The sequence below is a fragment of the Zingiber officinale genome, chromosome 11A (assembly GCF_018446385.1).
Source record: "Zingiber officinale cultivar Zhangliang chromosome 11A, Zo_v1.1, whole genome shotgun sequence".
Lineage (NCBI taxonomy): Eukaryota > Viridiplantae > Streptophyta > Magnoliopsida > Zingiberales > Zingiberaceae > Zingiber > Zingiber officinale.
The window spans coordinates 42,331,758-42,475,936 of NC_056006.1; the positions used below are offsets into that span (position 1 = coordinate 42,331,758).

The 144,179-nt window shown below is 38.0% G+C and overlaps 2 protein-coding genes and 2 long non-coding RNA genes across 4 annotated transcripts; 1 reads left to right on the forward strand and 3 right to left on the reverse strand.

Annotated features, from left to right (window-relative positions):
- The first annotated feature begins 11,512 nt into the window (after nt 1-11,512).
- On the forward strand, nt 11,513-16,123 carry LOC122032499. The gene is made up of 2 exons (XR_006126110.1): nt 11,513-11,758; nt 15,879-16,123. It is a non-coding gene; the product is annotated as an uncharacterized LOC122032499 (long non-coding RNA).
- Nucleotides 16,124-16,990: 867 nt separating this feature from the next.
- LOC122031369 (amino acid transporter AVT1A-like) lies at nt 16,991-67,082 on the reverse strand. The gene is made up of 12 exons (XM_042590488.1): nt 66,910-67,082; nt 64,183-64,464; nt 59,789-60,067; nt 59,644-59,745; nt 33,303-33,583; nt 32,887-33,101; nt 32,731-32,754; nt 32,445-32,625; nt 32,150-32,369; nt 31,918-32,053; nt 31,583-31,829; nt 16,991-17,030 (listed from the first exon to the last, which is right to left on the reverse strand). Exons 1-11 carry the CDS (start codon nt 67,080-67,082, stop codon nt 31,779-31,781), a joined length of 1,944 nt encoding a protein of 647 aa, XP_042446422.1. The 3' UTR covers nt 16,991-17,030; nt 31,583-31,778.
- Nucleotides 20,819-21,662, reverse strand: LOC122031368 (uncharacterized mitochondrial protein AtMg00810-like). The gene is made up of 2 exons (XM_042590487.1): nt 21,573-21,662; nt 20,819-21,193 (listed from the first exon to the last, which is right to left on the reverse strand). The coding sequence occupies exons 1-2, from the start codon at nt 21,660-21,662 to the stop codon at nt 20,819-20,821; spliced, it is 465 nt and encodes a 154-aa protein (XP_042446421.1).
- A 2,214-nt stretch (nt 67,083-69,296) lies between the features above and the next one.
- On the reverse strand, nt 69,297-71,281 carry LOC122032277. Its single transcript, XR_006126018.1, has 3 exons — nt 70,776-71,281; nt 70,599-70,680; nt 69,297-69,340 (listed from the first exon to the last, which is right to left on the reverse strand). It is a non-coding gene; the product is annotated as an uncharacterized LOC122032277 (long non-coding RNA).
- Nucleotides 71,282-144,179: the final 72,898 nt, after the last annotated feature.

The following is a 144,179-nucleotide window of genomic DNA, read 5'->3' on the forward strand; positions in this document are numbered from 1 at the left end:
TTTCCTGGGTGATAGAAGATGTCTATGTCATAGTCTTTGACCAGCTCGAGCCATCTGCGCTGTCGTGTATTCAGATCCTTCTGAGTGAAGAAGTACTTCAGACTCTGATGATCTGTATAAACTCTGCACTGAGCTCCATACAGGTAATGTCTCCAAATTTTGAGGGCGAAGACAACTGCTGCAAGCTCAAGGTCATGAGTAGGGTAGTTCCTCTCATAGTCCTTGAGTTATCTGGAGGCATGGGCGATCACCCTGCCATTTTGCATCAGTACTGCTCCTAGTCCCAATTTAGAGGTGTCACTGTAAATATCAAAGTTGTCTGTGTTTTCTGGTAGAGTCAGAATGGGAGCACTGGTCAATCTTCTTTTTAGCTCGATGAAACTGTTCTCACAGTCCTCTGTCCACTGAAATTTTCTGTTCTTCCTAGTGAGAGCTGTTAGTGGGGAGGCTATCCTGGAGAAATCCTCTACAAATTTTCTATAGTAACCTGCTAATCCCAGAAAACTTCTGATTTCACTGGCGTTCTTGGGTCTTTTCCAGTTACTCACAGCCTTTATCTTACTGGGGTCTACCATGATACCATCTCTGGAGATGATGTGACCCAGAAAGGATACATGATCAAGCCAGAATTCATATTTCGTGAACTTGGCGTACAGCTGGTTCTGCTGAAGGGTCTGCAGTACTATCTTCAGGTGCTCTGCGTGTTCTTCCTGAGTTTTGGAATAAATAAGAATGTCGTCGATGAACACGATAACAAACTTATTTAAGTATTCTCTGAATACTCTGCTCATGAGGTCCATGAAGGTGGTTGGAGCATTCGTCACACCAAAGGGCATGACTACGAACTCATAATGTCCGTATCTGGTCCTAAAAGCTGTCTTGGGCATGTCACCTTCTTTAACTTTCACTTGGTGATATCCCAATCTGAGGTCTATTTTAGAGAACACTACTGTTCCCTTTAGCTGATCAAACAGGTCATCTATCCTGGGAAGAGGATGCCTGTTCTTAATCGTGACTTGGTTTAGTACCCGGTAGTCGGCGCATGCTCCCGCCCTTCTTCTTCACGAACAATACAAGAGCTCCCTATGGTGAGTGACTAGGGCGTACGAAACCCTTGTCAAGCAGCTCCTGTAGTTGCTCCTGAAGTTCCTTCAGTTCGACTGTAGCCATGCGATAGGGTGCTTTGGAGATGAGATTCGTACCGAGGATAAGTTCTATCTCAAATTCAATCTCCCTGTCTGGTGCTAGGCCTGGTAACTCCTCAGGGAAGACTGCTGGGTAGTCACATACCACTCGGAACTCTTCTAGCTTTTGGTCCTTGTTCTGACTGGTACTGACTACATGTGCTAAGAATCCTGTACATCCTGAATCCAGTAATTTCTATGCCTTCAGAGCCGAGAGAAACTTCTTGGCCTTTCTCTTTGGTTCTCCGATGTACCCAAATTGCACTCCTACTTCAGGTTGGAATACAACTCTCTGTTTACGACACTCTATGGAGGCACCGTACTTAATCAGAAAGTCCATTCCCAAGATGACATCGTAATCATCCATATCTAACACTATCAGATCACCAAAAATCTCTCTGTCTGCTATAATGACTGGCACTGCTCGGAGCCAGTGCGTGGATGCCATGATTTCTCCTGAAGGTAGGGTTGTCAAAAACTGACCACTGAGTACCTCTGGAGATATTGCCAACTTTTCGGTGAATGTCCTAGATATATAAGAATGGGTTGCCCCAGTATCGAATAAAACAGTTGCACTTTTCTATAAAATACTGATCTGACCTATAATAACTGTCGAGGCATTCGCTACGTCCTCTCTGATGAGTGAATAGATCCTCGCATTCGTTGTGGCTGAGGGGGCTTCTAGTCTGCCTTGGCTAATGTGTGGACCATCTAAAGCAGTCTGTATCTGGTGCAACTGGGCTGGTTTGTCTCCGTACTGAATCGGCTGCGGTAAGGGAAAACTGGTCTTGTTCGGGCATTGTTTGGCCATATGCCCTTCCTGGCCACATTCGAAGCATCCTCGTGTGCCCTTGCGACAAACTCCGGGGTGGAATTTCCCACAAGTAGAACACTTGGGATAACTAGGCTGTTTACTAGCTGGTCCTCCTTTTGGGTAACTCCCTGGTTTACGTTTGTGGCTGGAGTTCCCTTTCCAGTTAGAGTTGTGGCCCTGGTGTTTCTGAGTACCTGAGCCTCCTTGGCCTTTAGACTCTGAAAAGGCTTGCTTCTGCTGCTTGATACTATTCTGGTAATGCTTGGTGGTCAGAGCACTGCTTACTAGTTCTTCTGTAGTTTGCGGCCTATGAACGTCGCTGGCTACGTTCAGGGCTATTTCCGGCCTTAGCATTTTGAGCGTCAATCAGACTCGTTCTCTTTCAGTGCTGACTAGTTCAGGGCATAGACGAGCCAGTCTATTGAATTTCTTCACGGCTTCCTTAACTAAGAGGTTGCCCTGACGAAATCAGTGAACTCGTCATAGTGGCGGTTTGTGACCCACATGTGAAAGAACTCCTTAAAGAATTCTCTCTCGAAGTCGGCCCATGTCATCTAGTTCACCGGGCGCTTCACTTTAATCCTCTCCCACCACATACGTGCGTCTCCTGTCAAACAGAATGAGGCGCATTTCACCTTTTCAAACTCTGGCCAGTCTAGAAGCTCCATCGTATTCTCCAGTATTTTGAACCAGGCTTGGGCATCCCACGGTTCACTGGTGCTAGAGAAGTTCTCTGGCTTGATCTTCTGCCACTGGATCAGATAGGCTTCTCTCCTTGCCCCTGCTGCCGGGGCTGCTGGTCCTGTAGGTTGGACTGGTGGAACCTCTATCACTACTGGGGTTGCTAAGTTAGGTTCTGGAGTGGCATTGGGAGTGTTCTGCTGATTAGCCCTTAGGGTGACTATCTCCTGTTGCTGTTCAGCTAATTGCTTCTGTAACTGAGCCACTACCTCTGTAAGGTTTGGGGGAGGCACTGAGCTGCCTGCCTCATGCTGGGGCTCAGTAGTGGGTGTCTTTCTAGCTGGGCGTCCTCGTACCATTTTCTAGAGAAATAGAGGACATACATAACTAATACAATCATATTTGCATAACTATTATTATCATGTTAGATATTATCATATATAAACATGCTTTAGTTATCTATGAACATGAAAGCAAGAAACATAAATAAAGTGAGAGATATTCTTACTTGGAAGCTGCAGGTTCAATGCTGATGTGTGTGTGGAGGAAGTATAGAACTTTGCTCTGATACCACTCTGTAATGCCCCGCCTCCTACTGTCTAAGCTGTGAGACCGGGGGTTACATTAGGCTAAACTATTCTTGGGCTATCACTGTATATTAAGATGCGGAAAAGCTGAACTAATCAAAACTCTCTGCTATTTACTATAAAATCTGGAAATTATACCTAGACTACACTTCTGGAGTTGTACATATGCTAAAGAAGGGAACCTAAACTTTCTCTTTGATCAAAAAGCTGAAATTAGACACTTCCAGCTGAAATCAGATATTCCAATCGATCGGCTGATCGATTGGAGTTATCTGATCGATCCATTGATCGATTCAACGTGCTACTGTGCACGAGGTCAATTCTGGATCGATCGGCTGATCGATCCATCCTGGCCAATCGATCCGATAATCGATTCTGAGACTCTCTGTTTGTGGAAATTAAATTCCCAATCGATCGGTTGATCGATCCATAGCCAATCGATCAGCTGATCGACTCATCAGCTCTCTGTACGCGGAAGTCGCGTTTCAATCGATCGGCTGATCGATCGAGGACTTCTCAATCGATCAGCTGATCGACTCAGCTGCTCACTGTTCACGGGGAATCACCTCCCAATCGATCGACTGATCGATTGAGGACTTCTCAATCGATCAACTGATCGATTGGGTTTCTGATTTCACTGAAATTCCCCACGAACTCATACAGAACTTTCAGAACTCAACTAAAACATAAAACAATACCACTAGACAGGTTATTACTTATACTTTGCTAACTAATATCAAGATAATTAGCAGTCTAAGCATGACATAATATATACTTTCATAATTCATGATACCTAGCATCCTAAAAGTGCAGGGAAGTAACAACATAAGGAAATACTAAGTTTTTAAGTTTGCTAGTTCCCAAAGATCTTTATTCCAGGTTCATTCTCACACACATCTGATCGCATTGCCCTCCAGCCTCCGCTAGTCCATCTTCACTTTACCTTTATCTGCAGTATAAGGAAAAAGGAAACTATAAGCTTGGGAGCTTAGTAAGAACCATCTACCTCACAAATACATGCATTCGAAGAAATCATGCTTTCAAGGATGCTTTTTGAAATGCATGCTGATGATCATGTTGAAAAATGCAAAAACATGGCATATGGACATACAAGTCGTGCTAATCAATTACTGAACATATTCATTGTATCAATAAGCAATCTAAACCGATACATAAGCTAAGCTATTTGTTATAACAATAAGAAAACTAAACTGAAGCGAAGCTGTATTCACATATCTGGTTTGTGAAGTTTGAAAAACTATTTTCATAAATAGATAAAAATAATAATCATGCTGTTGATGGGCCCGACAACTGTACTTGCTATTCACGCATCCCTAACTAGACCCGAGGTAGCTAGTCCTGAATCTAGTAGGGTTTACTAGGTTATCTAAACCTAGGGACGACTATGGGAGCCCAACCCAAGGACATCTGAGAGTCTAGTACAGTGCCACTGATAAAAGTAAAATACTGTTCATAACTGATTTATCTCATCTTGCTTTTACTAGGTTATCTAAACCTAGAACTAGGTTATCTGAACCTAAAGGCGACTATGAGAGCCCACCCATTGGACCGTAGTCCCATATAAACTGAAACAAGACTATGTACGCTATTTAAAATGCATCTATAGCATTTATCTCGGTTATTAAAATGCCTACTGTGGCATATAACTATGCTAGTCATTCTATCGAGCGCCTGGTGTGCTCTAATTCTGCATACAGCTGACTAAGAATGTAGAAACACACGGTTAGCTACTTATACTGCAAGTGAGGGGTTACTTACTTCCTGCGCTAAGTTTTCTTACAATCTGTTCGCTAGGTTTCCGGAGAAGAAGACCTCTTCGGCAATCCTCTTATGTCTACGTGTTCTTCTCGCGGAGGGGAGCGTCCTCGTGCCGGAGTTGTCGCCGGAGGGTGCTCCTACGACCCTAGGGATTGAACCCTAGGTCTTCTTGAGGTTGTGCACCGAGAGGGTAAAGAAGAGAGAGAGGTTCGGCGGTGAGGGTTTGAGGGTAAGGAAAGTTGTCGATCCAAGAATAATAAATTCCCTCTTAATTCCCCTATTTATATTAAGTGATTAATACACCCCAACTAAACCTTAAATATAATTGCTCTCCTCTTCTTTCAGCACACCCCTGCTAGGGCCCCTTGGTTACTAAGTCACCTTATAAGTCATAGAGTCCATAGGTCGCGGGTTCAATTCTCGCTTAGGCTGTTTTATGTTTTTATTTAATTTTGCTACTTTTGCTACTCCAAAAATTCTATAAAAATATTCTAAAATTCCAGAAAATCATTGAATATTTATAAAATTAATTTAAGAATTTTTGGATGTTACATTCCAAGACTCATCTAGAGCCCCTGATCTTCGGGATCAGGGTTTGACTTCGAGAGGGGGATCGGTCGACCGATCCCCAGGTTCGATCAACCGAACCTGTGTACTTTCCCAGCTTCCCATCTGGATGCAAGCTCTGTGGATTGAGCTTAGGTTCGGTCGTCCGATCCTTGTATTCGGTCGACCGATCAGCCAACTGTCTCTGCTCAATCTGACCCGATCAAATCGCTTCGACCAAGTCTCTGATTATTTTCGGTTCGGTCGACCGATCAGAGGGTTTGGTCGACTGATCAACCATTGGTTGCTGACGTGTCTCCAACGGCTGGCTTCTGATGAAAAAGGGGTGCGGTCGACTGATCAGAGGGTTCGGTCGACCGAACACTTGTCAAGTTAACTTCACGGTTGACTTACTCTAGTTTGGCTTGCTTGGGTGATTTCGGCCATCCTAAATAGGGCTCACCCGAACCCAGTTCCCCGTCTTCTCCTCAAGCAGTCTTCCGTCCCGGCTTTACGTCCCTCGAACGCCACACACGTTCTTGACGTCCACCAGTGTACTCTTCCGCAGCTTTCTCATCCTTCGGACGCACCGAGCCCGTTGGCTCCCTTCCCGTGCCGTCTTTCTCGCTAGCTACATCTTCCGCTCGACTTCCTACGCTTCTAAGTTCCTGCACACTCAGACACAGGGATCAGACAAACAGAACCTTACCTAAACTTGGTTGATCACATCAAAACAACTACAGGGGCCAACAATCTCCCCCTTTTTGATGTGCATCAACTCAAGTTTAAGTTAGGGTAAAAACAAACAAATAGTAATTTTAAGAAAATTACTAAACTAACATTTTAAGCACAAAAATAATAAAATTTGCAACATAAGTTAGAAGGGAAAGAAATATTAAAAATTTAATTTTTCCTAACTCCCCCTAAACTTGTTACTAAACTCTCCCCCTTTAATCACAGCAAAAACGGGGTAACAATAATTTTCTAAGTCATTTTGAATAATTTTCTAAGTAAAAATTTAATATTATTTTAAAAAACTTAGCTTAGATAATTTTAACAAATCTAATTTCAACCTAAGTTTACGTAAAAAAAATGAGAATTTTTCTATGTAAAAAATTTCAAGAAACAAAAAATAATTTTTGAAGGATTTCTAAAGAAATGTTTAAAAAATTTTCAAAGCATTATTTACTTCTAATTTTAATGCTTTTATCAGAAAGTTAATTAAACATTTTATTTCGATATTTCGACTTCCAGGTCGTGACGAGGCACTAGGCCTTCTTGGTTATTGGAGCAACAACCACTTTTTTAGACAAAGCTTCCATATAGAAAACTCATTGTTTAATTTTCTCACTGTAAGCTTTTAACTAAAAAAAAATTTAAACTAGCAAAGATTTTGGAACTCAGTAAAGGTTCCTTCCTACAGGGTTGGTCAAAAACTTAGGGAATACATATCCTTTAGGTATTCTTCTAAGTTGACCCTGATGTTTTCTTATATACCAGTTTAATTTTCCATAAACATTAATTTTTTATTTTTGAAAAACATTAGGGGGTGTTTGGTTTGCCCCATTTTCATTTTCATTTTCTGAAAATCGCACGTTTTTCATTTTTCAGAAAATAACTTTTTCGCGTTTTTCGTTTTCTTAGAAAACGCTCTCACATTTTCTTAAAAATGAATGTGGAAAACATAAATCAAACGCGCTTTCTATTTTCTCAGAAAATGAAAACAGAAATCAGCGTGGAAAACGCAAACCAAACGCCCCCTTAGTTTTTAAACATGCATTTTTAGTTTTCAGTTTTTCAATTTCCAAATCTAATTTGTCATTTTCTAAATTTAAATTTTCTAACATTGTTTTTAAATTAGCAATTTCTTTTTCTGATTTGACTAAGTCTTTAGTAAGTGCTTTGATAAACTTAAAAGACTGAGAGGGAGTGAGATCACGTACTTACTTACCTCACTTGGTGATGCTCCCCCTTCATCGTAGCTCTCTCCTTCTGATTCTCCCCCTTAATCAATGCTCATCTCTGAGTTCGAGTCATCTTCGAAGAGATGGTTGGCCACTAGTGCTAGTCCCGAGAAGGCTTCGACTTCTGATTCGGAGGACGAAGAATCATCCCATGTAGCCTTCAGACTCTTGCGTGTAGAGGACGTCGATTTTTGAGGCTTCTCTTTGTTCTTTTTTTTTCAGTTTGGGGCAGTCATCCTTGATGTGCCCTTCCTCGTTGCAGTTGTAGCATCGGACCATCCTTCTGTTGTGTTGATGCTTCCTCGACTGCGATTTAAATTTATTAGTTTTAACAAATTTATTTAGCTTTCTTACCAATAACGCTACTTCGTTTTCATCGATTGATGCTTCGGAGTCGAGATTGTCCTTTTCGGCTTGTAGGGCAATGTTGAGGTTCGACTTCTCTACTGGTTTCTCTGCAAGTCGAGACTCGTGAAGTTTGAAGGTAGAAAATAAGTTTTCTAAACTACTTACCTCGAAGTCCTTAGAGATGTAGTATGCATCTACTAAGGACGTCCAATCTGGAGTTCTGGGGAAGGCGTTGAGCGCATATCGGATAGAATCCCGGTTCATTACTTCTTCTCCAAGGTTGCTTAGTTGAGTTATTAGCTCCTTAATCCTTGCTTGGAGTTGCGCTACCTTCTCGCCATTATTCATCCAGAGGTTCATTAGTTGCGCCCGAAGGATGTCGCGCCTCGCTAGCTTTGCTTCTGAGGTACTTTCGTGGAGCTCTAGGAATTTCTCCCAGAGGTCTTTTGCGGAGTCGTAGCTTCCGATTCGACTTACCTCCTGGCGCGGAAGAACGCTGAGCAAGTGGAACTCAACTTTTCCGTTAGCCACGAAATCAGCCTGCTCCTTTTTCGTCCATTGGTTTTCTTTTTTGTATTTTGGCGTTGCAAAATCATATTTCATTGTAATAAGAATGTCAAAATCCGTTTTAAATAATACCTCCATTTTTCGCTTCCATGTAGCGAAATCTCCGTCGAACTTCGGGGGATGAATGCTCGCGCCGGCCATTGTCCTGATCTTTGTGCTTCAGAAGGCGGTTAGTCCTTCTGAGGCTGTTGGGCTCTGATACCACTTGTTGGTGCAGTGGGGACCAACAAGTGGGGGGTGAATTGCCTGTAATAAAAAATTATACCTTCCTCAAACTTTCAACTCTAAAATTAAAGCAACACTAATAATTAAAGTGATTAACAGAAAAGAAAAGATAGATGACTCAGCTATTTGACTTGGTTACAACCGAGACGGTTGTGATTCCAAGGCGGTGGAAAGGCGCACTAAAAGAGTCTCCTTCTTTGAAGGTGGAGAAGCCTTTTACACTTTAAGAGCATAGAAGTTGCTTAGAAAAGACTTACAGAGTTGATCATCTTCGTTGTTCTGTTCGAGACCCCTTTATATAGGGGTTCCAAGACTCATCCAGAGCCCCTGATCTTCGGGATCAGGGTTTGACTTCGAGAGGGGGATCGGTTGACCGATCCCCAGGTTCGGTCGACCGAACCTGTGTACTTTCCCAGCTTCCTGTCTGGATACAGGCTCTGTGGATCGAGCTTAGATTCGATCGATCGATCAGCCAACGGTCTCTGCTCGATCTAACCCGATCAAATCGCTTCGACCAAGTCTCTGATTATTTTTGGTTTAGTCGACCAATCAGAGGCTTCGGTCGACCGATCAACCGTTGGTTGCTGACGTGGATGCTGACGTGTCTCCAACGGCTGGCTTCTGATGAAAAAGGGGTTCAGTCGACCGATCAGAGGGTTCGGTCGACCGAACACTTGTCAAGTCAACTTCCCGGTTGACTTGCTTTGGTTCGGCTTGCTTGGGTGATTTCAGCCATCCAAAATAGGGCTCACCCGAACCTAGTTCCCGACCTTCTCCTCGAGCAATCTTCCGTCCCGGCTTTACGTCCCTCGAACGCCATGCACGTTCTTCATGCCCACCGGTGTACTCTTCCGTAGCTCTCTCGTCCTTCGGACGCACCGAGCCCGTCGGCTCCCTTCCCGTGCCGTCCTTCTCGCTAGCTACGTCTTTCCGCTCAACTTCATGCGCTCCTAAGTTCCTGCACACTCAGACACAGGGATCAGACAAACAGGACCTAACCTAAATTTGGTTGATCACATCAAAATAACCACGGGGTCCAATATTAACCATGATGATGTGGCATAAATCAGACCGAGCTCAACTAGAGAAGGAAACCTAGCTAATCGATTGACTGAACCAAATGATCGGTCGACTGAAAGATCTCTCATTAATAGAGCATTAAGTGTGAATCTCCACGAGCAGGAAAGGTTCAATGTTCGGTCGATCGAACATAGTGATCGATCAACCGAATATGGTGATCGGTCGACTAAACCATTAAACATCATTAATGCTCAAAGATTGGATCTTAGTGAAGAAGGAAGGGAGCGGGTTTAGTCGACCAAATCCAAGGATCGATTGACCGAACATCGACGATTCTTATAAAAAGGAGCTCGAGGTTCGAGGCAGATAATCAGTTTTTAGTTCATCTTAGTACAAAGTTGCTCTTGCTACTACTCTATACTTTATATTCAAACAAGCTGTTGCTTCGTTCAAGTGTCAACCGAGCTTCGTCTTTTATTTTTGTTAGTATATTTATTTAAGCTTGCATTGTACTTAACTTGAAAGAAGATAGTAGTTTGTTATATCTTCTACTTGCATTTATACGCATTACTTCTTTCCGAAGATTTCAAAAAGAAGAATCATAGTGGATTAGTATCCAACGGTGCGGTCAAGGATCACAGGTTTTAGAGTAAGAGTCGACGTAAGCTCCGAATCAAATAATCATCTAAGTCATCTATTTTATTATACTATCTTCCGCTGCTTACTTTGATTGATTTTACGATACGAAAATAAAGAATATTTTGACGAACAATATTCACTTTTCTCTATCGCATTCTTCGATCTTTCAGTATGTTGTCCTCCATTGATTCAGAATCGTAATTAACACAGCGCTAGATTGCGTCGCATGAAGCACCCAGCAAGGCATAACTTCAAAGCCTCCACCATGACAATGCCATCAAAGTCAAGTTTCATACAATCCCCTTTCCGCTCTGAGTGCTGCAGTGGCATTGTTGCACTAATCTTTTGATTGTCTGTTAACAAGATGGCCCAAATTTTCTCTTGATGGTTCACCTCCTTACCTGTTTTCTCCATTGGCCTACTCTCTTCTTCATGTAGTCCATCAGCTAGACTGCCCACGGGGTCTTGCTAGCTCGGTAAGACAGCCTGGACATCTACGTGGCTGCCCCCATCATCCACGTCATCTATTTGGTTGATGCTCACTGCCCATTGTGCTCTTGGTTGATGCTCACTGCCCATGGTGCTCTTGGCAAGTGTTGGTCTTCTATGATTTTAAAAGAGTATAACACTCATCCAGACTTTCCTCATAATTCGTCCATAAATTATGTGAAAAAATGTAAATCATAGATCATTACTAGCTAGAACAGTGACTAATACATGGGATAGGAATTACTAGATAGAAATTAACTCAGACCTTATGATGATAATACTCCATACACTAATCAACTGTTCATTATGAGAAGACAGGCTAATCTTCTATAGTTTGATGATTCCTTCTCTAGAGGTTGCAATCATTTTCCCCCTTATCATTGTACTGGAGCAGCAAGGTAACAATGTTCTCTCGGATATGTTTAGTGGTTAGCACATGAGGTGTTGTCATCATAAAGTCTGTAATACGAATCTCGGTAAAATCGAGATAAATGTCTCCTTTATGTGCTAGTTATTATTCTAAAGGCTAGTAGCCGTCCGTGATTTACCTCATTCGTGTTAGTTCTGTGACGGATTGACAAGGATGTTGAGAATAAACGTATTTATCTTTTGCCACTAGAAACAACAAGGTAACAAGTGTATACAACAAATTGTGGGGCAGAAGTGCTATGAGAGCAGCAAGACAGTACTTGCAGGCAGCCAGAGCCGGCCTTGAGCCAGGGCTCCTGCTCAAGGCCGAACAATACGAAGGGACCCAATTATATATATATATGTGTGTGTGTGTGTGTGGCTTCTCAATCGTAATCGTACCTTCTCAGTTCTCACCCTCATCTGCTCTCAGGCTTCATTCAGTGCGCTCCCGCAGACAGTAATCTCGTTGAGAGCTCTGCTGATCCCTAACGGCTACTGAATCCTGTGAGTTTTCCTTCCCATTCGATCAGTTTCTTCTAGGGTTAGCCGCTTCTTTAGGCCATTTATGGTCGAATCTTGGCTCCCTGTGTTTTTTTGGTGATCTGAGATAGGAGACCATGATTTTCTTCTACTAGATTCTGGATTTGGATGACACTCCGATATTTTTCGCTTAGTTTATAGAGTTGGGGTTTTAGAGCTCGAACTTGACTGTTTGGTTTCTAGAGTTTTTCAAGTTATGATCAAGACCCTATTGGTTGTGTTTATTTTAGGGCTTTTGTGTTTGTGAAAATGATTTTCTAAAATCTACAGCTTAATTCTTGCATGGTCGCCGCCCATGCGAACAAGATATATAATCTGGTCTTTGTTCATGGTTGTAATTTACTATAAAAAATCACATCTATTAGTGTCTATTCATGCTCTCAGCTCTTACCCTAATACCCTGTCACCCATATCAAAATAAAGGTTTGATAGTCATTCAGAGATAGTTTATTCGACAGTCTCAATTTTTTTCAGTTTGATCAAAATATAAGCTATAGCTTCTGATTGAATTGAATTGTTGTTATGGGTCTGGTTGGAGATACTTGATATGCTTGCATTTGGCTTTAATTCAGGATTACTTAAATATCGTTGTGTATTTGTTGAGGTGATGATTTGTTGATCCCTCTTCTTCAGTGAAGATTGTCTGATTTAATGCTGGAGTTGGTTGGTAGTTTATAACTTTTATCACAAACTAGGTATTTTGATATTTGTAATATTTGTTTTTTAATTTCTGCGTTATTTGTTGCCCTTGATGCTTATGTTTGACTTAGATATAAAACAAATACATTTTAACTTAGACCTTAGTGTTTCTTAGTTTATTGTGTTAAAGTTTTTCCCAAATTCTTGGATCAAAATTCTTAACCGACCTAGATTGAAATAGAAGTATTTTTTATCCCTACATTTTATTCTGCCTTTGTGCAGCTCTTCTAAGTTCTATTTGAATTAAGGGTTTTTTTATTAATGATTGATTGCATTACTCACCCCATTTGGTTGAGTTACTTATAGTAATATGTGTTTTATGCTCACAATTATATGTTTAGTTTTCTTCTTTACAATTATAGTTACTTGTGTCTTTAATTGCCCGAATAAGGTCCTCACTCCTAAACAATGGAATTGTTATGTTTTTTTTTTATAAACTTGTAGGATATATGTGTAAGGTGGTAAGTGAATTTCAAATCGTAGAAAATTTTTCTATATTAGGTTTTATTATTTTTTGCTTATTGATTATTGTTTATAATTGCATATCATCATGAAATAACTCTCTGGATATCAAAAAAGATAAAAAAAAAGAAAAGGAAGAAGAAATAATCCAAAAAAGATAAAAAAAAAAGAAAAGGAAGAAGAAATAATCCAAAGCTTAAGAGGTTCATTGAATATTTAAAAAATTACGTAACACAACAGAAAGTTTAGTTTAGATTTTAACTAATGAATCAAATGCAATTCAGTTTCATCCAAATCATTAAAATATATATTTTCTTCGATCTCATTTTCTACAAATTTTTCATTTTCATTACTTTCGATTTTTATAAATTCTTCATTTTCATCAGTCTTGTTTTGAACAAAATTTTCATTTAAGGATCACAATGACTTAAGATAGCTTAAATGGATTAGTAATTTTATACGTTGAAAAGAATATTTTAGAAAATATTTATTATGATGCTATTATTGATAATTTTATTTTTAAAAGTGCATCATGAAAATTTTAAATGAGTTATATCTGTGTTATATATATATATATATATTTTATGATGGATGATATAAAAATTTTATTTTGATATGATGAATGATATAAAAATTTTATTTTGGCAGATAAAATTAAGGTATAATTTATAATTTCAACTAGGGCTACTCTGCAAACCGCAAGTGTAGGCATTAACCGCTCCCTATGGAAGTTCACCAACTCCTTTGTCTTTAGTGCTTGAGTCCTGCAGTTGCCCTTGCCACCACAGTGAATGATCACCGGAGATAGCGAAATGGCCTCTCGTGGACAAATTTACCTCAGAAGATCGCCCTGCCCCACTAGATGTAGCTTCGACCTCCCTCTAGTAAAAGCACGCATCTGGTCTTTGCCAACATTCAACATTGGTCCGCACAACTAGCTAGAGTAGAAGTATCCTGCAGCCCAGAACGCTGCTTGCCGACAAGCTCCGCATGTTAGTGGAGCATCGCCGTACAGTGAGGCGGTGCTCTCTCTCCTGGCCTTCACCAACCGTTGGACCGCACAACTAAACACGGAGTAGTCTACATCCTAGGACTCTCTACCTGCTGTCAAGCTCCACACGTTGATACAACGCCACAGTAGCCCCCAGCCTAGAACTATGCCTGTTGTCATTGTCAAGCTTCGCACGGTGGTGCAGCACCACTGCACAGTTGACTCGCCTACCGCCAAGCTTTGCACATGGGTGAAGCACCACCGCTCCAGCAGCTCCGTCAGCACGCCACCAAGCAACTCTCCCTTCTTTCTAGACCCTAGAGGGTGGTGACCAGAGCTCTTTCATTTTTATTTTTTTATAAAGGTAAATTTTATGATCTCTTTCAAGGACATACATGCAGATCACTAGAAAATCGAAAAACATGCGTTTGAGTCCAGACGGGGTCCTCTGGTCGCATTTTGCGATCTAGAGGATGGATCATATTTTGTGATCCAGAGGATGGACCACAAAGGATGATTGATCCTTTTGAATGGACTCTACTTATTTAACAAGTGGGATTCATTCAAATGGACCAATGATGGAGTGGTACATCCTCTGAACCGTAAAATGCGGTCTAGAGGATCTACCCTCGTTTAACATTTGTCATTGAACCGAAGTTGCTGTTGATGTGGAGCCCATTGCATGCCAAGTCCCATAGAGATTTAACTACGGAACAGTCGAAGAAGAGGTGGACTGCGGTCTCATTCATCTAGATAGGTCTTGCAGACTTCATACGATAGCTTGTCTTTAGTCTGAGCCTTGTTGTTCGCAAGCTGACACATGAAAAATTGATGCTTCGACAATGATATATAACCCCCACACGACTATCGTCCAATACAAATGGCTTCTTTTCATTATGTTTTTTATAATTCAAGTATTTAGTTTTTACAATTAAATTAATCGTTAAGGTTTCCGATCTAATCCTCTACAAATTTTTATCAACCATTAAGGTCAATTAAAAAACACAAATAAATCTTGTAAGACAAGAAACACAAATAAATCTTGAAAGACGGTCCAACATCACAAAATTTTTAAACTCCCCAAGTTGTAATATACCTGGAGTGAAATTTAAACCATTATTACTTAGGGACTCCATCCCACTTCTTTTTTCACTACTTTGGATTCTTAAAACTGCATGTGTTTCTTGAATATTCTGAACTAGTTTTGAAAAAATTATACGGGCTCAGTAGACTCCACAATAACCGATCGGTGTCACCTAATAGGGTTTACAAATAATTTCAACAGCATGGAAGGTTTTAAGACAAGTGGAAAGAGAGTTTAATTGGGGATTGGGGATACAACGAAAAGTGTTTAAATCACAAACATAGCAAATCAAAGAAAAGAATCATAAATTGATTGAAAATAATATGTTCCCAAATTTATAGGCAAAATGTATGTGCTACACCTCAGTATCTATTGGCTATTTGCGAAATGGATGAATATGTCCCATGGGAAGCACACACAACGCCCAATGCAGCAATTGCCATGCTAATTGCAACCTGAAAGAGGAAGAGAAGCAAGAAGATTAACATGAAAGGCCTCACAAATGTCACATCCTATCTTAAGCGCAACTGTTTAAGAAAATTATAATAGAAGAAATAATTGAATCTTCCAAACTTCTGCCCAAGAGGAAACCATTCACCAACCTAAACTCATGCCCTTACTTAATCATGGAATTGCTATAACAAATTTCTCTTTAATGTTTTGGTTGTGAATGATCACTTCTCCCAAAGCTAGACTAAACTGGTTCAAGGAGTATATAATTTTTTTTTAACTGCCTACAATGGCACCATGTCAATTTTAATTGGTTAATTGTCTATCCAAACAGCTTAAGTTGTTGATACATATGTCCTTAACAATTTTTAACTTCCCTTTCTGCTGGAAAATAATAGGAAGAACGGGGAAGTCGGTTCACAATACCTGCGAGGATGTAGCTTTGTTCCTCGATATCCTCAAGAAACACAGGGATGGCATTATGATGGCCTGGAATGCACAACAGGCAAGTAAGGTTTATATTTATCATATGAAAAAGCTAATTGTTTAGTTTCAAGACAATCGAAAGAATTCTACTGTAAGATGCTTCCATACAGAATGAGCCCTAAAAGAATTAGTAAATTCTAATTTGAGCATGCAGACATTAGAAGTATGGTGGATGCAAAGAAATGATAAAACTTGCGAAAAAAAGGGTGTGTGGTTATTGTGATTCAACTTCTGAATGCATCACATCTTGTAAATTTATTGATTCCAAAAGTTGAAACCAGAGTGCTGAGGTAGGCACCCTTTCCAGTTGGATCGTAATCTGATCTCTCGCTGGCCAAATACAAGATCACAAAGGCTAAGCACATTCTCCATGGTTCAGGTTACGTGTGGTTAGAACAATTTTTTATCACTCGTTTCATCTTAGTAAATTTGCTGGACAAAATCATAGATTATACAGAAGAGATAGATAATGTGAGGCTCAAACCGACCATTACTTGAAAATCCAGTACTCTATCTTCCAATTAGTGCATATGCCACATGAATCCTTGACAACGAAAGGAAAAATAAAAAATAAATGAATTTTATGCAACCACACATGAATGTTGGTGATGACTGCAAAAACTAAAGCCAATCACAGCTGAAAGTATAATTCTATTTAATTGCCAAAGCTAAATAAATTAAAAGAGAATAAAATTCAAAGATACTTTTTCCACAAATATTTTTATTTTGTTAATCATGAACTTAACAAGTATTGATATGGTTATGATCATGTAATGGCCTATCTTCCTTTATCATAAGTAATATTTTGTTTGTGTTGTGTTAAAATAATAATCTGCACATTAGCTTAGAAAAGTTATTCTTGACCGCATATTCTCAGACAAGGAGCAACTTTTTTATAGGATAGAAATATATTCAGCTACAACAATATGTCACGATTGAAAAAGAAAAAAAATAACAAAAGTCCAAGTGAAGCTCAATCAATCTTGAACATAGATAATACTAAAATAGAGCAAAGCTTACCACTAGGATGCTGAGAAGTGAACCAACTAATGCCATCATAAGACCTGCAATCATCTCATTAAAATGAAGTTAACATGGTTCAGGGAAAAAAAATAGAAGAATTGAATTGTTTAATCAACATAAAAAATATAAGGCACTAATGGATTAAAGGAGGTTCTGCAAACAAAAATAATAACTAAAACTATAATATATTGATGTTCTTGTTTATGGGAGCACAAAACACTTCATGCGAACTTTAAAGAAGCAATAATTTAGTTTGACTTATAATCAATCTTGGTTTATACAATTTAACATTCCTTATAAACTGGTGAAGGAGATCACACCAAAAGAAGATGATCCCATGTACTTGTATTGCTTTTTGTAGAGTTCAAATTTGACTTAGAGGATCCTGTCACCATGCCACTTCATCAACCCCTCTGATACTAAGCAACTTCATCCATAATACTTACTTTGCATCTACCCTACTTCATATTTGTGTCACATACACGACATCCAACACTAACACTCCAATTTGGGAACCAATATCTCCATTGATCATGTGCAAAATTCTGAAAAGGTTGTGCAAGTACTCAAGTATGATACTTGTAAAAGGTTCTACTAACAAACCTCCATCAACCCCTCCCAGATCTCCCACCCCCACTGCATATTCATTGTGTTAGGGTCCAACTCCGCTTTAGTTGCTTGACGAGCATGCTGAGGTAATACAAATAAGTTCTGGTCACAAAAATGAGGTTGAGCCTACTTCCCAAAGTATCTCATGGCTGATGTTTAAAAGGTTATATCTATAATTGATGTCATGGTTAACCAGTTCTGTTTTATGGTGTTAGTTACATATTCCCATAACACACATGGCTCTCTTCCCTAGCTAATCATACCCAGACTTTGGATCCCCCACCCCCACTGCATATTCATTGTGTTAGGGTCCAACTCCTCTTTAGTTGCTTGACGAGCAAGCTGAGGTAATACAAATAAGTTCTGGTCACATAAATGAGGTTGAGCCTACTTCCTAAAGTATCTCATGCCTGATGTTTAAAAGGTTATATCTGTAATTGATGTCATGGTTAACCAGTTCTGTTTTATGGTGGTAGTTACATATTCCCGTAACACACATGGCTCTCTTCCCTAGCTAATCATACCCAGACTTCGGATTGCACCTACTCATGAGTGATTAATCTTGCAACTTCTCACAACCTAACCATCTCGTGCCCACTATTCTCCACCATCTGCATCTACACTCGCTAAATATAAAGACAATATCTCTTCCTCTGCATGTAAACAACTAAAGTGTGATTCTTCGTCTCTAGTGTAGCAGTACTACAAGCAGTACCTTGTCTTGCCAGTAATCAGATCTGATGCCACTTTATTTCTCAAGCAGTCCTTTACTATTGCTGATTTCCTAGGCACCCATTTCTGTTGTCTTTTTGACAGCATGAATCAAACAAAAGAAAAAACGATAACAACTTACAGTGATCTTTCGAGAAAAAATCGAAGAAGCCGTTGGATGTCGCTGCCTTAGGAAGCGCAATCATGGATGAACCAGAAAGCTCTTCGAGTTTCACGAGCCAAATCCCTTTCCTCTCGAATGTTCTCCTTTGCCCACCATCGCTTCCGTTGCGTGCACTCTGATCACCGTCGCCTCACACCTCTGGATTACTCTTGGGCGCTTCATTATATAAGAAGTAAGCATCGGTTACAAACCAATGCTTTGATGGCATTCATTGGAGGAAGATGAAGGTGAATTGACACCCCTTCATCTTCCTAACGTTGCAACTGATGCAACGTCCAACATCTTTCACTCGTCCAAGTTAATCCAGAAAGGTTATCTAGTCAACCATGTTAGTCACATAGACTACAAAGTGATCATGTCACAATGCCAAAGCCAAACATTAATTGGTCACAAAGACCGATTAAGTCATATATACTATTTGACAATCAAGTCACGAAGACCAGAGAAAAATTAATTAGTCACAAAGACCAAATAAATCACATAGACTTATGTTGATTAAGTCACGAAGACCATAGCATAAATTAATTAGTCACAAAGACCATATGAGAACATCCATTCCATACATTAGGAAAAATGGTTCGTGCGACAGCAAGCATACTGAGCATTCAATTGCTATGAAGATTGTCACACCTTACTTTGCTGCTCTATAGAACGAATCAGAGACATCAAAACTTGCCTTTACCCCAGATTAAATTATTTACATCAATATGAATATCTCTAATCCCTCATATTGACTATTATGTCAAGAGCATATTCACCATCTTCAATCAAACATATTATTCACAATTACATTTTATGTACTGAACTAAAAATGTAACTGGTACAAGTGAATAAATGTCACAGATGTAAATCAATCTTAATCTTCATTTTTAGTTAGAATCTATTCATTCTAATCAGTCACTTTTCTAATTATGCTCCATAGACCGAATCATCCATAGCCAATACGAAACATGCTAAAGTAGCAAACACTGATCAAAACTTCAAGTAGACAGCTAAATAGTCACTTAGGATAAAAATGAGATTAACTTATAATCTCAAGGGTCTCACATAGTAGAGAAGCAGGGATCCATTCTCCTACTACCTTTCTTATTGCCATAGCACATGTGGTATAAATCACATGCTACGATATTATTCTCTTTACTAAAAAGAGCGCATGTTTTTTTCAAAATTTAACATCGTACAAATTTCGATCTAGACATACCTAATGTCTAATCCTAAATTCAACATATGAATTCCAATATGGCCTTAAGCAAATTCAGTAAATGGTGGGTGTATTTACTCTGATCATTATATAAATGATCTCATCTTGACACAATTATCAGGGCGACCTTAACTTACGAGTATGTCTCTATTCACAGCTACATAAGTTGTCCCATAAGCAACAGTTTTACCTCTATTTGTATTTAACAAATAGAGATGATTGTCCATGTGAGTGGACCAATCTCAATCTGCCAACATGCTTGTCGAGACTTTTATTCGAATGTAACAAAGATATATACACTGAATAGATCATACAAAGATATATATTTAATTAAATTTTAAACATGGAATGTACTGTTCATACATGGTTTAACAATCGTGTTATAAGAAAGTTTATTTCTTTTTCCTTTTTGATTTAATAAAATCAAAAACTTTCTCAAAACACACCTTCATCAAAATATTGTTCATCCCTTTTTCTTCTTGAATCGATTAAGATTCAATTGAATCGATTAAGATTCAATTGAATCGATTGATTAATCGATTAAAACGAATTCAATTGATTGATGAATCTACAATTTGGAAAAGATATCTACAACTTGATCTTGAGACTTTATGTATTCCACTTGCACCTCTTTTTTTATAATACACTCTCTGATATAGTGATAGCACGTATATATGTGCTTGCTTCTATTATGGAAGACTCGATTATTTGCTAGTGTTATTGTAGAATTGTTATCAACTCGAATCTTGGTTGCCTCTTCTTGTGGTAAACTTAGCTCCTTTAATAAATTTCTGAGCCAAATAGCATGATAAACACATGAAGTCGTAGCCACGTACTCCACTTCATAAGTAGAAAGTGTGATAATAGACTATTTCTTCGACATTCAAGTGAAAGTTGTATTTCCCATAAAGAACACAAATCCTATAGTACTATTTCTATAATCCATATCTCTACCCCAATCACTGACGTTATATCCTTTATGTTTGAAATTGTTAGATGATGAATAAAGCAACCCAAAATCCGTCGTACCTTTGATATAGCGCAAAATTCTCTTAACGATCTTAAAGTGGGTGGTAGTTGGAGCCTCTATATAACGACTAACAAGTCCAACAGCATAAAGGATATCAAATCTTGTGCACAACCTTCTTCAGTTGGAGATAACGACTATCCAAACTCTTGAAAAGTGTTGGATCAACTTTTTCTAGTTTATCATGCTTTGATAGCTTGACTCCGTATTCTACTGGGATATTTATAGGCTTACTATTATCCATCTTGAACTTTTTTAATATCTCTCTTGCATAACCTTCTTGTGAGTTGAAGATTCCAACTTCCCTTCGGTTCACTTCGATGCTCAGATAGTATGCCATAAGCCCAATTTCAGTCCTCTCAAATTCCTTAGTCATCGCTTCTTTGAATTTTCCAAACATAATTGGATTGCTTCCCATGAAGATCAAGTCATCAACATATAGGTAGACAATCAAAAAATCTTTATCCTTATTCTGAATGCATAGTGCATGTTCATAAGGACATTTCTATCCGGCTATTTCATGCCCTTGGTGCTAGCTTTAGCCCGTAGAGAGTCTTCTTTAATTTTAGAACTCTATCTTCAAGTCCTTTGACTTCATAACCTAATAGTTGTCGAATATAGACTACTTCTTCGAGAACTCTATTTAAGAAAGCAGATTTTACCTCCATTTGATGTATCTTCTAGTTATTTTGGACTGTTAAAGAAATGCTTAGTCTGACAGTTTCTAATCGAGCAACAGGAGCAAATACCTCATCATAGTCAATACCAGATCTTTGACTATAGTCTTTTACCACTAATCTTGCTTTATATATTTTAATTTCTCCTTTGGCATTCTTTTTTATTTTGTATACCCACTTTACACTAATCGCCTTATGTCCTTCAGGAAGTGGAGTTAACTCCCATGTACCATTCTTCTCGATGGCCTTGATTTCTTCATACATTGCATCTTTCTACTTTTTGCTCTTTATAGCTTCCTAGAAATCCATCGGCTCGCAATCGACAAAGAGACAAAATAAAATAATATTATCTTGATTCTCAGTTACCTCATAAAAGTCTCGTAAGCTTTTGAAGTGTAGTACTCTTTCCCTTGAAGTTGATGCAGATGAATTTTCTTAAGTACTTGAATTTGGTGTTACTGGTGGAGTAGTAGGCTCCTCCCTTGTTTGCCCCATCCTTGGTTGCTCCATATTTTCTTCTTTAAAGTATGGGAAGAAATTGTAATCTTCATCTTAAGATTTCCAATTCCATTCTCCTTCTTCAGTAAATATGATATCACGACTGATGATTGTCTTCTCAATATTTAGATTGTATAACTTATACCCTTTTGAATTTATGTTGTAGCCAATAAAGATGAACTTCTTGCTTTTATCATCCAACTTGCTTCTTTCTTCGTCAGGCACATGACCGTGGGCTATACTCCTAAAAATTTTCAGATGAGAAATCTCAGGCTTCCTTCCACTCCATGCGTCTTGTGGTGTCTTGCCCAACACACACTTCTTGTTAGTGATATGTTTGCTAAATATACTGCATATGCAACCACTTCTGCCTATAATTCTTTTGGCAGTTTCTTGCTTTTAAGCATGCTCCTTGCCATGTCAAGCATAGTTCTGTTCTTTCTTTCCGCCACTCCATTTTATTGAGGGGAACTGTCAGAGGTCTCCGTATTCCGTTGGGTTTACAAAATTCTTGAAATTTCTTTGAGGTAAACTCTCCTCCTCGATCAGATCATATAGCTTTTATCTCGAGTCTACTCTCCTTTTTCACAAGATCTTTAAATTTCTCGAACACTCCGAAGACCTCTGATTTTTGCTTCAAAAAATAGACCCATATTTTTCAAGAAAAATCATTTATGAAGAGAAGAAAATAATTACTCTTACCAAGTGAACTTGATTTTATCGGACCGCAAACATTTGTGTGTATAAGTTTAAGCGGCTTTTGGGCTCTTAAACTTGACTCATTTGAAAAACCTTTTCTGAAATGCTTCCCAAGTAGACATGTTTCACATAATTGGTCAGGATGTTTGATGCAAAGTAGTCCTCTCACCATCTCCATCTTTGAAAGCAATTCTAGTCCTCCAAAATTAAGATGCCCAAATCGAAGATGTTATAGACAATTGGAGTCTTTATAACAAGTTTTGAGACAATTGACAACATCATTTTGAATATTAAGCGAAAACATTCTTTTTCTTGACATTGACACCTTAGCAATTAAGCAACCAATATCATCTTTCAAGATGAGCATACTATCTTTTAGATGAATATCATATTCTTTTTCTAAGAGTTGCCCTAAGCTTAAGATGTTGCTCTTCATATTTGGCACAAAGAAAACATTCGAGATAAATTCATGTTTTCAATTTTTCAAACGGATGGGAATGTTACCTTTACCTTTCACCTTGATTTTTGATTCATCTCCAAAGAATACATTATCACCAACTGATTCATCAAGCACTACGAACATGTTTATTTTTCCACACATATGATTGTCTGCACTAGTATCAAGATACCACATTGTATCTTTACCTCTTTCATTATCTTTATATGCTAGTAGTAGGGTGTCGTCTTCTTCTTTTCTTTCGTCCATATAGTTTACTTTTTCATATACTTTATTCTTAGGCAATCTAGATTCTCTAGCATAATGCCCAAACTTGTTATAATTGTAGCACTTAACTTGAGATTTATCGTACCTCGAGTTTATGTATTCTCTTCCATGTCCTCTTCCACATCCTCTTATTGAATTTTATTCTCTTTCTTTGTTGTTATTGGAACCCCATCCTTGCTCATTAAAACAACCTCGTCCATATCCATGACCTCTTCTGCGTTGACTTCTATTGTTATTAAAGCTTTCATATTTCTTAGTTGGTTGAAGAGTCGTCTTAAGGAGTTGTTAAGTAATCTCTTCATTTATATTCTTCTTTTCTTCATGGGCTTGTAATAAACCCAAGAGTTGCTCTATCATCCTGCCTTGTAGATCATTGGTCTCTTCGATGATGATTATAATATTATTAAATATTGAATACAGTGATCAAAGAATTTTCTCATAGTTACTTCTTCTAGTTTCTCACCATTTCTCTTTAGTTGAATGGAAATATTAGAGACTCTAGAAAAATAATCAAATACCAACTCACCTTTTTTCATATGAAGAACATTAAATTGACTTCTTAATATTTGAAGACATACCTTTTTCACTTTTTCTTCTCTTTGATATGAGAATTGGAGTTTTTCCCATGCTTGATTGGCTGGAGTAGCACTTAGATTTTTCTCACAATCATCCTCATCTAAAGATTGATAAATGAGGAAGAGAGCCCTCTTGTCTCTCTTTCTTAAATATCTTAGACTATCTTTTTCAATCGGAGATAACGTCGAGTCATCACATGACTCAACATAGTCTTTCTCCATAACCTCCCAAACATTATGAGCTCCAAGAAACGTCTTCATCTTGATACTCCAATTATCATAATTGCTCGCCTTGGGCAAGGGAACTTGGAAGGGAGTTATACCTCCATTAGCTCTGATGCAATTTGTTAGAAGAGAAAAATTGTGGAAGAAAAAATTGCACTTTATGTGAAAGAGGAAAATAAGGAAATGAGAGCTTCAAAACTCTTGATTTCATTCACAAAGACTAACATATTTATAGGTCTATTACATAACTCAAATAACACCACTAACTCCATGTTTATCTCCCCACGAACTTCATTAATGCATCTACTGTTACCACTAATATCTCATCTATCCACTACTTGTCACCTCATCACCCACTAACTCCATCTTTATCAAAAACCGAGTTTAATTTTCAACAGCCTCAATCCCAAGAAGGTCATAGTCTTCTTTAATTAAAACACATTCATTTCCTTCTTCATTCCTTGTGATTTTCAAGCACCATCAGAAAGAAATTGACTGGGAGGAATTATATCTTTTGCTCTACAGTAAAAGTTTAGTTAATAGACCAAGATCAGCTAGAACACTTGACAACAAAGGTTGTAGACATTTTCGAATCAGATAGGGCAGCTTGGGAGATGATTGATGCTCAATTGCTAGCTCTAATCAGAAAGCACTTCGCCCTAGTCTTGTGAGCACCTTCCATTTTCTTGTCTCATGCTGCTAGTCTTGAACACATGCATGAGATTTGTATACTAGTGATATTTCTAGTTGTTATGAGGTGATTATTAGTCTATTTCATCTACGTCAAGCCAGCACATAGATGACTAACATATTGGTAGATTCAACACTCTCACTAACGACTTTAGAACTTGCTCCAATCCCATGAGATGTTCTAATTATGAAAGATTGTATTGGCAAGCCATTAATGTTATGTTCCTCAATATTTTGCATCCTGAGCTTGAATCTATTCCCTCAAAGTCTATTTCTTACAATGAGAATATTATTTGCTTCTTTTACTTGTGTTCCACTTTCTAAACTCATGTCCGATGATATACTCTTGGGTTCCAATCACACTCAAAGGATCTCGTGGAGGTAGTGGAGGAGATCGACAAAACCTTGGAGGTTATGGGAGAAGGAAAGGTAGAAATTTGGATATGTGAATGATGTGTGTTAGGCATTACATGGATATCCACCCAAGCATGCCTCATATATTGCTCAAATGACCCAGTCTAAACCACCTTCACTAGATAGACTCCTACAATTAAGCAATCAAGCTCTAACTCATCCATCAATGTTCCTACGTTTGCGTATTCTTGTTCACTTCAATTCAAGTTTCAAAATATCATTCAATGATCTAGTTTATTTCCTCTAAAAAATCATTATAACAAAGTTAAAATTTTATTGTACCCAACAACATTGATACTCGACACACTTTTGACATGTGTGTCTAAGTTGAATTTAGATATATTTTACTCATTTAATACTCTTGCACTTAAATTTTCTACTTTGAAAGTCAGAGTATATCAATTTGATAGTTGAATTAAAAATGAATTACTTACTTTTACATCAATGTGCTTCGAGATGAATTTAATGAACTTACTAGTTTAATCTTCTTTCATTTAATTACTTTTAGGATAGGTGTAGCAATTAGATAATTAATTAAATTGAAATTTTAGAAAAATAAGATACAAAAAAATTACATATTAGTTGAGTTCTTCTCTAAAAGATTCAACATGGGCATTAGTGGATTAAATGGCATAAGAGGGATTACTCATGTTAATCAGTGTGGAGTTTTGGTATTTTGTGAGAATGGTAAGTTTCAACCTTGCCCAACATGACACAAGATTTTAAAGCATGTTTCACTTACATGTTTGCAAGTGCTATGTTCACAACTTGCATTGTATCATCTAATTAGATTGTAGATTTAAGAGTTGTTGAGCATGTGCCTAGTAACATATCTTTCTTTTCTAGCCTTATTTCTATTGAGATAATGTTTCCTCTCTTATGGTTAGGTTTGACCCCAATGTTTCATGGTTTGATGATACGATTTGAGTTAAGAGTAAGGTTCAAAATCTTAAATCGTACCGAAGTTTTAGTCTTTGACTTGAACGATACTATTTGGGTATCATTCCCATGCTTCAATGCATGGTGTCGGTAATGGATTGGAGATGAAAATAGAAGGAAATGAAGCACCGGAAGGAGACATTATTTGTGCTAAACACTATTTTACATCTTGTACTATACAGGGTGAAACGATCAAAATATATCATTCTGGTAAATTATCGAAACTTGATACCACTCAACACATGCAATGATTCCTTCCTTTGCTTCATCTCCTTCCTCCTTCAACCTCCAATCTGTCATTGATACCATTCATTGGAGTATGACACGATATCTCCAAGGACCGAAACTACGACACAAGTCAAATTTTTGAACCTTAGTGCCGAGTGGTATCGAGTTTCAGTGACTTGCCGGAACAATATGTTTCAACCGTTTCGCTTTGCATAGTATGTGATTTCCAACCATGGTTAAGAGATTTAATGGTATGCATTCAATGTGCAGGATATCATGCAATTTAGAGATTGAAGATCAGGCTTGGATGAAAAACTTTATGGATTGAGTGTTAAGCAGTGATGAGCTTCAAACTTGAGGTTAGTTAAGCTCGAAGAAAGAACTATGTTGATGCGTGGCAGTAATTCTAGGTATTGAAAGTTATAGCGGATCAATGTTGACCTAAGACTAAGCAAGTGGAAGTCTTGATAGGTTGTAGTTGGCTAGATACTAGGTGATGGATGAAGTCCTGGAGAAATGATCTATAGGCACTGGAAGTCCCGAAGGTGAGGAGTTTATAGGCATGGGAAGACTTGGTACATTGAGGTCAACCAAATAAAATCCTTGTAAGTCGAGGTCAACTTGTACTAAGAAGATGAGGAAATTTCAAAGACATGGGTCTCTTGGCATGACACAGATCCAATCTTAGAGTGGTTGGAATTAAAGTGCCAGTATAATGATGAAGTATAGTAGGTGAATGATGAACCCAAATCATAAAGTTGTAGTTTAGTCATATTTAAGCTTTATATTAATCGACTGATATGGAGTCAACTAATAGTAGAGTCAGGTAATAAGACTAGGGAGTTCTTAAGAACCCCCAAACCACAAGTTATTTAAGGATTTATGATTTTAGGCGGTTGATCAATAAGGATATTAGTCAACTTAAGTTAAAATGCACACAAACAGAAGTTTCTATTCGAACGACTAGTCAACTGATTCTAAAATAGGAAACAAGAAAGATATAGTAACAGTCGAATTTTGAGTCACTATAGTGGAGTAGTCAACTAGAGGATAGAGCAACTGTAAAGTTATTGCCGTGTGACCTATAGGTCATGGGTTCAAGTCTTGGAAACAACATCTTGCAAAGCAGGATAAGACTGCGTACAATAGTCTATACCTAGGACCCTGCATTGGCGAGAAATTCATGTATCGAGCTGTCCATTTTTTATAGTGGAGTAGTCGACTAGAGAATAGAGTAATCAACTGATCAATAGATTCCAAACTTTAGTGGAAGCTCATAAAAGCAGGTTTCAAGGAGGATTTTGGGCTAATCATTCTTAGGGGTTCCTGGCCAAGTGTTGTTGAATTCCTAAGCCTTCAATGAGCAATCTAAAGAAAGATAAAGCAAGCAAAGCAAAAAATTTAATGTAAAGTTTACTTGTATTTTTTTCATTCTCGTTTGTACTTTTATTTTCTTGTATTATTGTAAGAATATGTCATTATAAAAGGTTTTTCCACCTTTGAAAGATATTTGAAGAGGAGAAAAGATAGTGGTGATTCCCAAAGTGATTCACCAACGAATCATAGACTGTGGAGTAGGAACGGGATTCCAAATCACGTAAATCTTCATATAGTTGGTAGTATTCTTACTCGTGTTTGTGTTTTGAATTAAGTTTTATATATTTTGTATATTCTTTTGTGCTAACTCGAATTGATGAACATGAACAAATAACAATGAGTGTCTTTTCAACCCCCCCCCCCCCCCCCCCCTAGTGGCTTCACGACTCCTAACATATCCAAGGGACTAAAAGGCCTAGCAAGGTCAATTCTAGGGTGGTCGATAATGAGGTGAACTGAACATGAACAAATAAGAATGAGTGTCTTTTCAAGCAGATTTAATTGTTGACGAATAGTCAATGGACTTAAGAGTTGATTGCACGGAAATGTTTAAAGAACAAAAAAAATTCTCGAGTGCCAATCAATTTTTTTGTAAGTTTTTCCAATTAACTAAAAGTTTGAGTAATCGACTAGAAGAAACTTTTAGACGATTGCCTAGAAAGTTATTGGTTGTTCAATGACCCTGGTTAGTCGACTAGGGGTGTTTCAAGTTGATTAAAGGTGAAAAATTAGAGTCGTTAAAGTTATTTCTTATGTATTTGAGCTAATTATGTGTTTCATGAAGATGTACTAAATTATTCACTAATCCTATGTATTCCCATGCTCAAAACTTCACCCTTGGAACGTTTAAGGCTCAACTCAAGCACCTTAGTAATCTTCTTTTACTTTAGCTTTGTGTTTCTTTCTTATTGAGAGAAGTCAATTCAATGTAAAGCATCCCAACTAAGACTGTAAAGAGATTTACCCCATTATCGTTTATTAAGAGATGGGTATACAGAACCTTTGCAAGAGTGATGGACACGTCATAGATCATGGATTAGGAGCAGGGAGCAAGGTTCTAAACCACATTAAATCTTGTTGATTGGGTTGTGTGTTTATGATTTTATTATTTCTATTACATACTCTTGACACAAATTAACATATACAAGTACCCTGTACTACTAACCAGTTTAAATTTTCTTTGTTCTTGTAAGAGAATTTTGATTAGGTAAACCACCTATTCACCTGCTCCCCCTCTAGCTAGGGTTAAGTAAGCCATCTACTGATCTATAGTTTCAACTGAGAATTAAAACCCTTACTCAAAATGAGACTAATAGTCGAACCCACCTAGCGGGGTAAAGCTTAGTCATTGTACTCAAAATGATACTAATATCACAATTGAGGTTTAAAAACTTTGTCAATACTCTTATTTAATGGTGGTTTATTTGTTATTTAATAGTGGATTAAAAACTTTGTACAATGTTACAAAGTGATACAAATTAACATTTAACCATTAAAATTTCATAATCATTTACAATAACAACAGTTAAATCTTATCCTACTAGATAAAGTCAACTATATGAATCCTTCTACATCGTTGAGTTCTATCCCTACTATATCATAATCTATACTTAAATAAATTTTATTTTATTTTATTATTACTAACCAAGTCTTTTTTGGTATTCCTCGTTTGATGTACATATTTTTCATAATTATTTAATAAAAAAATTAGTAAATACTTCATTTGGGCTTCACAATTACTATGACATTTCTAGTTTTCTATTCATAACTTGAAAATCAATTCTCCTTTAAATTCAGCTCCTTAAGAAATGTTGTATTCTTCATTGAAACTATTTTATTCTCATCGGCAAAATAACTGCGTAACCTCATCTTGAAATATCATCTAAACTACGGAGCTTCTAATGTATTCTCTTTTCATAAGATTGTTTTTCATGAAAGTACTTCAATATAATTGACACAAGGATACTAACTAGGGCACATAAGGCAAGTTAGTTTAGGTACAAAAGCCTTAGTTTACTTTTTCCCTTGAGAAACCTCTTTTGCCTTATGAAAAAATAATAAAACAAAAAAATAAAAAAGAATTGAAGAAGAAAGTTAAGTGATGGTAAATTGATTTATATGATTAAGATATTCTAGCAAGAGTAACCTATGTGCTATGGTAAGTATAACCTAATGGCAAAGCTAGAAAAAACTTTGAATGGGTGAAAACATATATTATGAATAAAAATTAACAATTAAATTATATTTTTCTAAGATTGAATAGGATTTGTATCAATATGATACAATAAATCGGGTCAAGGATGGATCTAATTCAACTGATTTAATTGGTTTAGTTAAACTAACAAAATTAACTAGATGGATTAAATTGATTCAATAGATCATCTTAAATGATCAAGTCTTTTCAGTTTAATTGATGGGATGGATTTGATTATCTTGATTTTATCATTTATCTTTAATTAATTGTCAGACTGATAGATTATGGTAGATAATGGTTCTTCTATAAAGAAAAATGTAACTACAAAAATCACTAAAGTAAAAATAAATCAATCAATAAATAAAAATATATTTAAATTTCTAATTGCTTGATTATTAAAATTAGTGAAGGGGAGCCTTGGCGCAACGGTAAAGTTGTTGTCATGTGACCAAAATGTCACGGATTCGAATCCTTGAAACAACCTCTTGCAAAAAGCAGGGTAAGACTGTGTACAATGGATCCTTCCCCGGGACTCCGCATGGTGGGAGCTTCGTGTTATTAAAATTAGTCGTTTGGGAGATAAATAAATTTGAATTGTAGAATGTATTATTTATATCATTATGATTAATCAATTTGTATGTTATATACAACAAATTTGCATGGCATGGTATTATCATCTTTATGTTGTGTCATTTTTGTTAAGTAGGTGGTATGGATGCCCTAGTAAAATAGTTTGATATATAAGATAAATTTAACCCAAACCTAATTATTGGCAAGATGATTGTTTGTACCAAAAGCTTAAATTGTTATACAAGTGACCAATTTGTCCATTAACAATTTTAAAATTCACAACCATATAAAGAAATATCAATATAGTCATAAAAACCTAATACGGGTACCAACGTGCCCTCTCATAAAACAATTAGAAATTTTGGACACTAAGAAATATCAATATAGTTCATAAAAAATCAAATACAAGTGCTGCTAACGTGCCCTCTCATAGAACAAATGGAAATTTTAGGAGACTACAAACTCTTCATCAGGTTAGGAAACTCATGTCGGCCTACTTAGTATCAACTCAATTCCATTCTATAACCTACTTAATATCCATTTAGTTCAGATTTTTTTTCTGATGATTTCTTGCAAAATAATATTGGGAGCCTGCTAGAACTAGCAAAGATTGCTTTGATGTCTAAAACAGAACTTAATCAGATGGGAGCAAAGGAAGTTCAACTAGGATAGCAGGAAATGGTCCGGACTCCAAAAATTCTCTGAACTTGACGTTGATTGGATTTTCCAAGCCAGCCTCTAGAGCAGATAGGGTTGGATAGCTTTTATTTGGACATCCCTAGACTGGTTTTGGTATAATAGTAAAAATCTAGATGAAGTAAAAAAAAGTCAAGGTCATCCTATGGTGACTGTATTTTGGAAATGTAACAAGGGCCAAAAAAAATAGCACCTTTATGGCGTAAAATGAAAGATTTGGAACTGAACTTCATTTTGTTACATGTAATATACATGGCCAACCTGGGTATGTAAAAGAATGGAACTGAACTTCATTATGTTACATGTAATATACACGAGTGTCATAATAAAATACCAGGATGTCTGAAGGACTTACCAAAAAATGGAAGAACAAAAGCTACCAGTACGGTAGATACAACAAGCCCTGTTCTTAACAACATGGAGCACCAAACTTTGTCAGAAGTTTCTTGGGGAAGCAACTCTTCCAGAGATCTGGCTACGGGATTTAGTAATAATGCATATCTGTTTCTAGCTAAAGATACAACAATGACTTTAAAGCAACAAGGTGCAATCTAAGTTATTAAAGAAATCCCAAAAGGATATTTGGTGAATGGATTGATCACCTAATGATAGGCAAATGATTTTAGTTAGTGAAATGGTAAGCGAGGAAAAATGGCAACAATGATTGAAAATTTAACATATTGCAATTACCGTTGTCCATAAAGCAACTGTTGAGGCAAATGAATCCTTTGGTAAGTTCAATGTTAATTGGGACAACGTAGCTTCACCGAACATGAGATATCCAATGGCGGCAAACGAGCCATTTATCAACGTGCACAAAATGAAACTGTTTTAAGTGGGTGGAGGAAAATATTTCAGAAAACAACACAAAGGATGTTTGTGAATAACTAAATGAAAAACATGCAATGCCATGTTTCTGTACCATATTAACAATGCTCTGCTGAATTTAGTTCGATCTGACATTGATTGGTAAATATTTGGAAACACTGAATGGCCGGAGTAACAAAAGCCATACACACCAATAGAAAATGGTAGGCCTCCCCATTTCACAGCTTTACCAGAATGATGGAATCCAATCCCATCGACAGAACCAATGAAGACCACAGAGAGAAAGATCACTATAGTGGAAATAACTCCACCAGCTGTAAGCACATTTCAAAAATCATGATGTATTCTTCAAGAAACATGTTCAGTGGCAAGATAAACAAAAGTCGAACCTGATAGATAAGAGATTATTCTAAGGTCTCGTAGCCAAACAGTTGGTAGAATAATTAGAGCAGTTAAAATCCCGAACAAATGGATAGAATCTACATGCAGCCCAGCCCAATCCAAAGAAGCCCCAGGAAAGATCTTAGTAAGGTTATCACCTTCTAAAATAATAAATTCAACACAATATGACTGTATCATGGGAAAAATGTGAATTTTTAGAAAAACCATACAACTATGCATCTAACAAAAGAAGAATCTTATTCCTCCAGCAAATAACATGTGAGCCATACTTACATATAGTTCCGCATACAAGACAACCTGCATCATCAATATAGCAGGATTAGGTAATTATGAATTTATTTGAGTAATAATTAAGCTACAATATTCCTCCACTTTCTTTATTCACCCTTATTTTATCTCAGTCAATAAGCCCGAATGCTAAAAACTCACAGATACAAATAAGCGTCCAAATCTTCCAAATGCAGCTTCACCAATATCAGGGTAGCTAAAAATGTCTTCTTTGCTCTCAAAGCAAAACTTCATAAGAATGCCAGTGTAGTAACAAACTACAGCAAAACAAAGTAACATTACCAAACTAGCCCATCCTCCCTCTTTCACAGTAAATGGAGTAGAAAGAAGGCCAACCCCAGCTAATACATTAATTCCTGAGGAAAATCAAAGAAACAAGAAATTTTCAGTATGGCTAATATAACAGCATAGAGTCCAAACATGCCTTATGCAAACTATTAAAAATTTAAACAAATAATTGCATCAGGTCTACAAAGAATCTAATAAGAGATTATATAGATGAAGACAAAGATCAGATAAAAGTTGACGAGTTCGATTGTTAAGGAAGGTGAGTTTACCATTAAAGACTGTTTGAGTTACACTACATCCATGATGAATGTATACTTCACCAGAATACTCAACCAGGAAGGAGGCTGACTTATTCGATACCAAACCAAGAGATTTCCTTACGCTTTTATTGGATTCTAGCTTCTCACATATACTACTGGGAAGAAGAAGTGATCTCAAATCAGATTCTTGCCCAAATTGACTGAGCAAGCTAGAGTATTTAATACTAGGCATAGGCCCAAGATTTCCGAATGCTGGTGATGCAGAAATCGTGTATGTATCAATACTTTCCCTGCCAGAAATAGAAAAAAGTTTCAACCATAAGGATTAAAAGCATATTTAATAATACAATATTTCTGATTAGAATATTTCAAAAGCATGAATGCTAGGAATACAGTTCTAGTATGAAACATAGCCATATGCGATGTATTAAATTACACTCCTCGAGCCAATGGCTTCTCCCAAAGATATTTTAGGTGGTGATGACAGAGATATCCTTCGATCCCATATAAAAAGAAGCAATTGTTTAAGAACAAATCATTTTGGTTCTGCAATTCAGTTTCTCAGTACTTTAACTTTGTTTGAACCAATGTTTCAAATCTTTAGCTGAACCAGTTTCGGTCCCCAGTCAGCTCGAGAGATGTGCACCTATGTTGAGTGTTAGTACCAAAGATGTGTCGAACACCAAAAGATGAGACAGGGGAAAGAGAGGAAGAGAAGTGGGCACTACAAGGAAAGCATCAGAATGCCAAGGAGAATTAAGAATTAGTAGGTCAAACTTCAAAGGAAGCTCAAGTAGTCAAGCGCATCTTGCGTCAACCACGGAGAAGAAAATGGAACCATCACTACCTTGAGTTTGCTAATGTCAAATAGAAGGAAGCCTCAAGAGAATGTAGCATCACTAGCAAAAACATCATACAAAGCTTTCGAACCTCACAGAGCTCTCACGTCAACCTTGCTGTCTTGGAATCTCGAGCTTAACTTTCGGACCTTGTAAAGCCCTCATGACAACCTCGTAAATTAAAAGAGATGTAAACCTGGGTCGCTCCATCCAGTCCTCACGAAAGGCATCAAAGGTTTCAGTTAATCAGTATCGATACTCATGGAAGATTCTGTGCTTGTCTGCTTGCCTATTGGAAATTTGGAGCTTCTTATGTGTTAGTTGGCGAACCAAATGAAAAACTTCGTCCATGTCGACCAACATGAAACGAGACTTTAAACCATGGTCTAGCTTACCATGTAACAAGAGATGGATAATAGCCAAAAATCCACATTTTGGTAGTACTCATATTATATGTCAAAATAATAGCAACAAAATATCAACGTATGGGATATTGATATTTTCTGGAGAAGCTAAACAAACCTAAGCATGTCAAAGCTCTGCGCACCTTTACTGTTAGAAGCACAGTCAGCTTATTATATATAGTATTCTTCTGGTACTTAGCATAGAAATATATGAGCATACAAGTTATTTAAATAAGCTTGCAAACCAGATAATTAAAATAAATAAATAAATCACCATTTGCTTGGGTTGTGTTATAGTAATTAAAAACTCATTTGAATAAAAAATTCATAGCAATAAATTAAAGTCTTACATTAAATGGGAGAAAAGATTATCATAGTACTATTCCATCTAAAGCTTTGGTCCCCAACCAAAACAATATTGTTTTGTCATCAAGTTGTGTTCACGCGCAACGAAGTGCGGCGAGAGATTTTACTCCATTGCTGCATTTCTTTATTTAATTCTGAAAATAAGACTATTGATGCTATTTGAAATTAGGAAAGATGGTACTCTAGGTAAGTGACTTTACTGTTGATCATGAGAAGACTTTGAGCTAGCAATAAGGGCGCTGGGCAATCCTGTGTGTCAAAAAAGAAAGTAGAGGAAAGAAAACGTCAACAACCAAGCTAGGGAAGGATCTCGACGCAAGCACTCCGACGTTCAAATTAGTCAAGTGGTCGAGAGGAAATGTGATGCAATGAACAGTACTAATGAACAGTGGGCTCTAAGTGCGTAATGTTGTATAGCATACCTACACCTTTAGAAGGAGACCCCTGATGTAGTGTCAATTTTCCTTGTGCACAAATATCGATGCATTTTCAAAAAAGGACCAACCTTTCCGGCATTCTGATACCTTTCTATAAGTAGACTCACTATCTCTATGATTTGTAGAGTAGAAGCTTCCCTCATGAAGACTGTGCAAGGAATATTCCTCTGTTTCTCTAACAAAGGAATACTATTACACAAAACACCAAAAGAGAATATTATGCCGTTGAGTTGATGCACCTTTAATATGCTTTGCTAGCAGGCCGATCGAGTCCCCTTATAGCCCGATCAGATCTCATTTTTAGATGTGGTAGGGTCGGATTAAGGAATGATATCACTCTCAAGGACACGACCTCCACTCGACCAAAGAATCCGGTCGGGTTGCATGTCTAACATCTTCGACCAGACCGTAAGTCCGATCAGCTGGGCCACTCAGTAGAGACATGTGACCGCATTAACTCCGAGTGACTAAGAGGACTCAACTTTGGGTGGCACTAATATAGCTCAAGGTTTCATTGATCTTGAGGGGCTCAGGATCCGATCGAACCAGCGGTCCGATCAGCTAGGCCACTCGGCTGAGACATGTGACCGTGTTGACCCCGAATGTTGACCCCTCCTTGACTTTGACCGCCACATCAATTGGCTTTCTTGACTCTAATCCCGACTTTGGGGCCCCCACATTATTCGTTATACCACAAGTCTTCCTTTCAAATCTAGTCGAAGGAGGTTGCAAGTCCGACTGACTAGACGCTTATGTTTCTCGTTATCCGATTGGACGCTCAGTCCTTGTTCCGCCGTTTGGCTCGAGCTGACGTCACACTGGCACCTTGAAGACAAGGTACGTCACTCACCATTAATGTTTAGTATAATGAACACGCCTTTTTATCATAAGCATGCTTACCGCCTCTCATCCCTAATAAATATGGTCGGTATCTTTCCGCCACGTGGCGCACGCCTGTGAAAAGAATATCTGGAATGACAAGCTACTATTGAGATTTGATGTGACTGCTAACAGTTCAAATTCAACAGTCCCGATTAATTTTCTCTCCTTCACTCGGTTGATCGAATGGCAGAAAGAGGCCACCACTAGAGTTTTTAAGGTTTACAACACTCGATGCAACTCTTATCATTTTCACATTCTCCTCTTCGTCTTCTTCCTCACCTTCCTTCTCTATTACCGACAACTGTTCAAGTTCCATCTCTCTATCGTAAGTTTATTTTCCTCCCTTTCTCTGTTCACTTTTCCTCTTCCTCATGGTTGTTGTTCCTACTACCGCGGTCGACGATCTCTGGTACACTTCTACCACCTCTGACTTCAGCTGTGGGAAAGTGGACTAGATGCATCTTACTTACCATCTCCCCCGCAATCATCACATCATCATTCCAACTGGCCACAATCGTCCCAACCTCCCCCCTGCTGGCTACTTGACTTTCATCAAGGATCAATTTCTGGTCGGTCTTTGTTTCCCCTTACATCCCTTCCTTACTAAAATTTGTAACTACTTTTATATTCTACTCCAGCAGTTAGCCCCAAATTCCATTAGGTTACTAGTGGAGTCATCATCCTATTCCGTTTGTATCGAGTCCCCCTACACCCCTAAGTCTTCCATTATTTCTATTATCCGAAGAAATCCGAGCTGAGTGTTTTTATCTTCTAAGCCCGAGTGGGTTCCGTTTTCTTTGATAAGATATCCTCTTCCAACAAAGGTTGGAAGTCATATTACTTTTATATCTGACCAGTCCCTTCCCGACTGGTTGGCAAATGGAATTACCCCCTCCCGAGCTAGGTGCATTCAGCTAAGAGCCCGTCTACCTCATTGTCTCCAGTTAGCTGTCTAGTCTGAAGTTCAACATTCACAAGCTGATTGTGGAGGGTTATGTATATTTTTGGGTTTAGCCCCATCCGAGTATGACTGTCTGACAGTTTCAGTAAGAAATTCAACCTCCCTTTACTATTATATTTGACTGATTTTTTTTCCCTGTTTTACAGCTAAAACAATGTGGAAAGCTTGCATGGGGGATTCCACCAAGTTAGAGGACGAGGAGATGGATGCGCGGGTGAGGTTGAGTTGGAAAGTCATAGGCTTGCGCCGATCGACTCGGCCAAGGAGCCGCCCGAAGAGGGGCTTGTACCGATTGACTCAATAGGAGGCAATCGACGAAGAGGGTGCCAGCCAAGTGGTGGGGAGCGATGCAGCCGCAAACACTGAGGAAATATCGCCCCCACCACCGACCTTCTCTACTACCCATGGAGGTTCCCTCCGAGACCACCACCTCTAGGGAACCTCTGATTTAACACACAAGAGGCGTTGATCAACTACACCCACACACCAAATTTCCTCCAAACCATAGGCCCGCGTCCACCATCCAAGCAGGGAGAGAGCTCTTCCTCCATTCTTTCGACACTCAGAGCCAACCCCCTAACTCCTATGTCGCTCGAGCGGACACCATCAATCTCTGCCCTGCCGATCAGAGTGATTGTTGCGCAGTCTGTCTATTTTTTGCCGCCCCCTCCGACCGGACCATCGCAACCCTGCTCCTAAATATACTCCGCTCCCAAATCAAAGTCTAAGTCTAAGTCTAGCTCACAACAGCCTAGTGGACAACATAAACCCAAGAAGGTTAGCGCCACACTCAGGCTACCTTCACACGAGTGGCTTTACACCAACCCCACCGAGTCACTCTCCCCAGCACCTAATAAAAATATAAGGCTCGCTGGCTCAGACTTAGGCAGAGTCTCGGCCATGCATGGCCGAGTACTCCCAAGAGGAGCTGTTCGATCGTTTTTCACAAGATGTCATAAGGGTAAACTTTTTCCGCTGATACATATTTATTTATTTTGAACGGACATGTACTTAGACGACCAATAAATGTTCCAGCTAGGCGATGTGAAACTATGATAAACATGCATATCAAATGAGGAAGAGGAAGACCAAAAAAGACTTGGTTAGCAACAATAAAACAAGATAAAATTTATTTAAATATAGATGATGATATAATAGGAGATAGAGCTCAATGACGTAAAAGGATTCATGCAGCCGACCTCACCTAGTGGGAAAAGGCGTGATTGTTGTTGTTGTTGTTGTACATATTTATTTCTTTGTTGCGTGTTACACTAATCATTGATTACATCATCAGTTCTAGGTGTCTGGCTTGTCACTTTGCCAAAAGATGGCGAAGATAAATCACCACTACCAGTCTCTGCAGGGCTCGACAGGAGGAGCAGAAACCTCTCAAATCTTTGCCAAGAGCCACCAAGTTGTAGAGTCTCGGGTACGCATGGCTGAGTACTCCCAAGAGGAGTTGTTCGACCGTTTTTCACAAGATGTCATAAGGGTAAACATTTTCCGTTGATACATATTTATTTCTTTGTTGCGTGTTACACTAATCATTGATTGCTTCATCAGTTCTAGGTGTCTGCCTTGTCACTTTGCCAAAAGATGGCGAAGATAAGTCACCACTACCAGTCTCTGCAGGGCTCGGCAGGAGGAGCAGAAACCTCTTAAATCTCTGCCGAGAGCCACCAAGTTGAAATGGCTTAATTGAAAAGCAAACTTGAGAGCCAATCTAAGCTGCTGCTAAGAGCCGAGCGGACTCTTACTGTAGAAAAAGATAAAGGACACGACCAGGCGGTCCAAATCAAGAGGCTCTAGGGGCAACTCTAAATTTCCAAGTCCCGCCTCCAATCGGAGAACACTCGGAAACTCCGAGCCATATCCAACCTGGACCTGAAAAACACCAAAGGCTGAGCCCTCGCCAAGAAGCTAGAAGAAACAGACGTAGGTGCAGTTTTGTACTAACGGTCTAACTCAGATTTTGATAAATGACAAGTAAGTTAAGTTAGGTTTTGTTGTGATCTAACCACTTGATTAATTGTGTAGGAAATTCAGCTAGGTCAACGGGCCGACCGGATATCTGGTACGAAATCCAGATAGGTCGATGGGCTAATCGGGTATCTGGTAAGAAATTTAGCTAGGTCAACGGACCAACCGGATAGTTGATGCGAAATCTAGATAGGTCGACAGGCTGACTAGATATTTGGCAAGAAGTCCAGCTAGGTCAATGGGCCGATCGGATAGCTTCCATGAAGTCTAGACAGGTCGATAAGTTGACTAGATGTCTGACAAGATGGTAAGTTAAGGTAAGTCATTGGAGGAAAGTGTCCAAGTGAGGATGCACCCTGATTGAAGGGACAGTAGGCGTTGGTCCAGTTTAGTCTATTTGGGATCTCTAAACTCAGACCTTGACTAGTTTCTGGTCCTGGGAGGACAGGAACTAATTACTACATTTGTTTCATTATTATTGTCATAATACTTGTTTTGCAGGGTATTTTGGACTAACATTGTTTTGCATGACAAAATTACCTTCGGATGAATAGTATCCGAAGGCGCCTTCAACAGAGATGGAGGGCGCCTTCGTACTGTTCATAGAAGGTGCTTTCCATGGCTATGGAAGGCGCCTTCCGCAGGATAAATTTTGGTCAAAGTCGTGGATAAGTGTCAAGCTGTTCAGGATCGAACTTGCCTCTTTAGAGATGCCTTCCATGCCTTTTATAAGGCTGTCTCGAGAAGGCATTGGAGCACAACACCTACACGAGCTACTACGCATCCGATTGAACTTCCGACTACTACAAGCTTCTGCTATGACTCTGTTGTGAAGCTGTTGCGCCCGACAATTGTACTGAGAACTTCTGATCGTAACCGGCAGTCCGACATCGACAGACAAGTGCCCCTACTTCTATTTCTAAAAATGTCGGTAACTTTTCATTTGTGTACTTGATTACTACAAAAGGACAAGTGCAGTGTGTTGCACTTGTTCTGACTTTCTTTGTACTCGATTTGTTCTTCCGGAGGTACCGGAAGAGGCCTTTAGTGGATTACCCGTCGATAGGTCCACGGGACCTGGGTTTTGGAATAAGAGTCGCCGAAGACTCCAAACCAAGTAAACCGCTCGTGTCTTCTGGTATGATTTTCATTTTTATTTTCCACTGCGTACTCTACTCTGTTTTTAAAATCGAATTTTTTTTTGAAAACCACGTGATTCACCCCCCCCCCCCCTTCTCTCACGTGCGATCGATCCAACAAGTAGTATCAGAGCAGGTTTTGCTATGATTTGGTGCAACTACCAATCAAGCTAGGGGAATCGTTTTCAGATTTCTTTGTTTTTCGCATTCCATTTGAATTGGTAAAACTTTATCTATTTAGATAATATTTTTTTTGTTCAGTTTTAATTTAAGATTGGTGAAATACCTCTCAAATTTTTCTATATTTAGTATATATATCAAACTCTGCTAATCCAAGACAAAGTCTTGGTACATTCTTTAGTTTTTTCTTTTCAACACTCAAATAACACAATTTGAAGGGTACAACACCGTACGCCCCCACTCTTCGACGGAGATGACTTCCCATACTGAGTGACGCGGATGAAAGTCTACCTTAAAACTGACTACGACCAATGGTTCAGCATCACCAGAGACTACAAGGCTCCTGTCGACAACGTCAAAATTCTAATGGACCTGGAACATTGGAATCCAAAAAATGAAGAAAAAGGCTCAGATCGACTTCAAGGCTCTCAACACACTCCAGTGTGGGCTAATGAAGGAAGAACTAAACTGCGTCAGTCCACACGAAAATATGAAAGAGTTGTGGGATAAACTCATCGAATTGCATGAGGAAACTAACGATGCTAAGGTAACAAAAAGGGATCTTTATTTAAATAAACTATTTTACATAAAAATGCAGGAATGAGAATTTGCAAGTCAACTTCATGCAAGAATAAAGGACATTCTCAATGGACTTCACACCATCGACCACCAGATGGAAAACCGCGACCTTATAAGGTATGCCCTAAACGCATTTCCCCGAAATGCATTGTGGGCATCCATTGTAGATGCCTACAAAATTTTGAAGAACCTATCTAAATTAAAATTAGATGAATTATTTTGTGAACTTGAACTCCATGAACATACTAACTTAAAGCAGGTCGAGAAAGGTGTTGCTCTTTTTGAAGGTTCCTCAAAAGAAAAATTTAGAACCAAACCTGAACCTGAGAGGATGAAGAATACTTGGTGAATTTGGTAAGAAAGATGTTCACCAAGAGAAAGAAGAATTTCAGGAAAAAGAACCTGTAGAAGATTAACTTCACCTCCAACTCTAACAATAAGAATGTGACCTTTTTTGGATATAACAAGAAAGAGCATTACAAGAACGAGTGCCTAAAGGTGAAAGACGACAAATCCAAAACAACCAGAAAGAAAGCACTCAAGGCAACTTGGGACGAGTCGTCCGGAGATAAATCAGACGACGGAGAACCAAAGCACAACAACTACCTTGTACTAATGGCTTACGAATCAGAATCGGAGAGCGAATCGGAAGAAGGGTCCGAACCTGAATTGAGCCACGAGTCCGCACTCGTTTCCGAAGGTTCCGATGAGGTATACTTTACTTTAAACAAAAGATTCTTTAAAATTATTGCATGTTTAAATACAAAGTTAACTAAATATGAAAAACAAAAATGAAATGCTCCAAGGTAAATCAACACCTCAAGGAACAGATTAAAAGTACAAATCCAAATCAAGCTGTAAAACTTGAGGAGGAAAACACAATATTAAAGAATGAAATTAACAAACTCAAAGGATTGTTAGAAACTTTTACCACTAGATCTAAGAACTTGGATTTAATTCTTAAAACCCAAAATGTTGTATACAATAAATTTGGACTTGGATATAAGTCCAGCTAAACAAATAAAATATTTATATCACTCATAAGTCAAAATAAAAATCAAACTAAAGCTTGAGTTCTAAAAGTGTAGTGTGTTACACTTGTTCTGACTTTCTTTGTACTCAATTTTCTCTTCTGGAGGTACCGGAAGAGGCCTTTAGTGGATTACCCGTCGATAGGTCCGCGGGACCTAGGTCTTGGAGTAGGAGTTATCGAAGGCTCCGAACCAAGTAAACCTTTTGTGTCTTCTAGTGTGTTTTTCATTTTAATTTTTCGTTGTGTACTCTACTCTATTTTTAAAATCGAAAAGAAAAAATTTGAAAACCACGTGATTCATCCCCCTCTCACGTGCGATCGATCCAACAATGGAGACCACTCTTACTGTCGAGCTAGTCAGCAAAATAGCCAAACTGACAATTAAGGAACTTCAGCTTGAAGAGAAGCAACAAGCCTTTGATTCCAAGGACGTCGAGCTGGAGGCCTCCAAGGCCGAGTTAGCAAACTACAAAGCGGGAGAGCTCGATCAGCTTAAAGCTTTCTGAGTGGACTATTTGTGCTCTCAGGACTTCAACATGATGCTCGTCCATCGAACCTCTACAATGTTCAGCTATGTTGCAAAAGGAGTCATAAAGCAACTTAGGGAAGCAAGCCATCCTGTAGATATCCCTAAAAATTTTATTCAACCCCAGGAAATTTTAGAGGACATTCTAGAGGGTGCTTTCCCAGACTATGCTTAATGTGTTTAAACGAAATTTTTCAGTTGGAGCTACATCCTCTTGGTCCTATAAGACACTAAAAGACTTGTTCTATTTTGATGTATATATTTTTCCACCGCTCCGTTGCACTTGAAGTTTTTTCCTTAGCATTGTGTCATGTCTTTTTTCCTTGGCGTGGTATCAATTTATTTGGTTGAATTTGTGTAACTAGTACTTGAACCGTGGCCCACTCACATAAGTAACCCTTTAACCATTTGAAAAACTTTGAATGCACGGTAAGAAAGTTTAGGGCCTGGGGAAACTCGTTTATAACTCGGCGCTAAAGCTCGATAGTCTGGAATTGAACCTCCGATCGGACAATCCGAGGGCAAGGGGAAACCCACTTATACCTCGGCGCTAAGACTCGAGAGTTTGGGATAAACCTTCGATCGGACGATAGGAGGGTACAAGGAATCCTGCTTATAACTCAACACCCTGGCCCGAGAGTATGGAATTTAAGCTTCGCTCAGAGGGTCAAAGGGCACAAGAAAACCTGCTTATAACTTAGCGCTAAGGCTCGAGAGTCTAAGATGAACCTTCGATCGGAAGATCGAAGGGCATGGGAAAATCTGCTTATAACTTGGCACCCTAACCCGAGAGTTTGGGAAGAACCTTCGATCGAACGATCGGAGGAAATGAGAAAACCCGCTTATAACTCAGCACTAAGGCTCAAGAGTCTGGAATGAACCTCCAATCGAACGATCAGAGGGTACGGGGAAATCTACTTATAATTTCGCACCCTAGCTCGAGAGTCTAGGACGAACCTCCGATCGGACGATCGAAGGGCATGGGGAAACTTGCTTATAACTTGGATCTAAGACTCGAGAGTCTGGGATGAACTTCCGATTGAACGATTAGAGGGCATGGGGAACCCACTTATAACTCAACACCCTGGCTCGAGAGTCTGGAATGAACCTCTGATTCAATGATGGAAGGGCACGGGGAAACCCGCTTATAACTCAGCACCCTGGTCCGAGAGTATGGAATTTAACCTTAACCCAGAGGGTCAAAGGGCACGGGGAAACTTGCTTATAACTTAGCGCTTAGGCTCGAGATTTTGGGATGAACCTCCGATAAGAAGATCGGAGTGCACGGGAAAATCCGCTTATAACTCAGCACCCTGGCCCGAGAGTCTAGAACAAACCTCCGATCGGACGATCAGAGGGCATGAGGAAACCCACTTATAACTCAGCGCTAAGGCTCGAGAGTTTGAGATGAACCTCTAATCAAACGATTGGAGGGCACAGGGAAACCCGCTTATAACTCGGTGCTAAGGCTCGAGAGTTTGGGATGAACCTCTGATTAGACGATCGGAGGGCATAAAAACCCGCTTATAACTCGGTACCCTGACCCGAGAGTCTAGAATGAACCTCCGATCAGATGATCGGAGAGCACGAGGAAACCAGTTATAACATGGCACCCTAGCCCGATAGTTTGGAATTTAACATTTTCCCTAGAGGGTCGAAGGGCACAAGAAAACTCACTTATAACTCGACGCTAAGGCTCAAGAGTCTAGGATGAACCTCCGATTGAATGATCGGATGATCAGAGTGTACAGGGAACTCCACTTATAACATGACCCCCTGGCTCGAGAGTTTGGAAGGAACCTCCGATCGAACTATCGAAGAGCACGGGGAAACCTGCTTATAATTTGACACCTTGGCTCGAAAGTCTAGAATTTAACCTTCGTCCAGAGGATCGAAGGGTACGGGGAAACCCACTTATAACTCAATGTTAAAGCTCAAGAGTCTGGGATGAACCTCCGATCAAAAGATCGGAGGGCACGAAAAAATCCGTTTATAACTCGACACCCTAGCCAAAGAGTCTGGGACGAACCTCCGATCGGGCGATCAAAGGGCACGGAGAAACCCTCTTATAACTCGACACTAAGGCAAGAGAGTCTAGGATGAACCTCCGATCGGAAGATTTGAGGGCACAGAGAAACCTGCTTATAACTTGGCACCCTAGCCCGAGAGTTTGGAAATTAACCTTCGCCCAAAAGTCGAAGGGCACAAGAAAACCTGCTTATACCTCAGTTGTAAGGCTCGAGAGTCTCAGATGAATCTCTAATCAGATGATTAGAGGGCCCGAGAAAAATCGCTTATAACTCAGCACCCTGGCTCGAGAGTCTGGGATGAACCTTCGATCGAACGATCGGAGGGCACGGGGATATCCGTTTATAACTTGACACCCTAGCCCAAGAGTCTAGAATTCATATTACATAAACCGCATGTGCCTACATTTTCATTGAGCAGGCATAATCAACCACGTATATACATGCCTTATAAGCATATTTAGGTATGATAAGGTTGAAGATGATTTGCACTCCATGGACAATCTAAATTCCTTCCCTCAGCGTCCTAGAGATAGTAAGAACCCAATGCGAGATTCTGCACCATCTTATATGGTCTACCTCATTGCGGCTCTAATTTGCTAACTTCCTTGACCGGCTTGATCCGCTTCCAAACTAAATTGCCTACTTGAAAAAATCTTGGGATAATTCTTCGATTGTAGTTTTCCTTAATTCTTTGACGATAGGCTACTAGCCGAGCAGCTCCTTTGTCTCTGGTTTCATCAACCAAAATCTTGCTCCATAAGGCATTGACCAACATTATCTTTGTTATATAGCTTTCTCCGATCGGACTCCCATCCTACTTCAACAGGGACAACTATTTCTCCGCCATAAACCTGATGGAAAGACGTTATACCTGTGCTTTCTTGAGGAGTGGTTTGGTAAGCCCATAACACACTCGGTAGTTCGTCCACCTAACTCCCTCTAACATGATTCAACTTGGTTTTAAGGCCTCTGATGATTTCTCTGTTAGTGACTTTCGCCTAACCATTGCTTTAAGGATACGCCACGGAAGTAAAAGTATGTGAGATGCCATAACTTGAGCACCATTCATGGATTTTTCGTCCAAGACAAGCTTGTAGGGGATCCCGAACTGGCATACAACGTTTTGCCACATAAACTTGATGATCATCCACTCGGTTATCTTCACCAGTGCCTCAGCTTCCACCCACCTAAAAAAGGTAATCAACTACCTACGATATTCATCCCCACTGGTTGAATGGGCATGAAACCTTGTAATATAGACCAAAAGTACTCGACTAGTAAAATCTTCTGAGCGAGCTACCGACCCCCCGAATGGCTTCCACATAAACTCTGATGAACTTCTTGTAAAATGTACTGCATATCATCTTGCCTGATGCACTTGAGCAAAGGGCAAGAGAAAACCCTCTTGTACAAGTGGTCTCCAACCAATGTCAACCGACTGACCTCTTCTTGATTATACACGCTTGCTCCCGATCGGAGGGTAAAATTTCTTGCCGAAGGAATGAAATTAACAGTGCTCTCCAGTCGCTTTGTAATTCTAGTTTGGTCTGCCTTTCAATGTGAGCTACTAATAATATTTATTCCACCGGCTTATCTAGTGTCCACGGGATTATAGAGCAGACAACATAGCTAACTCGTCTACCTTCTGGTTTTTCACTCGAGGGATTTTTTGAATGGTCACTTCTTCAAACCCTCCTCTCAACTTCTCAAATGCCTCCACACACAACCTTAGTCATTATTATTAATCTCAAAATTGTCTGAAAGTTGCTAAGCCACCAATTGAGAATCTAAGTAGATTAGAACTCGGGCAGCTCCCACATGCTTCATGGCTTGTAGATTGGATATCAAGACTTTATATTCCACTTCATTATTAGTGGCGCGATAGTCCAGCCGAATGGACAACTGCATTCTATTTTCATGAGGTGATACCATAAGTATTTCGATCCCACTACCTTGCAAAGCAGACGACCCATACACGTAAATTTTTCAAGTTTCTTTTGGCTCTGGGCTCTGTATCTCGGTCATAAAATCGACTAAAGCTTGAGCTTTGATGACCGTTCGGAGTTGATATTGTATATCATACTCAATCAACTCTGTAGCCCATTTGATCAATCTTCCTGAAGCCTCCGAGTTGACGAGTACTCGGCCCAATGTATTGTTGGTTAACATTATGATCGGATGAGAAAAAAAGTAAGGACGTGACCTCCGCACAACTAAGATTAGTTTGTATGCTAACTTCTCGAGTGTGGTGTAGCAGCACTTGACATCTTTTAATAAATAACTTGAAAAATACACTGGTTGTTACTCATTTCCCTCTTACCGTACTAAAATTGACCCCACAGTACTCTCGGTAGCCGATAGGTACACCCACAAGGATTCGTCAATTATTGGTTTGGTAAGCACAGGAAGGCAAACAGATAATTTTTCAACTCTTCTAACAACTTGTCACATTTGGCATTCCATTGAAATTTGGTGGCTCGGCGATGTATCTTGAAGAAGAGTAGGCTCTGATCGGACAACCTTGAGATGAACTGTGACAGCGTAATGATATGCCCTGTCAACTGTTGGGCTTCCTTCATGTTGCGCAATGGAGGCATGTCTCAAAGAGTTTGTACCTTGCTCGAGTTGGCTTCAATCCTTCGTTCGGTCATTATGTCGCCAAGGAACCGCACACTCTTGGCTCCGAATAAGCATGAGAGGATTGAGTTTAAGTCCATATTTTCTCAGCATTTGGCATGTCTCGTCGATGTCCGCACATAGGTATGTCGACTAGAGGGACTTAATCAGGTTGTCATCCATATACATCTCCATGTTGCAGCCAATCTGCCTCCGGAACACTTCATGAGTAGTTGGTAAGTGGCACATGCATTTTTTAATTCCAACGACATAACATTATAGCAATAGGTTCCTTCGGTCGTGATAAAACTAATCTTCTCTTAGTCCTCTCTGGCCAACAGAACTTGGTAGTATATCTGGTACACATCTAGCATGTATATCAACTCTCAGTTGGTCGTCAAGTCCACCAATTGATCAATGCGTGGCAAGGGATAATAGTCGTTCAGACATGCCTTATTCAAGTCCCTGAAGTCGATGCAGACTCGTCATTTATTTTTCGGCTTAGACACCAACTCCATGTTGGCTAACCATCTTGAGAATTGGACTTCACAGATATACCCTGCCTAGAGCAACTTCTCTACCTCCGCTCGGATGATCTTATTCTGATCAACTCTGAAGTCTCTTTTCTTCTGCTTGACCGGTTAAGCATCTAGAAGGCCATGAAGCACGTGTTCCATGACCTCGGGTGAGATGCCCGTAATTGCTTTAGGTGTCGAAGCAAACACATCATTATTGCGCATCAAGCGCTCCACTAGCTCAACCTTAAATTCGGGCGCCAGATCGACTGCTAAGTGGTGGCTTCCGGTTGGTCAGGATGGATCTGAATTTCCTCTTTTTCTTCATAGATAAGAGTTGGGGGTACTTCGTACATGGCATTCACCTTGTCCACTAGATCTTCAGCGTTGTTCGAGCTTCAGTCTTGACGACATCCACATAGCACTTATGCATTACCAACTGATTTTCTTTTACTTCCCCAACCTGATCGTCCACGAGGTACATGATCTTCTAGCAAAAGGTCAAGATGACCGCTCGAAACTTATTCAGGGTCGATCGGACCAAGACCATGTTATAAGTTGAGGGTGCATTTATCATGATGAAGGCCGATCAACAAGTCCTCATCAAGGGCTCCGCCCCTAAGGATATGACCAACTTAATCTATCCGAGCGGCTGAACTTTATTGCTTGAGAATTTGTAAAGGGCATTGTCATGGACTAAAGCTCACTCTTCTCTATTTGCAATTGCTCGAATACACTCTTGAAAATAATGTTGATTGAGCTAGCTATGTCAACAAAAGTATGATATATATTATAGTTAGCTATAAGAACCTTAATGACTAGAGCATTGTCATGGTGTATTTCCACTCCTTCTAAGTCCTTAAGACAAATGCTAATTTCAAGCCCTTGCGTATGTTCCTGACTGCACCTGACTATGTGAATCTCCAGTCGGCGTGCATGTGACTTTCTAGCCCTGTTGAAGTCTCCATCGGTCGGCCTGCCCACTATCATGTCAATGTCTCCCCGAGCATCATTGTCACATTTTTCTTCTTGCCGAGTCAAGGGATGCTCATGCTCAACTTGAGTGGGGATCGAAGCTCTGTTCTCTCTCTATTGGGGGGCTTGCTGGAATCGATCGGCGCCTCGGGCGTCTCTTCTAGGTGATCCGTTCGACTACTAATAATGTTGGTCATTCAAGGAAGACGACCGCTATCTATATCCCCTGTTATCCGCTCAACGCATTCCCCAGTTATAGTGATAGCACTCTTGAATGGTATGGGTTCCCATCTGGTGATAAATGTAGAATAGCTAAGCACCTGGGCAGGGTTCGACAAATAACATCCGAGCAACTTCCATATGTTGAACCATGGTCGGCCTCTGTTCATGGGGATGCAATTAAGGGTCCAATCGGGGTTCCTTGTTTGGAAGAGGAGGGAGGGGAGCTTGGCATTCTGGGGAAGGTACAAGAGCAGACGCCGCTACATCCTTCTTTCTAGCAGACTGAGCCTCCTCCATATTAATATACTTGGTCGTCCTTCCAAGCAAATGGTCAAAGCCTCTAGGAGGATTTTTTTATCAAGGATCGAAAGAAGTCAACATATGATTTCTTAGGAGAAGGCACTCACTAGGATCTCTAGAGTGGCCGAAGGAACACCCATATCCACTTTGTTGAACTATTTGATGTATGCTCTGAGTGTTAGATTTTGAGAGATGTTCTAAGGCAATCACCTTATGATTTTACTATTTATTTAATAAATATAGATTCACTATTTGAGTGCATATTATATATTTGAATAGTCTTAAACTTATTTACTGAATGTCCACAATACAATTCATATCATAAGAGAATTTGTGATTGGATCACAACTTTTGATTATCTCTACATGTGCAATTATGAACGTATTGAAATTTTCCTAGTCGTCGAATTGGTGCATTTAGACATCAGTAATTCTGTAAGACTAGCATGGGTTATACTCCTTGATTCGGCTAAACAGTTGTTTTTCACTAGTTGGGAGACATTGTGATGTCAAAAGTTAAAAATAGATGCTAGTTATGGTAACTAATTTATTGAAGTAACTTATTGTAAGACTTCGTATGGTTCTCTACATATATGGATATATCTGTGAAGTTTATACTGCAGTTCAAGTGTAAGTTTCCTTTGATTTGAGGTATACAAGTCATCTTGGTCATAGAAACTTATACTTTGACATCTTAAACAAACATCTCTTAGATGTGTGAACTTGAAATGATTGGGTATAAGTCAAAGTGGCTGAAGGTGTTTGGATAGCTCACAGAGGATTCACCGCTCCTTGCGAGGAGACGTATACCTATGGTCACTCATTAGGATTATTACTCAAAGTCTTTGGCCATAATATCACATGTTAAGAGTATAAGACTTTTGTACACATGTATGAGTAATTTGATTCTATAGAACGAGGAAGTATTACTTGGAATAGGTGTGACGTAGTCAGTCTAGTAGGGGCAGACACATAAACTATGTCCTGAACCAAGTGGGTATAAGACGAATAAAGAAATGAGGAACAATTTACTGTAGCTACTGAAGAGTTCAGAATTAGTTTTGAGATCAACTGCGATTTTTCGATTATTTGGGAATCATAATGTACTACTAGGTGTCACTCATGATCTGTAATGTTCGAAACCACTTATTTAATTAAGGGGAGTTATTGGATTAAATTATAATTTAATTAGAATCTAGATTTATTTAATTAAGAAGATTTATTAGATTAATTATAATTTAATTATATTTTGAATTTATTTAATTAAGGATATTTATTAGGTTAATTGTATTTATTCATTTGATTTAATTAAAAATTTATTTACATAAATATACTTAATTAATTAAGTTAGCCTATAATTAGGAAATTTAGATTAGTGAATTATATTAAGAAAATAGTAAGATACAAATATATAAAGACTTAGTATTTATATAATTTATGTGTATAAATTATTCATTTAATCAATATGAAAATGAAATATAATATAATATAATATAATATAAATTATATAGTATAAATTTAATGTAACGTGTATATAATAATTAAGAAACTATAATATATGAATTCTAAATAGATAAAGCTTAGTGTATAGGACTTCATTTATGATAAAATGTAACGTGTATATAATAATTAAGAAACTATAATATATGAATTCTAAATAGATAAAGCTTAGTGTATAGAAATTATAGGACTTAGCATTTATAAAGAGATAAAACTTAATGTGTATAATTTTGTAGAGAATATTCATCTAATTAGTATGGAAATAAAATATTACGTGATATATAAGGGGTAATTACAAAGAATAAATAGAATTAAATAAGTAAATTATATATGGAAATTTTATAACCATGGAAATAGCTTCTCATTTAAACTTGATATCATATTAAGTTTACAAAAAAAAAAAGGAATGAAATAAATGACTTGACATTTATACGAATTTTTGGGATAAAGATAGAAGTGTTACACCTATGGGAATAAGTTTTTTTTTTAATAAAAAATAAAATAAATGATTAGCATATTTTATGTGTTGCGAATTTTTATATGGAGATAGATATGGAAATAGAAAATTTAGACCAAGTCCTAAGTCCCCCTATCTATTTAAACCTTACCTTCTAAAGCCCTCTCTTGGGTTTTGTTGCCACCGACCCTAGGAAGACCTCCTCACCCTCTTGTTCTCCACCGGTGCTAGGATTTCCAAGGAAGACAAGGAGTGGGTGGCTAAGAGCTTAAGGCATTTTCTCAACCATGTTATTGTTTTATTTAGCTTCTATGTCTTGTGAATTTCGGATACCTTAGATTGGGTTGATGTTTCATAGATGTTCTGGAATTATGTTGTGACCCTATTACTTTTTGTTCTGTTGTGGTGTAAATTAGCCTTAATGGGTGGAATGAATTTCACTTCAGTGTCTTTTGTTGAAATGTAGGAAATTTAATTAACTTTCATTATCAATTTACAGAACCTTTTTCGGATCAAAGATGAATTTCATATGATTTTTATACCGCTGACTGACGAATCTGGAATGATGCTACGACCTTGCTGTTTTTGGTCCTGTTGTGGTGTAAATTAGCCTCAATGGGTGAATGAATTTCACTACAGTGCCTTCTGTTGAAATGTAAAAAATTTAGTTAGTTTTCATTACCAATTTACAGAACATTTTTTGGAACAAAGATGAATTTCTTATGATTTTTATACCACTAACTGATGAATCTAGAATTATGCTGTGACCTTGCTACTTTGACCCTATTGTGGTGTAAATTAGCATCAATAGATGAACAAATTTCACTACGGTATCTTTTGTGGAAATGTAGAAAATTTAGTTAGTTTTTATTACCAATTTACAGAACCCTTTTCGAATCAAAGATGAATTTCATATGATTTTTATACCACTGACTAATGAATCTAGAATTATGTTGTGACCTTGCTGTTTTTGGTTCTGTTGTGGTGAGTTTAAATTTTGTTTTAGAGCTTTAGTCATCATGATCTTGCTCAATGAGTTGTTTCATATTTTACTAATTGTAAACCCTTAGGAACTAGAGAACTATGCATGCTCAAAATAAGTTATAGACCTTGCATGTTTCAGACATGATAAATGTAGGTTTAAATTCTGTTTTAAGAGTTATGAATATGAATGTTGCATTACAATTTGGGTCATGCTTCTAGTTGTCTTCCCTTAGAAGATCCATGCTTAATTCTCAGTATAAAACTTGTAAATTTTAGATTTATAGGAGTAGATTAAATTCTATTTTTAGAAGTTATATAGTTTGATGTTGCATTTCATGTTTGATCCATGCTTCTAGTTGTTTTCCTTTAGAAGATAGAAGACCATTTGATGCTCAATTCGAAGTAAAAAACTTGTAAATTTCAGATTTATAGGAGTAGATTAAATTCTATTTTTAGAAGTTGTATAGTTTGATGTTGCACTTCATGGTTGATCCATGCTTCTAGTTGTTTTCCTTTAGAAGATAGAAGATCATTTGATGCTCAATTCGAAGTATAAAACTTGTAAATTTTATATTTATAGGAGTAGATTAAATTCTGTTTTTAGAAGTTATATAGTTTGATGTTGCACTTCATGTTTGTTCCATGCTTCTAGTTGTTTTCCTTTAGAAGATAGAAGACCATTTGATGCTCAATTCGAATTATAAAACTTATAAATTTCATATTTATAGGAGTAGACTAAATTCTATTTTTAAGAGTTTAATCACCATGAGGTTGCTCTACAATGATTTCATATTCTTCTATTTGTTTTCCATTAGAAACTAGAGATCTTTGTAGGCTTATGTTTAGGTTCACGATTATGCCCTGTTTATGTTGCTAAGCATGCACATGCTAAGCTGATGCACAAGTCTATGCTTAAACTTACCATATGAAAATTACATGCTTATGTTTAGGTTTACAATTATACAATGTTTATGTTTTTGCATGCTCACACTATGTTTATGCACAGAATGACATTGAAATCCATGCATAAGCTTATGTTGTGAATTTGCTTGTTTATGCTTAAGTTTATGTTCATGCCCATCTTATGTCTGATTACGATACCTTAAAGTGATAATGATAATGATAGAGATGTAATGAGGATACTGTGAGGGAAAATATCCCAAAGGGAGCTTGTTTATGGGAAAAAGTCCCAGAGGAAGCCCAATATCGGGTAATTTGAATATAACAAAATGATAACGATAATGATAATGATAATGATATAGATTTAATGAGGATACCGTGAGGGAAAAGGTCCAAAGGAAACCTGTTTATGGGAGAAGGACCCAGAGGGAGCCCATTTACGGGAGAAGACCCCAGAGGGAGCCAAATATCGGGTAAGTTGACTGTGACAAAATGATAATGATTAGATGGGAACACCGTAAAAGAAAAGACCCCGTTTACAGGACAAGACCCCAGAGGGAGCCCAATATTGGTTTTCCATGTTAGGCCACGACCTAGTGACGAGAGTTGATGACTCCCCACCACCAGGTACCATGATTTTACAGCTGAGATTGATCAATCAACCATATGATGATAGTCAGTCACTTTCAACGATCCTTACCTTAAAAAGATTTATGAGATATTATGCTTATGTTTATGCTGACGTTATGCTTATATACGTGCTCATGATTATGTCTGTTTGTATGCTTATGGTTATACTTACGTTATGCTTATATACATGCTCATGATTATGTTTGTTCGTATGCTTATGTTTATGCTTACGTTATGCTGATGTACATGCTCATGATTATGTCAGTTTATATTTATGCTTACATTATGCTGATATACATGCTCATAATTATGTATGTTCATATGCTTATCTTTATGCCCTAATATTTATGTTGATGCCTATGTATATGTTCGTGGTATGTTAGTAGGAAGGTCCCTAGTCACCTAGAACGTGGTTTTCCTTAGTACACTAGATTATAGGGGTTAATTATTGCATGAAATGATTTTGAATATGCTGAGTCTATCGACTCACAGACTTTAACCTTTCTTTTTCAGACAAGGGAGAAAACAAGACATGAGGCATTGACACCAGCTCAGAACCATGTTAATACAACTCGAAGACCTTCTAGTTTAAATTTTGCATTTAGCTATGCTTTTTTTTCGAATAATCTATGTAATCTTTATTTGAACTAAGAAACCACTATAGAAGTATGAGCAAATGGCGTCCGTAGTTACATTTATGAATTGTAAAAAAAAAAAAGGAAAAACTAGGAGCGTTACATGAACATTCCTTAATTAAGTAGTTAATTATGGACGACTAAGATAAACTGGAAACCTATTGGGTCACACGCACTACGAGTTTTTAAAAGGCATAAAACAAATTAGAGAATAGGATTCTCAGATCAAGAGATAAATGTTTGATTGGACCATATATAAGACAAATATGGAAATATTTGTCGGAACGGAAGCGCAGATGGGTCATATCTTTTATGAAAGATTTGGACCCTATTTGGTTTACCCATGAACCAATTTGGTTTAGCCATGAACCAACTTGATTTAGTTGTGAATCAAACCAAGAGGTTAATGGGCTAATTTTTTGTTAATGCATAATGGGTTGGATTTAGACTTTCTAATCCAACTCATTAAAGAGGACTATATATTGATATGATTAAAAGAGAATTAATACACAATTCATTATTTGCTTGATTAAGTTTTAGAAACCTAAACCTAATAACTCTCTCTCCCTCTCCTTCTCTCCTGTCGTTGGCCACAAGAAGAGGGTCTCCTCTTGTTGTCGTGTGTCACCCAAAGGAAGAAGATCTTCCTTTTGCTTCTTCTTCCTCTTCTTGATCCTTCTCCTTCGCTCATGACTAGTACCTTCTGAAGGCGAAGCTTGTTCTCTTGGAGTTGTCTTGAAGAGCTAGGCGTGGATACAAATAGAGGCAAGGTTCAATAGCGTCGCAAAAGGTTGATGCCCTTCTCATTATAAGTCATCCGTAAGGTATATCTAGAATAATTATTATTCAATTTCATTTTATTTTATGATCTTGTCTGCACGATTATATCTTCCATGTGTGTGGTGTGTGTGATGTAATAAATTAGTTTAATTATCATTAAGTCTTTCGCTGTACATGTTTACGAAATGTAATTTTAACACACATCGTATCGGGCATATCCCAACATTGAGTGCCTCCTTAGGTCCTTGCTTAAGGGAAAATAATCTTAACGTGGTTTTATGATAGTAGAGGTTACTAGAGAAGTAGTGGAGAAATATAACAACAACCAAGGCTTATCCCACTAGGAGGGGTCGACTATATGAATCTTTTTACGTATTGAGCTCTATATCCTATTATATCATTATCTATACTTAAATAAATGTTATCTTGTTTTAATGTTATTAACTAAGTTTTTTTTTTAATTTTTCTCTCTCCTCGGTTGACATGTGTGTTTATCATAGTTTCACATTGCCTAACTGGAGCATTTATTGGTCATCTAAGTACATGTCTTTACTAACTTAAACGTGTCTCTCGGAGTTTTCCATCAATAGAAGCAACTCCAACTTTCTCTCTAATGCTCTCATTTTTTATTTTATCCATCCTCGTATGTCCACACATCCATCTTAACTTTCTCATCTCTGCAATTCCCATTGTCTACTCATATGCTCGAGTCATTCCCAATATTCAGCTCCATATAACATAGCAGATCTAACTGCAGTTTTGTATAACTTTCCTTTAAGGTTTAGAAATACTTAACAGTCATATAAAACACTCGACACTCTTCTCAATTTCAATCATCCTGCTCGTATTTTATGTAAGACATTTCTCTCAATTCCTCCATCGTTTTACAAAAATGATCCTAAATATTTAAAACTCTCAGTTTCAGGCAACTCGTTATCTCCTATCTTAACAATTGTCTCATTACATCTAATATTGCTAAATTTAAATTTCATATGTTCTATTTTTATTCTACTAAGCCTAAAATGTTTTTCTTCTAGTATTTTTCGTCAAGATTTTAGTTTAGCATTACTCTTTCACTTGTCTCATCTACCAAAATAATATCATCTGCAAATAACATGTATTACGGTACTGTCTTGAATGTGTGCAGTGAGTTCATCCATAATTAGTGTAAAAAGATAAGGACTTAGAGCTTATCCTAAGTAGTGGAGAAATGCCTTGCGAAAATTTTTGAAGCAGCAAATGGACTCGGTAGGGAGCCGGTTGAATCATGTTTGTGCCAAGACGGAGAGAGTAGTAAGGAACACTCGGCACTTGACTCCATCCATGTATTGATGGAAGATAGCTACATTTTCAAATTTGAGTAGATGATCCTCCGAGTCGGTCGCTCCTCCATATTCTCCGATCTCTAAGGGTCGGCTTGGTAGCTTGTCTTCCAATATTTCTAAGGAGAACAACATACTTACTAGCTCGGGAGAGCTACTGGCCATAGGAGCTTTCACCTTCCATATATCCCAAGCGGGTGCATCTCCAGAAGATAAACCTTTGAGTCTTTCCACTCGGCTCATATCATCGAAGGGCGTGCGGAATAATGCTCAGTGATATGCAACTAGGGATGGGGACAGGAGCGAGAGGTTGATCGGCTGCACAAGCACTTGTATAAAGTTGCCCGGAGGAGGAGGAATCGGTTGGAACCCAGTTGGTCCTTCCCCTGGGTCCATCGCTCGGTGTGAGGGTCTGCTAGGTTGTTTGGTAAGGGGCACCCGATTGCTTCTTGTTGTTGTTGCATCAACTTCTGCACTCGGGCATTTATTAGCAACTCCAAGTCTTCTTGCGACAAAGTAACTATAGTAAATCATCTAGTCTTTTCCTTCTTCGCGTTTTAGATTCAAGCAAAAATTCCCACAAACGACACCAAATTTAATCCTGTTTGAAATTGGGGAAGATGGTGCGTTGGGTTGGTGGCTTTGCTATTGACCGTGAGAAGACTTTGAGCTGATAGTAGAGGGCGTTGGGTGATCCTGTGTGTCAAAATAGAATGTAGAGGAAAGGAAACGTCAACAACCGACCAAGGAAGGGTCTTCGGCTTAGGCACTTTGATGCTCAAGTAAGTCAAGTGATCGAGAGGAAATGAGATGCAATGAACATAGAAATAAACAGTTGGCTCTAAGTGCGTAACATTGCGTAGCATACCTATGCTTTTAGGAGGAGACTCCTTATATAGTGTCAATTTTCCTTGTACATGAATATCGATACATTTCTGAAAAAGATCAACCCTTTTGACATTCTAACACCTTTCTAGAAGTAGAACCACCATCTTTGTGATTTGCAGAGTAGAAGCTTCCCTCATGAAGAGAGCGGAGCGAATATTCCTTTATTTTTCTGACAACCATTACACAAAACACCAAAAGGGGTCGTTGGGTTGATGGACCCTTAATATGCTTTACTGGTAGGCCAATTGAGTCCACTTTTAGCCAGATCAGATCTCGTTTGCAAACGTGGTAGGGTTGGATTAAGGAATGATGTCACTCTCAAGGACTCGGCCTTCGCTCGGCCAAAGAATTCGATCGGGTTGTATGTCTAACATCTCTGACCGAATCATAGGTCTGATCGACTGGACCACTCAGCCGAGACATGTGACTACGTTAACTCTGAGTGACTAAGAGGACTCGACTCTGGGTGGCACTAATATAGCTCGAGGTTTCATCGATCCTGAGGGACTCGGGATCCGATCGGATCAGCAGTTCAATCTACTAGGCCACTCAGCCGAGGCATGTGACCGTGTTAACTCCGAGTGTTGACCCCTTCTTAATTTTGACCATTACATCAACCGGCTTTCTTGACTCTGACTCCAACTTTGGAGACCCCATATTATTCATCGTAGCAACTACAATAATTACCAATTGATTCAAAATTCTATTATACTATACCATAGTGATAGTCCACTTTCTTGTGCATATATCTTTAAGTATACCAAGATGAATTAAGTTGAGTTAAACTCATTTCATTTGATCCTCTTTACGTAATTGTTGTTCCTTTAATAAGTCTATATCAGTAATATAGTTAAATTTTATTTATATAATCTTCTTCTGGTGTTCCTTAGCGTGCTAAATATTAGAATAATACAATACTCGAGGGTCACAATCAACAATAATTTATCGAAATGTTTGGTCATGTCGTTTAGCAGTCAGTATAGCACGAGCATCATGCATCCAAGTTATAGGAACCAAAGACCCTAGCAGCCGGGGATAAACCATGTAACTTATTTGCTAGTCCGACAAACATTCTGAACCACTCGACATGCTTTTGAGAATATAGGAGCGTCCCCTCGGGACAGTCTAGTGGTTAACATATGAGGTGTTATCATCATGAGATATGGGGTTCGAATCTCGGTAAAGTCGAGATAAATACCTCCCTTATATGCTAGTCACTATTTCAAATGCTAGGAGCCACCCACAATTTACCTCTTCCGTATTGATGCTAGTAGCTGTCCGCGATTTACCTATTCCGTGTTGACCTTGGGACGGATTGCCAGGGGTGCTAGGGGTAAGCGTATTCGCCTTTTGCCACCATGAAAATATAGGAGCTGACAATAGTAAAAGAGCTCTCAATAGTCACTCCAATATAGAGAGATCTCTCCCTTCTCTCTAGCCCCTAGAGGGAGGAGACCGTAGTGAAGGAGTTGAGCACGAGCCCTGCAACCACGACAACCGACATAACCGATCTGACGGTGTAGTGTACGCTGCGTTGCTGGCCATTTGTTGGGCTGAGGTTTGGTGGGTCATTGATAGAGCTGCTTAGCAGACAGCTTACGATAGGCTCAAGGATGGTGTTGTATCGGTGTGCAAAGCTTGTCGATAGAGATCGACAGTGGGCATGTACACTACCTAGCTGAGCGACAATGTTCCACCCGCGAGCGGAGCTTGACGACAGGCAGAGCTATGGGCTACTCCTACTCTAACTGTGCGGTCCAATAGTTGGCAACGACAAGGCGCGTGCTTCCAAGGGAGGGTGGTCCAGGCTATCATAGATTCATAGGTGGCAAGGAAGATCTTTCTCCGATGATCGCTGGCGGTTGTGACAAAGATGGTCGAACGTTTCAAGCAACTAGAGACAAGGGAGTTATACTGGGAGCAGTACAAGAGTTGGTAAGTTGTACTGGGAGCAGTACAATTGAACTGGACATTAAGTTCGAAGCTATACTAGAATAGTGTGACAATTGTCACACCAAGGATAATGCAGGACTACGGGTGTTGATGCAACAAGAGCCAAAGATATATGGACTAGTAATTGGCAGGGTCACGAAGGCAACAATAAAGCAATACAAGTCAGAGGGAGACAACAGCAGCAACTAATAGCTAAGATCCTAAGCAAGGCCTTATTGCCTTACAGGAGTCTAAGGGCAAATGTCATTCTAGAGATGCAAAACCAAGTATCTACTTGCACTCTACTTGATCAATGAATTCATGCCCAAGCTCGACTACAGACTCAGACGACAGAGAGCAATAGCAGTGATAAAGCAACAATAGCTTGCGGCGAACTCAATGTAGAACAGGCACTGGCTAGCAGCTGCCAAAGCAACCAAGCTGGATAAGGCAGTACCCAATCCACTAATGTGACAACCCCAACCTCAGAGACGGGTTCTGCAAACAATATAGCGAGGAGACCTCTGCTGCAGCGTCATTATCGACAGCCATCAACAAACAAAGGTAGGCTATATCTGTTAATACCGAAAGATAGGGACGCACACGAGGTGTCCACGCCAAGGAACGAAGATCGCTAGCTGGAATATAAGGGGCTTCCAGAAGCCCCTTAAGCAAAAAGGAGCCCAACACCTCCTTAAGCAGCGGAGAATCGACGTTCTTGAATTGTTGGAGACTAAATTGTCCAAAGGAGACAAACACCACCCTTCAACGATAGTTTCCAGGTATGAGGATAATTCATAACTTCGGTTTCTCTATTCATGGTGTTGGAGAAGGAAGGTGAGAAGGTGCCCCTTCCCCTTCCTCTTCCAATCCAATCACCTTCCTCCATAAATGAAGGAAGGGGAACAGACCTTCTACACCTATATATAAGGTCGTCTAAGCAACCTAAAGGGAGAAGAAGCACAAGAGAGAAAGGAAGAGGGGACTTGCTATGTGTGAGTTTTGTGCAAAGTCAAAGAAAATGAGTTCGTCCCATATGAAAGGTCTCTGTGCAAGGTTCGTCCATGTGCACAAGATTGAAAGAGGCATGAAGAACATTCAAGATTGGCTTGTCTAATCTCGAAAGAGGGATTTGGTTTGTGAACCATGAAGAATTTTTTGATTTGTTCGTGATCGCTCTTCTGACAACAAGTTCGAAGATTATATTCTGTCATCAATTGCGGATCTACGAAAGATCGTTGTAAGTGTTTACAGTTTTCATGTTTATTGTTTTTCATGCTTAGAACTGTCAACACATGATTGCGTCTTGGTGTTAGGGGATGTGCAACTTATTGCATTGGATGTCATCAGGGAAGAAGAGCGGCTCGTACACTGTCAAGTCCGATGCAAAATTTATAGACAACGAGTATTGGCAACCATTGTCTATGGACTACACAATTTGTGCGGAGAAGACCTCTATGGAATTCTATCACAAAACTAGGGGAGCATATCAACGAGCCTTGGATGGTAGTTGGGACTTCAACACCTTAATGTGAGCTCAAGATAAGACTAGGGGCTTTCATTGAAAAAAAAACCTAGGGGTATGCCGGTCATGCACTACAAACAACGGGATTTAGAAACCATAGTTCAAAGTTGTAACTTAGTGGATTTGAAATAGTGGAATGCCATTTGACGTGGACGAACGACGCTGTATCCTTCAAAGTTATGCAGAATTCCTACCACCTGGATACCTCTCTAATCGTTCCTGTTGCATTGTATCATTGCTTCAAAATGAGTATCAGGAGCAGCGACCCTTTAAGTTCTACAATATGTGGACGATCCATGAAAGCTTTCAAGGACAAGTTGTTAAATCCTGGGCTGAGCCGATCAATGGGATTAATATGGGTGATAGCGAACGGATCTAGAATATGATATGGTAGTCAAAGTCAAGATGATGTAGCAATCAAAATCAAGATAGAGGAGCATTCTATACTTGGTTCTGTTGATCGCCCAACCCCAAAATCCTCAAGTTTTGCTCGTACGGCCTTAAAGCAGGACGCTTGGATAAGGTTGACTGACTATAAATCCAGTCGGACATAAGGACTCTAGGATTTTACTCTGAAACTAAAGAAATAATACGCTCGAGCAATAAATGACTGGAGGGGTTCAAAAGAGCCTGGTCGGAAGAAAAGTCGATCGGGCTCTAGGCACTTAAGTCTTCTAAAAACTCTTTATGCTCACACGGACTGATGAAGGCCAGTCTAACATAAGGCATTCTGTGAACGCCTGGCTGGGCAAAAGGCTGGCCAAGCTTAGCGCCTTTAGCCTAGTAAAGTTTTTAATATATGATCGGTCGGATAAAGGCCGGTCGAACATAAAACTCTATGTGTACGCCCCTATGTGTACACCCAGTCGGGCAAAGTCTGGCCGAGCTCAAAGACACTTAGTCTCACAAAGATCTTAATATATGATCGGCCGGATAAATGTCGGTTGAACATAAGGTTCTGTGTGTACGCCCGGCCGGGCAAAGCCAGACCGGGCTCAAAGACACTCAACCTCATAAAGAGCTTAATATACGATCGACTGGATAAGGACCGATCGAACATAAGACTTTTTGTGTATGTCAGCCGGACAAAGTCCGGCCGAGCTCAAAGACACTGAGCCTCACAAAGATCTTAATATGTGATCGACCGAATAAAAGTCGGTTGAATATAAAACTCTTTGTGTATGCCTGGCCAAGCAAAGTCCAACGGGCTCAAAGACACTCAGCCTCAAAGAGCTTAATATGTGCTCGACCGGATAAGGGTCGATCGAACATAAAGCTTTCTATGTACGCCCGATAGGGCAAAATCCGGTCGGACTCAAAGACAAAGCCTCACAAAGATCTTAGTATGCGATCAACCGAATAAAGGTCGGTCGAACATAAAGCTCTTTGTGCATGCCCGGTTGGTCAAAGTCTGATCGGCTCAAAGACATTGAGCCTCACAAAAATCTTGATATGTGATCGATCGAAGAAAGGTCGATCAAACATAAGGTTCTATGTGTATGCCCGGCCAGGCAAAGTCCGACCGAATTCAAAGACACTTAGTCTCACAAAGACCTTAATATACAATCGGCCGGATATAGGTTAATCGAACAGAAGGCTCTATGTGTATGCCCGACCGAGAAAAGACCGGATGAGTTTAAAGACACTTCTCCTTAGGAAACTCTACATATGTGGTTGACCGGGCAAAAGTTGACCAAGTTTAAGTTACAAGATGTTATATTGTTCCTAAAATAAATAAAGACTCTAACATACACAATATATCATATGATTCCTTGAATAAATCTTTGGCATGCTATGGGCATCATACTAGTCACTGAATAGATCTTTGCAGTATTTAGCACATGATTGAGCAGATTGATACCAATATAGATTAAAGGTGCTTCATTTCATAAAGTTTACTATAAATACCCGACCAAATGAAAGATCACCTGAAACTGATTCCATGAAAGACATTCTAGTTAAGCCATCGGCTTAAAGACCGACCGAGATATATTTAGCAGACAAGCAGCAGACAACATTCTAACAGATTGTCAAAGTTGTCAGGGAATATTTCTTGAGATTTTTCTCACTAATTGATCGGTTACAACAGTATATCTCAACAACTTCAATAAAGGTATAAGGCATAAGCGATAAAAAAAGGTACATCTGTGGGTAGAAAAAAGATTCCTCAGACTATCATTGTCGCTCACCCAGACTATACTCTTTCCATCACCTAACAAACTTTGACACAAGGAGCCACCTCATGATCACGGAAGTTGTGAGAGGTGGTATATAAAGGGGAATGCTCTCCGTTGATAAGGTACACTATTAGCATCATCTAGACCTTACTCTGATGTATATCTACTACTATTTTTCTTCGCCCACTCATAAGAAAGTGTACTAATTTAAGCATCGGAAGGTCTTGCCAGAGATCCCTTCTCTGGTCTTTAGTCACAACGCTTTGTCGGATCGTCTGACTGTCTGCAAGATCGGAGGAAGGTTCTATTCTAAACTAAAGAAGTCTTCTATCAGTCAACAAATTATCCACAAAAACTAGCGCACTATCTCCTTAGCCTTCAGACAGGATCAGGGACTATACAATTCATCCTCAATCGTGAACTGGCCCGCCTAAACTTTGATTGCGAACTTTGAACAAATTGAGAAAGAAGAGTTGGAAGAGTGTAGCAAAGGTTATTGTCTAGGGAAAAATCTGCCCACTATAATTAGCCACAAGGGCATGCAACCATGTTAGCGGAGGCAGAGCAATCATTTTTCCACCAACCGGTGAAATGCACCTATTTGAAGCAAATTGACAGATGTATCAAATTCTTCCATGACATGGTACAGAGGAATAATAAGTGCAATACCATTGTCGCAATATAATCACGAAAGTGTCTAGTGAACATACTGCTGGATATATGTGAATGGAGAAGAGGTGAAAGTAGAAAGAAGTTCCATTGTGAATGAGATTTTAATTCCACATTATGAGATTCAAGGTAAATTGGTTGATTTATATTGATTCACAGGTTTTGATGATGTGAACAAATACATGGGGAGAGACTCTCTCTCACGCGTGGGTGCGCAGGAGGTGCAAATCCAAGGCTCGGATTGCACCTTAGATTTGCACCAAACCAAGTTGGTTCGTGTGCGAGCATGACTTGCGCGTGCCGAATGCTAGATCGGTCGGGGTAAAATTTGCCCAAGTGGAACAACCAACCAGTTGGCGAATAATGATCATTAACGATGTCCTTTGGCCTTGAGCTCCTATATAAGGCGGCTGCGATCCCAAATAAAGGTTACACACTCAAAAGGTTGAAGCTCTCCACCTATGTTCCCCTTCTCCCCTATCATGCATTTCTTGCTCAATGGAGTACCTATGATAGCAATCGAGTGCTCTCAATTTGCCGCCGGAGGTGGGGCGAATCTGTTTCAAGGAAACTGCGTTCGTCGCAGACCTCAATTCACTCGTCTGACTGCTTTCTAGGCTTCGGCCTGCTGATCGCTTCGCCTGTTCGCCCAGCAACTCGAGTTGCCAGAAGCCTTCGATTCGCTCAGTCGACTTTAGCCTATTTTGCTCGGTCGGTAGATAACTCGTCCGGTCGACCACTGTGAAGCCTACGTTAAGCATTTGACAGACACAAATTCCTGTTGGCAGCCTGAGATTATCAGCTGAGATCATTTCAACAATTAAGTAAATTTAAATTCTATGCAATTTTAAATTTAACTAAGTCTTCAAAAATCACCCACAACTAGGGGTGAGTATTCGGTTAAAACCGAACCGAACCGAACCGAATTAATCGAACCGAACCGAACCGATTTGTTTTCGAATAAACCGAATCGAATCGATTTTCGATAAAAACCGAACCGAACTGAACCGAACCGAATTTTCAGTAAAACCGAACAAACCGAACCGAACAAACCGAATAAACCGATTTTTTCTAAAAATTTGATTTAGCTTAATAAAAATTTGGTTTGGTCTGAAATTTATGGTCTAAAAACCCGATTTGGTTTAAAAATTCGGTCTATTCGGTTTATTCGGTTTAACTAAATAAAAAAATCAAAACCGAACCCGAACCGAATTAACCGATTTTTTAGAAATAAAAAACCGAATTTCCGAATAAACCGAACCGAATTTTTAAATTCGGTCGGTTTAATCGATTTATTCGGTTTAACCGAACTTTTGCTCACCCTACCCACAACATATTATTTTTGCTAACACATACAACTAGTGTGCAGGAAGTCACAACCACCGAGTTTGTTTCTTACTTCTGGGATTTGATAGGCACAACAGTTTCATGTTCGGAACTAGACAGCAGTAAGATAAATCTAGGGCCAGTCCTAATAGCTTCACAGTAGAAAATTTTGATCAGTCCAATCACCTCAAATGAAATACGGAAGGCACTCCTTGATATTGGCAACGACAAGGCTCCGGGGCCATACGGATATGGTGCAAAATTCTTTAAATTGGTATGGGATACAGTGAATTCGAACTTGCAATGTGTTGTGCAAGAATTCTTTGTCTCAAGGCGTCTCCTAAAGTATTGGAATCGCACATTACTAGCGTTGATACCCAAGTCAAATCATGCCCCACATGATGGTTACGGACTACAGGCCAATATCGTGTTGTATACTTGTATGGTTGTGTATAAGATGATCATCTCAAAAATCTTGGCAACAAGAATGGCATCAACAACATCCTAGACCCGACATAGACTGGATTCTTCAAAATCGTTCCATGGGTGAGAACATCCATGTAGCTCAAGAGTTATTGAGAAAATATGCAAGGAGTTATTGAGAAAATATGCAAGGAAGAATGCAAGATATCGGATTTCCTCAAGGTGTGTTCTCAAAGTTAACCTTTAGAAAACCTTCAATACGGTGGACTGGAACTTCTTGATGGTTGCCCTCCTTGGATTGGCTTCTCACAACAATTCCTAGTCTGGATCTCAGAATATATCACAACGGTTTCTTACTCTATGGAGATTAACAGGACCATATATGGATACTTCAAAGGGGAAGGGGTCTTTGCCAAGGTGACCTGCTCTCACCGTTCCTCTTTGGCCTTTGCTTGGAAGTTTTCTCAAGGTCACTAAAACTGCATCAGTGCCACTAGATTTCCACTTCCATCCAATGTGTGTAGGCACCGAATCACTCACTTGGCGTGTGCGGGTGACCTCCTCCTTTTTGCCCGAGCAAATGAGTCTACAATTATCTTGATTGTGGAATGTATAGAGGAGTTTGGAAGCACCAAGGGCTACAGCCGAACCTCAGAAAGTCTATCAGGTATCTCGCGGGGGTTCATGAGCGAACAAAGGACAGATTATTTGAGATTACAAGATTTCAACAAAGCTTCTTAATTCCCGTTTCACTATCTTGGTATCCCACTAGCGGTGGAAAAGCTATGCACGAGCAACAACTGCGCCTTACCTGATGGCCTAGTGCGTAAACTAGCATCGTGGCCAAAGCAATCATTGTATTATGTCAGAAAGCTTGAATTGGTGGTGAAGACCGTCTTGCAAGGCGTTGAGTACCCTTGGCTCTCAATATTGCCAATCCCATCTGCCATGATTGACAAAATATATGTCCACTTTGTCAAGGAGCGAGTGAAACTCTTGATCATACATTTTTCGGATCGTGATAAGCAAGGCTCTTTGGAACATAGTGAAATCACGTATTTCGTTTTTTACTTATAATATAATTTACCTTTCTCTAAAATTAAAAAAAAATTAACACATGCAAGAGCAAGTCCAATTTTTACTCTCTGAAACAAATGAAGTTCCCATAGATAAATGGATCATTCGTTTCCCAATGGAATCCAGTCCAATGGGCACTTTCCATCACTTCGAAAAAAAAAGTATAAAAAATATATATTAAAATCATTATGATCTACATCTCAATGCCTCCCCAGTCCGGACACTTGAACCTCGCCTTACGGACCACGCATGTTCAGGATGTAAAAACAAAAAGTTAAAAGTCAGGAAAACAGCTAACCAAAGCCCAATGCTTAAGAGTTGATACCTTTTTTCTCACAATCTGTGTTAATTTTGTTTTGTTTTTTAAGGGGGGAAAAAAAAACTAGAAGTCAATCGAATCCAGGATACCTGTAGCTTTTAGGCCACTGCTGGGAAAAGATCGAAGCCGAACGATCTCCCTCCTCCTCCTCCTCCCCATTCTCCGTCTGGGCCTCCACGTCTTCTTCTCCATCGGTGCTTCCGTCGAAGAGAAACTCCAGGTCCTTCTCCTCCATCACCGCCACTGAACTCCCCTTCTCCATCTATAATCCCTACCGAACCCTAGCGCCGTTGCAAGCGGGGGAAGAAATAAAAGGGTAGAGGCGAGTGCGGTGTGTGTCCGATGCCAGGTAGTAGTAATAGTGGTGGTGGTGGTGGAGATAGGCTAATTAAGGAAGGAGCTAGGTAATAATTGCGGAGGACCGACGGAAGCGAGAATCACTTGGCTCCGGAATCGGATTAAGCCGAGGGTGGGTGGTGGTAGTAGCTTAAGCTTAGCCTGTGGAAGCGGGAGATAATTACACGGACATTTGAATCAACTCATATCCTCTAGTCCGTGTTTCCTCGGGGTCTCTTTTCTTGTTTGTACATTGGATGGTTATAAGAATCCGGCTAAAATTAAGTGTCATCTTTCTTAAGTTCATATTCTCATATACTGGGTCGAGTTAGGCGGTCAAAGGTCGCCGATAGTGGTTGACGCCAATTCATCGGCGGCCGGAGGCCACTTGACTCGATCTAAATTATAATCTAAGTGGAAAAATGATCCAAGGAAGATCAATCAATTTTGGCCAAATTCCAATAATGATCTGACATATTAATTGGAGAAGAGATTAGAAGAAGACTAAAAATTATGGATAGAGAATCTAATCTCCATTTGAATTGAATCACAATGAATTAATGGAATAAAAAAATAAAAAATACCTCTAATTTTAACATTATTAAAAGAGTTTTTTTAATATAAAAAATAAAAATAAAAGGTACTATGTTATCCTTTAGTTGTTCTTCATCTCTATACTTGTAAGTTACGGATTAATAGTGAATAACTCAAAATAAATACTCAACGAGTGTGAGTCTTGAAGTAAGAGTCGTCTCAGATTTCAAACCAAATAAAAGCAACACGTGTTAGCACTTGTTTTCATTTATCTTTATTTCTGCTGCGTTTATCTCTGATCGTTTTTCGAAAAGTATGAAAAGCCACGAGTACTATTCATCCCTTCTAGTGGTTGCGATCCTACAATTGATATCAGAGTGGGGTCGCTTTGAATCGGTAAAACCACCGTTCAAGCACTTTTTCATGGTATTTTTTTGAAATTTTCGGAGTCGATCGGAATCGGTTCTATCACCCCTTGCAATCAATTTTTCGCCATCGAGGTTTTCTCTTCTCAAAGTCAGTGCAACACCATTTGAGTTCTTAGTTCTCTTTTTTATCCTGCACTATTAATCTAAGATCCAGTCTTAGAACATTCGTTATTCTTTTTCTGTGTGTGCGAGTTTTTTCTATCAATGGCCCACCATGAAGGTCATAGTATCATTCACCCGTCTCTTTTCTCCGATGAGGATTTCGGTTACTAGAAAGGCCGAATTGAGTATCACTTGAAGATGCAAGTTAAATTGTGGATCATCATCTAAATTGTTTTCTCACTATCACTTGACGACACTAGAAAACTAGTATCATGCAAAAACTGGGACCAAAGAACAATAAAGAAAATTGAGGCCGACGCAAAAGCTACTCAAACTCTACAATGTGAACTCATCAAGGAAGAGTTGAACCGAGTCGGCCCATTCTCAAGCACGAAAGACTTATAGGAGAAACTAATTGAACAACACGAAGGGACCTCTGATGCTAAGGTAAGTAAACGAGATCTAATTTTAATAAATTATATAATATAAAAATATAGGAAGGTGAAACGATGAGTCAGTAGCATGCATGCATTCAAGACCTTCTCAACAGCCTTCACGTGATCAGTCAAAAAATAGAAAACCATGACATTATAAGATACGCGCTAAACGCTTTTCTAAGAAATATATTGTGGACATTAATGGTAGATGCTTATAAGGTATCTAAGAACCTTTTCTTGATTAGATTAGATGTGTCACGCCCTAGAGGAGTCCCTGTCCGAGAAAATTTCGGCAGCATCTCCCCTGTACGGTGGACAATCTGAAACTTTCTACAAGCACTAAATACCTCAGTCACATGCGGCTGGAATAATAACAACAAAATAAACCATCACCACGTAGTTTATATAAGTAAACAGAAAGATAATACCCTGACTCGAAATCCACCCTACTCCACTAAATCCGACGAACTCACCTCTTCTGCCGTCCAGGCAGGCATGTAGTAGAATAAAATCCAAATCATACCAAAAATCCATCAACATCTCAAAATCCATACAAAGTCCAAGTATCCAAACAAACAAAGTCTATAACATAGTCAAAAAGAAAACAAACAAAACCAGTAGATCCGTAAGTCTTCGGGTCTTTAGGGGACCAGCAACTAGAACTCTCTCCTGACAGCATCATCCTGAAATATAACAACAATGGAGGCGGGGTGAGTCCAACACTCAGCAGGTACAATTGATATGCAAAGTAAAGAAATAAATCATGCGTACAGTCTCCTGATAAAGATAAAGGTAAATGCAAACCGAAGAAGACAGGAGAGAATCTGTACTAACCAGGACCCGGTATAAGGACAAACAGTCCGAAAGGTATAGAAGACCTGTATGCATGTCAAACATAGGTATCCAAACAATATGCAGCATATAAATGCAACAATCACAATCACAAACAATAAATGCATCATGCATATGATGCCAATGTCATGGTCACCCCTGACGCCAGTCAGCCAACTCACAACAAAAGTGGGACCGAGTGGGTAGGGCTGTGACGACCGTGCACTCTGCATCACTACCCCTGATGAGTGACCGAGTGGACGGGATGCTGTCGGAGTACACACGTACTCCTACCCCAAATCATAAATGGGGGAGCGCAATGCTCTCATCTCCGCACGCTATGACGGGAGGGATCTCTAACGTATACACCGTGTCACACTACCGAACGAGCAAACCGACGTGCTACCACGCTGTGTCACGCTACCCATGAGCGTCACAACGGAGCACCGAACAATGATGAAAACTGGCAAAGTGCTCAACAATAATGGAGCAATCTATCGCACAGCATGCGATCATGCAAATGGTGCATGTCACTAAGCATGGTAATATACTAAACCAACCTCTGGACATATAACAATGGGCACCATAGTGAATAAATCATATCAAGGTATACTGATCAAATAAGGTATCAAACCTAGGTCTTGACATGGTAAAACATGGTTATATCACTACCCATGAGCATGTGAAATCAGATAGGTATCAATACGAGATGCAAGCAAACAAACAATCAAGCAGGTAACATGTATTGGGCAGTGATTAACCGAAACAAATAAGAAACACAATTAATGCAACATGTTAATTTCATTACTAAGCATATCAAAGACAATAAGTCAAAAGTACCCGCCTCCAATCGAAATGGTCTAGTCCGACAAATCGAAATACTCGTCTCGAATCAAAGTCCTATGTCAAACAAATAAATCTTTTTATTTAGCTACACTCCAAACGAATAGCTAAATAAAATCCTTAACAACAATTCAGAGCAAAAACCCTAAATATTTCCTTCGTTCAGATTAACCCTAATGATCAAGGTGAACAACATTTAACCATGTAAATCCTAATTCACCACAAAACGTATCACAAGCCTGAAATTTACCAAATTCCAAAACTCACCCAAATCCGTATACTTTATCGTTAATTTGTTGAGGATGCACCCTTTGCCAAACTGTGGCTGGTACTAGATTTAACCACTGACCTATACATCAAACACCCAAAATTTGTAGTCAATACATTCACCTCTGTGAATCAAACCTTAACATTAAATTCACAGTCTTTAAACCAACAACTTACCCTAAACCAAAGGCTCGGTAGAACCCGAGGCATCAACTCATGCAAGGGGTGAGGCTCGGCTATGGCAGAAGGAATGGGTCGGCTCTGCTCGGACTGAGGGACGGCGGTAACCAGGGTGCTAGGGCACCGGCGATGGCTCAAGTGCCGGCCAGAGGAAGAGCGATTGCCTTTGGTGGTCCTGTGACCGGTGGTTCAGCGTCGGCGTGCAGGTCCGAAGAGGGGAAAGGGCGGCGCCAGTAGATGTCGGGCGACACTCAACGGTGTGCGAAGGAGAAGAGGCTAAGAAGAAAAAGAGGCACAGTGCTAGGGCTCGGCACAGAGGAAGAAGTCGGCGTCGCTGGTTCGGGGCAGAGGAGAGGAGAAAGGCGTCGGCTGCGGAGAGGGAGAGGAAATCGCTCGGCGCCGGTTAGGGTTCGGGAGAAGATGTCGTCGGGTGAGGAGGGGATGCGGCTCGGGTGCGAGGAGGGGGCTAGGGCACGCGGGGAAGGAGTGAACGACGACAAATAAAAACCGTAGGAAAATAAAAAAAACAAATAAATAAAAGAAATAAAAGAAAAGCAAACTTTTTCTCGCTTAAATGGGGTAGCCTAAACAGGCTTTCCCGGCCCCGTTTTTATTCCCGTTAACTTGTCCATACGAGCTCCGAAAAATTCCCGAAAAATTTCCAAAAATTCCGGAAAATTCCCTTATTAATATTCGCCTATTTCCAGTATTTTACAAGATGAGTAAATTCAAACTTCATGAATAAACTAAAACTATTCGGACTGAGAAAGGTATTGCATTGCTTGCAGGGAAACTCACAAATAAGAAGTTGAAGCCTAAGTACCAAACTGAAATCGAATCCGAAGATGAATCGAATTTCGAAGATGAAGACAAAATCACCATTGAACTAGTCAAACTAGTTTAGAAAGTACTTAAGAAGAAAAAGGTGACCCAATACAAGAGCAAGAGCAAGCAGCTAGGTGCAAATCAAACTACGAAGTCAAAGTCAAAAGTGACCTACTACGGGTGTAACCAAAAGGAGCACTATAAGCTAGAATGTCCAAACCAAAAGTAAAGAAGAAGGAAGACTTTGAAAGCAACATGGTCCGAATCCTCGGAAGACTCCGACAAAGAACACGAACAAGAGAGCTTCCTTGCTCTACCAGTACAAGCTTATGTTGTCGAAACCAAGTCTGAGTATGAAATAGGAGTTGAATCAGAAACTGAATCCGAAAGAAGCCATAAATCCATATCCATTTCTGAAGGGCCAAACAATACTGTAATTTATTTAGTTGCTAGTACTCAAGCAGATAAATTACAATATTTAATTTCATACTTATTAAGAAAGTTGGCCAAATCCAATGCCCGAATCAAGTCACTCCAAAAGGAGGTAACAACTCTTAAGAAAGTGATTAACCCAAGTTTTTTGACTGAACAAATTCAAGATGGAACTTCAACTCAAGTCCAACAACTTAAGAAAGAAAATTTCAATATAAAAACTCAAGTCAAAGAACTCAAGGACTCATTGGAATGGTTCACTTTGGGTTCCAAGAACCTTGATCTGATTCTTGGAAAATAAAGGGTCATATACAATCGATCCAAACTTCGATATAAGGCTAAACAAAGATTCAGATTATACTTATCTTTAGTAAAACAATCAAATAGAAACCTAGTCCATGTTAGGATGTATACTAAAAGCCTAGCTTTTTGTATGAACATAAGAATCACATTGGTCAAATGTATGCATTTATGATAAATGCAGTTGCTCATTTAATTTATATTGTAGATAACATGGTGTGTGGTGCCACACAGAAGATCATGTTATCAGTTCCTTATAAATTATAAATAGTAGCTCACAACCAAGATGGAATGGGACAAACCATTGGAGTGGTTGTAGTGTAATTTGGTATTAGTTTATCTTAACTATAAAATTACACTAGTACACTATGTGTGTATTTAGCAGGACCATTTGAGGTTGTTTCTTTTTATACTAACTGCATAAAAGAATAAAACCGCTGTTATTATGGATATGCACACTCTTAATCCTGATATTATAACAAGCACATATACTTAGTATTTATTTCTTTAATTTATCAATGGATGAGATTTAGTTCGTTAAATCAATAAGCCGATAAGTTGGGAAATGAAATTATTTATATGGTGTGTTGTTGATTATAGAAGGAAACTGTGTCCTAGTAATTTAGGTTGATGATGTCCCCTTGAGGAGCTCATAAGGATTGTCATGTAAACCCTGCAGGTGACTTAGTCCGACATGACAATGAAATTGAGTGGTACTACTCTTGGAGCTAGATATTAATTAAATGAGTTATCAATAACACATTTAATTAGTGGACATTCGATATCTTAAACACAGGGAGACTAACATACTCATAATAAGAAGGAGCTCATAATGTAATTTGGGATTAGTGCGGTAGTTCAATAATAACTCTTTAGTGGTATGAGTTATTATTGATGAACTTGAGTTGGGTGTTCGGGACGAACACATGAAGCTCAAGCTCATCGGGAGACCAAAACTAATTTCTCCTCTCGATCCCTGTTGTAGCCTCTATAAAGCCTTGTATCCACAAAGTCCACTTCTTACCCAAGTAATAGGTTGGACACATCCTTGCTTGGAGCAAGGGGGCTGACCAAGCATTAATTTGGAGCTAAGTAGCGGCCGACCAAGCTTGGTGTCCAAGCTAGGGGTCGACCACATAAGAATAAAAGAGAGTTTTAATTTTGTTTTAAAAATTTTCCTTTTATATAGTTATCCTTATGGTTTTAAAAGAGAGTTTTAAAATCTTTCCTTTTATAGCTATCTACAAAAGATTAAAGAGAGATTTTAATTTTGTTAAAATATTTCCTTATTTGTAGTTATCTATAATGTTTAAAAGAAAGATTTTAATTTTGTTAAAATCTTTCCTTATTTGTAGTTATCTATAATGTTTAAAAGAGATATTTTAATTTTTGATAAAACTTTCTTTTTTTGTAACCATGATTTTAAAAGAGAAGTTTTAATTAATCTTTCATTTTTTTGTAGATGTCTACATGATTTAAAAGAGAGAGATTAATTTTAAAACTTTCCTTTATTGCCATGTACAATAGGATATTTAGAAAAGAGAGATTTTAATTGTTGTTAAAATTTCCTTTTATAAAGGGAGGCCACAAATAAGGAAGTTTTAATTATGTTTAAAACTTTCCTTTTTTGCCATGAGCAAGGATTATAAAAGAAGAGGAGGTGATGCCTTATGGTGTAACACATATTATTATTCTCCTTTTCTCCTTGCTTGTGGTCGGCCCTCTCCTTCTCTCTTCCCTTAAGGCCGGTGGCATCTATATTCCCTTCTTCCTCCTTTTCTTCCTTCTAAGGCCAGAGCTTGAAGAAGAAGAAGGAGAAGACAAGAAGTACCTAGGTGGCCGGTTGCTTGGAGGGGAAGAAGAAGAGAAGGAGTTTCCTATTTTGGCATCCCTTGTTGGCTTGAGAGTCTTGGAGGAGAAGAAGTGGTTCGGGTGGATTCCATCTTGGTAGATCGTTGCCCATACAACGTTCAAAAGGAGGAGAGGAATACAACAAAAGATCAAGAGGTCTTTAGATACAAAGAAAGGTATAACTAATTAATGGTTTCCGCTTCGAATAATTAGTTACTTTTCTTTGCATGAATTCTGAAACACCAACACAAGAGGCTAGCGATTTTATGTTTCGATTTTGTGTTATCGATTTTGTATTTCGATTTTGCGTTTTGATTTTGTGTTTCTATTGGTCTCTGTAGTTAAACCTAGGGTTACTGTAAGAAGTTAAATATTCAATTTCTTTGAAAGGCTTTGTCTAGGAAGTAGTAGATGATCCCATAACCAAGAAGGTCTAGTGCCTCACCATATTTAACCTGGAAGTCAATCTTTGAAATAGATATTTAATCAACTTCTGTAATATGATTTAACTTAGGAAGATCACATCAGTTAAATTTAGAGTAAAAATGTTAAGTATCATTTCCAATCCAAGTTTAACTTCTGAAAAGCAACTTGGATTAATAATGTTAAGCATTGTTTGCAATCCAAGTTTAACTTTAGTAGAGCACAAGGGTAGCTAGGTTAAGTTATGTGCTTGTACAAATTTTTATATAGGGGAAACAGAATAGTATTCTGAGTAGCAACCAAGTATGAGGAGAAATAGATTTAAGGTATAGTTATAATGGAAAACCCTAGATTTAAAAGAAGGCTTAAGTTTTTCCCGAACTGAAATCCTGAAACTTCTCCTCCTCCCTCACGCGTGCGACGGTGATCTTCTCTCAGGCGGAACCGCAGCAAAGCTAGGGCTTTGTTCTTCGGCGCCGGCGAAGGCCTTTTTCTGACCGGTCTTCACAGATTCGAGGTCCCCTCGTCGAAGAGAGCTCGTGGGCACGAGGAAGGGTTGAAATCTCGAGGTTTGAAGCTTCACCCAAACCCTAGACCTCCTCCCTCCTCTCGGTTGTAAGTCCAAGCAAACAAGGTGTAAGTACTACTCACCTGTGGTAGGATAGCTCCGAATCTCTCTGTTTTTTCTCCTTGTTCCGAAGCACACATGAACCCTAGAATAGTTTCCTCACCGTGAACCCTAGGTTCGGTTAGCATGTGACTTGATGAGCACGTTCGGGTTGTATGGAAGCTAGCAGATTTTTCGTATAAGTTTTGTATAGGTTTCAAGTTTAAACAGATTTTAGTGCATCCTATTTGACCTTGACAGCACATTATAGGAACATTAGAAAAACAATCAGTAAATATCTATTTTTGGAAGCCCTACATCAACTGCAAATATAATGCACATGATGTGTAAAAAATTAAGAAAGTAGGATTATGATTCCATAGATCAGCAAATTACCATTCCAACTGAAGACAGACTCGATTAGTCTTCCTGAAGGTCAAGTAATGACATAATTAGTGCAGAAGCCCTTCATCAATCAATTAAAATGCACTATAAAGACTACTAATTTTAGAACCATGAGAGTTTACTTCTCTGAAAATGTTTGGGTCGTCCAACTATCATGGTTTCCAAGAATCACTGCTTTTGGCAATTTTAGGTTTGAAATGCTTCTAACAAGTTCAACATTCTCATTACCGAAATCACCTGAAATAAGAAAAAAAAACTTAACAAACTTACCATGCATAATAAAGTCAACCGTGTATAAATTGCATCATTTGGAGATAACCAACAAAGGAATAAGCAGCTTTAGTTTTTTTCCATTGCTACCAGTTGGGCATGAGTAGCCTTCGGTTTCTGTTAGCTGAACATCAATAGCTTCCATTTTTGCTATTAGATATGCATGCAGGTTTCCTAAATTTCACTGGTTATTAGTTGGGCACGAACAACCCTCAATCCAAGTACACAGTGTAGCTTTCTTTCTGTTTAATAACATTGCAAATTTAGTTTATATGGATATACATGGGCAGATAATCCAATTATGTTAAGGATTATAGCATGTAGTAATATGCTGATTTTTGCTTCTCTTTGCTTTAGGGTATGCACGAACAGATTATAGCATGTACTAGTATGCTGATTTTTGTTCCCTTTGCTTTAGGATGTGCATGAACTGATTATAACATGTAGTAGTATGCTGATTTTTATTTCTTTTGCTTTAAAATGTGCATGAACAGATTTTAGCATATACATATATGCACATAGCATTTAGTTTGGACCTTCTTTGCTGTAATAAGTAGCTATAAGTAAGAAAAAGACCAAGGTCTAATTAAGAAGAGCTAACCAGTAGATCATTTAACGTAAGAGGCTAGTACCCGACTTCCAAGGTTGTCGTTAAACAAATCCAGGTGACCAATTCCAAGGTGTTGGCCCTGGTAAGACCAAGGTCTTTACCTCATAGGACTAGAGGCTCGCTACCTCAGTCTCTATTAGAGAGCGCGCAAAAGATGGTACTAAGCCTGGACCCAAAGAAAAGAAAAAGAAAGAAAGAGTAAAAGAAAAAGAAGAAGAAAGTAATTGTGAAATTAAAAGATTAATTTCTAGTATAAAGCTATAAGAAAATGAAACAAGTACCATCTATGTTTAGAATCAACAGAAGTTTAGTTCCTTTAATTCTAAGCATATATACAGTATTAGTTTCATTATTTTCTTATCAGTTTAGTGAGCATGTTTAGTATTATTTCCAGTGTTCAGTTTTATTTCTGTACACCATGAGTACTTTGCTATTAGATGAGTACATGCAGCTTTTCTTTTAGCATTTCAGTTTTTGGTATTGTTGCATTATTTTTATGCACTTCGAGTTTTTGTGAGATAGATTAGTACTTACTAAGCGTTTCGCTTATAGATTTATTTTTCCTCCTACTGCAGATAAAGGAAAAGCTAAAATATGAAAGGAAGGCGACAAGGTGGTGGTGATGAAGGTGTGTGATGACTGGACTATGGAGAGATCCAGAATGAGCTGGCAAATTACCAAGACTTTTTTGTTTAGTTCTTTTAGTTCTCTTTTAATGTTATTATGCAATTGGGATTGTAGTTGAGTTTATTCCGCACTTGTAATTAGTTTTCTTTTATTATTCGTGGAGTGATATAGTTGTTTACTATTGCTAGAGTAGTTTCTTTCTTCTTATTGTGGTTTTTATCACTGCGTGATTGTGAAAAATATGTTCCAGCCACCTGTGGCTATGTATACATTGTTTGTATTATTGATTTAGTCACCGGTACAGGGGAGACTCTGCCGAAATTTTTCGGTAGGAATTCCTCTGAGCCGTGATAAATCTAACTGATGCTAATAACAGTATCAGTGACACTAGTAAGTAGAGTAATAGATAGGTAACGATCACCCTTAGAGAGTAGTAGTAAGAAGGGTGGGTTGTTATAGCTTCTATGTCAAATGTACTGCAACATCAACATCAGGCCATGCCTACTGCTTATGATATAATGAGCAATCTCAAGGAACACTTTGGACACCAGAATCGGACTACTAGGCAGGATGCTATGAGAAACTTGATGACGACAATCATGACTGAGGGAACACCCGTAAGGGATCATATCCTCAAAATGATGGCTCTTTTGAATGAAATGGAAATCTGTGGAGCAGAAATCGATGGGGAAATCCAGGTCGATATCATTCTCCAGACATTGCCTAAAAGTTTTGAGCAGTTCCACCTGAACTATAACTTGGTTTATTCATTGATAGAACTTCTGACAAAACTTCAAGCAGCAGAAGGGCTATTTCATCAAAGTTCTCAAATTCATATTGTTGAAAATGTTTCTGCTTCTAAATCAAAAGGAAGAAAGAAGAAAAAAACAAGTTGGTTCAGCAAATCGATCTCTAGGGACTGGACCACAAGCAGGTGTGAAGAAGCCGAAGGGCAAGTGCTTCACATGCAAACAGTCTGGACATTGGAAAGTGGACTGTCCTAGAAAAAACAAGAACAATAAAGGTATATCTTATTCTCTAGTGGTTGAAACATGTTTTGTGGTGTTATCTACATGTACCTGGTGTGTAGATACGGGAGCCACTGATCATGTCTGCAATTCATTATAGGGGTTCCAGGAAATTCGACGACTACATGAAGAGGAAATTACCGTCTACATGGCAATGCTACGAAAGTGGCGGCTATTGCTGTAGGAGATGTTTATCTATCTTTAGATAGGAATAAAATATTGATTTTGAGAAATTATCTTTATGTACCAAGTTTTTGAATTCAGTTTCTAAAAATTATGGATGGATATTCTGTTTCTTTCTGTAAAGAAAAAAGAGTAGTTATCTGTTCTGGTACATTAGCTGACAATTTGTATACTCTAAATCCAATAACTCCCACAATACAACAAAATTTATTTTAGGAATATGCTTTGGAAACGACAGTGTACATTTTGAACTTGGTCTATTCTAAGTCAGTACCCTTTACTCCCACAAAATTGTGGAATGAGCATAAGCCTAGTTTGAAACATATTCGGATTTGGGGTAGTCCAGCACATGTGCTGAAGGAAGACACTGATAAGTTGGAATCACGAACAGAACTGTATTCCGAGTAGCAACCAAGTTTAACTTCAGTAAAGCACATGGGTAGCTAGGTTAAGTTCTGTTCTTGTGCAAATTTTTGTACAGGGAAAACAGAATGGTACTCTGAGTAGCAACCAACAGTCCAAGCATAGGTTCCCAACTCTATCTTGATTAATCAAGTTAGACTTAATCAATATTGGATCTTCAAGAATCAAATTCATTACCTTGATAAACCTTATCGAGCCTATGATCTAAGGGAAGCTAATAAAAATACTATTTTTATTATTAAATAGACCTGTTTAATGTTTGATTTACTGATTTCTCTATTCATGCTTAGATTAGGAGTGTAGATAAGGACTTAGGCTTGATCAACACCTAATTAGTTAGACCAAGGATTCTCTAAACAAAAATTAAATATTCAATTTCGTTAAAAAAAAATATGGATCCGCTACATTAACACCCCCGTACTGCCAGCCCTACGGATATAGAGGGAGGTACATGCAGGTACACAAGCGTCAGATGCATGGTGGGGTAAACCCCAGGCCGTCAGTTCCTGAGAATCGACCCCTGGCCATTACACCAGAGATGTCATGCACCCACCGTCCGTATTACGCAATGGGGGCTTCAATTTCTTTAAAAACCTTTATCTAGAAGTGTTGTTACTCCAATACCTAACAAGGTCTAGTGCCTCTCCATAACTTGGAAGTCAATTATTAAAATGGATGTTTAATTGAGTCTGTGTGAAACCTTAGTCTAACTCAAATGTAAATCAATTCTTAGATTTTAATCTAAATTGAAAATAAAATGAAATCATCTCACAAAATCCATAAGGTTCTCTGATTGAAAATCTAGAAAAGGGTGAGATGAATTTAGGTTAAAAATGGAAATTAGTCAAACCTAATAAAACCAAACTTAATTAAACCAAATCAAATTTAATTTAATTTAATTTTTAAAACTTAATTTCAAAAACAAAATTATTTTCAAATCATAATTAATTTTAATTAATTTCAAAATTTTACTTAATTTTAAAATCATAATTAATTTTTAAAATTTTAATCTTACTTAATTTCAAAATCTTGATTAATTTTTAAATTTTAACTAATTCTTAAAAACATAATTAAATTGAAACTTAAAAAATCTTTCAAAATTTAAACTTAAATATCTTTCAAAATTCATACTTAAATATTTTTCAAAATTCAAGCTTAAATATCTTTCAAAATTCTAACTTTTTCAAAATTTAAACCTAAATATTTTCAAAATTTTAAACTTAAATATTTTTTAAAATTTTAACTTAGATATTCTAAAATTCAAACATAAATATTTTTTAAAATTTAAACTTAGATATTCTAAAATTAAAACTTAAATATTTTCCAAAAATTAAAGATAATAGTCTCAAACTTTAAAATTAATATTAACTTAACTCCATCTCACACAAACCTATAAGTTTAACATGTTTGATAACATAGAATGAGTGAGATAGAAAATCAGAAAAGGAGATGATCATTAAACATATTTTTGCATGCTTGGACTTTAGAGTCATAGTAATTAATCAAGACATTAATCAAGGTATTAATTAAATTACTTAAGCTCACTGCCCCCTATAAATTACTTAAACTTTTTTTAAGAGGGAGAGTAATAGGGGGTTAAGATTTTTCAAGAATTAAATTTTTTTAAGGAGTTATATTTCAAAAGAAAGTTTATAAGTTAAGATCTTTTAAAATCAATTACTTCTTCAAAATTTTAAAAGAATTTATTTTTTTAAAGCTAAGTATTTAGCCAATTTTTTTATAAGTTAAGATATTTCAAAATCAATTACTTATTCAAAATTTTAAAAGAATTTATTTTTTTTAAAGCTAAGCATTTAGCCAAGTTTTTTTTTAAAGCTATATATTTAGCTAAGTATTTTTACAAGGAAATTCTTTTCAAATCTAAGTAGGTATTTTTCAAAGAAAACTCTTTTTAAAGCTAAGTATTTAGCTAAAGTTTTTTTTAATGAATTTTTTAAAATAATTAGCCATATGTTTAGCAAAGATACTCTTTTTATAGCTAAGTAAGAAATCCTTTTCAAAGCTAAGTTTTTAAAAAGAAAGTGAAAATGGTGATTTCAGAGGGAGATTAAAGTTAAATTTTTAGAAAAAGATTAAAAGTTTATTGTTTAAATTAATTACTATTTGTACAAGTTAAACAACTTTTCTTAATATTCTTTTTTATTTATGTCAAAGGGAGAGAGAAAAGTTAAAAGAAGTCAAGTCAAATATAATTTAATAAATAAATTTTCTTTTTTAAAGATTGAGGATTAAATTAAGGGGGAGCATCTTTACTTTATTAAATTATCAAATTTTTTATTTATGCTCAAATTCTTTACTTATGTTACAATAATTATTGTTATACTTTAATTAACTTTGAATTATATTACCATAATAAAAAATAAGAAGATTATTGGTGTAAGAAGCACCAGATGATCAAACCTAAGTTTTGATTATGGAAAAGGGTTCAAACTTAAGGTTTCTTATTGTCTAACAAGTTAAACTAAGTGTGTAGGAAAGTCCTAAATGTTCTTAAGCAAAGGAAAGTCCTAGTTAAGGTTAGGTAGGTGGAAAGTCCTAGCTGTAGTTAGGCAATAAAGTCCTGGTCTAAGGGACTAGGCAAAGTCTTGGCGAGTAGAGGATGTTGGGTGAAATCTTAGGGCGAGGATGCTAGGTGAATATCTTGAGGGTCACGGCCACTAGGTGTAAGATTGGATGAGACAGGGATCAGATGTCCAACATGAACATGAAGTCCTGATGTCTCGGACACTAAGAAAAAGTCTAAATGATCTAGAGGATTGATCTGGCAAAAGATAATCTCTCTTGAGAGAAGTAGGTGAGGACGCATCCCCTGTTGAGAGAACAGTAGACATTTGTTCGACCTAAGATTTTTTTTGGAAAATCTGAAAGTCATAATCGGACAGACCAGAAAACTATCAAATATTTTCTTTTCCATATTATTTTATTATACTAACTTTGTTTTATAGGGTATGTTTGGTATTTTGGACTAACATGTCTTGCAAGAAGTGAAATGCACAAAAGAGCCTCGGGTGAATAGTGATTGAGGTACCTTCCATGGTTTTGGAGGTGCCTCAAACACCCTAATGGAAGGCGCCTTCTATACGCTTGAAGGTTGATGTGAGCTCGAGTGTCATACTACGGGAGCTTATCAAATTATAATTAAAGTTTTTGAACCCCTCTACGCTAAAGTTGTTGGAATATGTGTTTTGTGTGAACATCTGTTTTGAAATATTTTGAAATGAGAATCACTTTGTTCAAATATTTATATTTTATATTTATATATATGTCAATGCAGTTGTCCATTTAATTTATATTGTAGATAACATGGTGTGTGGTGTCACATAGAAGATCATGTTATTGGTTCCTTATAAATTATAAATAGTAGCTCACAACCAAGATGGATTAGGACAAACCATTGGAACGGTTATAGTGTAATTTGGTATTAGTCTGTCTTGACTATAAAATTACACTAGTACACTATGTGTGTATTGAGCAGGACCGTTTGAGGATTGTTCGATTTGTACTGACTACATAAGAGAATAGAACATATGTTATTATGGATATACATCCTCTTAATCCCTATATAATAATAAACACGTATACTTAGCATTTATTTCTTTAACTTATCAATGGGTGAGATTTATTCGTTAAATCAATAGGCCCTGACGAGTTGGGAAATAGTACTATTTATATGGTTTGTTGTTGATTATAGATGGAATCTGTGCCCTAATTATTTAGGTTGATGATGCCCCCTTGAGGAGCTCATAAGGATTATCATGTAAACCCTATAGGTGGACTTAGTTTGACATGATAATAAAGTTGAGTGGTACTACTATTGGAATCAGATGTTAATTAATTGGGTTGTCAGTAACTCAATTAATTAACGGACATACAATATTTTAAACACGGGGAGATTAACGCACTCATGATAAGAAGGAGCTCATATTGTAATATGAGATTGATGCGGTAGTTCAATAATAACCCTTTAGTAGTATGAGTTATTATTGATGGACTTGGGTTGGGTGTTCGGGCCGAACACAGGAAGCCCAAGCCCATCAGGAGGCCTAAACCAATGCTTCCTCTAGGTCCCTGTTGTAGCCTCTATATAAAGCCTCACATCCACCCATCCATAACTTGGTTTGGTTTAATTTGGTTTTGGTTTGGTTTTCTCCATCCACATAGGGCCGGCGGCAAGGTTATAGAAAGGGAGATTTTTTTCTAAACAAAATTCTGTTATTTTTCTTTCTTTGTAACTGACGGCAAAGGTTATAAAAGGAGTAGGTGGTACCCCCTAAAACCTAATTTTCTACAATCCTCTTCCCTCTTTGTGGTCGGCACCCTCTTCCCTTGCTAGGGCCGACGACACATAATTCCCACAAGCCTCCTCCACCTTCCTAAGGGTCGGCACCCCCCTCATCTCTCCTTCCTTAGGGTCGATGCCCCTTCCTTGCTAGGGGCTGATGACTCTTTCTTATCCTCCTTGGTGGGCGGCAGCTTGGAGAAGAGGAAGAAGAGGAAGAAGAAGAGAAGGTGCCCCATCCTAGAGCCTCCTTTTAAAACTGATGGTTTGGAGAAAAGAGAGGAAGGGTGGTTTTGTCTTGGTAGATCGTCGCCCACATGACATCCAAGAAGAGGAGAGGAATATGGCAGGAGATCAAGAGGTCTTTAGCTACAAAGGAAAGGTACAACTAGTTCTTTGATTCTGCTGAGTAATTAGTCGAGTTTTCTTTGTATTGATTTTGAATACCAATACAAGAGGCCAGCGATCATGTACTTCGATCAAGGTATGCTTTGATCCATCAAGAACTTGCTTGATTGATCAAACACATGTCTGATCGAACATGTGGGTTGCTAGGAATAGTTCTGTACTTATACAATTTGTGTACAGGGAAATTTAAACAGAACGAAATTCCAGCATCTTCAAGTGGTATCAGAGCGAGTTTTCTGGTTCTGTGTGATTGGTTTTCGGTTAAATTATGCACTACTCATATATAAATTTAGGTCGGATAATAGTAGGATGTGCAAGATAGATTAACTCTGTGGTTGCAGACGTCCTAAGTCCAACTATTATGGCTTTGTGTGTTTGTGTATGATTTGAACCCTTGGGCATGTCGAGGTTGTTATATGTGCATGATTGTAATAATTAAATATGATCAGTTGTCATATTATTATTTTTTTTACATTATGTTCAATCTAGATTACAAGTAAATTCCTTTGTGGAATATTAGATCGATAAATGTAAATTTTTTTATTTCTTTTGTTACGGCTTGTATCCTTGTTATGCGTAGTGCTATTTTGAGGACCGGAGGTGTGGCGGTGAAGGAAGCGAGATAGACGCGACGGCTTGACCCATTGGCGACATATTGAAGGACAACATTGGATGAGGCCATAATAGTTGGAAATTTTATTTTCATATTTATTGCCTTTATATGCTATTTTTATGTGGATGTGTGTGCTGTGATGTGCGTGCTGTGATATGTGTGCATATTAAAATTCCTCAATTTAAATAACTAAGTAGGAGAGGGATTATTTAAATAAATTCCACGGTCTCCATTACTGGTTTATAAGTGATGCATTCAAACTTGCGCGTTGGCTTTAAGTGCCTTCCTCCATATCGGATGAGTTTGTTTGCGGATCACTAGATCAAACTTCCTTTATAGATGATTATAGGAAATTATTTAGGTATGTGTGATCTTCTCCATCTGAAGGAGCACAATCCTAATTAATGGACTAAGTATCAAGTAATGGTATATACTTAGGCACATTTAATAGTATCCTCCCCATTGGAGTCACTGCTATTATTTGTGTGACCGAAGATGAACCAACTATTAATTTTATTTGTCATAAAGTTAGGTTGACAAGATAATAAAATTAATGGGTAAACCCTCCTCTTACAAATGTTTGAATTAGTATACGCCCACACTATTGTGGCATACGAAATTCATTGTGTTTTGAGGTGTTGGTGAATTTAAATTATATTGTTTGAGGAATCAATATTATTTTAAATTCTAAAATTTTGACCAAATATTTTATTTTATGTTTCTCAGGATTTCAAAATGACTTTCAATCCTCTTGCTGTTATTTTAAAAGAAAACAAACTTACTGGTCCAAATTATATTGATTGGAAACGAAACTTAGACATTATCTTAACTGCTGAAGAATACAAGTTCATACTTCTTGAGGTCTGTCCTAGTGTGCCTGATAAGAATTCTAGTGAAGAGGAGATAGAGAGACATAGGAAATGGGTCAAGGCAGATGAGATGACGCGGTGTTACATTTTGACTTCTATGTCAAATGTGCTACAATATCAGCATCAGGCCCAACCCACTGCCTATGACATGATGCTTAATCTCAAGGAACTCTTCGGACACCAGAATCAAGCTGTCAGGTAGGAGGCCATGAGAAACTTAATGACAACCACCATGATTAAGGGGACACCTATGAGGGATCATATCCTTAAGATGATGTTTCATTTAAATGAGATGGAAGTCCTTGGAGCTGAAATCGATGGGGAAACCCAGGTCGATATCATTCTCCAAACACTGGCCAAGAGTTTGGAGCAGTTTCACCTAAATTACAACATGAACAAAAGGGTTTATTCGTTGGTGGAACTTCTGACAGAACTCCAAGTGGCAGAAGGGATATTTCGTCAAAGTTCTCAAGTTCACATTGCTGAAAACATTTCAGCCTCTAAGCCGAAAGGCGGGAAGAAGAAGAAGAAGAAACAAGTTGGTTCAGCAAAGAAAGTGATTCGACCTCAAGGGATTGGGCCGCAGGCAAGTGTGAAGAAGCTGAAGGGCAAGTGCTTCACATGCAAGCAGTCTGGACATTGAAAGGTGGGCTGTCCTCGCAGAAAGAAGAACAATAAAAGTATATCTTATTCATTAGTTGTTGAAACATGTTTAGCAGTGTTATCTACCGGTACCTGGTGTGTAAATATGGGAGCCACCGATTATGTCTGCGATTCATTGCAGGGGTTCCAGGAAACCAGATGACTACATGAAGGGGAGATCACCATCTACATGGGCAATGCTACAAGAGTGGCGGCTGTTGCAATGAGAGATTTTTATTTATCTTTTGATAGAAATAAAACTTTGATTTTGAAAAATTATCTTTGCGTACCATGTTTTAGAAAGAACTTGATTTCAGTTTCTAAATTATTGATGGATGGATATTCTGTTTCTTTTGATGACAAAGTGGTTGTCAAGAAAAATAGGATGGTTATCTGTTCTGGTGCGTTGGTTGGCAATTTGTATACTCTTAATCCAATAACTCCCACGATGCAACAAATGAAAATTAATAACACATCTTCTAATTCTAATAAGAGAAAGCAACCTTCTGAAATGAACCAAATATATCTTTGGCATTTAAGGTTGGATCATATTAACTTGAGTAGGATTCAAAAAGTTAATAGCCGATGGACCTTTGGGTTCATTGGTAGTGGAAAATTTTCTGACCTACGAGTCTTGCTTAGAAGGAAAAATGACCAAAAGACCTTTTAAGGCAAAGGGGTATAAAGCCAAAGAAGTGTTGGAATTGGTTCATTCTGATTTGTGTGGGCCTATAACTATCTAAGCAAGAGGTGGTTTCGAATATTTTATGTCTTTTATAGATAACTATTCGAGATATGGGTATATTTATTTGATGTGTTGCAAGTCTGAGTGTTTTGGTAAGTTCAAAGAGTACAAGGCTGATGTGGAGAAACTTCATGGTAAAAGTATCAAGACACTACGGTCTGGTCGTGGTCGAGAGTACCTCTTAGGAGAGTTTAGGAGTTACTTATCAGAGGTCAGGATTCAATCCCAATTGTCTACACCTAGTACACCCCAACAGAATGGTGTGGCGGAATGAAGGAATATGACTCTTATGGAAATGGTTAGATCAATGATGAGTTATTCAGAATTACCAAATTCATTTTAGGGATATGCTCTGGAAACGACATCATACATTCCGAACTTGGTACCTTCTAAGTTAGTACCCTCTACTCTCACAGAATTATGGAATGTGCATAAGCCTAGTTTGAAACACATTCGGATTTGGGATAGTCTAGCACATGTGCTGAAGGGAGATGTTGATAAGTTGAAATCACGTAGAGAAGTTCGCTTATTCGTGGGATATCCTAGAGGAACGAAAGGTGATTTGTTTTTATAGTTCTAAAGATTATAAGGTCATTGTTAGAGCTAATGCCTAATTTTTAGAAGAGGACTATGTAATAAACCACAAGCCCATGAGTAAAATTATTATTGATGAAATAAAAGAGGACACTTCTACTTTAGTACCAATGGTACAAGATGAGATACCATAAGTAACTGCAACACGTGTCACAAATGATGCACAATTACAGGTAGTGCCTCGTCGTAGTTGGAAGGTTGTTAGGCAACATGATAGATTCATGTTTTTGGGAGAGTCTTCGGACTTGATCTCTGGTGAACATGAAGTTGATCCCTGGACATATGATGAAACACTCCAAGATAAAGATACAACATCTTGGCAAAGTGCAATGAACTCTGAAATAGAATCTATGCATTCTAATCAGGTCTTGGAGCTTATAGAACCACCAAATGGTATAAAAGTCATTGGATGTAAATGGTTCTACAAAAGGAAAAGAGGAACAGACGAGAAGGTGGAAATCTTTAAAGCGAGGCTTGTTGCGAAGGGGTATACTCAGAAAGAGGGAATCAATTATGAGGAAACCTTTTCGCCAGTAGTCATGCTTAAGTCTATCCAGATTCTTTTATCTATTGCTGCTCATATGGATTATGAGGTTTGGTAAATAGATGTCAAGATAGCTTTCCTTAACGGAAGTCTTGAAGAAAATATCTATATGAACCAACCAGAGGGATTCATTGTGAAGGGCAAAAAGCATCTTGTATGTAAGCTCAATCGGTCCATTTATGGACTGAAGTAAGCTTCGAGATATTGTAACATCCGATTTTATGAAGTGATCCAGTCTTATGGATTCATTCAGTATTCGGATGAGTCTTGTGTATACAAGAAAAGTAACGAAAACGTGGTGGTATTTCTTATACTATATGTAGATGACATTTTGCTCATTGACAACAATGTCAAAGTGTTGTCAGACGTAAAGGTATGGTTGTCCATGCAGTTTGATATGAAGGACTTGGGAGAATGTGGACATATTCTTGGGATCAAAGTAATAAGGGATCGCAAGAAAAGGATGTTGTGCTTATCCCAAGCTTCATACATCGATACTATCCTAGCTTGTTTTAGCATGCAAAACTCAAAGAAATGTTTTCTATCTTTTCAACATGGAGTACTTTTATCTAAAGAGATGTGTCCTAAGACATCAAAGGAGATAGAGGAGATGAAGGAAGTTTCTTATGCTTCGGCTGTAGGAATCCTACTGTAAGCAATGCTATGTACAAGACCGGATATCTGTTTTGCAGTGGAAATGGTTAGCAGATATCAAAGTAACCTAGGACCGAGACATTGGACTGTCGTAAAGCATATATTAAAGTACCTGAAAAGGATTAGAGATTATATGCTGGTTTACGAGGCAGATGATTTGCTCCCTATGGATTACACAGATTCAGATTTTCAATCAGATAGGGATAGTAGTAAATCAACCTCAGGGTATATGTTTACTTTGGGAGGTGGAGACATAGCATGGAGGAGTGTTAAGCTGAAATATGTTTCAGACTCCACCGTAGAAGCTGAGTATATGGCAGCCTCTGAGGCAGTCAAAGAAGTTGTATGGCTCAAAAACTTCTTGATGGACTTAGATGTGATTCCTGGTTTACCCAAAGTTATCACAATTTATTGTGACAACAGTGGTGCAGTAGCAAACTCGAAGGAACCACGAGTCCATAGGCAAGTAAACACATTGAGCGCAAGTACCACCTGATATGAGACATCTTAAAATGAGGAGAGGTTGTTGTTGTTAAGATTACATCAACAGATAACCTGGTAGATCCTTTCACTAAGGCCCTTCCGGCGAGAGCTTTTGATAGACATGTTAAGTGGATGAGAATCAGATGTATGACAACATTTATGACAGCATAGTCTTTTAGTATAAGTGGGTGATTGTTGGGATGTATACTATAATTCTAGCTTTTGTATAAACATCTGTTTTGAAATATTTTGAAATGAGAATCACTTTGGTCAAATGTTTGCATTTTATATTTATATATATATCAATGCAATTGTCCATTTAATTTATATTGTAGATAACATAGTGTGTAGTGTCACACAGATGATCATGTTATCGGTCCTTATAAATTATAAATAGTAGCTCACAACCAAGATGCATTGGGACAAACCATTGGAACGGTTGTAGTGTAATTTGGTATTAGTTTGTCTCGACTATAAAATTATCTAGTACACTATGTCTGTATTGAACAGGACCGTTTGAGGATTGTTCGATTTGTACTGACTATATAAGAGAACAGAACCTCTGTTATTATGGATGTGCGTCCTCTTAGTCCCTATATAATAACAAGCACGTATACTTAGTATTTATTTCTTTAACTTATCAATGGATGAGATTTATTCATTAAATCAATAGGCCTGATGAGTTGGGAAATAGTATTGTTTATATGGTGTGTTGTTGATTATAAAAGGAATTTGTGTCCTAATTATTTAGGTTGATGATGTCCCCTTGAGGAGCTCATAAGAATTATCATGTAAACCCTACAGGTGGACTTAGTCCGGCATGATAATAAAGTTGAGTGGTACTACTCTTGGAATCAGATGTTAATTAATTGGGTTGTCAGTAACTCAATTAATTAACGAGCATACGATATCTTAAACATGGGGAGATTAACATACTCATGATAAGGAGCTCATATTGTAATATGGGATTGGTGCAGTAGTTCAATAATAACCCTTTAGTGGTATCGGTTATTATTGAGGGACTTGGGTTGGGTGTTCGGGTCGAACACAGGAAGCCCAAGCCCATCAGGAGGCCTAAACCAATTCCTCCTCTAGGTTCCTGTTGTAGCCTCTATATAAAGTCTCGCATCCACCCATCCATAACTTGGTTTGGTTTAACTTGGTTTTAGTTTGGTTTTCTTCATCCTCCTAGGGTCGACGACAAGGTTATAGAAAGGGAGATTTTTTCTAAACAGAATTCTGTTATTTTTCTTTCTTTGTAACCGACGGCAAAGGTTATAAAAGGAGTAGGTAGTTCCCCCTAACACCTAATTTTCCACAATCCTCTTCCCTCCTTGTGGCCGGCGCCCCTCTTCCCTTATTAGGGTCTGTAACACCTATAGGATCCCTAGAAATTTTACATGAAATTATGCATGATTAAATAGGTTTCATATGGATTCTTCTTTTAAAAAAATAAAATAAAATAAAAAGAACCAAAAAAAAGAGGCATGACCAAGGATTGAACCTTGGACCTCTTAGTAAATGGTTCCATGTTATAACCAGTAGCCCCAGTAGGGGTGTGCTGATATGAAAAGAGGGAAATTATAGTTAAAGGTAAGGAAAGTGAAGGCTCTCTTCACTAAAGAGGAGAAGTCCAAGTTTCTTTCCTCTTCTTACAATGAAAAGAGAGTTTTACTTCCTCCCTTCATTTAGGATGAGTAAAAGAAAAGGGAAGGAAAAATTTATTTTTCCTTCTTCCTTTCATTTGGAATAAAAGGAGAAAAGAAAGAGAAAATTTACCATCTTCCTCTTCCTCACCACCGAAACTAAGCTTCATCTTCCCTCCTCCTCTCCACCGAAACTAAGCTTCATCTTCCTCACCATTGCCGAACCAAGCAAGAAGGTTTTCTCTCTAGGAAAAGCTTCACAACCAAGGGTACTTCTCTTAGAGGATTAAGCGAGAGATGTAAGTATCCCCTCACCTGCAGTACAATAGTTTTCGTACGCTTTATGTTTAAAGGTTGTTAAAAAAAAAAGACTTAGGGATTTTCCTTGCAAGTTTCGGCCAAGATGAGGAGTTGTGGTCATTTAGGGTTGTCAAGTTTACAATTCATGCTACATGTTGTATAAATAAAACCTAGAACTTTACTTTAGGTTTCGGCCAAGATGGAACATGAGGTTTAGATCAAAGTATTGAAACCTAAACATGCTTGTTTATGCTCCTTCATGATACATGATTTATTACATGTTGTTAGTTAAGTTTTCATGCTACATGTTGTACAAATAAAACCTAGAACCTCACCTTAGGTTTCGGCCAAGAGGGAACATGAGGTTTAGATCAAAGTGTTGAAATCTAAACATGCTTGTTTATGCTCTTCATGATACATGATTTATTACATGTTGTTAGTTAAGTTTTCATGCTAGATGTTGTACAAATAAAACCTAGAACCTCACCTTAGGTTTTGGCCAAGATGAAACATATGGTTTAGATCAAAGTGTTGAAACCTAAACATGCTTGTTTATGCTCCTTCATGATACATGATTTACTACATGTTGTTAGTTAAGTTTTCATGCTATATGCTGTATAAATAAAACCTAGAACTTTACTTTAGGTTTCGGCCAAGAGGAAACATAAGGTTTAGATCAAAGTGTTGAAACCTAAACATGCTTGTTTATGCTCCTTCATGATACATGATTTATTACATGTTGTTAGTTAAGTTTTCATGCTACATGTTGTATAAATAAAACCTAGAACTTTACTTTAGGTTTCGGCCAAGATGAAACATAAGGTTTAGATCAAAGTGTTGAAATCTAAACATGCTTGTTTATGCTCCTTCATGATACATGATCTATTACATGTGGTTAGTTAAGTTTTCATGCTATATGATGTATAAACAAAACCTAGAGTCTTACCTTAGGTTTCAGCCAAGGATGAACACAAGGTCTAGGGCAAGGTTTTGAAATCTAACCATGCTTGTTTTATGCTTCCTCATGATGTATGATTTCCTATGCAATGTTAGGTTAAATTTCCATGGCTTATGTTGCATGAAAAACCTAGAAACACCACCTTGAGGTTTCAGCCAAGGTTGAATATTAGAGTTAGAACCTCACTTATGGTTACCAAAGGACTCACTTGCTATGATATGTAAGTTGCAAAAGTTTCATGCTTTAAATTGATTAAAGGAAAATTTAAAACATGCCTTCATGTTTCGGCCTAGATAAGAAGAATGAGGTTAAGAAGCTACCTAGGGTTCCTAAGGTGTTACATGCTATGATTAATGATTATGAAGACTTAGGTAGTTGATTTCATGTATCCATGTTGTTTGAAAATCCATGATGTATGCTTATATGTTTCGGCCAAGCATGATTTAGGGCTTGTAGGAAGTTTCAAAAACCTTAAGCATGTATGATGTTGACTCTTATGATATGAGATGAATTTTTATGTCACCATGTAAATTGATATGTGCACTTCATGTTATCATGTTATGTTTTTATGAGATGCTATATAATGTGCACTTCATGTTATCATGTTATGTTTTTATGATATGCTATATGTTATGTGCACTTGGTGCCATCATGCTATGTTTATGCAAGGCTTACGTAAGATGAAAAGCCTAAGAGATGCTTCCCTTAAATTGGGATCAAGAGCACTCTTCATGATATGACAAGAATATGAAATGTTATGAAATGACAAGAACATGATATGTTATGATATGACATGATATGACATGCTATTTTACTTTGTATGGCTTGTACCAAGGGTGTGCTCCACAAGCACCCCTAGGTCAATGGTCTATGAAACGGGCCTAATAAAAGGGATGAGCTCCTAAGTTGCCCCTAGGTCGATGGTCTATGAAACGGGCCTAGTTCCTAGTAGGTTCAAGATTAGCTACCTTGGATCTATTTAGGATGCACACATTTATGTATGTATGTGGTACAAGCCGGGCCCTCATGTTGAGATTATGTTTAAGTATGTATATGATATATGTTTTCAAAAGGGCATCTTGCATATACTCATTTCATGATACATGTTTTCAAAAGATCATCTTGCATTTACAAGTTCATGTTATATGTTTTCTTTATGCTTCTTAAAGATGCTCTTGAAATATGTCCATGATGTTTAGATGATCATTTTACTACTTTATGTTTATGTCCTCACATGATATGATATGACTTTATGTTTATGCTCTCACATGATATGATATGACTTTATGTTTATGCTCTCACATGATATGATATGACTTTATGTTATGCTCTCACATGTTATGTTATGATTTACCAAATGAACATGTTATCACTTTATGTTCATACATGAATCATGGTTTTTGTGAGTAGGAAAGGGACTTACTAAGCCTATGGGCTTATAGTTTTCTGTTTCCTTGTACTGCAGAAAAAGGAAAGGAATGGCTAAACTAAGAGGAGCAGCAGGAAGGGCAAGTGTGTGTGTGACAGTGGCACAGTGGAAGAAAACTGCTATATGTTTTTAAGTTCTAAGTTGCTTATGAACCATGTGTTATCTTTATGTTTTGATAGTACTTTAACTAGTATGGATAGTTATGCACTTATGTTCTTTATGTTTCATGCTAGTATGCTTATGATAACATGAAATATGCTTCAAGTAGTTGGTATTAATTAAGTTGTATGCATGAATACTAGTAAGTCTACATGTTCAGTATGATAAGCATAATGATTAGTGTAGATTTAAAAAAAAAATAAATAACTGCTTTTGCTGCCATGATTTTATATGTATGCACTTATGTAAGTAAGTAACCCCGTCCCTCCTTAAGCAGTGGGAGGGCGGGCGTTATAGGGTCGGCGACACATAATTCCCACAAGCCTCCTCCACCTTCCTAAGGGTCGGCACCCCCCTTATCTCTCCTTCCTTAGGGCCGACGCCCCTTCCTTGCTAGGGGTCGGCGGCTCTTGCTTATCCTCTTTGGTGGGCGGCGGCTTGGAGAAGAGGAAGAAGAGGGAGAAGAGGAAGAAGAGGAAAGAAGAGGAAGTGGAAGAAGAAGAGAATGCCCATCCTAGAGCCTCCTTTTGTAACTGGCGGTTTGGAGAAACGAGAGGAAGGGTGGTTTTGTCTTGGTAGATTGTCGCCCACACGACATCCAAGAAGAGAAGAGGAATATGGTAGAAGATCAAGAGGTCTTTAGCTATAAAAAAAGGTACAACTAGTTCTTTAATTCCGCTGTGTAATTAGTCGAGTTTTCTTTGTATCAATTTTGAATACTAACACAAGAGGCCAACGATCTTGTACTTCAATCAAGGTGTGCTTTGATCCATCAAGAACTTGCTTGATTGATCAAAACACATGTCTGATCGAACATGCAGGTTGCTAGAAATAGTTCTATACTTGTACAATTTTTGTACAGGGAAATTTAAACAGAACGGAATTTTAGAGTCTTCAAAAGTAGTATAGAGATGACTTGGGTCGTCTTCCAAAGAATGCAACGGTAGGATGATAAATTTAGAATTGATTATTGCTTTTGGTTTTTTGATATAAAGTTGGGGGGGGGGGTTGGATTTTGATTTTAAACCTTACAAATTAAAAGTAGAATAAGTAGGAAACTAATCTAATGCTTGAATGAAATCTAACTAAGTGTCAACAATTAATCTACAACGCATTATCACTCTACGCTATGAGTTTCACTATCAAAACCATTAAACTAAGGAAGGAAATTGCAATTTGAAAAGCATTAAATGAAACTTAATCTAGTAAATGAAAGACAATGCAAGTAATGAGAATAAGTCTAATCTAACTATAATTACAGAAAATAAAAGATAATATGAAGTAAAGCATCAATGAAACTAAGCATAAAACGAAACCTAGAGCATTAAAGAAATCTAATCTAACCTAATTGCATTTAAATGAAGAACAAACATTATGGAAACATAAAACATCTAACTAACAAATCATTGCAAGAAGTAAACTAAAAAAATTGCATCAACTAAAACCTATCTAATGGAAGAGACATTTAATCAAACACATTGTAGGCATAAATTGAGTTAAACCATGTGCGTGCAAAGTGAACATGGAAGATTATCCATTACAAGCATTCATCAATGCTAAACAAACATCAACAATCAATTCTAAACGAAACAACCCAAATCTATCCAAAATCTGATGAAGAAGAACGTTCTTCTCAAACTCGCTGGAATGTGAAGGGGGGCTGATGTCAGTGAAGGTGTTGTTTGGAAGAGGTGGTATGCTCTCCTCTTCTTAACTCGAAGAGGAGAGGTGGCTGTGAACTTGTCGGAAGAGTTGCCAGATGCAGATCGGGATGAAGGGGGTTTCATCTCTTCTAGCCCGAAGAGGGGAAGGGAAAGGCTTCGGCTCCTCCTCTTCTAAATCGAAGAGGAACCATCTGGAGCTCGATGAAGAAGAATGGGTGGTGGCATGCGACATGGATGCAACGTCGATGGCGTCTGGACAGAAAATCATGAAGGGCAGCGTGGATGAAGAAGATGGTGAGATGGAGAGGATGAGGAGGTGAGGGGGAGCTCCGATCGATGGCTGTGAAAAGGTGGACCGCCAGTCATGAGATGAAGATGTGGAAGGTGGTGGGTGTTGGCATCGGGCAATAAAAAATTATTCTTGCACGTCTCGGGCAAGTGAAATAAAACTATGATACAACCAAAAGCTCAACTCCCTATCAATTCCCTAGCAAAACTCTGAAAATAATAAAAAAAAAGTTACTTAGGATGATCAAGTTTTAAGAATCAAGGTATTCATGGTTCTAATTGTCACATAAGTCAATAAGCATGGCAATTTCAATCAACTTGAATAGATCAAGCATGATAGAACCTCACAAGGTGGATATATGCACTAATGCTCACATAAATAATAAATATGAATGTAGAGGTCTCTCAAAAGCAACTCATGATATTGCACTACCATATGCTTGCTTATTTTTTACTTCTCCACTAATCTAAACATAAGTACACATAAATCAAGAGGACTTGTCATGAATAATAATGAAACCACACATGTAAACAATAGAACAAGAAGGGTAGACAACAAAGGAATTCAAAGAGAATATGAGAGCATTGGGGTAATCAACATGAAGAATACAATCAAATAATATACTCAAAAACTCATTCAAGCATCCAACACTCAACTCTCCTTGGACATTTTCAATGTGATATACATCAACCACTATAACATCTCCAAAGTACATGTATGTATTAACAACTTAACTCATGAGAATCTCTCAATAACAATGTTAAATGAATATACTCAATATTTCCATAGAGACGTTCCTTCTTGTTCATCACTAATAAAACAACAAACGCTTGAGAGTTTTTTTTCCTCTCTTTATTCTTTTCCAACTTTTTTTTGTTTTTTTTCTTCTTTTTTTTTCTTTCCCTTTTTTTCACTTTAAGTACATAGAGAGATTTTTTTTCAACAAGCATTCGTCCATACATATTTGTCTCCCCCTCCACACTTAAACTTGTCTGTCTCAGACAATATTGTTAGTTAGAGCCCTAGAGCCAATCATTTGATGATTGTATTATGGACTTGTTGTATCATATTCTTATATAAATAAAGGCATTTGTTTTGGTTATTATACTTACTTGTATTGGTGCCAAATAACTAAGTATAATGGCATCCTTGAGTAGAGGGTTCTTACCTATATCAATCGGTTAGTTGAATCGATAGTGAGATGATATAGGGAACACTACTCTTAATCATTCCTAGTCGAGTATTAACATTCAGGGACAATGTTAATGCGACGAGACTAGCATGTAGGTCAACTCGATGACTTGATCTCACAAGTCATGAATATAGACATATCAAGTTGACACATGGGTATGCATTGGAGAATGTATATTGAATGGCCCGCCATGAGAAAGTATCATGGATCGTTATATGAGTGTCATATACTTTCTCATGTGGCTATTAGTATGACTATTAGTCCTTGGACCTGAAGTCACCATGGTTCCCTACATAAGGAGTTACGTACTTTGGTTTCGTCAAACGTCACCCGTAACTGGGTGGACTATAAAGGTGATTACTGGGTATGTAACAAATTATGTGGAGGGATGTGAGTGATGTAGATGAGATCTATCCCTCCTATATGACGGGAGTGACATCGATATTCTTGATAGAGTGAGACCACGAAGTGCATGGCCATGCCCAAATGAGTCAATATGAGATATTGAGCTCATTTGATTGAGTGAGTCTACTTGGGGTTCAAGATTTAGATTGGTTAGAGGATGACACAGTTTATGCCTCACATTGATCAATCTAGATGTCTAGGATAGAAGGACACTTGCCATATATTGTGAGGAGTCACAATTAGTAGTCACAAGGTGATGTTGGATCTCAACATTCTTGTAACTTGGGTAGTAATGATGTGTTGCTAGATACCGCTCATTACTTATGCTCCTAAATGGGTTTAGGGGCATTGCCAATGTTACAAGAACCTATAGGGTCACACACTAAGGACAATTAGATGGAGATTAGGTTCATATGATGAACAAAGAGGATTAGGTTCATGTATTGAACCAAATTGGATTAAGAGTAATCCAAGTTAGGCTAATTGAGTTGGACTCAAGTTGATTCATGTGTTCAATGAGTCTAATTTAGATTATGACTCATTGAATCAATTTAATTAAATAAATTAGATTCATTATATTAAGTTGGTTTGAATCAAATGGTTAGATTAGATCAACCATGAGAGAGATTTGGTCAAGTTTGACCTGACTTGAGAAGGAAGATGAAAGGTCAAGTTTGACTTGACCATTTGCCACCTCAATTGTGAGTTGGCAATAGGAGGACTAATGATGATGTGCCACATCATGGAGGTTACAAACCCCTTTCATTTAATGTGTCCAGCCACATTAATTGTAAGGGAGTTACAATTGTGGCCGACCATTCAAAATGAATGAGAATGAATTTTTTTTGATTCAAGACATTCATTCTATCTTCTTCCTCCTTGAGCTCTTTCTTCTCTCCCTCTCATCCTACCTTGGCCAAACCCTACTAAGGTGCTAACACACTTTAGTTTGGTTTTCTCCCTCTTTTGTTCGTGTGGATACGTGTAGAGGATTGTCTACTTTGACAATCCTGAGATCCGACACCTTGGACGAGCGGGATTCGCGAAGGATGCGCATCAAGGGTAAAAACTCTTAACCATCTAGAACTCTAATTTAGATCTAGAGTTAGAAAACTTGTACTCGAAGGTTTTTCGAAATTTTATTCTTCGCATGGATCCGATGATGGGGGTTTCGGGGTTTCCGCGACGCGAAAAAGTGGTTTTCGCGGCCCGAAAAGTCCAACAATGGTATCAGAGCCACGTGCGAAGTCTTGTATGAGTTTATTTTGTATTTTTATGAAAAATAGCAGTTCTGTAATATTCTGTAAATTTCCTATTTTTATAGTTTTTATGGGTATTTTTCTCGTAGAAGCGAAGCACAAGTGTTTCAACACTTGTAGGCTTCGACTACCGAGAAGATTTTCCGAAACGGCAAGGTTTCGCCCCAAATCTTTTTGGTACAACGGGCTAAGGCACTGTAGGATCGCTAAGGAACATTCGTGATGGTTAGATCGCGGGTAGGGGCGCTTCCCCTGGCCCCGCAAGGGGATTCGTTCCGCGATTGCGCCCGAAAACCCGCTAAACGGAACCGTCGGGAATTTTACTCATAAAAATTGTAAAAATTGTAGTAAAAATTACAGAAAATTATAGAAAATACATAATTTAGAATTATGTATTATTTTGTGATAGTCATGGCCCAAAAAGACCCAATCTGATTGGAAATGTGTTGTAATTCATAATACGGTCTGCGTGCCATCATGTGATGTGCGTGTTGTATATTTGATTCGCGACCTGCGCGTCGTGCCTTTCTCTATTTTTATATTCTTGTTGTAAATTAGTTTAGACTTGAATGTAACTCGAGTTTCAAAATTGTAATGTACAAAATTGGAGCGGTGGAAGGTCCACTCGAGACGGAGTTACGAGGAGCGCGCGAGTAACACAAGGTGATCAAAGGGAGGAGCTTGAGAAGCTGTTGACCTTAGGTTGACCATCCGATCTTCTCATTGGCTTGAGAAGATCGTAGTAGGGCTATGACTAATCACAAATAATTTAATTAATTGCTTGAGTGTATGTGATGCATAATTAGTAATTAATTAGTGCCTAACGATTAGATTAGATCTAAATCGTGTACAAGATGCACCCTCTCGATTAGATTAGATCTCAATCGTGTCAACTCAAATGCCTACCGTGCCGTGATACCTATCACTACCTCAAGCACATGTGTTGTTGAATCTGCTAAAGCAGAGCAACACATATTATCTTGGTAGGGTACGGAGGGACAATCTTGGTCCCGCCTATCAACGCATGGGTGAGTATAACTCAATTAAATTGAGTAACTAGTTAACTCAATTAGATCGAGTTTAACTATAGGCATTTTCCAATGGTTGGTAGATGGGTCAAAATCACATTTATATTAATTCTTGGGCGTATTAGCCAAAGCTAACTCAAGTCTTAATATACATGCGGATCTTGTCCTATAAACAAGAGTTGCTAGAGATGTAATTGGTAATTAGTTACCTACCGATCATACTAAGTCTTGGGCGATTTAGCCAAAGCTAACTCAAGGCGTAGTATGATGTGGATCTTGTCCCACATGAATTATAGAATTCAGTAGGAGTATCATTTAGTTAAAGGCCTAATTAAATGATTTAAAAGAATATGATATTTATTTTCTGTATTTTTCTATTGTAGATAACTATGCCGTCAAATATGAACTCTTTCTCCCTGCGTTCTGTCCTTGAGAAGGACAAGCTCAATGGAGCAAATTTCCTGGACTAGTACAGGAACTTGAGAATAGTTCTCACTCAGGAACGTAAACTGTACGTTCTGGAGCAGCCCATTCCGGAGGCTCCTCCTGCCAATGCCCCGCGAGCTGATAAAGATGCTTATAAGAAGCATCAAGATGACGCATTAGATGTGTCCTGTCTAATGCTCGCGACTATGAACTCTGAGCTTCAGAAGTAACACGAGTTGATGGGCGCTTACGATATGGTTGAACATCTTCGTCAACTGTATCAAGGACAAGCGCGGCATGAGAGATTTGAGATCTCAAGGGTACTATTTCAGTGCAAGATGTCAGATGGGGCTCCCGTAGGTCCATATGTACTCAAAATGATTGGGTACATAGAAAACCTACAGAGGTTGGGATTCCCGCTTGGCCAAGAGCTGGTCACTGACCTGATTTTGCAATCCTTGCTAGATAGCTATAGTCAATTCATTCTAAACTACAATATGAACAAAATTGATGAGCCACTGCCCGAGCTGCTTAGCATGTTAAGAACTGCTGAGCTGAACCTTAAGAAGGCAAAACCCCACTCTGTTATGATGGTTCAGAAACACAAGGGCAAGGGCAAGCTCAAAGGCAAAGGAAAGTCCCAAGCCAAGGGCAAAGGCAAGGCACTGAAGCCTAAAGGAGGGGTCGCCAAGGATGCTACCTGCTTCCACTGCGGTCAGACCGGGCACAGGAAGAGGAACTGCAAGGTGTACCTGGAAGATCTTAAGAAGAAGCGAAGTGAGACTTCCACTTCAGGTATATATGTTATAGAAGTCAATCTATCTATTTCTTCATCATGGGTATTAGATACCGGATGTGCTTCTCACATTTGTACTAATATGCAGGCGCTGAGAAATAGCAGGGCATTGGCGAAGGGCGAGGTGGACCTACGAGCAGGCAATGGAGCACGGGTTGCTGCTGTTGCTGTAGGAACTTATCATTTATCTCTGTCCTCTGAGCTTGCATTAGAATTAGATGAATGTTGTTATTTGCCTGCATTAACAAAGAACATAATTTCAGTTTCTTGTTTGGACAAGAAATGTTTCTCTTTTATAATTAGGGACAAATGTTGTTCTGTTTATTTAAAAGATATGTTCTATTGTAGTGCAACTCTGATGAATGGACTCTACATTCTAGACAGTGAAACCCCTATCTATAATATAAATACCAAAAGGTTCAAGTCAAATGACATGAACCAAACCTATCTCTGGCACTTTCGCTTAGGTCATATAAATGACAAGCGCTTATCCCAGCTCCACAAGGATGGTTTGCTGGACTCATTTGATTTTGAATCTTATGAGACGTGTGAGTCATGCCTACTAGGCAAGATGACCAAGACTCCCTTTAGTGGGCACAGTGAAAGAGCGACTGATTTGTTAGGACTTATACATAGTGATGTATGTGGCCCTTTCAATATCGCTGCTAGAGGCGGTTATAGGTACTTCATCACATTTACTGATAACTTCAGTAAATATGGTTATGTGTACTTGATGACACATAAGTCTGAATCCTTTGAAAAGTTCAAAGAATTCAAGAATGAAGTATAGAACCAGCTTGGCAAGAGTATTAAGATACTTCGATCAGATCGAGGTGGTGAATACCTTAGCCATGAGTTTCGTGACTATCTTGCTGAGTGTGAGATTCTACCCCAACTCACTCCTCCTGGAACACCATAGTGGAATGGTGTATCCGAAAGGAGGAATCGTACCATATTAGATATGGTACGGTCTATGATGAGTCACACAGATCTTCCTACATTCCTTTGGGGCTATGCTCTAGATACGACATCTTTTATACTCAACCGAGTTCCATCCAAGGTCGTGATAAAGACACCATATAGGATATGGACTAGGAAAGATGCCCAGGTGTCTTTTATGAGGATTTGAGGTTGTGAGGCTTACGTACGATGTCAAGTCTCGGGAAATTGGGACCCAAATCTGACAAGTGCTATTTCATTGGATATCCCAAGGAAACTAAGGGATATTATTTCTACATTCCCAGTCAGCACAAGGTAGTTGTGGCAAAGACTGGGGTCTTTCTAGAAAGGGACTTTGTTTCTAGAAAGACTAGTGGGAGTACGTTCGATCTTGAAGAAGTTCAAGATGCGGACCATAGCACTGAGGCCTCGATGGAAGTTGAACTGGAACCACAAAGAGTTGTGGATGATGTTGTTCCACAAAGAGTTGAGGAACAACAACCAGTTCAAGTAGACATACCTCTTCGCAGGTCTGATAGGGTATGTCGTCAGCCTGAGAGATACTCATTTCTCTTGTCTGACCATGATGACGTTGTGCTCATAGAGGATGAGCCTACCACCTATCAGGAAGCTGTGATGAGACTAGATTCCGAGAGATGGCTAGAGGCCATGAGATCCGTAATGGAATCCATGTATACCAACCAAGTATGGACTTTGGTTGATCCACCTAAAGGGATAAAACCCATAGGGTGTAAGTGGGTCTTTAAGAGAAAGACTGACATGGATGGACTTATCTATAAGGGTCACTTGGTAGCTAAAGATTTCAAGCAGATTCATGGTATTGACTATGATGAAACCTTTTCTCCAGTAGCGATGTTTAAGTCCATTCGGATCATGCTTGCTATTGTAGTATACCATGACTATGAGATATGGCAGATGGATGTCAAAACCACGTTTCTGAATGGAAACCTGCTTGGGGATGTGTACATGACACAACCTGAGGGTTTTGTAGATCCACAGCATACTAGCAGAGTATGCAAGCTGCATAGGTCCATTTATGGACTAAAGCAAGCTTCTCGGAGCTGGAATCTTCGATTCGATGATGCAATCAAACAGTTTGGTTTCATCAAGAATGAAGATAAATCTTGTGTCTACAAGAAGGTTGTAGGGGACATAGTTGTCTTCCTCATATTGTATGTGGATGACATACTACTCATTGGGAAAGACATCTCTTTGCTTCAGTCTGTCAAGACCTGGCTAGGGAGTTGTTTCTCGATGAAGGACTTAGGTGAAGTATCTCGCATTCTAGGCATACAGATCTATAGAGATAGATCTAAGAGATTGCTTGGCTTAAGTCGGAGTACATATATTGACAAGGTACTCCTACGGTTTGCCATGTAGAACTCCAAGAAGGGATTTCTGCCGATGTCACATGGCGTGAGTCTTTTGAAGACTCAAGGTCCCTCTTCTAGAGTGGAGATAGACCGCATGGATCAGATCGCTTATGCTTCAGCCATAGGATCTATCATGTACGCCATGCTATGTACTCATCCTGATGTCTCATATGCTTTGAGCATGACGAGCAAATACCAGTCAGATCCAAGTGAAAGTCACTGGATAGCGGTCAAGAATATTCTTAAGTACTTAAGAAGAACTAAATAATATTTCTTGATATATGGAGGCAATGATGAGCTAGCTGTAAAGGGTTACAGTGATGCCAGCTTCCAGACCGATCAGGATGATTATCGATCGTAGTCAGGGTTCATGTTTTGCATAAATGGTGGTGTTGTGAGCTAGAAGAGTTCGAAGCAGGACACAGTAGCTGATTTTACGATAGAGGCCGAGTATATTGCTGCATCAGAAGCAGCAAAGGAGACAGTGTGGAACCGCAAGTTCATTACCGAGCTTGGGGTGGTTCCTAGCATTGTTGACCCTATTGAGCTTTATTGTGACAACAATGGAGCTATAACACAGGCGAAGGAACCTCGCTCACACCAGCGGACCAAACACATACTATGGCGCTTCCATCTCATTCGAGAGATTATCGAGAGAAGAGATGTGAAGATTTGCAGAGTACCCACAGAGGCTAACATCGCAGATCCCTTGACCAAGGCTTTGGCACAGAGAAAGCATGATGGTCACACTAGGTCATTGGGGCTTAGAGCCTACACTGATTGACACTAGTGCTAGTGGGAGATTGTTAGTTAGAGCCCTAGAGCCAATCATTTGATGATTGTATTATGGACTTGTTGTATCATATTCTTATATAAATAAAGGCATTTGTTTTGGTTATTATACTTACTTGTATTGGTGCCAAATAACTAAGTATAATAGCGTCCTTGAGTAGAGGGTTCTTACCTATATCAATCGGTTAGTTGAATCGATAGTGAGATGATATAGGGAACACTACTCTTAATCATTCGTAGTCGAGTATTAACATTCAGGGACAATGTTAATGCGACGAGACTAGCATGTAGGTCAACTCGATGACTTGATCTCACAAGTCATGGATATAGAGATATCAAGTTGACACATGGGTATGCATTGGAGAATGTATACTGAATGACCCGCCATGAGAAAGTATCATGGATCGTTATATGAGTATCATATACTTTCTCATGTGGCTATTAGTATAACTATTAGTCCTTGGACCTGAAGTCACCATGGTTCCCTACATAAGGAGTTACGTACTTTGGTTTCGTCAAACGTCACCCGTAACTGGGTGGACTATAAAGGCGATTACTAGGTATGTAACAAATTATGTGGAGGGATGTGAGTGATGTAGATGAGATCTATCCCTCCTATATGACGGGAGTGACATCGATATTCTTGATAGAGTGAGACCACGAAGTGCATGGCCATGCCCAAATGAGTCAATATGAGATATTGAGCTCATTTGATTTAGTGAGTCTACTTGGAGTTTAAGATTTAGATTGGTCAGAGGATGACACGGTCTATGCCTCACATTGATCAATTTAGATGTCTAGGATAGAGGGGCACTTGTCATATATTGTGAGGAGTCACAATTAGTAGTCACAAGGTGATGTTGGATCTCAACATTCTTGTAACTTGGGTAGTAATGATGTGTTGCTAGATACCGCTCATTACTTATGCTCCTAAATTGGTTTCGGGGCATTGCCAACGTTACAAGAACCTATAGGGTCACACACTAAGGACAATTAGATGGAGATTAGGTTCATATGATGAACCAAGAGGATTAGGTTCATGTATTGAACCAAATTGGATTAAGAGTAATCCAAGTTAGGCTAATTGAGTTGGACTCAAGTTGATTCATGTGTTCAACGAGTCTAATTTAGATTATGACTCATTGAATCAATTTAATTAAATGAATTAGATTCATTATATTAAGTTAGTTTGAATCAAATGGTTAGATTAGATCAACCATGAGAGAGATTTGGTCAAGTTTGACTTGACTTGAGAAAGAAGATGAAAGGTCAAGTTTGACTTGACCATTTGCCACCTCATTTGTGAGTTAGCAATAGGAGGACTAATGATGATGTGCCACATTATCAAAGCTAGCACATGTGTGTGCCACATCATGGAGGTTACAAACCCCTTTCATTTAATGTGGTCGGCTACATTAATTGTAAGGGAGTTACAATTGTGGCCGGCCACTCAAAATGAATGAGAATGAATTTTTTTTATTCAAGGCATACATTCTATCTTCTTCCTCCTTGAGCTCTTTCTTCTCTCCCTCTCATCCTACCTTGGCCGAACCCTACTAAGGTGCTAGCACACTTTAGTTTGGTTTTCTCCCTCTTTTGTTCGTGTGGATACGTGTAGAGGATTGTCTACTTTGACAATCTTGAGATCCGGCACCTTGGACGAGCGGGATTCGCGAAGGGTGCCCATCAAGGGTAAAAACTCTTAACCATCTAGAACTCTAATTTAGATCTAGAGTTAGTAAACTCGTACTCGAAGGTTTTTCAAAATTTTATTCTTCGCACGGATCCGGTGACGGGGATTTCGGGATTTCCGCGACGCGAAAAAGTGATTTTCGCGGCCCAAAAAGTCCAACAAATATAACAAATCATTATATCATTTAAAACTCACAATAATGGGGGAGGATAAAAATAAATCAATAAAGATGTGATAAAGAAAAATGTAACTCATCATGTAATCACCCAATGCTCTCATCATATGACTAAGGAAAGAATGAATCAATAAAGATATAATAGTGAAAATATAATGACAATGAGAAGATATGACAAGGGAAGTACAATGATATGATAATGAAAATATAATGGCAATGAGAAGATATGACATGGGAAGTACAATGAAACATGAAATAATAGGTGAAATGCTTACTGGTAATAACAATAAAGTAGAGGAACAACTAAGAGATCAACAAGAAAATTTACCTCTATCATATTCATGCAACCTTATGTTACCATAATTTCAAAAAGAATCAAAGCAAGTTCTAGAGTGTCAAGTATCACAAGTGCCATCACACATAAGAGGATTAAGGATAAGCATGGGAACAACGTCACTAGGCAAATAACAAAATAGCATGCATAATCTAACAAAATAGAGTCCATCACAACAAATGACTAAATGCAATTAATGTACCCAACCAAACCAAGGAAACCAAAACTTGATAGTCAAAATTAACTATCTTTTATGATTCTCAAAGCATTATAAAGGGATATGTAGGGAGATATGACTCAAAATCAAGCAAGGTATAAATAAGACCAAACAAAATGCAAAATAAGAAAGTAAAGTATGAAACTAAAGTATAGAAGCAAAGTATAGAAGCAAACAAACATGCAAGTATAAAGATAAAGGAAAGCAAGAAAAGTAAAGGAAAGAAATCAACTCCCCTTTATTCCTAGTGGCTGAAGATGATTCAGAAGTAGAAGCCACACTGCTAGTGGGGTGGTACGAGTAGAGGTGAGTGTTGGAACCCCAAGGTTATTTTGGTGTGATCAACAAGTTTAGTTAGGTCCTGTGTGTTTTTAATTTTTTGTCTAAGTGTGCAGGAGCTTAGGAGCATAGGTAGTCGAGCGGAAGATATAGCTAGCGAGAAGGATGACATGTGGTGCATTTGAGGGGTGAGGCGCTGCAGAAGAGTACACCGACGGATGAGAAGGAAGTGTCCGGTGGTTCCGAGGGACAAGAAGCTGGAGCGGAAGACTGCTCGAGGAGAAAGAAATGCAGCTAACGAGAAGGTCGGTACGGGGTGCGGCCGAGGGAGGAAGACTGCGGATCAGTATATTGGCGGATGAGAAGGAAGCATGCGGTGATTCCGAGGGATGAGAAGCTAGAGCGGAAGCCTGCTCGAGAAAACCGAAAGTTGGGTTCGGGTGAGCCCTATTCCGGATGGTAGAGATCACCCAAGCGAGCGGAAGACTCGATCTGAGTCGAACGGAGCCGAAACAGAAGACCCGAGCTGAAAAAAGTCAACGGGGTTGAGTTTCCCAGCCGGGGCGCCCGGAACTATCCAAGGCGCTCGGACCCCTCCGGGGCGCTCGGACCCCTCCGGGACGCTCGGACCCCTCCGGGACGCCCAGAACGCTTCCGGGCGCCCGGAGTTGACTTTTTGACTAGAACGCATCAATCACGATCTAAACATTAGGGGATAAAGTTTTATCCCCACAAGGTGCCCAGAATCCCTTCGGGGCATCTTGACCAAGGTTATAAATACAGCCTTAGTTCAGAAGCGTTTTATCAATTCCAAGCAATTCATTTGAGACACTTGTGCACTTCTTGTTAGAGTTAAGCTTCTATTTTTTGTACGTCAACGCTGTAAGAGGCTTCTCCTCCTAAAGGAGATTTGTTAGTATGCTTTTCATCTGCCTTGGATTAACAACCTCCCCAGTTGTAACCAAGTAAATTGTGAGCCTCGTCCTTTCTGTTTTATTTACTTACTCTTTATATGCAAGTGTTAGTTTAAGAAGTCGAGAAGGGTTGTGCTTTTTGTTTTTGCAGGCTATTCAACCCCCCTTCTAGCCAGTCATCGCGATCCAACAGTGAGGACCTTCTTTATGTGATCAGTGTAATAAAGCATCCCTCCCACACTTAGTATCTCATCAATGGCACTCCCAGGTGGTCGGAGATGGTTTAGGTGCAGAATCCACTTTGGGAGTGGAATTACCTGAGCTGGAGTCAACACTTCTCCTACCACCACTTGCTCTTTAAAAATTGTTCATGGAGGTCGAAGGCGGTTCAGATGGAGCAACCAATTTGGAAGCATACTACGACCTACAAAGTAAAAGAAAGAGAGCACCTCCCACATGTAAGAGGAGTAAGAAACAGATGAAATAATACTAGTCTCTACAAAGCATGTATCGAAAAATGTATCACATCCAATAAAATCAATAATAGGTACCTCAATGAAATTTTCTAAAAGATCATAAAACTTACTAACCTTGCAATGTTGAAAGGTACCTGAAGGATTTAGAAGAGTGGATGTGACTTCCTCTTCAGGTTCAAATTCTAGATTTGGTAGTTCTACGACCAAAGGGAGTGATTCTTGGGACTTTGCCTCATCTATACAAGTTCCTACACTTTCATCATCAGCATTTGGTTCAAGTGATGGTGGAAATAAAATGGGTGATTCTTAGGGCATTGATTCCACCATGCAAGTCACTACACATTCCTCATCAACAAATGCATAATCAAACTCAGTTTCATCCTCAACATCACCAACAACACCTGCATCAATAATATCTACAACAATAATATCATCAGAATTAGGACCAAGTACAACTATACCATCACAACACATAAAATTAGAGGAGTCCTGTAGAGCTTTAGAATTAGGATTAGGGTTATCACAAGCTTTATAATCCATCTCCTCACTAGATAGTTGTGCTTGTCGCTAGCTGATGGATATTGCAATTTGATTCAGATACATTTGACAATTTTGTAGTGATGCTTCATTTCTTTGTTGAGACTAGATATAGGCCTTTTGTTGTTGCTGCATCTACTGCATTAACTCCTTCAGATCTTGAAATTCTGATTGATTAGGGGCATCGACTTCTTCAGTGAACCCTTGAAATGTTCCCTAAGGTACAAGATCGATCTGTTGGACTGAATGTGACCATGTGGGCATATGATCATCTTGAAATTCTTGTGGCCTCTGATATGATGGAAAAGATTGATCCAATTATTGTTGCTCATTCCCATGCATGAAATTTTTATGGTCCATCCAGTCTGAATTGTAACACTGAGAATGCGCAATAGCATGTTGTTGTGTATTCCCATATTGCTCAAGAATCTGTTGGGTTGATAGTATTAGGGTTAAAAGTATCCATGCTACTCTAGAATCTAGGGTTGAAAGTACTGAGTCAAATAATTACCCTAGTCAGGACTATAAGTACTAGGAGCTAGATCATATGTATCTTGATATTGATATTGGGAATACTGGGGTTCCATAGGAAATATACCTGTCTTTCAGATGAGGTGGCATATAGCAACTAGATGAGATAGACTGTCATAATTAGTACATGTGTCTCACTTGCCCAATATCTGAATTGTGATGTTCATTGAAGCCTCCAAATTGATGAGAATAGAGATCCATGATGAACTAAAAGAATTATCCTGATCTTATACTGAAACACTAACAGACAAGATCAGAAAATACAGGAGTATATGATATCAAACACATGAATCTATGAATATTAAAGCATTCGATAATTTTTTTTTAAAAAAAATAAGAAAATAATCCTAAAATTATCAAATACCACTATAATTCCTTGGCAATGATGCTAAAATTTGGTACAAGCACTCTGTATATCATACTACAAGTGCATATCAAATTACAATTAAAGTTACCGAACACTTCTGCACTAAGATCAGAGATTAAGGGGCCATGGAATAAGTAATCATTAATTGATGACCAATATTGTACTTTCAATTAATATAATTTTTTATTATTGTACTTTAATTATTCTTCGTCTCTATACTTGGAAGTTATGGATTGATAGTGAATTGTCCAAAATAAACACTCAATGAGTGTGGGCCTTGGAGTAGAAGTCATCACAAACTTTGAACCAAGTAAAAGCAACACATATTAGCGCTTGTTTTCATTTATCTTTATTTTCGCTACGTTTATCTCTGATCATTTTTTGAAAAGTGTGAAAAAGTCATGAGCACTATTCATTCACCCCCTTTAGCGCTTTCGATCCTACATTATACAATTGTTTTTCATCTGTGTGAGCTATTTGATGAGAAAGTTAGATTGAACAGTTTGAGATCACCAAGCTACTCTTTTTCTCCAAGATACAAGAGGGTTCATCTACGGTACAATTTGTGCTGAAGATGAATGGTTACATCGAGCATTTGGTATCACTTGATTTGCATTGGATCATGAATTATGCATTGACTTATTTCTCCATAGTTTACCTACTAGCTATTCACAATTTGTGTTGAACTACCGGATGAACCGCATTGAATCCACAATTCCAGAGTTGATCAACATGCTTAAAGATGTAGAACCTTCTTTATAGAAAGAAGAAGATATTGATGTTAATAGACTCCTCGAAGAAAGGTTTTAAGAGGAAGCCAAAGCATTAGGCCACTAGGAAGAAGAAAAAGTTCAAGATAGTAGAACCGACAACAAAAGGCTCATGCCATCATTGTAGCAATATGGGAAACTAGTGAAGAAACTATAAGATTTATCTTGAGTCCGTGAAGAAGAAGAAGGCATCCGATGCCCATCTGCTTCAGGTATTTTTATTATTGACTGTCATATTATTTCCTCTAACACTTAGATATTGGATACTGGGTGTAACTCACATATATGTAATGACATACAAGGGTTAAGGGATAGAAAAAGACTTGTCAAGGTAGAAACAAATCTATGAGTTGGTAAAGGAGCAAAGGTTGCAGTTATCACCATCGGAACATATTTGTTAAAGCTTCCTAGTGGACTTGTCTTAGAAATGGATAATTGTTATTTCTTCCCTACACAAATAAAGAACATTGTTTATATTTCTTATTTAAATAGAAAAGGTTTCCATTTGACTTTTAGTAACAACTATTGTTATATAACTTTGAATGGTGTTCTTTATAGTATGAAAACTTTATACAATGGCATCTACGCATTATATATATCTGACAACATATTCAATATCGAAACGAGTAACAATCATACTCGAAGAGATGATCAATTAACCTCCTACTCGTGGCATTATCGCCTTGTCCATATAAACAAGAAACACATGTCTGAATTGTAAAGACTTGAAATTCTGAAATTATTTGAATTAGATTCATTTAATACATGTGATTCATGTTTAAAAAGTAATATAATAAAGTTAATTACCTTCTACTGGAAAGGGTGAACTAGTACTTGGTCTCATACATGTCGATGTATGTGGACCAATGTTAACTCAAGCACTAGGAGGTTATAACAACTTCATTACATTTATCGATGATCATTCATAATTTAGTTATATGTATCTTATGAAACACAAGTATGAAGTCTTTGAAAAGTTAAAAAATTCAGAAATGAAGTAGAGAAACAACTTGGCAAAAGTATTAAGATACTTCAATCTGATCAATGTGGTGAATACTCAAGCCAAGAGTTTCAAGATTATCTAAGGAATAATGGAATATTATCTCAATGCATAAGTACCCCGTGGTAGTTTTGATGTGATCAACCAAGTCAAGTTAAGTCCTGTGTATTTGATCCTTATGTCTAAGTATGCCAGAACTTAGGAGCACAAGAAGTCGAGTGAAAGATGCAGCTAGCGAGAAGGATGACATGGGAGAGAGTCGAAGGACTCGATGTGTTTGAGGGATGAGGTGATAAGGAATAGTACGCTGGAAGACGAGAAGGAAGCAAGTGGCAATTTCGAGGGACGAGAAGCTGGAGCGAAAGACTGCTTAAGGAGAGAAGGTCAGAGTTGGCTTCAAGTGAACTCAATTCTGGAAAGCTAGAGGATCACCGAAGCGATCGGAGAAAGAGGCAACAACCAGAGAAGGCACTGAACGGTAAGCACATGGCTGATCGGTTCGGGCGCCTGGGCTAGTTGGTTCGAACCAACTAGCCCAGGCACTCGGACATGTCAGCCATGTGCTTACCGTTTAGTGCCTTCTCTGGTTGTTGCCTCTTTCTCTAATCGCTTCGGTGATCCTCTAGCTTTCCAGAATTGAGATCACTTGAACCCAACTCTGGCCTATGCCAACTGTTGGTCCCCAAGGTTATTTTGATGTGATCAAATAAGTTAGGTTAGGCCCTATTGTATTTAACCTTGTGTCTAAGTGTACATAAACTTAGGAGCACAGGGTGTCAAGCAAAAGATGCAGCTAGCGAGAAGGACGACACGGTAGAGAGCTAACAAGCTCAGTGCATCCGAGGGACAAGGAGCTACGGAAGAGTATGCGAGTGGATGAGGAGGCATGTGGCGTTTCCGAGGGAGGAGAAGCCAAGAGTGGAAGCTTTCTCGAGAAAGCCGCAAGTTGGGTTCGGGTGAACCTTATTCAGGATGGCTGAGATCACCCAAGCAAGAGGAACCGGAGCAGAAGACCCGGACCGAGGTAAGCGAAATCGAAGCGGAAGGCCCGGACTGAAAAAGTCAAGATGGTTGACTTTCTAGGTTTGGCCGCTCGGAACCAAACTTTATCCGGATCATGCTTGACCATGATCTATTGTGAAGGGGATAAAATTTTATCCCTCTCCAAGCACCTGGAACCCTTCCAGGTGCCTGAACAAGGCTATATAAGTAGCCTTGCTCCCAAAGCTTTTTAACAACAAGAAAGATCAATACAACACTTGTACGCACTTCATTTTCTGTTTAACTTTCTGTTTCTGAGCGTCCACTGCTGTAAAGAGACTTCTTCGCTAGAAGAAGAATTGCTAGGGCACTTTTTCATCTTGGATTAACAACCTCCCCGGTTGTAACCAAGTAAATCCACTAAGTCTCTGTCTTTTAGTTTCTTAATTATTTTTATATGCAAGTGTTCTTTTAATCAACTTATTTATCTGAGAAAGGTTGTTTTGTTTGATTTGTGCAGGGGCTATTCACCCCCTCTCTAGCCGAGCGCCAAGGGTCCTAACACCAACTAGGGTGCCTCGTCGATTGGATCATCGTTGGGTCCACATCAGCTCCTGTCCGGGTGCTCAGAGTTGGTCCAAGTGTCTAGAAGTGGATAAAAAGTTATCTTGCACTGTTACAAAGATCGTTATATGGAGATAGACTTTGTCACACTGGAGGCGCCCAGATAGGGTCCGGGCACCCTGATCGCACCACATTAGCAAACAGTCAGATTCAACTAGCAGGCTATAAATAGAGTCCTGGTCTCTGTAGTTTGAAACAACACACTTTTGTACTTCAAATTTCATTTTGCTTTTTTTATTTCCGAGCTTTATTTTCATGTACGAGGCTTCTTTGCCTCCAATATTTTGTTCAAGAAGAAGATCTTCATAGTGAGCCTACTTTCCTTGGAGTTGTAATCTTTTGATCCACCCGCCTAAGTTCGAGGGAGACTTCACCCATTGGAAGAAGAAAATAGAGGTACTTCAAAATAGATTTCAATATTTTTCTAATTTTGAAAAATAGTTTTGTAGTACCTATCGACAACAACAACAATAATCTAAAAAAATGAGGACACTTAGACAAAGAAGGAACAAGCCAAATTTATGGCCAATGGAAAAGCAAAATTTCATCTGCTGAGTGCACTACCACCACAAGAGGTCAATAGGATCAGAGTCTATAAGTCTGCAAAAGATCTCTGGAAAAATTCCCTAGAGCTTCACGAAGGATCCTTGAAGCCAAGCTTGCAAGAAGAGATCTACTTCGAAACCAATAGACAAATCTTCAAATAAAGGAAGGTGAAACGGTCCCTCAATTGCATGCTAAGGTAAAGGAACTAATTACCGAACTCATAAATTTTTAAGAAAAGGTAACCAATCGAGATTTGTTAAGATATGTGCTTAACGCTTTTCTAAGAACACTAGATCGTCCTCTAAGTCTAAGATTGAGACCTATGCCAGACTGGCACTAATGGTGAACCATCAGAGGGATTAAGAAAGTACATCATGTTAGGATGTATACTAAAAGCCTAGCTTTTGGTATAAACATTTATCTAGAAATAAGAATCATATTGGTCACATGTCTACATTTATGATAAATGTAGTTGTTCAATTAATTTATATTGTAGATAACATGGTGTGTGGTGTCACACACAGAAGATCATGTTATCAGTACCTTATAAATTATAAATAGTAGCTCACGACCAAGATGGAAAGGAACAAACCATTGGAATGTCGTAGTGTAATTAGGTATTAGTTTATCTTAACTATATAATTACACTAGTACACTTAGAGTGTATTGAGTTGGACCATTAGAGGTCGTTTCTTTTATACTGACTTTATAAAGGAACAAAGACCTCAGTTATTATGGAAGTGTGTGCTCTTAATCCTAATATAATAACAAGCACATATATTTGATATTTATTTCTTTAATTTATCAATGGGTGAGATTTAGTTCGATAAATCAATAAGCCCGATAAGTTGGGAAATGATATCACTTATAGTGTGTATTGGTGATTATAGAAGGAAACTGTGTCCTAGTAATCTAGGTTGAGAATGTCCCCAAGAGAAGCTCATAAGGATTGTCATGTTAAACCCTGCAGGTAGACTTAGTCCAACATGACGATAAGGTTGAGTGGTACTACTCTTGGACTAAGATATTAATTAAATGAGTTGTCAGTAACTCACTTAATTAGTGGACATTCGACATCTTAAACACAGGGAGACTAACACACTCATAATAAGAAGGAGCCCAAAATGTAATTTGAGATTGGTGCGGTAGTTCAATAATAGTTCTTTAGTGGAATGAATTATTATTGATGAAAATAAGTTGTGTGTTCGGGGCGAAAACGGGAAGCTTAATTTCATCGGGAGACCAAAACTAATTCCTCCTCTCGGTCCCTATCGTAGCCTCTTGTATATAGAGATTTATACCCACCACATACCCACCTTCTTACCCATCCAATGGGGCCGGCCAAGCTAGCTTGGAACCCAAGCTAAGACCGGCCAAGACCAAATGGATGAGCCAAGTTAGTGGCCGGCCAAAGCTTGGGTCCCAAGTTTAGGTGGTCGGCCACTAGAATATTAAAAAAGATTTTTATTAAAATTATTTCATATGTGGATATCATGTTTTAAAAGAGAGTTTAAAAAATTAAAAATTTCCTTTTATAGCTTTCTACAAAAGATTAAGAGAAGAGATTAATCTCTTTCCTTATTTGTAGATTAAAAGGATGGTTTTAATTTTTTTGGTAAAAACTTTCCTTATTTGTAAATCATCCACATGTTTAAAAGAGAGTTTAAAATTTGAAATCTTTCCTTATTTGTTGAAAAGGTGGATTTTAAATTTTAAGAAAACTTTCCTTTTTTAACCATGTTCATGATTTAAAAGAGAGTTTAAAAACTTAAATATTCTCTTTTATAAGTTTCTACAAAAGATTAAGAAAAGATTTGATATCTTTCCTTATTTGTAGATTAAAAGAGATTTTAATTTTTAGAGATAACTTTCTTTTTATCCACATGTTTAAAAGAAAGATTTTAATTTATAAAATTTCCTTTTTATTAACCAATCATGAAGGGATTAAATTATTGAGAAATTTTATAAATTTCTGGAAACAAATTAGGAAGTTTTAATTTTTGTTTTAATTAAAACTTTCCTTGATTTGGGGAGAAGAGTGGCCGGCCAAATAAATTGGAGAAGAAAAAATTATTTTTAATTAAATAAAATTTCCTTTTCATGGCAAAAGAATTAAGGAAGTTTTTATTTAAATTTCCTTATTTGCCAAGACCAAGGATTATAAAAGAGGGGGTAGAGGTGCCTTCATGGTGAACAACTCAATTATTCTTTTCCTCCCTCTCTTCCTTGGTGGCCGACCTCTTCCTCTTCTCTCTTCTCCTTCTTGTGGCCGAACCATCTTGTTCTCTTGGAGTCATTGTGGTGGCCGGATCTATCTTGGAGAAAAGGAGAGAAAGGAGGCTTCGCTCTTGCATCCATTAGAGCTTGGTGGTGGTGGCTGAACCTCATCCTTTCTTGGAGTCATGTGGTGGCCGAACCTTGCAAAGAAGAAGAAGGTGCATTGGTGGTTCTCGTCTCGGAAGATCGTTGCCCACACAACGTTCAGGATTAGAAGAGGAATACGGTAGAAGATCAAGAGGTCATTATCTACTAAGTAAGGTATAACTAATATAGTTTTCCGCATCATGTTAGTTTTATCTCCATGTAAAAATACCAAATACAAGAAGCATGCGATTCTAGTATTTCGAATTTGTTTTCGATGTTGTGTTCTTTGTTTTTTCTTTTCCTTGTGATTTGATTGTTCTTTTCGATTGACCTAAAGTTATTTAAGGAAATTAAATATTAGCTTTCCTTAAAAGGCTTTGTCTAGGTGGTGGTGGTTGTTCCCATATCCAAGAAGGCCATGTGCCTCGCCATACAGTCCTGGAAGCCAATTTTAGAAATTAATATTTAATGAAATTAATAATAAGAAAATACATCTTATTTTCAAAGATTGGCATCAAAATTGGAAACTTGCAAAAACTTCAATGTTTCTTCCAAGTTTTGTCTAACTTTTCAATGATGATTGCTATCAAAAGGCATCCTTCACTAAGGATTTCCAAAGTATATTTAAAATATTTTTCAAAACCAATTTCCAACCATGTTCTTTGGGCTCAATGCACAAGACTTGTACATTAACTTTTCCAATGATTGGAGTTCACATAACTATGTGTTTAGATGAATTCAAAACTCAATAAGATGCATTAAATCAACATTTTGAGTCTTGTTCATCATCCTAATATCTCACTTGTATCTAATGTGCACTAAAACACATACAAATCAACTTATAGTCTTTGTGAGATGTAGATTTTGGTTTTGCTCTAAACTAAGGATCATGCATATCTATCTAGGTATTTTGAATTTTTTACATCTACCTAGGATGTCACTTGTTAGTAAATGCCATTGTTCTTAATTTCAAGGAATTAAAAATAATGCATGATAATTTATGGCATACACCACAAAGAAATAATTTTCAAAAGAAAATATACTATTGCTACACGATATATGTATGACATGACATGGTATTTTTGTTAGTTTTTCATAATAAACATGAATGTAAAATATGATGTCATGGCATATGATGAGCAAACAAAATATGACAATTTAGCATAAATAAAATATACCTAGATATTCTATCTAAGTATTCTTAATCTTTAGCTAAACCTAAAATTGATCCTAGATTTGCCCATATTTTCTCAAGAAAATGTCAAACCCCAACTTGGCATTTCTTTTACCTTTCCTTAGTTGTGCCAATTTAAATTATGTGTAATTTCTCAAGGTTTTGGCACATTTTACTCTTTCAAAGAGTAATCACTTAAATTAAGACTTAAATTTGGCCTTAACTCCTTAAGAAAATACCAAAATCACAACTTGACATTTCTTATGCTTTTCTCAAGTGTTCCAATTTAAATTAAGTTCAATTCCTCAAATTTTGGCACATTTTACTCTTCCAAAGAGTAAACAATTAATCCATTTCATTTTCAAAGGTTAACAAAAACCTTGAAAATGTTCTTCAAGTGCCAACTACATCAAGGTTGGGTTAACTACCCTTCCAATTAGAGTTGACACTCTCTAATCCATCTAAGGTGTAGAGAAAATGCTCCTAGGAACCCAACACCTATCGGTGCTCCTTTGATATTCTAGGTACTCACTAGGGATAACTTCCCTAATAACCTTTCTAGGCTTCTTAGAATTCTTGGTCACTTTTTCTAGGTCAACTCTAGGGATAGCTCCCTTGTGACCTTCTTGGTGACTTTCTTTGACTTCTTAAAAGTCTTAGTCACATTTATTGTTGCAAAGATACTCCTAGGGATAACTTCCCTTGTATCCTTGACTTGACTCCTAGACCTAGGATTTGTTCCATAGGTATATGGAACCCTATGATATGAAGCTACATCCTTCTTAGCCTTAGGTTTCTATCCCAAACCTCTATGACCAATGGATGACTTTTAGTTTCCTAAACCTAGGTTATGCTCTTTTTGCCCCTTAAGGATATCTTCCATCCTTTTTAGGGTCTTTTAAATTTTGTTAAGCCTTGACCTCAAGACTTGATTTTCTTTCCATAAATCCCTAGATTTTGGTTTATCATTAAATCCTTGAGCATTTCTATTTCTAGGCTTATAACTAAGGTCCTTAGTATTCTTTCCTAGTTTATCTACCTTCGTAACCTTAGGTGAGGTAGTCTTGGCATGAAGAGCTACATGATTTTCATTAATTCTATCATGCCTCTATTTTTATGATAAATTGCATTAAAATGATATAAGTTAGAACTAGCATACTTGTTACCATTACTTAAAGAAGTTGGTTCAATAAATGATACCTTGGGTTTGCTCTTACAAGCTCCTCCTTGACTTGAGCTTCCTCCTTTAGGTTTGACCAATTTCTTCCTCTTTGAACATTGGCTTCGATAATATCCTTTTTTGGTTGCAAGAAAAGCATACAATGTGCTCCTTGCTCTTCTTTGTTGTGGGGGCGGTCTCCTTGGGCTTCTCCTTGCCCTTTGGTGCCATTTAGCCCTTCTTCTTGGCCAATTTAGGACACTTACTCTTGTAGTGCCCATGTTCCCTACACTCAAAACATATAATATGATTTTTATTTTTAGTTGAACTACTTATATCTTCGCATGTAGGGATGCCACTTGATCCTCCATTTGATGTCTCTTGATTTTTGGAGGATGCCCCATCTTCTTCTTCTTCACTTGACCCGGAAGTAGAATCTTCTCCTTCTTCTTGGTACGATGTCATCGAATGTCGCTTTCCCTTAATCATAGAGGCGGAGGCTTCTTCATCTTCATCTTGTACATGGAATAAAGAGTATGCTCCCTCTTTGTCCTTTTCATTGCATTCTTTTGAAGATGAAGCTTCTTGGACTTCTTCTTCAGATGTTGAGCAACTCTCAATTTCCGAGTTCTCTTCTTCTTGGTCTTAATCCAATGAGTTGCCCTTTTTGGATTTCTCTTGATTTGGTACAATGGAGGGAACCTCATGGATTTTAGCCAATTTGCTCCATAGCTGCTTGGCATTTTTAAATTCTCTAACTTGCTCCAAGATGTTGTTTAGCAATAGATTGACCAATAGCATGGTCACTTTATCATTGGCCTCATATCTTTGGATTTTCTCTTGGCTCCACTTGATCTTCTTGAGAATTTTGTCTTTTGAATTTGTTGGAACTTCAAAGCCTTCCATTAGAGCAAACCATTGCTCTATGTCCATCATAAGAAAATTTTTGATCCTTGATTTCTAAGAATCGAAGCTCATTATCGTGAATGGCGGAGGCACCCTTGTGTCATATCCAAGTTCATCTTGGAATTCCATTTGAAGTTGAGCCTTTTGAAGTCTTTGACTTTGATGAACTTGCTTCAACTTCTCCCTCTAGCGTGTTGCCCTTTTTGTTAGTAATTAGCCCTAAGTGCCAATCATGAGATGATTAGGCCTTTTGGTTACTAATTGAGTTAGACTCAAATGAACTCACTCATTGAATTGAGTTCAATCCGAATTAGACACACTGGATTAATGGGTTAGACTCAATGGGTTAGACTTATTGGATTATTGGACTAATGGTTAATCCAATATAATAATCCAACCCATTAAGAGGAATACAAAGAGACAAAAGACCCTTGGTATTCATGGGATGAATATAAATAGCCTTTTGGGTTTATTTTTTCATTAGATGAGAATATGAAAAGAAAGGATGTCTCTTGATCTTCCTCCTCCTTCTTCCTTGGCCGAAACATCAAGGATGGCCGAACCATGCTTCTTGCTAGCACAAGGGAATGGTTCTTCTCTGAAGGCTTCGTTCGTGGGATGAACGAAGGATATGTTCGTGTGGATACCATAGAGGTGCGGACACTTGAACGCGCTGAGATCTGGATCCAAAGAAAAGGTTGCTGTCGGGATTACGAAGGGCACGAAACAAAGGTATAATCCTATCATGTAGCTTAGCATAGATTATTATCATGAAAATTGTTTTCTTCCCTTCACATGGATCTACTGGATAAGTGGATCTAGTATTTTTCCGCTGCGTTTCCGCGTCTTCTGGCGCGCTAGATCCCAACAGTGGTATCAGAGCCACTTGTGAAAGGGCTATGCTAAGTTTTAGAATTTTTATATATGATATAGAAATTGCATGATAGGATTTACTGTGATTTGCAAACTCTTATGAGTTTCAGCCACATAAGGTTTCGACCAAGAGAGTGAATCTCGGCCAAACTATGAGTCTTGGCCAGATTTTGTGTCTCGGCCAAATCCTAAGCCTTGACCAAAATGGGTGTTTTGTTGGGAACAAAGCATAGTTGGTGTGTGACCGCCGTGACGTTGTGGCTCATAATTTGTTTGCTGAAATCATAGTAAATTTTATGTCATAAAATATTATGAATAGATATGACATGGTGCATGGTTATGGCCCTTTAACCCCTATGTGATTGGATGTGTGTAATGTTGTAATTCATAATACGGCCTACGTGTCATTCCTTCATCCCTTTTATTCTTGTTATAATTAGATTACACTCGAATGTAACTCGAGTTTCTTTAGATTTTTTAATGTATAAAATTAGAAAGAGTTAGTCTTCTGAAAGACGGGTGAAAAGGAAGGAAGGACAACAGCACCCGACAACCAAGGAAGTGCTTGGAGAAGCGGCTTAGATCTAGGTTGACTTATCGCTCTTCTCATTGGCTTGAGAAGATCGTAGTTTATGGGGGCCATAACCTTGTCACGTTTAAACTTGTGTATATGTTGATATATGTCATGATATGCCATGATGTATGTGATGCATGTGTAGCTATCGTAATTAGGTCATTTACATATGTCTACCAGAGTTTGGTACTCATTACTACCTCGATCATCTGTAGTCAAGTTTGCCAAAGCAAAGTGGCTCATTTTATCTTGGTAGAGTGCAACAGGACAATTGTGATGTCCGACTACCAACCTTTGGGTATGACTTAATTAAGTTACCTCAATTGGATTGAGAACTTAAAGGCATATCCCATAAGATGTAAATCATATTATACTAGTCTTGGGCGATTAGCCAAAGCTAACTCAAGATGAATTATAATATGGATTTCATAAGATGGGAAAACGAACAAACAGTGTTGTTCACCTAAGGATACAAGAGTTACATAGGATATAATTGGTGAATGTTGTCTACCTAAGTTATACAAATCTTGGGTGATTAGCTAAAGCTAACTCAAGAAAATATAAGATGGATTTTGTTCAATTGGTACACGTTGCCTACCTATTTATACAAGTCTTGGGTGATTAGCCAAAGCTAACTCAAGATGAGGTATAATGTGGATCTTGTCCCACTAGAATGTCTTTGCTTATGGGTATAGAACTAGTAGTGACTTGCTTCTATCAAGCTTTAGAATTCAGTGAGAGAATCATTTAATTAAAGGCTTAATTAAATGATCTGAGTATGATACTTCTCTGCATTTTATTGTTGTAGACCACCATGTTATCTAGTAAGTAGAAGACACTATCTTTGCGATCTGTCCTTGATAAGAATAAGTTCAATGGAGCTAATTTCTAGACTGGTATAGAAACATAAGAAAAGTTCTCAAGAGAGAAAGAAAACTGTACGTCCTAGAGTAGTCTATTCCTGAAGTGCCCCCTGCTACTGCCACTAGAGCTGCTGATAGGGATGCTTACAAGCATCAAGATGATGCATTAGATGTATCATGCCTTATGCTCGCCACCATGAACTCTGAGCTTCAGAAGCAATTTGAGAACATGGATGCTTATGATATGGTTGAATACCTTAGAAAACTATATCAAGGACAAGAAAGACATGAGAGATTTGAGATATCCAAAGTACTGTTTCAAAGCAGAATGCAAGAAGGAAGTCTTGTTGGGCCATATGTGCTCAAAATGATCAGGTATGTAGAGAATCTACAAAGGTTGGGATTTCCACTAGGCCAAGAATTGGCCACTGATCTTATCTTGCAGTCGTTGCCCGATAGTTAGATTCAATTCGTCATAAACTACAACATGAATGAAATTGAGAAACCACTTCCTGAGATGTTGAGCATGTTGAGAACTGCTGAAATCAACCTTAAGAAGGCAAAGCCTTGTTCCATTTTGATGGTGTCTAAAGGCAAAGGCAAGTGGAAGCCTAAAGGTAAGGGTAAGACCCAAGCTAAAGGCAAGAGAAAGGCTCATGCACTGAAATCCAAAGGTGGGGTTGCTAAGGAAGGGACCTGCTTCCACTGTGGTGAGACCGGACACTGGAAGAGGAATTGTAAGATATACCTAGAGGAACTGAAAAGGAAGAGAAGTGAGACTTCTGCCTCAGGTATATATGTTATAGAAATCAATCTATCTATTTCTTCTTCATAGGTATTAGATACCGGATGTGCGTCTCACATTTGTACGAATGTGCAGGGGCTGAGAAATAGTAGAGTGTTGACACTTAAAGAGTGATGCTATGTGCCTACCTTGACCAAGAACATTATCTCTGTTTCTTGTTTGGACAAGAAAGGTTTTTCATTTGTAATAAGGGACAAATGTTATTCCGTTTATTTCAATGAAATGTTCTATTGTAGTGCACATCCTATGAATGTACTCTATGTTTTAGACTTTGGCAACCCAATCTATAACATAAATACCAAATGGTTCAAGTCTAATGATTTGAATCAAACATATCTCTGGCATTCTCGCTTAGTTCACAAAATGAGAGTTGCATATCCCAACTCCATAAGGATGGATTTTGGACTCATTTGATTTTGAATCATATTAGGCATGCAAATCTTGTCTTCGAGGCAAGATGACAAAGACTCCATTCAGTGGACACCGCGAAAGGGCTAATGATATTTTAGGCCTCATACATACTAATGTATGTGGCTCTTTTAGAGTAGCAGCTAGAGGAGGCTAACATTACTTCATTATTTTTACTGATAATTTCAGTGAATATGGCTATATGTTTCTGATGAGACACAAGTCAAAATCCTTTGAAAAAGTTCAAAGAATTCAAGAATGAAGTATAAAATCAACTTGGTAAGAGTATTAAGATGCTTCAATTAGATCAAAGTGGGGAATACCTTAGTCAAGAGTTTCATGACCATCTCATTGAGTGTGGGATCATATCTCAACTCACGCCACCTGGAACACCACTATGGAATGTTGTATCAGAAAGGAGGAATCGTACTTTATTTGATGTGGTATGATCGATGATGAGTCATACAGATCTTCCTATTTCCTTCTGGGGATATGCTCTAGAGACAGCTACTTTCACACTTAACCGAGTTCCATCTAAGGTTGTCATAAAGACACCATATGTGATATGGAAAGGGAAGAGTCCCAAGATGTCTTTTATGAAGATTTGGGATTGTGAGACTTATGTTCGACGACGAGTCTTAGATAAACTAGGACCCAAATCAGATAAGTGCTACTTTGTTGGATATCCCAAGGAAACAAAGGGATATTACTTCTGTAATCCCACACATGGCAAGGTGTTTGTTGCCAAAACTAGTGTGTTTCTAGAAAGGGAATTTATTTCTAGAAAAACTAGTGGGAGTGAAGTCAATCTTGAAGAAGTTCAAGATAATAGCACTGACACTGTGATGAAAATTGAACAGGTACCACAAGATGTTGTGGATCAGGGTTTTGTTGCACCATAAGAGGTTGTGGAACAACAATCTGTTCAAGTAACACATGCTCTACGCAGATCTGATAGGATTCGTTGTCAACCTGAGAGATATTCTTTTCTCTTGTCTAACCATGGTGATGTAGAGCTTATTGGTCTCAATGAGCCTACATCTTATCAAGAAGCTGTACAGGGCCCAGATTATGAGAAATGGCTAGAGGCCTTGAGATCCGAGATGGAATCCATGTACACTAACCAAGTATGGACTTTGGTTGATCCACCTGAAGGGATCAAACTCATTGGGTGTAAGTGGGTCTTTAAGGTGAAGACTGACATGGATGGTCATAAGCATACCTACAAAGGTAGATTGGTGGATAAAGGATTCAAAAAAATTCATGGTATAGACTATGATGAAACCTTTTCACCAGTTGCGATGCTTAAGTCCATTTGGATCATGCTTGCTATTACTGCTTATTATGATTATAAGATCTGGCAGATGGATGTCAAAATCGCATTTCTTAACGGAAATCTACTCGAGGATGTGTACATGACACAACTTGAGGGTTTTGTAGATCCAGAGCATGCTAGAAAGGTTTGTAAGTTGCAAAGATCCATTTATGGATTGAAGCAAGCTTCTAGAATTGGAATCTTCGATTCGATGATGCAATCAAAATGTTTGGTTTCATTAAGAATAAAGATGAACTTTGTGTCTACAAGCAGGTTAGTGGGAGCACAGTCATTTTTCTCATATTATATGTAGATGACATACATCTCATTAGAAATGATATCCCTACTCTTTAGTTAGTGAAGACTTGGCTTGGGAATTGTTTCTCAATGAAGGACATAGGTGAAGCAGCCTATATTTTGGGCATCAAGATTTATAGAGATAGATCCAGGAGATGGCTTGTTCTAAGCCAGAGTACATATATTGACAAGGTGCTTAAAAGTTTTACCATGCAGAATTCTAAGAAGGGATTCCTGCCTATGTAACATGATGTGAGTCTTTCGAAGACTCAATGTCCTTCTTCTAAGGTAGAAAGAGACCGCATGGATCATATTCCTTATGCATCTGTTATAGGGTCTATCATGTACGTCATGCTTTATACTCGCCCAGATGTCTCGTATGCGTTAAGCATGATGAGTAGATACTAATCAGATCCAGGTGAAGGTCACTAGACAGTAGTCAAGAATATTCTTAAGTACTTGAGAAGGACTCAAGATTATTTCTTGATCTTTGGAGGCGATGAAGAGCTGTTGCTGTAAAGCATTACAACTATTGCTGTAAAGCATTACAGCTATTACTGTAAAGCATTACAGCTGTTGCTGTAAAGCATTACAGCTATTACTGTAAAGCATTACAGCTGTTGCTGTAAAGCATTACAGCTGTTGCTGTAAAGCATTACAGTTGTTGCTGTAAAGGGTTACAATGGTGCAAGCTTCCAAAATTGACAAGGACGTTTCTAGATCGCAGTTAGGGCATGTATTGTACTTAAATAGTGGTCTTGGGTATTGGATACTACAACAATTTCATCTCATTAGATGGATCCTCGATATATGAGATATGAGGATATGCAGATAACCAAACAATGCTAACATTACAGATCCTTTGACCAAGGCTTTGGCACCAAGAAAGCATGATGGTCACACTAGGTCAATAGATATGAGATATTTTACTGATTGGCGCCAGTGATATAAGGAGATTGTTAGTGTAAGCCTAAGAGGCAATCAAGAGTTGATTGACTTAGGACATTTTGTATCATATTGCATTATTTCATTAAAAGGCAAAGGTTATGGTTATTATATTACTTCAGTTCAGTGCCGAATGAATAAATATAATAATGTCTTTGGGTGGTAGGTTCTTATCTACAATAATCAATTGGTTGAATTGATAGTGAGATATTGTAGAGAACACTACTCTTAACTATTTCTAGTCGAACATTGACATACAAGGACAATATTAATGCGTTGATACTAGCATGTAGGTCAATGGATGACTTGATCTCACAAGTCATGAATATGAGATATCAGGTTGACAAATGGATATATTTTAGAGAATATATACTGAATGACCCGCCATGAGAATGTTTCATGGATTATCGTATGAGTGTCATAAACATTCTCATGTGACTATTGGTATGAATAGTCCTTAGACCTGAAGTCACTACGGTTCCCTACATAAGAGGTTGTATACTTTGGTATCGTCAAACGTCACCCGTAACAGGGTGGACTATAAAGTCGATCACTAGGTATGCAATGAATTATGCGAAGGGATGTGAGTGATGTAGATGGGATCTATCTCTTCCATATGATGGAAGCGATATCTGTGGGCCCCTTGAATAGTAGGACACAGGAATGTATGGCCATACTTAAATAAGTCAATATGAGATATTGAGCTTATTTGTATAGTGTGTCTACTTAGAGATCAAGAAACATAAAGATTGATAAGAGGATGACACGGTTTATGCCTCATTGATCAATCTAGATATCAAGGATAGAGAGACTGAGTCATACATGATGATAGCCACGGACAGGTTAGGTCGGATCTTGACTTTCTCATCACTTGGGTAGCAATGATGCCTTGTTAGATGCCACTCATTGTTTATGTATTGCAAATGATGATTTGGATACATTGCCAATGTTACGAGAGTCTATAGGGTCACATACAAAGAACATATTGGTTTGGAGATGGGTATTTTAGTTTGGCTAAAATACTAAGGATATTAAGAATAATGGGTAAATCAAAAGTGTTGGTGTCATCTTAGTGGTGAAAGACACTAGTGCTAGTGGGAGATTATTAGTAATTAGCCCTAAGAACCAATCATGAGATGATTAGGCCTTTTGGTTACTAATTGAGTTAAACTCAAATGAACCCACTCATTGGATTGAGTTCAATATGAATTATACATATTGGATTAATGGGTTAAACTCAATGGGTTAGACTTATTGGGTTATTGGATTAATGGTTAATCCAATATAATAATCCAACCCATTAAGAGGAATACAAAGAGACAAAAGACCCTTGGTATTCATGGGATGAATATAAATAGCCTTTTGAGTTTATTTTTTCATTAGATGAGAATATGAAAAGAAAGGATGTCTCTTGATCTTCCTCCTCCTTCTTCCTCCTTCTTCCTTGGTCGAAACATCAAGGATGGCCGAACCATGCTTCTTGCTAGCACAAGGGAATGGTTCTTCTCCGAAGGCTTCGTTCGTGGGACGAACGAAGGATATGTTCGTGTGGATACCATAGAGGTGCGGACACTTGAACGCGCTGAGATCTGGATCCAAAGAAAAGGTTGCTGTCGGGATTACAAAGGGCACGAAACAAAGGTATAATCCTATCATGTAGCTTAGCATAGATTATTATCATGAAAATTGTTTTCTTCCCTTCGCATGGATCCGCTGGATAAGTGGATGTAGTATTTTTCTGCTGTGTTTCCGCGTCTTCTGGCGCGCTAGATCCCAACACTTTTCGGCGATGATTCCAGTGAAGAGCGACCTCGCTCTGATACCACTTGTTAGGGTCAATTTGTAGTTAGGGTGGTGAATAACTCATCGCACTTTGTTGTCTTGCTTTGATGATGATGATGATGATATGCAGTGGAAATACACAAAAAGCACACTCACAACGCTGACGCTAGGATTTACATGGTATCCACCTCAAGAAGAGGTGACTAATCCAAGGATCCCGCCCTCACTCACTCATCCACTAATAAAACACTCCTTGGTAATTACCGAAGGTGGAGAATCCTTGTGCAACCTCTCAATACAAGAAGAAAGAAAAATAAGCTTATACAACACAAATCTTACAAGATTTACAAAACCCTAGCTTGCTTCTCCTTGTGTGGAATGCCTCTTTACCTTGGAAGTGTAGCAACACTTTACTCCAAGAAGCTTCAAGATTTAGTGTGAATGTTAGAGTGTATACTAAATGCCAAGTTTTTGTATAAACATTTATTTAGAAATATAGAATCACATTGGTCAAGTAACTACATTTATATATACCAAATGTAGATGTTCAATTAATTTATATTGTAGATAACATAGTGTGTGGTGTCACACACAGAAGATCATGTTATCAGTTCTTTATAGATTATAAACAGTTGCTCACGACTAAGATGGAAAGGAACAAACCATCGGAATAGTCGTAATGTAATTAGGTATTAGTTTATCTTGACTAATAAATTACACTAGTACACTCTAAGTGTATTGAGTAGGACCATTGTAGGTAAGTTCTTGTTATACTGACTTGATAAAAGAACTAGACCTTAGTTATTATGGAAGTGTGTGCTCTTAATCCTAATATAATAACAAACACATATATTTAGTATTTATTTCTTTGACTTATCAATGGGTGAGATTTAGCTCGATAAATCAATAAGCCCGATAAGTTGGGAAATGATATTACTTATAGTGTGTGTTGTTGATTATAGAAGGAAATTGTGTCCTAGAAATCTAGGTTGAGAATGTCCCCAAGAGGAGCTCATAAGGATTGCCATGTTAAACCCTGCAGGTGGACTTAGTCCAATATGACAATGAAGTTGAGTGGCACTACTCTTGGACCTAGATATTAATTAAGTGAGTTGTCAGTAACTTACTTAATTAGTGGCGTTCGTAATCTTAAACACAGGGAGACTAACACACTCATGATAAGAAGGAGCCCATAATGTAATTTGGGATTGGTGCGGTAGTGCGGTAATAACTCTCTAGTGGAATGAGTTATTATCGATGAACTTGAGTTGTGTGTTCGGGGTGAACACGGGATACTCAAGCTCATCAGAAGGCCAAAATCAATTTCTCCTCTAGGTCCCTGTCGTAGCCTCATTATAGTATCAAGTCCATCCAAATGTAAGGCTCTTCTTGGTGTCCAAGAAGTGGGCCGGTCCAATGCTTGGTAGCCAAGCAAGGGCCTACCACATCCTCTTTATAGGGGCCGACCCTATTGCTTGGTGACCAAGCATGTAGGGGCCGGCCAAGATTAATTCAAAAAGGTGGGTTGTTTTGAATTTTTTAAAATCTTCTCTTTGTAGAAAACTATAAGTTTTAAAAGAGAGATTTTAATTTGTAAAACTTTCCTTATTTGAATTAGGCCACATGTTTTAATAGAGAGTTTTAAAAGTTTTAAAACTTTCCTTTTTTAATCATCCTCATGGTTTAAGAAAAAAAGGAAGATAAGTTTTAAAATTAAAATTTTCTATCATCATGTTTAAAAAGGAAATTTTAAGAGAAGTTTTAAATTTTAAAACATGGTTTTAATTTTTAGAACTTTCTTTTTTTTAACTCCTACTTTAGGAAAGAGAGCTTGTAAATTTTATAAGAAGATTTCTTCTTGTAAAATTTTAAAAAAAATATATATTTCCTTATCCTCTTGATGAGGTGGCCGACCACCTTGCTTGGTGCCCAAGCAAGGGGCCGGCCATATTAAAAATAATAAAATCATCAAATTTATTTTTGGTGATTGATTCAATCAAGAGGAAAGAAAAGGAAAAATATAAAGGGAAAAGGAAAAACTCTTGGATGATTTTTTTTTTTTGTAAAAAGTTTTTCCTTATTTGCCTTGGGTAAGTAATATAAAAGAAGGGGTGAGGGGGCTTCATGAGACACAACTCTTATTCTTTTGCTTGGAGATCTCAAGTGGACAACCTCCTCTCTCTCCCTTCTCTTTTCCCTTTTGCTCTCTTCTCCTTGATTGTGTTGGTGGCCGGATTTTAGAAGAAGAGGAAGAAGCCCTTGGGTGGTGTTTATCTTGGAGGATCGTCGCCCACACGACGTCCAAGGCGAGGCGAGGAATACGGCAGAAGATCTCGAGGTCATTAACTTACAAAGAGAAGGTATAACTAGTAATTTTCTTCCGCATCATACTAGTTATTTTCTTTGTAAGAATTCTAAATACAAGAGGCAATTAGATCTAGTTTTTTTCGAATTTATTTTTCGAGTTTGTGTTTTCTTCTTTTTCGAATTTGTGATTCGATTGTTCTTTTTTGTTAACCTAGAATTATTTAAGGAAATTAAATATTAGCTTTCCTTAAAAGGCTTTGCCTAGGCGGTGGTGGTTGCTCCCATATCCAAGAAGGTCATGTACCTCGCCATGTAGTCCTGGAAGCCAATTTTGGAAATTAATATTTATGGAATTAATAACTTAGGTAGATTTTAATCAATAGTGTTAAGTTCCGCTTGCGATTCAAATCTAAACCATTAAGAACAGATAAGTTAAATTTGGAATTAATGATGTTAAGTTCTGTCTGTGATTCCTAATTTAACTTCTAAAGAACACAATTGGTTATTTAAGGAAAGGTTCGACACTTGTACAAAAATTTTTGTACAGTGGAACCGGTACATTTTCCTAGGACTAACCAACAATTGGTATCAGAGCTAGGGTTTGCCTCTGTGTGTTTAGAATTCAAATAGGTTATGCACATGTCATACATAATTTAGGCAGGATAATAGTAGGATGTGCTAACTCTTTGGTTGCAAGCTCCAACTATTATGGCTTATTGATGTTGTGTGTGATTGGACCCTTGGACATGTCAAGGGTAATATTTTGTGTGTGTATGATTGTATGTAACTAATATAGCAAGAGCTGTATTAGCCCTAGGATTTTAGAATTTTATTTTCGATCTAGATTACATGTACATTCTCTCGTGGAATATAGGATCGATATATATAAAATTCTATTTTTGTCGCGGATCGGATTCTTGCGAGGCATGGTACTTATGGAGCACCAGAGGCACAGCGGAATAAGAAGCAAGATGGATGCGACAACTCGACCCAATGGCGGTGGCCAAAGATGCCAGCAGCTAGGGTTGGAGCATATGGAGGACAGTAACAAAAAAATGTCATAATAGTTGGAAAATAATTTCCATATCTATTGCTTTTATTTACTGTGATGTGTGTGTGTGCATGAGATGTATGCTAGAATAGTTTAAAATTCCTCACTTTAGATAACTAAGTGGGAGAGGGATTTATTTTAATAAATTCCACGGTCTCCATTACTGGTTTATAAGTGATGCAAACAATCTTGCGCGTTGGCTCTGAGTGCATTCCTCCATATTAGATGAGTTTGTTTACGGATCACTAGATCAAACTTCCATTTAGGATGACTATAGGAAATTAATTAAGAGCGTGTGATCTTCCCCATCGAAAGGGCACACTCTTATTAATGGACTTAGTGTCAAGTAATGGTATACACTTAGGCACGTCTAATAGTATCCTCCCCATCGGAGTCACTGCTATTATTTGTGTGACCAAAGGAAAACCAACTATTAATTTGTCAAAAAGATAAGTTGACAAGATAATAAAATTAAAACCCTCCTCTTACAAATGTCGAGTTTTTGTATACGTCCATACTATCGTGGCATACAAATTCACGGTGTATGAGGTAATTTTATTTGTCAGGATGATAAGAAAATAAAATTAATGGGAAAAACTCCTCTTACAAATGTTTGGTTTTGTATACGTGCACACTATCGTGGCATACAAAATTCACGGTATTTGAGGTAATTTTATTTGTCATAAAGATTTATTAACAAGATAATTAATGGGTAAAACCCTTCTCTTACAAATGTTCAAATTTATATACGTCCACACTATCGTAACATGCAAAATTCCCGGTGTTTGAGATGTTGGTGAATTTAAATAATATTGTTTGAGGAATCAATGTTATTTTAAATTCAAAGTTTTGACCAAATTATTTGATCAAAGATAGACCAACTATTAATTTTATTTGTCATGAAGTTAGGATGATGAGATAATAAAAGTAATGGTTAAAATCTCCTTTTTGAATTTGTATACGTCCACACTATCGTGGCATACAAAATTCACGGGGATTTTAAAGAGTTGGTCTTGACCAAATATTTTTATGATTCTTAGGATTTCAAATGTTAGTCAATCTCCTAGTTGTTATACTATAGAAAAGACTTAATAGTCCCAATTATAATGATTGGAAATAGGACTTGGACATTAAGGTAGACTGTCTTCTTAGGACTGAGAACAATATAGGTGTATTTAATTCATTAGTTGTTGAAACATGTTTAGTGGTGTTATCTACCAGTACCTGGAGTGTAGATATAGATGCCACTAATCATGTCTGCAATTATTACAGGGTTCCAGGAAACCCGACAGCTATATGAAAAGGAAAACACCATCTACATGGGCACTACTACAAAAGTAGCAGCTGTTGCAGTGGGAGATGTTTATCCTCTAATAGGAATAAAATATGGATTTTCAGAAATTGTCTTTACGTACTAAGTTTAGAAAGAACCTGATTTCGATTTCTAAACTATTAAAGAATAGATATTCTGTCTATTTTGATAACAAACTTGTTATCAAGAAAAATAGGGAAGTTATCTGTTCTGGTACGTTGGTTGACAATTTATAATCCAATAACTCCCACAATGCAATAAATGGAAATTAATAACACATTTTCTAAATAAGAGAAAGTAACCTTCGGAAATGAACCAATCATATTTTTGGTATCTAAGGCTAGGTTATATTAACTTTAGTAGGATTCAAAGGATAATAACCAATGAACTCTTGGGTTCATTGGTAGTGGAAATCTTTCCAACCTGCGAGTCTTACTTGGAAGAAAAAATAACCAAGAAGCTTTTAAGTCTAAGGGGTATAGAGCCAAAGATATGTTGTAATTGGTTCATTCTGATTTGTGTAGACCTTTGACTATCCAGGCAAGAGGTTGTTTTGAATATTTCGTCTCTTTTATAGACGACTATTCGAGATAAGGATACATTTACTTGACGCGCCACAAGTCTAAGTGGTTTGATTAGTTCAAAGAGTACTAGACTGATGTGGAGTAACGTCAAAGTAAAAGTATCAAGACACTACGGTGAAATCGTAGTAACGAGTACCTCTTAGGAGAGTTTAGGAGTCACTTATCAAAAGTCGGGATTTAATCCCAACTAACTGCACCTGGTACACCCCAACAGAATGGTGTAGTAGTAAGAACGTATAAGGCTCTTATGGAATAATTAGATCGATGATGAGTTATTCAGAAAATTACCAAATTCGTTTTAAGGATATACACTGGAAAAGGAAGTGAGCATAGTACCTTCTAAATCAGAACTCTCTACTCCCATAGAATTGCAGAATGGGTGTAAGCCTAGTCTGGAGCATATTCAGATTTGGGTGGTCTAGCACATGAGAGACACTGATAAGTTGGACATGAGTTCACTTGTTTGTGAGTTATCCTAGAAAAATGAAAAGAGGTTTATAGTCATTAAAATTGGAAGGTCATTGTTGGCACCAATGCCCGATTTTATAAAAAGGACTATACTATGAACCACAAGCCCATGAGTAAAAATTGTTCTTAAGGAAATTAAAGGACACGTCTAACCTAGTACCAACTATACAAGATGAAATATCACAAACTACAACACGTATCTCAAATGATACACAATTGCAGAAAGTGTCTCGTCGTAGTGGGAGGGTTGTTAGGCAACCTAAAAGATTCATATTTTGGGAGAGTCTTTTGACTTGATCCCTGGTGGACATGAACCTGATCTCCGGACATATGATGAAGCACTCCAAGATAAAGATGCAGCATCTTTGCAAAGAATACAGAATTAGAATATATGTATTCTAATAGAGTCTGTGAGCTTATAAAATCACCAAATGTTGTAAAAGCCATTAGGTGAAAATAAGTCTACAATAGGAAAAGAGGGATAGATAGGAAGGTAGAAACTTTCAAAGCAAGGCTTGTTGAAAAAGGAAACCTTTTTACCGGTAGTCATGCTTAAGTCTATCCAGATTCTTTTATCTATGAGATTTAGCAAGTGGATGTCAAGACAACTTTCCTTAATGGAAGTCTTGAAGAAAGATTCCATATAAAGCAACTAGTGAGGTTTATTGCAAAAGACAAAGAGCATCTTGTGTGCAAGCTCAATCAGTCTATGGACTGAAGCAAAGCTTTAAGGTCTTGGACATCTGGTCTAATGAAGTAATCTAGACCTATGGATTTATTCAGTGTCCGGATGAGTCTTGTGTATACAAGAAATGTGATGGAAGTGTGGTGATATTTCTTGTACTATACATAGATAACATTTTTGATAGTTGGGAACAATATCAAAGTGTTGTCAGAAGTAAGGGTATGGTTGTCCAAACAATTCGATATGAAGGACTTGGGAGAATGCATATATTCTTGGGATCAAAGAGATCGCAAGAAAAGAATATTTTACTTATCCCAAGCTTCATATATCGAAACAATCCTTGCTCATTTTAAGCATACAAAACTCCAAGAAAGGTTTCTTACCTTTTTAGCATGGAGTAGTTTTATCTAAAGAGATGTCTCCGAAGACATCAAAGGAGATAGAGGAAATGAAGGCAGTTCCTTATGCTTCGGCTGTCGGAAGCCTAATGTATGCTATGCATGAGATCAGAAATCTGTTTTGTCGAAGGGCATAGTTAGCAGATATCAAGGTAACCCTGGACAAGGACATTGGACTGCAGTAAATCATATATTGAAGTACCTTAGAGGCACTTGAGATTATATGCTAGCTTACAAGGTAGTTAATTTGGTCCCTGTGGGTTGCACGGATTGTTGACTTCCAATCGGATAGGGACAATAGTAAGTCGACCTCAAGGTTTTGTGTTTACTTTAGGAGGCGAAGTCATAACTATGGAAGAGTGATAAGCAAAGGTGTTTTTTTCAGACTCCACCATAGAAGCTGAGTAAGTGGTAGCCTCTGAGGCAGTCATAGAAGTTGTATGGCTCAGATACTTCATGATGGACTTAGACATGTTTTTTGATTTGTCCAAAAATTATTACAATTTATTGTAATAATAATGGTGCAGTAGCAAACTCAAAGAAACCATAAGTCCATAAGGCAAGTAAACACAATAGAGCACAAGTACCACCCAATACGAGAAATCGTATAAACGAGGAGAAGTTGTTGCCGCCTAGATTGCATCAGGTGATGACCTGTAGATCCTTTCACTAAGGTCCTTAAGGCAAGAGCTTTTGATGGGTATGTTGAAGGGTTGGAAATCAGATGTATGGCAGCATTTATAGCAGCATAGTCTTTTAGTATAAGTGGGAGATTGTTAGAGTGTATACTAAAAGTCTAGTTTTTGTATAAACATTTATTTAGAAATATAGAATCACATTGATCAAGTGACTACATTTATATATACCAAATGTAGATATTCAATTAATTTATATTGTAGATAACATAGTGTGTGGTGTCACACACAAAAGATCATGTTATCAGTTCTTTATAGATTATAAACAGTTGCTCACGACTAAGATGGAAAGGAACAAATCATCGGAATAGTCATAGTGTAATTAGGTATTAGTTTATCTTGACTAATAAATTACACTAGTACACTCTAAGTGTATTGAGTATGACCATTTTAGGTAAGTTCTTTTTATACTGACTTGATAAAAGAACCAGACCTTAGTTATTATGGAAGTGTGTGCTCTTAATCCTAATATAATAACAAATGCATATATTTAGTATTTATTTCTTTGACTTATCAATGGGTGAGATTTAGCTCGATAAATCAATAAGCCCGATAAGTTGGGAAATGATATTACTTATAGTGTGTGTTGTTGATTATAGAAGGAAAATTGTGTCCTAGTAATCTAGGTTGAGAATGTCCCCAAGAGGAGCTCATAAGGATTGTCATGTTAAACCCTGCAGGTGGACTTAGTCAGATATGACAATGAAGTTGAGTGGTACTACTCTTGGAGCTAGATATTAATTAAGTGAGTTGTCAGTAACTTACTTAATTAGTGGACGTTCGTAATCTTAAACATAGGGAGACTAACACACTCATGATAAGAAGGAGCCCATAATGTAATTTGGGATTTGTGCGGTAGTGCGGTAATAACTCCCTAGTAGAATGAGTTATTATCGATGAACTTTAGTTGTGTGTTCGGGGCGAACACGGGATACTCAAGCTCATCAGAAGGCCAAAACCAATTTCTCCTCTAGGTCCCTGTCGTAGCCTCATTATAGCATCAAGTTCATCCAAATGTAAGGCTCTTCTTGGTGCCCAAGAAGTGGGTCGGTCCAATGCTTGGTGACCAAGCAAGGGCCGACCACATCCTCTTTATTGGGGTCGACCCTATTGCTTAGTGACCAAGCATGTAGGGGCCGGCCAAGATTAATTCAAAAAGGTGGGTTGTTTTGAATTTTTTAAAATCTTCTCTTTGTAGAAAACTATAAGTTTTAAAAGAGAGATTTTAATTTGTAAAACTTTCCTTATTTAAATTAGGCCACATGTTTTAATAGAGAGTTTTAAAAGTTTTTAAACTTTCCTTTTTTAATCATCCTCATGGTTTAAGAAAAAAAGGAAGATAAGTTTTAAAATTAAAATTTTCTATCATCATGTTTAAAAAGGAAATTTTAAGAGAAGTTTTAAATTTTAAAACATGGTTTTAATTTTTAGAACTTTCTTTTTTTTAACTCCTACTTTAGGAAAGAGAGCTTGTAAATTTTATAAGAAGATTTTTCTTGTAAAATTTTAAAAAAAAAATATTTCCTTATCCTCTTGATGAGGTGGTCGGCCACCTTGCTTGGTGCCCAAGCAAGGGGTCGGCCATATTAAAAATAATAAAATCATCAAATTTATTTTTGTTGATTGATTCAATCAAGTGGAAAGAAAAGGAAAAATATAAAGGGAAAAGGAAAAACTTTAGGATGATTTTTTTTTTGTAAAATTTTTTTCCTTATTTGCCTTGGGTAAGTAATATAAAAGAAGGGGTGAGGGGGCTTCATGAGACACAACTCTTATTCTTTTGCTTGGAGATCTCAAGTGGCCGACCTCCTCTCTCTCCCTTCTCTTTTCCCTTTTGCTCTCTTCTCCTTGGTGGTGTTGGTGGCCGGATTTTAGAAGAAGAGGAAGAAGCTCTTGGGTGGTGTTCATCTTGGAGGATCGTCGCCCACACGACGTCCAAGGCGAGGCGAGGAATACGGCAGAAGATCTCGAGGTCATTAGCTTACAAAGAGAAGGTATAACTAGTAATTTTCTTCCGTATCATACTAGTTATTTTCTTTATAAGAATTCTAAATACAAGAGGCAATTAGATCTAGTTTTTTTCGAGTTTGTGTTTTCTTCTTTTTCGAATTTGTGATTCGATTGTTCTTTTTTGTTAACCTAGAATTATTTAAGGAAATTAAATATTAGCTTTCCTTAAAAGGCTTTGCCTAGGCGGTGGTGGTTGCTCCCATATCCAAGAAGGTCATGTGCCTCGCCATGCAGTCCTGGAAGCCGATTTTGGAGATTAATATTTATAGAATTATAACTTAGGTAGATTTGAATCAATAGTGTTAAGTTCCGCTTACGATTCAAATCTAAACCATTAAGAACATATAAGTTAAATTTGGAATCAATGATGTTAAGTTCCGTCTGCGATTCCTAATTTAACTTCTAAAGAACACAATAGGTTATTTAAGGAAAGGTTCAACACTTGTACAAAAATTTTTGTACAGTGGAACCGATGCGTTTTCCTAGGACTAACCAACAGTGAACCTGTGAGAAATCATCGTAGGAAGTGGAGAGGAAGAGATGAGGAGGAAGATGCTCGATAACAGCATTATCCTACACAACGATCGTCTCCCAATCAATCGGTCGATCGATTGGGGAGGCTGAATCGATTGGCTGATCAATTCAACAATCTTCTGTTCTCTCTGGAAAATGGCATGAATTGATCGCCCGATCGATTCAGCTCTCTCACATCACACGCGATTTCTAACCCCAAATCAATCGGTTGATCGATTGGGGACTGTTATGTGCTCACGATATTTCTTCTAATCGATCAGATGATCGATTGGAATGTTGTTTATCGGAGCACTGTGCCCAATCAATCAGCTGATCAATTGGGTTTGGTCCAATTTCATCACTTCATCAAAGTGACCAACCCTAGCTTGCCCGAGTCAAGTTTAAGGTGCCCCAAGCCCAACATCTGGTCAATTGTGATCTATTGGAACTCCTCGTGCCTAGCATCCGGTCACCCTTGACCTGCTGGGACTTCTTCACCAAGTGTTTGATCAATCCTTTGACCCACTTGGACTTTTCTCTTCGTGTTAAGTGTCCGGTCAATCGTGACCCACTTGGACTTACAGTCTCGTGCCAAGTGTCCGGTCCTCTATAATCCACTTGGACTTCCACCAAATGTCCGATCACCCATGACCCATCTGGATTTTCTTTTGCCAAGTATCCGATCAATCTTTTGACCTACTTGGGCTTCCCAACACTAGGTGTCCTGTCAACCTTGATTCACCTGGATTTTCACATGCTTGGCTTCACTCACCAGGTCTTTCCATCTGCCTAGCTTCACTCACTAGGGCATTCCATCTGTCTGGCTACACTCACTAGGACTTTCACCTAGCTTCACTCACTTGGTCCTTCCTTCTGTCTAGCTTCACTCACTGGGTTTTCCATCTACTTGGCTTCACTCACCAGGACTTTCACCTAGCTTCACTCACTAGGCCTTTCCTTCTGCCTAGCTTCACTCACTAGGGCTTTCCATCTGTCTGGTTTCACTCACCAGGACTTTCACCTAGCTTCACTCACTAGGGTTTTCACCTGGCTTCACTCACCAGGATTTTCCCACTTTCCGACTTCACTCACCGGAATTTTTCTACTGCCTGACTTCACTCACCGGGACTTTCACATGCCTAGCTTCACTCACTAGGTCTTTCATCTGACTTCACTCACTAGGCTTTTCCAACTGCCTAGATTCACTCACTAGGTCTTTCACTTGGCTTCACTCACTAGGATTTTTCCTTGCCTAACCTCCAGTTAGGATTTTCCCAATCAAGTATCTGGTCAACCCTTTGACCTACTTGACTCTTCTTCACATCTAACTGGTCAATCCTTGACCAGAGGGTAATTGTATCAACAATCTTCCCAATCAAACGATTGCATCTGCAATCTCCATGTATTGTCAAACATCGAAACCCAAACATCAAGACTCAAGTTTGAGTCAACTCAAGCTTAGTCAACCAGGTCAACCTTGACCTAGGGATATTGCACCAACATATTTAATATAAACAAACCACCAATACCAAACTAAATATTTACTGCAATCAATCCATGAAAATGTTATCTTCAAATTTCAAAAATTAACTGCACACATCAAAATGAGAAAATAATAGTTGTATAATTGAAATCCAAAATATGTCAGCTAAAATATACAAAAAAAAGAGTTGTACACTCAACAAACTTAGTAGTATTAAACCATAAATCATATGTTTTCCAGTTCTCCATATGGTTTCTTCGCATTAGCAAGGTAATCTAGAAACTAAACAAATCTCACACCTTACATCAAAAATCCCAATCCTCATGAATTACCCCTGAGTTATGTACCTTCAAGAGAAAAGTTAATTAATCGATACTTAAAATTTAAACTATTGATTTAATGTAAACAAAGTCAGAATGAGAGAAAAATTAAACAAAACTTATCAAAGAAAAATATAAAATTTAAGAGACAAGATAATTGTAGTAACTGCATGAACTGTAACCAGAGAAAATGAGGAGGTTTCTTCTCTTCTCCTCCATAACTGAAACTTTCAAATACTAGAAAAAAGATGGGGATAAAACAATCTATGATCTTTCCTTATCTGTAACCAAATCCTGGAAAGCAGCTTGTAAACAAAGTTCATAGAATATTTCAAACACCACAACAACTTTGATTCAAGTTTTTGTGCACAATGTTCATGAAATCAAACAACTAGCAGTGAATAAAGAAAGAAGAATTATTCATTCTTTTTTTTCCTTTTTCTTCAGTATTATTTATTTATTGTACAAGAGATTATGATTAAAGAGTTGTTGAATAACATATAAAACTAGTTGATCTACCTATTAATCATGTCAAGAAATGAAGATTCTGAGTCCAAATTAAGTGAAGTCACATGAATCTGGACCTTCTGAAATGTTGAAGTAAAAGAATGTCCAGATAAGCACGAGAAAAGTTGTAGCTTCATGAGTAGTCAAGCAGGTGTGCATGAGAAAAGTTGATGAATATGTAGGATCAAAAGCGCTAGAGGGGGAGGGGGGTTGAATAGTGCTTGTGACTTTCACTTATCATTTCGGAAATACGCAGTGGAATAGAAGTAAACAAAAACCAATAGCTAACACTTTTGGTTACTTGGTTCAGAGTCTGTGTCAACTCCTACTCTAAGGCCCGTACGTAATAGTGTTTTTCAATGGACAATCACTAATCAATTGGAAAGATTACAAAATAGAGTTTACAAGTAATTAGCAATTAATGAATACTGACAACAGAAAATCTTCGATGGAATAGTTGTTGGAGCTTTCGAGCATCGTAGAAGCATTTTTTGAGCAGCTCAAAGAAGTGGAAGTCGTTCGTTGTGTTGTACTGAAGCTTCTGGTCGAGCCTACTTCTATAGGCTGTTCTGGGCGCCCGAGACCCCTCCGGGCGCCAGGACCACGTGGCTCGGCCACTTCGCGCACACCACATTAGCTTGGCGATAACTTTTGGGTTCTGAGTGCATGGACCGACTCCGGGTGCTCGGACCAGCTCGAGGCACTTGGACCAATTCCGGGCACTCGGACCAACTTTCTCCAGCCCTTATTTTTTGCAAAACAAAGTTAGTCCAGCCAAAGATAATATACATATAATATGAAATTATGATAGCTTTTGACTGTCCGATTTTGACTTTGAGTTTCGTCAAAACTCTAGGTCGAACCGACATCTACTGTTCCCTCGCCGAGGAGTGTGTCTTCACCTACTCCTCTCAAGAGAGTTTACCTGTTGCCAGCTCGGTCCTCCAGACCGACTAAACTTTCTTCTTAGCGCCCGAGGCTCCAGGACTTTCTACTGGACGTTCGCTCCATGACCCATCCAGACTTTTCATCGGGTCCGCGACCACCAGGACTTTCCACCTAGAGTCCCTGACCCTAGGGTTTTTGCCCGAAGCCTTCGACCCGCCAAAACTTTTCGCCTAGGGTTACCACCCCATAGGACCTAGGGTTACCGCCCCCTAGAGTTTTCCACCTGCCTAACCGTAGCTAGGACTTTTCTTCACCTAGGATTACCACTCCCTAGGACCTAGGGTTACCACCCCCTAGAGTTTTCCACTTGTCTAGAATCCACTAGGACTTTTACCTAAGACAACTTAGGATTTTTCTGCGAGCTCAATCAAACTTGTTAGATCATAAGACAACTTAACTTTGGACCCTTTGATATAATCAAAACTCAGGTTCGATCGTTTGGTGCTCCCTGCACCAATAGAATATATAAACTTGACATTATATCTTAAACCATGTATTATGTGTAAGCAGTTAGAATAGCTGACAACAGTAACAGAAAAAGGAATCATAGAGGAAGTTATGTACCTTTTGTCTATAGAATTTTACATATCAACAGTCAAGTAAGATCTTAAATCTTACGGATGTGTAGTTTGCATGAAAACCACAAAGCAATATACAAAACCAATTTCAACATTACTTTATTTCTATAAAAAGCAAGAATAAACTAATTCATTAAACCATCTAAATTTTTAATCACTTTGTTCATTCCAGAATAAGATTTTCTAAACCGATAATCACTACCATCTAAACTTATAATCACTACGAACTTAACTGATAATCTTCACAAAAAATGGTAGTCATACAGTAATGTGTTTACCAGCAAATGGTATATATGTTTGAACATCTCAAAATCTTAAGATGTTGGAAATCACTTCCTGCATTCTAGAATTAGAATAATAATAAAAAAGATATTATACCTGGATGTCCTACACACTGAAGGTTTAATAATCATGATGTTTCCCAGGGGCATATCTGTTAGGACCAGATTATGTAACATGAATTATATGCAAACACTTCCTAAATAGATCAAGTCATTGTATGACTTTATATACCTAATCATAAATATAGTCTTATATGCATTCTACCCATTCAGAATGCACTTCATCAATTTCTTCTCTAGAGTACTGTGTTTTGATGAACTATGAACAAAGACATAGATTAGGTTAGTAAAAAAACAATCAAAAGATGATAAATGTAACATAATAAATATATAATTATTTGAGAAGATTGAGAATGTCAAATATTACTATTGATCGTAATATGAACTGTTTGGCCAGTATTTTTTATTAATCATTAATAAACTTGATCTAAAATTCTTATTCTAGAAATCTTAGTAAATTGAATGATATAACCAATTGAATAAGTCCACATGTGATTGAGCACATCTGTACTAATCAAATTACCACAGTGAGAGCATTATTTATCTCCCACATTATTGATTCATAAACATTATTGACCAAAAGCTTTAAAATTGAAATCTAAATTTTATTTCGTCATAGGAACACACAACAAGTGCACAAGACTTGAGCCCCTTCCAGTTTAATCACTTTGAATTTATTCTTACAATAGCCTTATCAATTTCTCCTTGAATTTGCACTATATTCAAACTTAATAGCTTGGAGGATTAACTCAAAATGCTTAACCACAGGTAATTTGCGATACACTGTTACAAAATCCCCAAATGATCCACAATTTATGATGTGAGAATTAAGATTTTCATTATTTACACTAGAGGTCATGCCATCACAAATGTCCACAACATAGTCCATATACATTAAATAAACAAAATATTGAGTAAAAATCTTATGAAAAGGATATTGATGTACATAACGTTGAAAATTAAGATCAACAGTTGTTTGGGCTGGAAGGCATGCTTTTTTGTCTTTTTAGTAAGTTGTGGGATATAATATATAACGAAATCTTAAGATTCAAATAGCTAGTGTTGTCTAATATTGTTAAATTTGTGAAATCCAAATAGTGTAGCATGAATTTAATATAGTAGTTCTATTTTTATTGCCTTGCCCATCTAGAATGAATTATTCCTATAAGTAAACATCATTTGCATCTGTTCATGCTTTACTTGGGGTGTCATCTGGAGCATTTTTCATGTACGCGGTCATTTCATCAAACTCAACAGTGTTAAATGAAAGTTATTGATGAAACGTAAATTGATCTGTACATGCATCACGAAGAAACCTATGAATGTCTTAAAGGCTAGATGCAAGATAGAAGGAAGAACTAAGAAGAAGTCAATTTCTTCTTTTGAAAGAAGAATATGATCAAGAGACTTATGATCTTTTGAACACACTAAAATTTTTTGTTTTCTTTCCTGCTGCTTTCTCTGCTTAATCTTCTTCTGAGCTATACAAGTTGCAAGTATTGCAAGACTCGTCACTAAGGGCAAAACTAATTACAAAAATGTATACAAAAGCAACTTATAGTATTAAACAAGCCTCGTTATAGCTGCTCTTACACCTTGACTGAAGCATTTGTGTGATATCTACAGACAATAGTAGTAGAATTTGTTCTCCAACATTCATTAACTACCAGAAAATATATGGATGAAAAAATGCAACAAAAGAAAAAGGATGATCAAATAATCAATTATCTTTATGTATCAGAAGATAAGGCAATTATCACTTTGGTAGATTTAAACTTCTATTTACATGGAGGGGTAAATGGACAATGGATGTTCAAACATAAAGAGAGTGTATAATCACAAACATGTTAGCTGATAAAGAAATGTTCTAGTATTTACAAACTACCTGAAATCCCTTTTATTTCATGTACAATAATTATTTAAAAGAGTTAAATCACCCGCATGTCTCACATAACTGGGTTTAAAGGGCTAAAAAAATTGAGAATTAATACCTTGACCATTATTATAAGACATATCATTTGCTGAAGCATGGGGAGCATCTGAACTTTTATTTGCTTCAACTGACTTTGACACAAGAGTAAAATCATTTTTCTTGTGCATATGTAATGGCTAAAAAGCTTCATATAGTAAATTTGAGTAAAGAATAACTGAGCCAATAACTAGAGATAGAGTCAGAGATGCAAGAAAAAAATCAGGCAACTGTTTTACTTGAAAATATCTAAGGAAAGCTACTCCCCTGGTATCAACAAAAAGTAAAAGATTCAGTTACCAAAACAAGAGTCAAAAAATGTAAGTAATGATGCAAACCATTTCAAAGCAGAAAAAAATTAATCCTCGGGCAAACTCTTGAGGCCAATGTTGATACACATACATGAAATAGTTTAGGGATAAGTACCAGTAATGACATTACAGAGAACCATATAGAAGAGGGAATCTCTCATGAACCCTTCTAAGATGATGAAACAAACACTATAAAACCTTCTAAGAAGATGAAACAATTTTTCCAGCCATACCTGAGGTATATTAGTGTAACTATGGATCCACCCCCGTTGAAAAGGGAACGAAGGTGGATTGTTTAGATGCAGGCGAGCCTGACACATGTTCAAACCCTGGCATTGGTTCATGAAGAACAAATCATGAGGGGATGATGGAAAGATGAAGCTATTTATTGCACCTAACTGGAACCATGCCAGTAACCAGCCAAACTACAGATGTCATCAGGAACCATGCCACTCAAGCTAATTATTGCACCTAACTAGAAAGAAACCATGAGGGGATGATGGAAAGATGAAGGTCGGTTTGCTTGGTAGGAACCCATGTTAGAATCAGCTGTCATCTCTACCAGCCAAACTCCAAAGCAACAACCTTTCACACTTTATGATCTTATCATAACATACTCCACGTTAGCAAGTTATGGAAATTACAAATCTAAATAGTGTTAATTAGAACCCTAGAACCAATCATTTGATGATTGTTGTATGGACTCATTGTATCATATGCTTCTATATATAAATAAAAGGCATTTGTTTTGGTTGTTATACTTACTTATATTGGTGCCAAATAACTAAGTCTAATAGCGTCTTTGAGTAGAAGTTCTTACCTATATCAATCGATTGGTTGAATCGATAGTGAGATGATATAGGGAACACTACTCTTAATCACTCCTAGTCGAGTATTAGCATTCAGGGACAATGTTAATGCGACGAGACTAACATGTAGGTCAACTCGATGACTTGATCTCACAAGTCATGGATATGGAGATATCAAGTTGACACATGGGTATGCATTGGAGAATGTATACTGAATGACCCGCCATAAGAAAGTATCATGGATCATTATATGAGTGTCATATACTTTCTCATGTGACTATTAGTATAACTACTAGTCCTTGGACCTGAAGTCATCATGGTTTCCTACATAAGGAGTTACGTACTTTGGCTTCGTCAAACGTCACCCGTAACTGGGTGGACTATAAAAGCGATTACTGAGTATGTAACAAATTATGCGGAGGGATGTGAGTGATGTAAATGGGATCTATCCCTCCTATATGACGGGAGAGACATCGATATTCTTGATAGAGTCAGACCACTAAGTGCATGGCCATGCCCAAATGAGTCAATATGAGATATTGAGCTCATTTGATTGAGTGAGTCTATTTGGAGTTCAAGATTTAGATTGATTAGAGGATGACACGGTCTATGCCTCATATTGATCAATCTAGATGTCTAGGATAGAAGGACACTTGTCATATATTGTGAGGAGTCACAATTAGTAGTCACA

Excerpts from the sequence above, each read along its gene's own strand:
- LOC122031369 (XM_042590488.1), bottom strand. The coding sequence starts at position 67,082 with ATGGAGAAGGGGAGTTCAGTGGCGGTGATGGAGGAGAAGGACCTGGAG. Across the intron at positions 32,370-32,444 it reads AATAATCTCTTATCTATCAG|CTGGTGGAGTTATTTCCACT; the intron begins GTTCGACTTTTG and ends ATGTGCTTACAG. Across the intron at positions 32,054-32,149 it reads AGCAGAGCATTGTTAATATG|TTTCATTTTGTGCACGTTGA; the intron begins GTACAGAAACAT and ends CACTTAAAACAG.
- LOC122031368 (XM_042590487.1), bottom strand. The coding sequence starts at position 21,662 with ATGTATGAAGAAATCAAGGCCATCGAGAAGAATGGTACATGGGAGTTA. Across the intron at positions 21,194-21,572 it reads AGGCGATTAGTGTAAAGTGG|AATAAGGATAAAGATTTTTT; the intron begins GTATACAAAATA and ends CTATGCATTCAG.